The sequence below is a fragment of the Cetorhinus maximus genome, chromosome 7 (genome assembly GCF_964194155.1).
Source record: "Cetorhinus maximus chromosome 7, sCetMax3.hap1.1, whole genome shotgun sequence".
Lineage (NCBI taxonomy): Eukaryota > Metazoa > Chordata > Chondrichthyes > Lamniformes > Cetorhinidae > Cetorhinus > Cetorhinus maximus.
The window spans coordinates 64344995-64447361 of NC_135885.1; the positions used below are offsets into that span (position 1 = coordinate 64344995).

The following is a 102367-nucleotide window of genomic DNA, read 5'->3' on the forward strand; positions in this document are numbered from 1 at the left end:
GGGACGGTATTCTAGAGCTTAGGGTGTAGGCAGCTGAAGACACAAGTGCCAATGGTTGATCAATTAAAGTCTGGGATGCGCAAGAGGCCAGAATTGGAGAAGCACAGATATCTTCTGGTGTAGGAATGGAGAAGTTTAGAGTTAAAGAGGGGCAAGGCCATAGGTGGGTTTGAAAACAAGGATAAGAATTTTTAAAAATTGAATCATTAATTAATCGGAAGCCAACATAGGTGATTGACTGCGGGACACAAGAGCAGCTCTTGATGTGAATTAGGACATGGCCAGCAAAGCATTGGAAAACGTTAAGTTTAGAGAGGGTAGAACGTGAGACAATGGTCAGGATTGCAACAGAATAGTCAAGTTCAGAGGTAACAAAGACATGGTTGAGGATTTCAGTATCAGATGAGCTGAGGCAAGGGCAGAATCTATGTTATGGAATAGAACAGGCAGTCTTACTGATGACATGGCTATGTGATTGGAAGATAATTTCTGAGTCATATATAACACCAAGACTGCAAACAGCCTCAAGGCATTTGCTAGGGAGAGGGATGGAGTTGGTAGTTAAGGAACTGAGTTTGTGGCGGGGACTGAGGCAATGGTTTTGGTCATCTTAATATTAAATTAGAGGAAATCTCCATTCACACTTAAAGTTAAATAAACAGTTAAACAAGAGATACTAGAGATTGAGAGGTGGTGGCAAGGTAAAGCAGAGTATTGACCGCATAAAGAAATGGATGAGGTCTTTTTCAAAAGCAGTACAAACAAGTACTGTAGTCCAACTACTGGTAGTTTCTGTTGGTTCTGATAAGTACAGTTGCTTTTATAAGCTTGCCAGTACCACCCATCAGGTATATTAGTGGTACTGTATAGTCCCGGTTGGTACATGAGAAACCCAGATATATGCTAATAAATTTCACAGTTGTCAAATTTCCACCAGAGATACGTAAGCTAAAAAGCAAAAAGTATTGAACGATGTAAGAGGCTAGAAATAGCTGTATTGAAAAATTCATGAGGGTCAAGTCTGCCTTTAATAGGTAGAAAATCACTGGTTTCGCAGTTGGAATATGTACCCCACATCTCTTGTCGTTGAAAGTATAGAATTCATCCTATAAATTACAGAAGTGTAGATAGTATAAAGTTACAAGGAAACACAAGTCTGCATTTCAACAACTCTTTTTATTCAGAATATATATTTGACCTAATTAGACAGTAAACAGGTGACAGAGAGAATCTAAGCAGTTGACTATGTACACCAAAGGAAGTAAACTTTCATAGCAAATCAACTTGGGAGGACATAAATGCTAAAGAGAGCTGAGGATATATGTATGGAAAATACCTGCATTTGAAAAACAGATCCATTATTTGAAAAGTGAAAATTTACATTACTTTTTTCTTTGAAGTATTACAACTGCAATGGCTAGCCTGTATTAAAACAGCAACTATGGGAATCAAGAATACAATTCTATATTATAATAGGAGCTGAAAAAAATGCACCGCCCTATCAAACTGCACATTACTAACTTCAAATTGGAACCATGTAATAAATAGTAAAGATGTTGGGCTAAAATTCTGTGCTCAGCCAGCCAGGTCCCTCCACCACTGACTCGAGCATAGTTTATCATCGTGGCTGGTGCCCACACTGGTATGAGAGTATCTTGGAAGCCTGCCAGATAGTTTAGCTGCAAGTGTGGTGTGGGCTGTCCACTCAGGAGGGGCTTCTGGGGCCACTCCGCAAACGGAGTAGCTAATCAGATGGTGACTTAAAAATAACCTTAGAAAAATATACGAACACATTCCAAAATCCAAGTCAGAACCCCAGATGGGCCTCTTTTCCTCCCTTACAACAGTCAGTGCATCTCCCCTCACTATGCATACCAGCTGCAGCTGTTCCATTATGCTGGAGTTAAGGAAACTCTGAGTTGCAGGCCCAGTACCACTGATGCAAGTAATCTTGTTTGGAAACCACTGCAGAGCACTAGTTCTGCAGAATCCAGCAGGGAAGTCTGTGATCCATCATATATTGTTCCTGACCTAATTCTCAGCAGATTTACAGAGGAAATGGATCAGAAGGACTGCACACAGAAGTCTTCCCACTCTACTTTCTGTATATGCTGTAGAACAATTTACTAAAAGTAGCCACAAAGAAAGTAAGTTCAGAGGTGTGAAGATTAAATGAAAAAACTATAGTAACAACACATCTAACTCATTCCATCATCCAGAGTCATGTTTTAGGTCCTAATCCATTTTGAAAACATTTCTTTAAGCATGTTTCTTGTATCTTAGATCTGCTGTTTAATGTATTTTTTCAAAAAAAAGGAATCCTTTCAAATAAAAGCAGACTAATAAGAACAATTAAATGTCTAGGAAAACTTGTCATCTACAATTCATCACTTTACTTCATGCAAAATGCCTCTACTCTGTGCTTCATTATGAACATTTAGTTAAGCTGGGTATTTTTAGGATTTGGGTAGGATTTTAGTTACACAAAACTTATAAATAATACGTTGCACAAAAGAAGAAGTCAAACTTTCAAAAAAGGATTCTTTATTATGACTTTAAAACATCCATTACATTATTTTTTTTAATTCATGGGATGTGGGCGTCGCTGGCCCACATTTATTGCCCATTCCTAATTGCCCTTGTTCAGGGGGCATTTTCAGAGGCAACCACATTGCTGTGGGTCTGGAGTCATATGTAGGCCAGACCAGGTAAAGACAGCACATTTCCATCCCTAAAGGACATTAGTGAACCAGATGAGTTTTTACAACAATCAACAATGGTTTCATGGTCATCACTAGACTTTTAATTCCAGATTTTTTAAAAATTGAATTCAAATTCCACCATTTGCCATGGTGGGATTCAAACCCGGGTCCCCAGAGCATTACCCTGGTTCTCTGGATTACTAGTCCAGTGACAATACCACTACACTATCACCTTCCCTATATTGTTATAAATCTGGTTTTGGAATGTATTCATTGACCATGCTGTATTCACTTTTACTTACACAATATATATGGACAACAAACATTTATGTATCATTTGTGGATACTCTCATATGTTATGCAGTTGTAAAATGACATAAGGAAATGTCAGTTAAAAATACACCACTTTTAAAACTGCACAGACAATTAAAGATAAAAAGGCTTTGATAACAGGTTAAAGGGGTTAATTTCCTTGAGGGTTGTAATACTGTAAACAGAGTTTCCTCTGAACTTTCAGCAAAGTTACAGTGGGAGAGAACCTGAGTTCACCGAGTGCTCGGAAATATCCACCTCTGCAGTTTACTTAATTACTCATTGTACTATACCTAACTGTCTGTACTCTCTTGAAACACAGGATATCAAATACATTTACATCTAGTAATACTCAATTTTACATTGGGACGGAGAAGATCTTCGTGGCATGTTGTATCTCACTTGTTTCCAGAATTTTGAGTTTAACGATGAAGATTCTTTTTCCCATTCACTACTTTTCCACTTAATAGTTCCTTTGTTTTGTATAATGTGCCTCATTGATTCTGGAAAGTCACTGTAATCATTATCATATTCCAACTCAATCAGAATAACTTCCGTTTGATTAGATATCAGTGCATCGTGCAATCCAACTTGCTGTTCAAACATAGAGCACAGCTGTTTATCAAAAGATTCTGTTATTAAAATAATCAGTCTTCTGCTGTCTTTGATATTTATTTTTACTTGCTCAATGTAATCTAAAAGGAAAAAGAAATGGAGAAAATGTAAGTTAAACAGAGCATTAGCCTTCTAGTAAAACACTGTACCTGAAAAAGTGCAGTCTGTGATGCCACCAATACACCTGGTCTGTACCCACCAGTGCCCTCTACCACCTGTTCCAAAATAGCTGCTTGATAACAAAGGCAGAGACCAAGACTGACTTCTCCAAACAGAGTTTTATTCTGATGCATAAAACTCCACAGACACATCATCTCACCTGTTTTCCCTTTATATACACTCCAAGTGAATCACTTAGCTTGTGAACTTACAATTGCCACTTAAACACTCCTTGACAGTTAACTGTTTCCTTCCCTAACAAACTAACCCCGCTCAGAGTGCCCAAGTCAGGAGGGGACATTACATATGGGCAAGGGCATCCATAACACTGCAGGTAAATCCCAGGCAGTCACCAGCCTGCATTCAGAAACTCCACTGATATTCTCCTTGCCCTATTCCCCTCATTCCCTTGCCTCCTTCAACATCCTAGCATGGGAAGCAAATTACTTGAAAAAGATTCTTGGCAGTTGAGGGGGTGGGGGGTGCAATCATCGGGGGCCTAGACTCTTCCTAGCCCACTATCACCCAATGTTCTCCTCCATCCCAATTCCCAGGAGAATGGGATTTCATTATAATGCTATAACATGGTTATTTCCTAAAATATACATTGTCTAACCATGCAGACAAGTACCATAGATTGCAGAGTATAAGTCAACCTATCTTTGCAGTGCCAAAAATCATGCTTTTGCATATACTCAGCTATAAGCTGACACCCCTTATCAGCTACAATTGCTATACTTGTATTAGTAGTAGGTCTCAGCTTTTAACCCTAGATATGCAAGTTTTAATTATCTTACACTGTTAAGTCAGCACATGGGATCAAGCAGGCAATACCGGCTGGGTTGCAAAGAAGGTGCACAGGAGTTTAAGACACGCTCACACAGAGCAGACCGGGCATGGCAAGTGGTGAACCGAAGCGTGTGCTCCAGCAGAACTAATGTAGTACGAAGCTGTTTTCAAACTAAAAGTTGTAACCTTTGTTAACTCATTAAATAACTGTGCTGCAGGATGGGAATTTGGTGTTAGTGAAAGGCTGGTGCGAGAATGGAAGGAGGAGGAATCCATATTGAGGAAGATGCCCAAGACCAAATGCACCATCTGAACAGGGACCAGCCATGAGCCTGATCTTGAGAAGCATGTGTCAGAATATGTCCTCAAAACTCATCAGAATAGTTACATCATCACCAGAAATGCAATACGCATATATGCACTTACGTGGGCCAAATCAAATCCTGAAGCCAGCAAAGATTTCAGTGCAACAGCTAGTTGGTTTTGCCACTTAATGGAACAAAACAGTCCAGTGTGGACTGGAAAGGTTCAAAAATAATACTAGTGAAAACAGCAGGACATGAGACGACAAGATTCACGGTGGTACTAGCCTGCCTGGTGATGGAACAAAATTAAAGCCTATGGTAATTTTCAAATGTAAAACCATGCCAAACATCAAGTTCCCCGCAGATACTCTTGTGCATGTCCATTACAATGGTTGGATGGGTGAGGATGGAGTGAAGTTCTGCATGGATGAGGGTGGAATGAAGTCATGGATCGATAATGTGTGCAATAGGCATCTGGTGGCCTACGTAAAGAATGCAGCTTGTGGGGCGTGTTCAGGTCCCATATAAACAATGAGATTAAGAGGTGCCTGTGAGGAAATGGCACCCAAACTGCAGTTGCACCAGGGATCTAATGTCTCCCTGCTATCAGCCACATGGAAGATCACTGCAAGAATCCTTCTCAACCGCCTTATCCCAGTGGCCAAGGAACTCCAGAGTCACAGTGCGGTTTGTTCCCATCAAGAGGTACCACAGACTTGATCTTCACTGCACGGCAAATTCAAGAAAAGTGCAAGGAACAGCGCCAACTGCTGTACCTGGCCTTTTTTGACCTCACAGAACTGTGAAGGCTTATCGAGTATCCTCCTCAAATTTGGCTACCCTCAGAAATTTGTCACCATCCTTAGCATACTCCATAATGACATGCAAGCTGTGATCCCCACCAAGAGAACCACTACAAACCCTATCTTAGTGAAGACTGGGGTCAAACAAGTTGTGTCATTGCACCAACTCTTCTCCATTTTTTTGCTGTAATACTGCACCTTATCACCAATGAACAAGCCACAAGGTTGGATATAATCAACAAAACAGACTGGAAACTGTTTGACCTACACCACCTCCAATCCAAAACCAAAACCAATACAACCTCAGTCACTGAGCTTGAGTATGCAGATGATGCTTGTGTGCGCGTTCACTTAGGAACTGACCTCCAGATCATTGTCGACTCCTCTTCTGAAACATTTGAGAAAATAGACTTTTCACTAAGCATCCAGAAAACTAAGGTCCTCTTCCAACCAGTTCCAACAGAACAATACTTCCCTCCTTCAATTAAGCTCAACGGCAAGCTCCTGGAAAACATGGACCATTTTGCACATGTTGGGATTCTCTCAACAAAGGCAGATCTAGGTGATGAAATGTATCGTTGCCTCCGCCTTCAGCCAACTGAGGAAGAATATTTGAGGCAAAAACAGAAACAGAAATACCTGGAAAAACTCAGCAGGTCTGGCAGCATCGGCGGAGGAGAGCACAGTTGACGTTTCGAGTCCTCATGACCCTTCAACAGAACTTAGTAAAAATAGGAAAGGGGTGAAATATAAGCTGGTTTAAGTGGGGAGGGGGGGTTGTAATAGGTGGAGATAACCAAAAGCTGTCACAGACAAAAGAACAAAGAGGTGTTGAAGGTGGTGATATTATCTAAAGGAATGTGCTAATTAAGAGTAGAAGACAGGACAGATAAGGTACACCTAGCTCTAGTGGGGGTGGGGGAATACTAAAAGGTAGAAATAAACAATGGGTGGAAATACATTTAAAAATAATGGAAATAGGTGGGAAAAGAAAAATCTATATAAATTATTGGAAAAAACAAAAAGGGGAAAGAAACGGGAAGGGGGTGGGGATGGAGGAGAGAATTCAAGATCTAAAATTGTTGAACTCAATATTCAGTCCGGAAGGCTGTAAAGTGCCTAGTCGGAAGATGAGGTGCTGTTCCTCCAGTTTGCGTTGAGCTTCACTGGAACAATGCAGCAAGCCAAGGACAGACATGTGGGCAAGAGAACAGGGTGGAGTGTTGAAATGGCAAGCGACAGGGAGGTCTGACTAATGCTTGCGGACAGACCAAAGGTGTTCTGCAAAGCGGTCACCCAGTCTGCGTTTGGTCTCTCCAATGTAGAGGAAACCGCATTCGGAGCAACGAATGCAGTAGACTAAGTTGAGGGAAGTGCAAGTGAAAAGCTGCTTTACTTGAAAGGTGTGTTTGGGCCCTTTGACGGTGAGGAGAGAGGAAGTGAAGGGGCAGGTGTTGCATCTTCTGCGGTCGCATGGGAGGGTGCCGTGGGAGGGAGTTGAGGAGTAGGGGATGATGGAGGAGTGGACCAGGGTGTCATGGAGGGAACGATCCCTACGGAATGCCGCCGGGGAGGGGGGTGAAGGGAAGATGTGTTTGGTGGTGGCATCATGCTGGAGTTGGCGGAAATGGCGGAGGATGATCCTTTGAATGCGGAGGCTGGTGGGGTGATAAGTGAGGACAAGGGGGACCCTATCATGTTTCTGGGAGGGAGGAGAAGGCGTGAGGGCGGATGCGCGGGAATTGGGCCAGACAAGGTTGAGGGCCCTGTCAACCACCGTGGATGGAAAACCTCGGTTAAGGAAGAAGGAGGACATGTCAGAGGAACTGTTTTTGAAAGTGGCATCATCAGAACAGATGCGACGGAGGCGAAAGAACTGAGAGAATGGGATGGAGTCCTTACAGGAAGCGGGGTGTGAGGAGCTGTAGTCGAGATAGCCGTGGGAGTCGGTAGACTTGTAATGGATATTGGTACAGGCACCTCTTAATTGGATATTGGTGGACAGTCTATCACCATGCCACATTTATTTAACATGAATTATCAGTTTATGTTTCTTTTCGCATTTCAAAATTGCAACCATCCACACCAGCCGTTCACATTTTAAACTCAGCAGATAAGCTAACCCCCATTTTTGGTTGCTTCAAAGGTCAACTTATAAGCCGCAATATACAGTAGTACTTTTTCCAAAAATTTAGAATGTCTATCACTTTTTTCAAAGAGATGGTACTACTTCTAAACAAAAACAGAATTACCTGGAAAAACTCAGCAGGTCTGGCAGCATCGGCGGAGAAGAAATCAGTCAACGTTTCGAGCCTTCATGGCCCTTCGGCAGAACTGAAGCATAGTTAGAAGAAGGGAGAAATATATACTACTTCTACCCTTGCTACTTTGGAAAATTCAATCACACAAATGTAAAAAAGTGCAGCTTTCCACAAAGATAATACTGCCCATATCAAATGACAGGACCTTGTCTACACAGACCACAAATGCTTTCTTGGTTTCAATCACATCTGACATAGAAAAGAAAGAAAGCCCTTGCATTTGTAATACCAAAGCACCTCCCAGATGAAATTAATTTCAGCATCATGTTCACTTTCACACTCTGTACCAGTGTGTTGAATGAATCAATGTCACTACCATTGGTAATCTGGAATACCCGAGGACCTCATGCAGATTCAACGCACTAGATCAACTCTTTTTTGGCCAAAAAGGCCCACTACCTAGTTCTGAGACACAAGTTTCCAAGCTAACACTAAAAAAAGATGAAAAGGCACAGACAGGGTTCACAAAAACCCAATTTATACCTCAGCTAGAATGAAACTGCTGGGTATGGCATCATAATGGTTATGTTACTGGACTTCCGTTCCAAAGACTTGAACTAACCATCTGGAGATGCAAGTTCACATCCCATCATGACAGTTTATGAATCTGAATCCTGTTAATTAAATAAAAATCTGCAATAAGTCAGCATTAGTAACTAGCTTAGACTGGCAAAACAATTGTGGTGAGATGTGTCTTTATTGGAAAAGTACTTCTTCAAGTCCCCATCCCATTCCTTTCCATCCTTCCCATGCCATCTCTGTTCTATTCTTTTTATCACTTTCATATCATTCCCCATCAGACCACTTCTGCCTATGCCATCCAATCCCTATTCCACACCTCCCAGATTGTCCACCCTCTCCCCCACCATGCCATCCTATCACCCACCCTCTCTCTCTCTCCTTCCCATGCAGTCTCCTACCTCACCCACTCCTGTTCAATTCCTCTTTTCCAACCCCAATGCCATTGCCCCTCACCCCCTCTCATGCAATCCCACCCTCCCCCCCTGCTATATCATTCCGCAGCACAACTCCTCCACCCACCACCCCGCCCCCCACCCCCCTGGCCTTTCACCATGTCCTTGATAGCCCAGTAACCAAGGCTGGGGAGCAGCAAATCTGGATAGGGCCAGGGTGGCGGCGGTCACAGCGGCCAGTGAGTGAGACCAAGGAGTGGTGTATGCCAGGAGCTAGTAAATGAGGCTGGGAAACAGTGAGAGCCGGGAGCCAATAACTGAGGCGCATGTCATTAAGCTCCACCTGCGTAATCAAACCACCAACCAACCAGAAAATGCAGACAGATCAAAACTATTATTATTATTATAGAAGATGGTGACCATGAAGATATTGGATTCTTGTGAAAACAAACTGATGTACTTTAGGGAAGGAAATTTGCCATCCTCATTCTGTCTGGCTTATATGTGACTCCAGACCAATAGTAATGCTTTTGTCTCTCAACTACTCTCTGAAATAGACCAGCAAACCACTCAGTTTGTACTGTTACAAAGCAGCATGACAATTAAACTGGATGCATCATCTGGCATAGGCACACAGCTCAGGCAACCCTGCCAAGTTGTCCTCACTAACATCTGGGGACTTATGCCAAAATTGGGAGCGCTGTCCCACAGACTAATCAAGCACCAGCCCGCCAGTCACACTCATCAAATCATACTTTCAGCCAATGCCTCTAAACTCCTCCATGACCATCCCTGGGTTTGTCCTGCAGGACAGACCCAGCAGAGATAACAACAAAGTGTTTTTCAGTAGAGGAGGGAGTGGTCCACAGCACTGTCACTGGAACTGATGAAGTCTTGTGGTATCCATGGACAAGGAAATGTCCAGCCAATTACCACCCTCTCTCAACTGATGAATCAGTACTCCTCCATGCTGAATATCACTTGGAAGAAGCGCAGTATTCTGGGTGAAGGACTTCAATGTCCATCACCAAGAATGGTTCAATAGCTCTATAGGACATAACTGACAGATGGAGTTTGTGGAAGTTCCTTGTTCTCACTAATCTCCCGTCACTGATGCCTCTGCCCATGGCAGCACAGGTAGCAGTGGCCACCACACAGTTCTTGTACAGCTGAAGTTGTGTCTTCACACCGACAGCACTCAAGTTGTATGGCACTACCACCATTCTAAATGGAATAGACTCAGAGCAAAACTGGGCATTCATGAAATGATGTCAGCCATCAGCAGCCCTGTTTCAATGAACAGTGCTGCAGAACGTTCCAGGAACACCATCAGGCCCTAAGACTGAAGTGCCAACCTGGTGAAGCTACAACGCAGGGTTACATGCTAAACAGGAGAAGCTGCATACATACAGATAGAGTTAAATGATCCCAAAGTAACAGATCAGATTAAAGCTCTTCAGTCTTGCCACATACGTATGTTTAATTGGCCATCACCATTCACAACTAACAAGAGAAGACTCCATGAACATATCCATCCTCAAACGATGGTGGTGTCCAGTGTTTGAGTGCAAAAGTCAAGGCTGAAACATTTGCAACCATCTTCAGCTAGAAGTGGATGATTAATCCTGTCTTCCTCCTGAGATCTCTGAGCAAATGCTAGTCTTCAGCCAACGTGATTCAGACCACATAATACCAAGAAATATTTGAACCCACTGGATACAAAGCCAACAACATTTGGCTGCAGTAACAAAATCTGTCCTCCAGAATTAGCCACAACTCTACCCAAGCTGTTCCACTACAGTTACCTGTCAAAGTGGAAAATTGCCCAGCTATGTGCTTCCCACAAAGAGCAGAAAAAAGCAAATCTAGCCAATTACTGTCCCATCAGTACATTCTTAATTATCAGCAAATTGTTAGAAGGTGTCATCGACAGTACTATCAAACAGCACTTTGTCACCCATAACCTGCTAATCAGTGCTAATTTTGGGTTCCTCAGGACCACTTGGCTCCAGACCTTATTACAGCCTTGGTCCAAACATGGGAAAATAAAATAGCTGAACTCCAGAAATGAGTGAGAGTGACCGTCCTTGATATCAAGGCAGCATTTGGCCCCAGTTTGGCCAAAGAGCCCTAATAAAATGGAAGTTTGTGGGAAACGGAGAAAACAGATCTCCATTGGCTAGAGTCTTAACCAGCACAAATGACAATGGTTGTAGCAGAGTCCAATCATCTCAGTCTGGGACATCACTAAAGGTGCTATGCAGAGCTTTGTCCAAGCCCAACAATCTGCAGATGCTTCATTAATAACCTTCCCTCCATTATAAGATCAGAAGTGGGAATGATCATTAATGATTGCCACGTTCACTTCCATTTGCAATTTATTAGATAATCAAGCAGTCCACCCTGCATGCTGAAAGACCTCTACAATATCTAGGCTTGGCCGATTGACAGCAAGTAAATTTCATGCCAGGCAATGGCCATTCCCAACAAGAGTGTCTAACCACTTCGCTTTACCATCAACATCTGGTGGGTCACAATTGTCCAGATATTGAACTGGATAAGCCTCGTAAATAGTGCAGCCACAGGAACAAGTCAGAGGCTGGTTATTCTGCAATGAGTGACTCACCTTCTGACTCCCCAAAGCACTTTTGCAACCTACAAGCTATGAGTCAGGACTGTGATAGAGTACCCCCCACTTGCCTGGCTGAGTGAGACTCCAACAACATGCAAAAAACCCAACACCATCCAGGAAAAAAATCAGCCCCCTTCATTGGCAATTCATTCACCACCTTAAACATTCATTCCTTTCACCATAGCCACACTGTGGCAGCAATGTGTAGGCCTACAAGATGCACTGCGCATCTCACCAAAACTTCAACAGCACCTTCCAAACCTGCCATCGCTACCATCTAGAAGGACCAGGACAGCTTGGGAAGAGAACCACCTCCAAACTCCCCTCAGAATGACACAGGAACCTTAGATACATATCTCTCTTCCTTCGTCAACACTAGATCAAAATCCTGGAGCTCTTTACCGAATAGCTGTGCAGGATTCCCTAAACCACACAGACTGCAGAGATTAAAAGGTGGCAGCTCACCATTACCTTCTCAAGTGCAATTAGGTATTGGCAATTAATGCTGGCCTTGCTAGCAGTGCCCATATTCTGAGATTGAATAAATACATTTTTAAAAATTCATCATTTTTGACTGCATATTTTGTATTTTCATTCATCTTGCAGAATAGAAATACTGCCAATATCAACAATTTTATTTTATTTCTTTCATGGGATGTGAACATCACTGGGTAGGCCAGCATTTATTTCCAATCTCTAGTAACCCACAAGGCGATGGTGGTGTGCTGCCTACTTGAACCACTGCAGTGATTCAGCGATGGTAATGCCATTGAATGTCAAGCACAGATGGTTGGATCCTCTCTTGCTGAGGTGTCATCGCCTAGCAATTGTGCAATGCAAATGTCATTTGCCACTTATCAGCCCAAGCTGGATACTGCCCAGGTCTTGCTGCGCATGGACATGGACTGCTTCAGTATCTGAGGAGTCACGAATGGTGCTGAACATTGTGCAATCAGCAAACATCCCCACTTCTGACCTTATGATGGAAGGAAGATCATTGATGAAGCAGCTGAAGACCCTGTGGAACTGCTGCAGCAATGTCCTAGGGCTGAGATGATTGGCTTCCTGCAATCACAACCATCTTCCTTTGTGCTAGGTATGACTCCAACTAGTGGAGAGCTTTCTCGATGATTCCCAATTGACTTCAGTTTTGCTACGGCTCCTTGATGCCACACTCAGTCAAATGCTGCCTTGATGTCAAGGGCAGTCACTCCCACCTCACCTCGGTAGTTCAGCTTTTTCATCTGCGTTTGGACCAAAGCTGTGATGAGTAGCCCTGACGGAATGCAAACTGAGCATTCATGAGCAGGTTACGGCTGAGTAAATGCCGCTTGATTGCACTGTCAATGATAGCTTCCATCGCTTTGCTGCTGATCAAGAATAAGCTGGTGGGGCAGCAATTGGCAGGGTTGTATTGGTCCTGATTTTTGTGGACTGGACATAACTGGGCAATTTTGCACGTTGCAAGGTGTCAGCGTTGCAGCTGTACTGGAACAGATTGGCTTTGGGCATGGCTAGTTCTGGAGCACAAGTCTTCAATACCACTGCTGAAATGTTGTCAGGGCCTCTAGCCTTTGCAGTATCCAATGCTTTCAGCTGTCATTTGAAATCCCTTGGGGTGAACTAAATTGGCTGAAGCAACCCCATATATATTTACTTTCAATGCAATATGTGAGGATCACTGACTACAGAGGCTAATGAACCATGTTTTAGTCTCACCTTCTCCGGGTAGATCGTCTCTTCCAGGTATGAACAATTTATATCCACACTGGCATTCCAAAACTTGAGGCAGTATATCCATAATGAAGACAAGGATATTAGTAGTGTATGAAGAACATGAACTTCGTGGATAGATGATATATGCATCATATCTCTTGCCATCTGAAAGTGAACAAAGCATTAGTATAATTTACCAGAATGCAGCACTGAAGTTCTTTTAACTATGTCTCACTTAATTTGCTATTAGGTTAAACTGACTTTGAATTTGCACTTACCATTTTCAGAACGCTTTACAGGAAAGGTATCACGATACCACAGGACAATATCAATCTTGAAAAACTTATAAGTGCATGTGCAGATAAATAAAACACAGGCAAAAACACCAAATGCAGCTACTATCTCCTTGGTAAAATCTGGAGCTAAACATAAACAAAACATATTTTTACTAAAAATTACAAGAATCAGAAATTCCTAAGGCAGCTATGCATTTGCACAACTCTGGTAGGAGGTAACAGTGAACAGAGTTTATTGAAAACAAACAAATTAGGCAGGATCGCACACCATCAGCATACAACACGCAGAGAAAAACAAGTCTGGCCAATTTGATGGGCCAGATTGGTGTCTTTTCTGTGACAATGTATAACTTATTCTATGCTTTTTAATCTTGTCTATCAAAAGTGGATCATCTATTTTAGTTGCTACTGTAAATGTCACACTATGTGCAATGTATATAGGCTTTGTATTTTGTCCTGAAAGTAATCCATTCTGTAGCTTAAGTAATTAAAATGGCAAAAGTACTTTTTAAGTACATTGATATGTGGATTCCAAAGTGGTTCTGATCTCAACTGTAAAATGGGTTTTATTTTATATAGTGTTAGTTACTCTCAAATACAATATCATTTTGCTAACAAAACATCAATCATGGTATAAAGAAAAGACATTAGCAACAGTCTGCAAGAGTTTTTAATGAGAAAAAACACAAACACTTTGTAGAGGGAAGAAAAATAAATAAAATGTTTACTGAAAGTAATAACTAAAAGGGATGGCAAGACATGGTGAAAGAGCTAACAGAGAGGTGTTCAAAAGTTTGTTTCAAAGGATGGGCTTAAAGAAAGTTATTAAAGATTGACATGGAAGTAGTTCTGCAAGGTCTGGTTCACCAAGTGAGTAACCAAAGGAAAATGAAAACAAAAACAGAATTACCTGGAAAAACTCAGCAGGTCTGGCAGCATCGGCGGAGAAGAAATCAGTTAACATTTCGAGCCTTCATGGCCCTTCGGCAGAACTGGAGCATAGTTAGAAGAAGGGAGAAATATAAATTGGTTTAAGGTGGGTGGGGGGGGGAAGAGACACATTGAGGGTGTGGTGTGGTGATTGTGGAGATGAGCAGATAATCAAAAGATGTCACAGACAAAAGGGTCAAAGAGGTGTTGAAGGTGGTGGTATTTGTCTGAGAAAAGTGCTAATTAAGAATGGAAGACAGGATATTCAAAGTACAGCTCTAGTGGGGGTGGGGTGGAAAGACTAAAGGTTTTAGTTTTAGATTTAAAAATAATGGAAATAGGTGGGGAAAGAAGAATCTATATAAATTATTGAAAAAAAAATAAAATAAAATAAAGCGGGGGGTGGAGGGGGGGAAGAAACCGGGTGGGGATGGGGGGAGGGGGAGTTTAAGATCTAAAGTTGTTGAATTCAATATTCAGCCCGGAAGGCTGTAAAGTGCCTAGTCGGAAGATGAGGTGCTGTTCCTCCAGTTTGCGTTGGGCTTCACTGGAACAATGCAGCAAGCCAAGGACAGACATGTGGGCAAGAGAACAGGGTGGAGTGTTAAAATGGCAAGCGACAGGGAGGTTTGGGTCTTTCTTGCGGACAGACCGCAGGTGTTCCGCAAAACGGTCGCCCAGTTTGCGTTTGGTCTCTCCAATGTAGAGGAGACCGCATTGGGAGCAACGAATACAGTAGACTAAGTTAGGGGAAATGCAAGTGAAATGCTGCTTCACTTGAAAGGAGTGTTTGGGCCCTTGGACGGTGAGGAGAGAGGAAGTGAAGGTGTTGCATCTTCTGCGTGGGCATGGGGAGGTGCCATAAGTGGGGGTTGAGGAGTAGGGGGTGATGGAGGAGTGGACCAGGGTGTCCCGGAGGGAACGATCCCTACGGAATGCCGTCAGGGGGGGTGAAGGGAAGATGTGTTTGGTGGTGGCATCATGCTGGAGTTGGCGGAAATGGCGGAGGATGATCCTTTGAATGCGGAGGCTGGTGGGGTGATAAGTGAGGACAAGGGGGACCCTATCATGTTTCTGGGAAGGAGGAGAAGGCGTGAGGGAGGATGCGCGGGATATAGGCCAGACACGGTTGAGGGCCCTGTCAACGACCGTGGGTGGAAAACCTCGGTTAAGGAAGAAGGAGGACATGTCAGAGGAGCTGTTTTTGAAGGTAGCGTCATCAGAACAGATGCGACGGAGGCGAAGGAACTGAGAGAATGGGATGGAGTCTTTACAAGAAGCGGGGTGTGAGGAGCTGTATTCGAGGTAGCTGTGGGAGTCGGTAGGCTTGTAATGGATATTGGTGGACAGTCTATCATCAGAAATTGAGACAGAGAGGTCAAGGAAGGGAAGAGAAGTGTCAGAGATGGACCATGTGAAGATGATGGAGGGGTGGAGATTGGAAGCAAAATTAATAAATTTTTCCAGGTCCCGACGAGAGCATGAAGCAGCACCGAAGTAATCATCGATGTACCGGAGAAAGAGTTGTGGGAGGGGGCCGGAGTAGGACTGGAACAAGGAATGTTTCACATACCCCATAAAGAGACAGGCATAGCTGGGGCCCATGCGGGTACCCATAGCCACACCTTTTATTTGGAGGAAGTGAGAGGAGTTAAAGGAGAAATTGTTCAGTGTGAGAACAAGTTCAGCCAGACGGAGGAGAGTAGTGGTGGATGGGGATTGTTTAGGCCTCTGTTCAAGGAAGAAGCTAAGGGCCCTCAGACCATCCTGGTGGGGGATGGAGGTGTAGAGGGATTGGACATCCATGGTGAAGAGGAAGCGGTTGGGGCCAGGGAACTGGAAATTGTTGATGTGACGTAAGGTGTCAGAGGAATCACGGATGTAGGTGGGAAGGGACTGGACAAGGGGAGAGAGAAGGGAGTCAAGATAACGAGAAATGAGTTCCGTGGGGCAGGAACAGGCTGACACGATCGGTCTGCCAGGACAGTTCTGTTTGTGGATTTTGGGTAGGAGGTAGAAGCGGGCCGTCCGAGGTTGGGCGACTATCAAGTTGGAAGCTGTGGGAGGAAGATCTCCAGAGGAGATGAGGTCAGTGACAGTCCTGGAAACAATGGCTTGATGTTCTGTGGTGGGGTCATGGTCCAGGGAGAGGTAGGAGGAAACGTCTGCGAGGAAAATGAAGCTGGTGGTAAAGGATGGCTGAGGCCAAATACAATGGATTCTTTTCTTCGCATATTCAGTTGAAGAAAATATTGACTTATCTACTATTTGTTCCTGAACAGACAATCTAACTGCTCAGATATAGCCATGGGGTCAAGAGAAGAGGGAGAAGGGTAGTGCTGAAAATTATCAGCCTTCATGTGGCTGCAGATAGCGTCACCAAGAAGTAGCATGCAGATGAAGAGGACACAGCCAAGGACATATCACTGGGGGTCCAGGGGTAACTACACAGAGATGACAGTGCGAAAGTAGGAACAAAAACTGCTACTAGAGATGTGCTAGCTGCATTTGGGCAGGCAGGAGTGGAATTACACAAAGGCAAGCTGGCAGAGCTGCACAACAGAAGAGCATGATGGGGCTCACAGTGAGAAAACTTCAGGGAGATTAAGAAGGGAAAGGAGGGATAATCTACTAGAGTCACAGAGGATGACATTTGTTCATTTGCTGTATCTTTTTTTAAAAATTAGATTCCGTGCCACCTTGGAATTTGAACTCATGAAGTAGCAGAACAAATGTCATACCAGGTTGACCTCTGATTTGAGGGGCGACAATGGAAACAGAACAAGGAGATATAACGATTGGGCAGAAATGCATTTACATTGTGCCTTTAACATAGTAAAACATCCCAGGGCACTTCATGGAAGCATGAGGAGAAAAGAAAACAGACACTGTGCCAGTGTCAGGAGTTCTGATTAAGGTAATGGGTTTTATGAAAGGTTTTAAAGGAGCAGAGGGAGGTGTAGTGGTTTACAGAGGGAATTCAAGAGAGTGAGGCCAAGAAATCTTAAGGCACAGCCAATAATTCTGGGAAGAAGGGATGGGGAAGCAGAAAGGTTGAAAGCAGAAGAATGGAGATGGCAAGTGATTTGGTCAGTTTTGGAGTATGCCACAATTCCCCTTCAATTATGTGGTATAAATATACTACATGATTAGTGTATATTCCACATTTAATAACCTTTTTTCTCTTGTAATGTTCACTCAAATTCATTTACAAAAATACTTGAAGAATCTCTGATGCAGTCATGCAACGTGATCAGTAAAGTGAAATCAGAGCATTTTACTTTATGAATATGACAATAGGGATAGCCGACTGATTAATCTGATTAATATTATCAGTGAATGTTATCAATAATCAATCTTCAATATTGATTAATGATAATGCAAGACAGTCTCATCACATATGGAAGTTACCATAGGTCCTGAATAAGTTGTAGCAAATGATCCTTAGATTAAAGGCTATTGCCATTTCTTAAATATTGTAATGAATTACTTGCCTGTTTTTCTAAATTTAACAGTTGCTTTTTGATACCCCAGGCCATTTTTGGAGACACACGTAAGTGATTCATTATAATACTCTTCTTTGAATTTAGGAAAAATTATAGTCGACTGATAATAGTTTCCTTGTTCTTTGTCGTTCTTCTGACTGGAAACAAAATTTATATACATAAACCCAAAATTATTGTAGTCAGCACGTTTTCATGACAGTTATGCACTCATGCAAACCCTGATAAAATTTGAGCTGCATACCTATATTCAACTTGAAGATGGTTACCAAAGTAGTCTTCAATAAACATTTCATTTACGGTCCAATAAATTAATGTTGTAGATGGCTCACAATATCCTGTATATGCTGTGCAAGATAAGTTCAATTTTGATCCTGCACAAACAAAATACAAACATTCTTATTCACCACAACGTTGTAAAATTGGAATTACATCAATGCCAGAAGCATCCCGGCCTGAACAAAATTAAGTAAAATCATCTCACTGAAAAAACCCACACTCTGGTAAACAAAGGAAAAGTCAACTCATGGATTGAATAAAAGTCTACAATTCCACCTAGAAAAAGCTTGCAGTCGTACTGTTACAATTTATAAAACAAACATTTGCATACATCAAGAATATCCAACCTTTGGAACTAAGGATAGATTCTTGTAACAATACCCAATAAGCAGGCTTTTGCCCAAATGTGAACTTCCATATACAGAAAATTGAAACCTACACAAACATTGAGAGCCTGGATACACGAAGTGGAGCCATTAAAACTGAAAATTCCGATTTCTTCATCATCTTGTTCACAGCCCAATTTTTCGCTCTTTATCCTTCTTCTCCCACATTGGTTGATTTCTTCTGAGGCATTTCAACTTCATAGGTTGCTGGACTGATTGCTGGCTTGAACCAATCAGGGATCAACCTTTATTTAGTCTCCAAGCCGAGTACATTTAAACTGTTGCAGCCAAGGCACTCATTCGGCCCCAAGAATTGTTTTTGTTCATATGTCTGGGGAAGCAGTTATAGTTCAATGTAAGGGTTAACAATCCATTCCACAGCTTCAGCTGGCAGTGTGAATAATTGTGATACCACCAGGAATGGATCTCAGGGCAGGAGTTCAGTATGTGGCTGATGGTCTAACTTGCATGGCCACAGTCACAATTCAAGCTGTTCCTCACGTTGCACTTGTGGAGCAAGTGACCACATCTTCCCTGGCCTGTCCTCAAGCAGTTCAGGGTTGTCCAGATGTTCTGTGGAAGGTTGAAACCTAAAACTTCACCACTCGGGTCAATTATCAGGACTCGTAACGTCCGACTGTCGTAATTTAGGGGTACCCCAAAGATGCAATGCGGACCCACCCCACCTCCCACACCAGAAGTCCCTAGGGGTAAGGATTGCCCGGCAATTGCCCCAAAGTCCAGGCTTCTGTTGGACAATTGCCCTGCAACTGGAACCATCCAAAAGAACAATTGAAATGGCAAACTTCGGATGGTTCTGACTGCCTTACCCAGAATAAGTGGTTTTAATTCTTCTAACTCCTGATTGTGCTGACCCCTCCAATGGGACTACCCCCAATCCCAGAACCTCCACAGGACCCCTCTGACCATACTTCCACTGACACCCCCCACAACCACCCAACCCATCCCCACCTGAACACCCAATCCACTCCCTCCACCTCCCCCGCCAACAACCCCTCAATCCTACCCACTTACCTTACAAACTTACCTTCTCCCCAGCTTCTGAAAGCAGCTGGACCTTTAAATTTCCCTGTTTTAAGGCAGCTCGTACGTCAAAAAGTGGAGGTGGATTCCTTACCTCCAACTCTCCAGCCCCCAACTGAAGGCCTCAGGAGCACGCTGCCCTACACAATTCTTGCCCGGCCTGAGTTGGAAGGTCAGGCAAGAATGGAGCAGCTCAAATTTCCAGGTAAGTAACTAGCAACAGAGTGGCAATCCGACTGAGTGCCACTCCATGGAAGTTCAGGCCTCAGGTTGCATGAAATTCTTGGGACAGAAAGAGTTACATATTCAGCCAGAATTAGAGTTCCATGAGCAAGCTGTTAAACATGGATTCCTTTATTACTGCTTTACAGCAGACACGCGTATATGGTAGCCTCAAGTGGATAAGATGTACAATGCAATTTTCTATACACTATATCCCTTCTTCTCAGTAAACAGGAGACATACCAAGTTTCAATGGTTTGTTTCCAAAGTGCAAACGATAAACTTAAGCATAATTTGAACATTCAACTAATCACGTAAAATAATGCACTCAGGCACATACAATGAGATGAAAGATTTGTTCACAAACTGAAAATAGTTCACTTCGTAACATAATCACTAGACATTTTCCCTCAAGTAGGATATTGTTTAACAAAGTGCGGTCTCATTTAACTCATTCTTCATCCGAGATATTTATGTCAGAATTGGATTCACTGCTTATGCAAATGGTGCTTTCAGTGCTTTGAAGAATGACACATTTCGTGTGATGATTTGTGAACCATGTTTAGCAGTAATCATTGATCCTTTTGTGTAGTTGGATGTTGTAAGGAGTTGTTTGTTTTCCAACATGGCCATCACATTTCACAAGCACTTTATCTCCTGACTTTAGCAGTGTAGCTCTGAATTTCATATTTCACTCTGCATTTACTCTCATTCGATCCTTCCGTTCTCAATCACATTCACATACAGGTTGATCTTTAGCTCCACAGGGTAGCTCAGGAAGACATGTGCGCATAGGATGTGTGAAGATGAATGTAGCTGGAGGCTTTCCAGTAGTCAAGTGAGGTGTCATTCTGTAACTGCGAAGAAAGAGATACAGCTCGTTTCCATGAATTGCTCTCAGCTGTAGCTGTACATATCCCGTTTTTCAAGATATGCTTAAATCTCTCAACTTCTCCATTAGCTCTTGAGAAATGGGGTGTGATTTTTCAATGAGTGAAACCTGGATAGTTCGCAAATTTACTAAAATGATCACTGTTGAATGGGGGTCAATTGTCACTTCTCACCATGTGAGAAACAAGGCAAAAATCTGGTGAAGCTTTGGGATGAGTCCTTTCAATAAAGTTGATGTAACTACTTCCATGACTGGGAATCCAACACCCTCTTCGAGTAGGTGGTTTGCTATCTGGATTGTTGAACAAGCATCCTGACGTGCAACAGTATTCATCGTCATTGATGCACAGCTGGGGGCACATTGGAGTCTACATGCAGCTTGTATGCAACGCCTTTCAGTTTGCCGATACAGTGAAGCGATCTGCATACAGTTCAAGCATGTCATTGATATGCAGAGGAATCATGTATGCAACTGCAACCATGTGTGGGTCTGTTGCTGTATGGAAATTGGTAAGTGTGTCACGTCTGTTCGCCAGATATGACATAGAATGCAGCATTCATTCTAGTGTCTTTGAACGAGATTGGCATTTCAAAAGTTCCAAGAACGTACAATGGTTTGCCCAGTTGTCGGGAAAAGTTTTGTATTCCCTGATTTGCAGGGAATGGGGTAACCCTGAAGTTTGTTAAACGTTTTGTCTCCCATGACATTCACAGATCCCCCTGTATCTATGAAAGCATCTACATCCAAGCAGCCAAAGGTCACTGTCACAAGTGGCTGGTTCCTATGTCCAAAAAACATAAAATTATATTCAGCGTCATTGGCTATATTACCTTGAACTTTTGCTGTGGTATGCATATGGAGCCCCCTCCTGGTGATATTGGTCTTAGGTGATTGATTTTGCTGATGAGTGACAAACACAAGCAAAATGGTTTTGTCTTCCACAGGCTTTGCAGTGTTGACCAGCAGCAGCAAACTCTGCCCAGTGTGGATAAGCATCACCACAGTGGAAACAGTTTGGACAGGTCGTAATTCTGTTTGTGAGACTGCTGTTGTTGCTTTGCAGGTGGTTTCCTGGCACGTGAGCGATGAACATCGTTTACAAGTGTTGAGTACGGCATCCTCTACCTCAATAGCTCTGGACTCTGAAAAGAACAGTGATCCAACAACTTTTCTTTTTGAGTGTTTTTTTTTAACAAAGTTGACTAGAGAGAGAGCCTTTGATTATTGATTCGACATGTTCAACATCCATCAAAGTCACATTTGGTCACTAATAACTACAAGGAGAGATTGGATAGGTTGGGGTTATTTTGCTTAGAACAAAGAAGGCTGAGAGGTGACTTGATTGAGGTGTACAAAATTATGAGGAGAATAGATAGAGTGGACAGGATAAAATTGTTTCCCTTGATGGAGAATGCTAGAACCAGAGGACAAAGATTCAAGATAAGTGGCAGAAGGTGTATGGGGTACATGAGGAAGAACTTTTTTTACGCAGAGGGTAGTGGGTGTCTGGAATTCGCTGCCCAAGTTGGTGGTAGAGGCAGAAACTTTAAACTCTTTTAAAAAGTACCTGGATCTGCACCTAAAGTGCTGTAGGCTGCAGGAAGGTGGGATTAGAAAGGGCACCTGGGTGTCCTCGGGCTGGCATGGACAAGATGGGCCGAATGGCCTCCTTCTGTGCTGTAACTTCTCTATGGTTCTAATTGCCTCAAACATGTGCAATATTGGTCAATTGTCTCATTTGCTTCTTGCTTAGTACATCGGAAAACAATTGTTTCAATATTTTATTTTTCTTGGGCATTAAATAGGTTGTTAGTGTTTTTTCTGCTGAGTCATAGGCCTGAATTTTTTGGATGGCAGGGTCTTGCTTCCCACCATCTGTCCCCGCCGACTCAGAGTGCCCTGCAGCCAATTCATGCTTGAAGGAACGTTAAGCGGCTGCAGGCGGAACTTCTGCCCCTCACTCGAAGTCCTGCCCTAGAGAGCTGCTAGCCAATCTGATTCGCTGGCAGCTCTCCAGTCCTTGCAGCGACAGCGCTGCAGTGGACAGAAAAGGAAGTGGAAGATGTCGGAGCCTAAGTCGAGAGAGTGGGGGCTCCCAGGTAAGTTCAAAGAGTCCCAGGACGTGTGAGTCTAACACAGCCTCAGTATCTCTGAATCTCCAACTTAAATCGTCGTCTGTAAAAAGTAGGTAAAACCCTCCACAAATGACCTGAAAGCAATACTTCTTATTTTTTCACCACCTTGTCACCATTGTGAAGTTCTTGGGGCAGAAACAGCTATAAAATCAACCAGAGACTTCTAGGATCAGGACTGCACGAGCAAGCTGCTAAACATGGATTATTTTATAACTCCTTTCCAACAGATTCCCTCTGCTGGTATGTGCATGTATAGCAGCCTCAAGTGGATAAGAAGTACAATGCAATTTTCAATACACTTCAGTTGCAGTTAATGATGTTTGCAGTTAACCAGGAGGTGCGCCATCAAGAGGTGGGGCTGTCAGTTTGTAGAGTTTGGAGTGTGTTCCAGTAGAAGCTACAGGATTTCAGACGAATGCATGGAATTTTTTTTGAGGTAGGAATGCTTCATTGAGCTCTCAGCTGGTAGTGTTCTTTGAAGAGGATGTTTTCCCTGTGAACATCAGGAAGTTCAATGCATACTAGCAAAGGAATCCACGCAAGTTATGTTGCTCTCAACATTCCAGAAATCATGATTATATATTATTAATAAAACATAATTATCACAGAGGGAAACAGCAATCATCACATGGTCCTCCTGCTGAAATTTTCCAATTTGAAAACCTGCAAACTAATGTGCGCAGAAGGTAATCGATCCCTGGCCACCAGCTTCCTGGTCAAGCAGTAAAAACCCAGGAGAAGTTATAACCAAATATACTCATTTGAGGCACTTAAGAGATGATGACTGTGATTGTTGAGGTCTTCACCAAGACATTGGTGCTGAACTACTTCTTGAGATGCTGGAAATCAACTGTGGTCACAATGATGCACAAACAAAGCAAAGATTTTAAGGGCTCAACAATTAGTAATACCAGCTTGTTGAGCTACCTGGAAAGGCTACTGGAAAAGACATCGCATAGCACCTCCAAACAATACTTAGAAGGCATTAACTTCTTCAACTCAGGTCAATCAGGGTACAGGAAAGGAAAAAGCACCTGTAACAACTTGCTGCAGCTATCAAACCAAAAAAAGGTGTATATTGATGGTGTTACTGGACATGGGAAAGCCTTCTAGCAAGCCAGCCAGTCCTGGGTTATGGCCTTGCAGGTTTATGGAGGGATAATATAGAACTGGACAATAAAGGCAGAATAAAACTACATGTTCAACCAATATGCAGAACATCCAAAGACTTCAAACAATGAAAGAAGGGTTTTTGAGAGACCTCCTCAAGGCAAGAACTGCCCCTTCGTTCTCCCTGTTGAGAGCAAGGACGAGTGAACCCACCCTGGTAAATGTGCAACACACACTGGATCTGCATTAGATAGAGGACACTGGTAATATTTAATAAGATTATGGGACAGAGGTCATCTGAGTGACATTGAAATATACACATGACAGTCAGGACTGGCTGTGACAAGCTCCAGAATACACAATGTAAGAAGTTTAATAAATCCTGGTTACATCCTTATCAAGCTCCCTTTACTAGCTAGCTTCATTTGGTTTTTTTCTTTTCTTAGACACTGTATGGAGCAATTCCTCATTCCCAATGATTGTAATCTCCATTTCGGATAGCCTGATCCTCTCTCCTCTTAGTTCATCATTCTTTCTACTCTAAAATTCTCCTTCCATATCAACTCATCTGCATCTATTTGTAGCTCTCTCGATCTTGCTCATGGTGTCTCCACTCCTGATGTTGCGATGAATTAATAAGGTCATCACCACTTCCTTGTATTTCTCACCACACCCATATTCCCTGATCATCCTTCACCACCACTTCCTTCTGAAAAAAATTTCCATTGAGCTTCATGGTGTTTAGCGTGCAACAACACTAACTAATCCATAAGAGGATTAAGCATCTCAAAACAATTCTTCAACTTGGACTAAGAATCAAACATATCTGCAAAATTTAAGTCAAGTACTGCTACACGGCTATATAGCATTTTTTCAACAGGCTCAATGAGATTAGAAACATGCAGTGGTATCCCATACTATTTCCTCAAAAGCAAAATGGTTTGCTGTTCAACTTGTGGCTTGCTGTAACTAATACCTAAAATAACTTTTCAATCCAGGCTTATTCGGAGAGTGGGATAAAAAACATTAGGAAAGGAGCCAGATCAGGAACTGATAATCAGAAAGTGCAGCAAAAATAACCTTGTCCATTCCTCAGAAAAAAAACAACTTACCAGGTTCTAGTTCAATTGTACCATTTTTTGGATGTATAATTTTTGGGCCGACACTAGCTTTACAGCCTGTGAAAATAAACATTTTCTATGAGCAAAATAATAAAGTGAGGCATTTTGGGAGAACTATATTTAATTGACATTAAGCATATTTAAGACAAATATTAAAAACGCTTTTTATTACAATTTTCTGTAGATATAAATGAAAGGTACATCTTAGAATACTCTACCATACATTATTGCTTTGTGCTATATTCAGCCTGTCAGAAAGGCATGAACTGATGATGAGAAGCTAAACTATTCAACTAGGTGGTGTTATTGCTTTCGTTAAACATCTAATCTGCTGGAGTCAATCATTTCAGTATGTTTTAATGGTTAAGCATTTATTCATTTGATTTTTGAAAAAAAAATTGTGCATTTAATCCATTAAATTGTTAGGACCTTCACATGTATATTTAAAACTATGGAAAGAGATCATAAAGTGTTCCTTTTTAGGTTGAGAAAAATATAGCAGGTATATTTTTTCTGGTGTAGCAATAGATCATAGAAAAAAAGTTTACAGCACAGAAAGAGGCCACTTTGCCCATCATGTCTGTACCAGCCAAAAAACAAGCCTCCCAGCCTGGTCCCACTTTCCAGCATTTGGTCCGTAGACCTGCAGGTTATGGCACTTAAGGTGCTTATCCAGACACCTTTTAAATAAGTGAGTTAAGTTAAATAATTTATAATCCTAAGTAAAAAAAATTAAATGACATTTTCAATCATCTAATCTTGTCAACTAGAAAAAAAAAACAAGTATTAGTTCTATCTGTTGCCTTTATAGTAATTTTTTAGCAGAGAAATTTTAATAAGTACACTGAGAGTGAAGGATTTGAGTATGGAGGTGGAGAGCATGCAGGTTTTTTTCTGTTACCATTCAAGGGACCCTCATGTTGGTGCAATTGACAGCCATGCAGAAATGCTGTTATATATGCCTGGTAACGCTAGTGATATGCTTTCCATCAGAAAGCATTTATTGTGCTAGGCAAAAAAAAACAATTTGAAAGTTTATACCATGCATCTTTTTAACCAGTTATTACAGTATTAATCTTTTCACTAATAAATTCTACATAGTTCTTCCAAGACAAACATATGTATATTGTCTTGGAACACAACAAACCTACCTTTAACATCAAAGTCAATGGTTCTTGTTGTTCTGTACTGTAAACCATTACACATAAACCACAGTTCACAGACATAGATTCCTGCATCTGATGCCTCCACATTTTTTACTGTAAGTTGCTGGTCACCTTTATGGTAGATATATTTTTTTCCATATGCAACAGGCTCACAATTCTGAAAAAAAATCAAACACAATTACTATTATAGAGTCGGGCTACCCTATGTCAGACGTTTTGAACTGACTAAAACCACAGTAGAAAATTGGCAGAACCAAAATTTACACCCATCTTTGGCAGATCTAGAGTCAACCTGAAACCTTATTCACTAGATGTTTGCTATTGCTAGGGCAGATATTTCTGTACTTAAAAAGGTTAAACAGCAGAAAGTGTAAATTGCACTTGGTCTGAAAGAACCTCAGCTAAAGATGCCTGATACATCTACAACAATAACTTATATTTATATAGCACCTTTAAAGCAATGAAACATCCCAAGGCACTTCACAGGAGCATCATAATACAAAGTATGACACCGGACCACATAAGGAGATATTAGGTGGTGGTCAAGGTGGTAGGTTTTAAGAAGTGAAATGAAGGAGGAAAGTGAGTTAGAGAGGCAAAGAGGTGTAGGGAGGGAATTCCAGAGCTTAGGGCCTAGGCAACTGCAGGCTCAGCCATCAATGGTGGAGGAATTCTAATTGGGATTGCACAAGAGGCCAGAATTAGAGGGGTGCAGAACATCTCAAAGGGTTGAAGGCTAAATAGGAATTCGAGGAGAAGGATGAAAATTTTAAAGTCAAGATGTTGCTTGACCAGAAACCAATGTAGATCAGCGAGCACAGGGATGATAGCAGAATGAGACTTGGTGCAAGTTAAGACTCGGGCAGCAGAATTTTGGATGTCCTCAAGTTTACGGAAGGTAGGATGTGCGAAAGCAGCCTGGAGTGTGTTGAAATATTTGATTCTACAGATAACAAAGGCAGGAATTAAGATTTCAGCAGAAGATGAACTGAGATGGGGGCCAAGTCAGGGCAATGATAGGGACTTAGAAATCTATAGGGTAAATGAGAACACCCATGTGCAAATATTTTAGCACAATGATCCCACAGGAACAATACAGCAGCAAAGGCAGCAGGTGGTCAGTTTACTCAGTTCCAATTGCACAGACCCATGGTGCTACAACAAGTTTTATGATTTTGCCAGCTCTAGCAAGGTAAAAAGGACCAACTGTGCTTTCCAAAACTACAGCAAACTTCACTTTCCAATTGTTATGTTAAAATGCTTCAACAGTTTACCACCAGTGCATACAAGATAGTGAGATTTATTTTTTTAACTCCAATAAATCCACCCAACCAAGATGCCCATGCAAGACTGAGGTAAGGAGAAAACTTCTCTTAGAGTGTCATTAGCCTGGGGAATTCTCTTTCCTAGAGACCATATTCTCTTGCCTTTATTAGTCGAGGCATAGAATAGGGAGGTTATGCTGGAACTGTATAAAACGCTGGTTAGGCCACAGCTAGAATATTGCGTGCAGTTCTGGAATCCACATTATAGGAAGGATGTGATTGCACTAGAGAGAGTGCAGAGGAGATTTACCAGGATGTTGCCTGGGCTGGAGTGTTTTAGGTATGAGGAGAGATTGGATAGACTGGGGTTATTTTCCCTGGAGGCGAAGAGATTGAGAGGGGACATGATTGAGGTGTATAAAATTATGAGGGGCATAGATAGGGTAGACAGGAAGGAACTTTTTCCCTTGGTGGAAAAGGGGGCATAGATTTAAGGTAAGGGGCAGGAGGTTGAGAGGGGATGTGAGGAAGAATTTTTCACCCAGAGGGTGGTGGGAATCTAGAACTCACTGCCTAAAAGGGTGGTAGAGGCAGAAACCCTCATAACATTTAAGAAGCATGTGGATGTGCACTTGCGATGCTTGGGCATGCAAAGCTATGGGCCTAGTGCTGGAAAATGGGATTAGAATAGTTAGGTACTTGTTTGACCGGCGCAGACTCGATGAGCCCAATTGCCTTTTTCTGTGCTGTAGACCTCCATGACAGTAGAGGCTGGGTGATTGAATATGTTCAAGGTTGAGTTAGATGTATTTTTGATCAAAGGAGTGAAGGGTTATAGGGGAAGCAGACAGGAAAGTGTAGTGAAGGCCACAATCCAACCAGCCTTAATCTTATTGAATGGCAGAATGACCTACTCCAGCTCCCAATTCTTGTGTAAGCATTCCCGCAATCACTTCTTTTTATGCACATTCCACTGCCAGCCTCTCATGATCTGCAACAGTTTAGTTCATGCTCCCATCATCACATCCATTATGGTCTTCACCTAGGCTTGACTACTTCCACAACCACAAGTCATTGTCACTTTCTTCATCCATTGTATAAGAGAAAATAGCCAATAACAACAGAGAAAGACTGGCCACAATTGAATGACACCTCAACCTTGACCCACTCACCCAGGGGAAGCCTTGGAGTTCCAAGGCAGAGAGACAATAAAAGGAGTCAGAGGTGGGGAAGTGGGAAAGTCAGTCAGAGCATTCTCACTTCACACTCATCCAATTGTATTTCCCATTAGTACATGAAACACTTCTATCACTCAGTGATATGCACTCAAAATACAGGCCCAAGGCTATTTAGGGATTTAAAACTCTAAGCTATATTGAGTTTGGTAATACTACTATCAATTCCTCGAGAAGGTATTGGGGTTGATTTGCATTTTTGGTGGCGAATCAAGTGATCACACCAGCATGAGGCACAAAATCTGGTTCATGGCTCTGCCTCATTAGAACATTTCCAGGGAGCCACTGAGTAAATGCTTCCACACAGCTTACCAGAGTGGCACAAAAGTCATACAGCCAAGGAAAAAGTAGCCCTTCAAAAGGTGAGAGGGTGGAGGGGGAAAGGCAATACTGAGGCGCAAAGGACTGGCAACTGGGAAGAATAATTTTGCAGAGACAGGAGGTGCATTCATGCTTTTCCCAACACCACAAAGAATCATTCCTGCAAAGTTTTCAAAGCAGCCTTCAGCATACACTGAGCACCCATCCTATGCAGTGGAATTGGCTACTAAGGGAATTAAGGGATGTGGGGATAGCGTGGGAAGGTGAAGCCAAAGGTGCTCCTATTACTTAGGTTTCTGTGTCTAGTAGAACAACAACATTGCATCAGGGCTATACAGGGAGTGCAGAACTCCAATTTGCATATTCAAGTAGCCTCTTGTCTGTTTTGATTGGGAGCACTGGTTACTTGTTTCCTCTTCAAAATTGTAGAGTGCCAGACGTTTACTGAAAGGGAGCAACAAATAGTGCATCATGGTTTTTGCCCTGCTTTCACCAGTATCCGCCTCAAACAGGGACAAAATTGGGCCCAATATTGTTTCCACATCTGAGAGCAACCTGTGCTACAATTTAACAGGCTGTTCATCAGAAACACAGCAAAAAAAATTCAAGTTCAACATAAACTTTAAAAATAATTATTCAAAAGCCTCAATTTTAAAACAAAACTAAGGAGGCATTTCCAAAATAGAATGACTCTCCACTTCAAAACGGTCACTATGATTTTCCCTTCCTCACCCCTACCCCACCCACTATCGATACTCATTTATGTATTCACGTGATCTTTCGGGGAAGGTCCTAAAGATCTGCAGGGATCCAGAGTCCAGTTTAACTTCAATGGAAAGAAAACATGCAGAGCAGGAATAGACGCTTTAAATTACTTAAATGAGCAAATCTTTAACCGTAAGTTTCAGGGTCAATCCCTTAAAGTTGAGATCTCGGAATGTTACCAAGAAATTTGGAAACAAAGCTGGTCACGGCCAATATATGGGGTGGTAATTTTTAAGGTTTAGTCCATTTAGCCAACTACAAAGGGTGGCAAGTTGCACAACACATAAAACATTCCAAACACACAACACATAAAATTAATTCAGCTACATTCTTTTAATGCTCACAAAATAGCAAATTTGTAATGATCTATAACAACAGTTTTAAACATGAGCCTAGAATCTCCAGCCAGGATCCACCTCTGGCAGAGTGGGACATCCACCTGCACAAAGATACTCTGTAAACCCAACTTACTTTCCTATCCCAGGGTTGTTGCCAAACTGAAGGCTTCCTTCTTAGCATCAGAAACAGCATTGCTAGATCAACAGCCTCAGAGCTGACCACATAAACCATTTCAAAACTGAAAAATGATTTCCATCTGTTTGAGGTATATATAGCAGTGCTTAGAGCCATTCTTATTTGCACCATCTTTTTCATCCCTCTGTTTTGAATGCCAGAGTTTAACAAATAACACTGGTGTCCAATATTTCATCGGGGTAAATGGAAAGAGATGCAATTAAGGCTGTTTCCCCATTTCTTTTCTATTTGCTTGTGCCAGCCAACATATGGGCTTTCTACCTGGAAAACTGGGAATATGTGCAGCAAAAATCCAAGCAATTTTCTAGTTCCTTTAGTTTTGGTGTGTCCTCGATACAGCTCTAAAGAAACACCTCTTTTGTTTATTATTCATGGGAATTGAACAATGCTAGCAAGGCCAGCATTTATTGCCCATTCCTAATTGCTCGAGGTGGTGGTGGTGAGCTGCCTTCTTGACCTGCTGCAGATAATCTAAGGGTGATTGGGATGGGAGGCTCCAGGATTTTGACCCAGCAACAGTGAAGGAATGGTGATGGCCTAGATTTTCACAGAGTCGTGGAGACTCCTGGGATCTTTACAAATGGAGGGTGGGACTTGCCTTTGGAAGTCCTGCCCCCATTTCCGGCAGCTTCTATTTTCGCCTGTAGGAGAAAGGGGGAGGGCCATAACACTCAAATATGGGAAACCCAAACTCAGCAGGACCATTTGAACTTAGCGCTGAGTTCAAACAGACCCCATTTCACTGCAGCAAGGACCTTATACAGTTGTGTGTGAATTATGAATTTTTAGAGTAGATGTAAATGCTCATGAAGGGCAGCTAAGGAATGTGGAACTGTCAAGATGTCAAGTTATTTAAATAGTCTACCCTTTAAAAATTGAAAAACCAGACTGCCTGTGACTGAGTTTAAAAAAAACTGTTTGCAGTTTCAATAGATGTTTGTTCACATAACCCTAAGTGCCATTAATAATAGCATTATTACTGCTTGAGTGCTTTCCCCAACCTATCAGTATCACAGTGGGTGCACAGTAAGTTCAGAGTTTGATGAATATCTCCAAGTGGTTATTAAAGGGTTAGCTGTCTTTGATATGGAGTTACGAATGCAAGTGTTTGTTTTTAATAAAAGTTTAAGTACTTGAAGGGATTTAAATGTGTTGAATGGGCTTTCATAAACGAGAGTGGTTTTTTTGTATGGTGAAGTATGTAATAGATATTTGTAATTTTACTTTATTTCATCTCAGCATAGCTCCTGAGGTATGTCCATGGTGGATACTGGGTGATTTGGCATGGAGGATGCAAGGGGTGATGGGAGGGGGGCATGAATTGGCACTAAGTTGGCATAAGGGGTCATTGGGGGCGGGTGGGGAGCATGGGTTGGCATGAGTTAGCATGTATGGGCATGGGGAATGAGTGGGGGACTGATGGGATGAGTGGTGAGGCAGAGAGGGCCTAATATTTAACAAAACAGCTGGGACAAAGACCCATGGAATGGAGACGGGCCTTTAAATCAGCCTGTCTCACCACTCGGTAGCCCTTCTGGCCACCTCCGATCTGCATCCAAGGGGGTGGCAGAGCTGACACCACCTTGCACCCACCCCCCTGGAATGAAGATCCTGCCACTCGGGGCACATTTTCCCCAAGGTGGTTGCAGCGAACCAGGAGATTTACCAGTTCTGCAACCGCACCTCAGGAGTGAAGATCCAAGCCATAGTTTCAAGTCAAGATGGTATGTGGCTTGGAGGAGAGCTTGCTGGTTGTGGTGTTCCCAGGCACCTGCAGCCCCTGTTCTTCTAGGTGGTGGTGGTCACAGATTTAGAAAATTCTTTTGACGGAGCCTTGGTAAGTTGCTTCAGTGCATCTTGTGGATGACACATACTACAGCCACTGTGCACCAGTGGTGGAGGGAGCGAATGTTTATGGTGGTGGACAAGCTGGATGGTGTTGAGGTTCTTGAATGTTATTGGAGCTGCACTCATCCAGACTTTGGAGAGTATTCCATCACACTCCTGACTTGTACCTAAATTATTTTAGGTGACACAGAAACTTCCATCAGTAAACTGGTTAATGTTATACATAAATCTTTAGACATTAAACTATTCCTTACCTTGTACCAACGTAGTTCAAATTCTTCATTTGAGGTTACATAGTTATCGATATCAGGACAAGAAATCTTTTTAGAAATCCCCATATACGATGAGGACCCGTAGAAAAATTTACTTTGAAAACATGAAGGACTGGTAGAGGCAGTAACTGTTAACGAAACAGCAAATTTTTGGCTACATGTTGGATACCTGCCAGCGTACAATGAAGTGTTAGAATGATTTTAATACACAATTACTGATGCTTTCAACACACAAATTATATTACTTGAATAGTGAAAGGAGGAGAAAATATTTAAACTCTGCATTTATTTTTCAACAAGAAACTGTCCTGAGAGAACTGATGAAACACTATCAGATTTTATGAATTGCTAGAATTCCAAGCACCATCCCTGCACTTTTGCAAGGACCACATTGCCCATGCCTGTGAATGTGACCTTGGCAACGAACTTTGACGTGCTTGGCTTTTTTACGACTGGAGCTGGAGATGTTTATAATATCTCACAGTTTGTGATCTACTGTAAGGGAGGTCACTGAGGCCATCTATTCAAATGGGGGAGCTGACTACATTTCATTCTCTTACCAGAGACTAACAGGTGGAGCAAGGTTCCTGGTCTCCCCATGATGAAACTCACTGCATGTACGTCACTTTGCAGTTGTTGCAATTCTTCTGTACAATGGGCCAAAAAGGGATTGGGTTCCCTCAATGCTCAGCTGGTAGGTGACCCAAGGCAGCGAATCATGCAGGTCAATGCCCAGTATTCTAACAACAGTCATGATATCTTTGTTCTATGACAGTCCACACTGCAACAGCGTTCGAGTCATCATGGCAAACCAAAAGATAGCTACTGGGCAGCAAAGGCTATCTGCTGACCACATGGCTGATGACTCCAGTATACAACTCATGCATACATGCAGAGCATACATACAATCAAAGCCATGCTGCCACACGGAATATGGTAGAGCAGACCACTTTTACTGCCAGTACAACTCTGGAGGAATCCTGCAGTACTGAGCAGAGCAGGTGTCAAGATTTGTGGTGGTCCGTTCTATACTACACAATCTCACCATCATGAGGGCACAATATTTACCCCCAGCTGTACAGTGAGTAGCTGAGGAGCAAGAGGAAAAAGAGGAAGAGGAACTTAGGAAACAATATAGACAGTCCCTTTCTACTTGGATGTAAAGAACTTATTCAAGTGTGATACCAGTAACGACAAGCCCTGTTCCCTGTTCACTAACAGTCCCATGCCTGACCTCCCTTCTGTCATTGACCATCACAGTGTCCGCTTGGCTACAATGGAAATATAAAAGCAAACACTGTTGCAATATGCCTTTAAGGGCACTAGAAAGAAAAGGGGTGGTGGGAGGGGGGCATGAATTGGCACTAAAATGTGTCATGCACCCAGTTTTAGTTACGCTTTTGCTTTCAGCAGAGCACATATACAGCTCTGCAGTTCTGACGTCTTCAAGCTTTAACACTTTGTAAATATGTTCCCATGTGCATCGTCTCAATAAATGAGCCCACAAAATGCACAATCCCTTATGAGTGATTGGTGCCTTTATATCATTATAAAAACACGACCAACAAAAACATTTCAAATCGCATTTGTAAATGAAATCATGCCATATGGCTTACAAAGGCAATTAATCACTCCTACGTGTTCCCTGGGTGTTCTTACATTTCCTTGTGCTCCTACACAGTGCTATTCCAAGGGCTGCAGTATGATTGTTAGAAACTTACTGACTTTCAGTGCAGGAAATTGCAGATGGCCTTGGAGCATAATCTAGAGCAGCTCTGGACCTAGAAGGCACAGCTGCAGTCTGCATGGTCTCGCCACTTTTAAGTTAGGCCTATGGTTCCTTACCTTACGACACAAGTATAGTGTCCAGTGTCTTCCAACAACACTGGAAGAAACAAAAGCAAATCATCCTGTACATGTATCCTTTTCTCCTTGTCTGCTGTAATTACTTCAAATGTTTCATTATTATACCACATAACACTGTAGTTCTGTTTTGTATTCAATTCAGGGCAGTTAAAAATAACTCCTTCTCTTTCCAGAACAAAGTAGTGGTTCAATTCAACACCCATGTCTAAGCATGATTCTATAAAACAAAAATAAAATGAAACAACAGTTAAAGGCACAGGAAAGCAGATGTATTATTATAAAACGCAATAACTGTCTAATCCTTACTTGTATACATTTAAAAACAAAAAATAATCTTTCCTGGTCAGTGAAGCCCTAAACCTCTCATAAAGATACCTTTAAATGAATCAGGATCAAACTGCATTCATTACAAAACTCCATGTAGCGCTGATAAAAAGGGGAGAGGTCCGCACTTACGCTTACCCACACAAATGTCAAATGGGCTTCTGCACGGCAACTTACAGTAATTAGAGGCCCATTTCAGTGCAGTACCCTTAAATCTGGGCTATTAATTTTCTTAAAGCACAGACACCTCATCTTCAATGAATCGTAATAAAATCAACTTAAGTTCATCCATGAAAACTAATCAGAAAGAAAACTACCAGAAAAACTATCCTATTTTTTAAGTTCTTAGAGTAAAGTCGAAGTTTTGTTTTGGAACTAGCGGGTGTGGGAACAAAGAAAGGAGCAAAAAGAGAAAGGAGAAACGGACCAAAAAGGACGACTTGTATTTTCATGACCACTGGTCGTCTCAAAGTGCATCACAACCAACGAAGTGCTTTTGAAATGTTGTCACTTGTGCGATGTGGGAAACACAGCAGACAAAAGAGATTCAGAGAAATAAAAGTGTGATTTCAAAGAAAGTTTATATTTATACAACACTTTAAAAGGCCCACAGCAGTACTGCTGCTGAACTGTTTTCTTTTGGTGATATGGAGCAGAACAATGGGACAATTCTCATTTTCCTTCAGTCTCTGAAAGAAGGGGGAAGCCTTCAGTTATATAAGCTCCTTTCACAATCTCAGAACACAATGAAAGGATTACATTACAATCATTTAGGTTTGTCAGATTCAAATTGTTTTTACACGATTACCACTTTGCACACAGCAGGATCCCACAAAGAGCAATGAGATCAGCGATGACTTAAAATGCTTTAGTGTGGTAAGTTAAGGGATATTAGTTGACAAGACACTAGAGAACTCCTGCTCTTCTTCAAATGAATATTTTACAACCACCTGAAAGGGCAGACAGAATTTTGGTTTAATGTCTCATCCAAAGGAAAGCATTTTTGTCAGTACTACAGTCTCGCAGTAGTGCACTGGAACGTCAGCCAAAATTATACACAGATGGCCTGAACATAGCATGATCCCATAACCTTCTGAGGGGCAAAGGGCTGGATTTTCTACCAGATCATTTCCGGTTCCTGATCATTCACAATATCAGTGACGTGGCACAATTTTGACATGACAATTTCCTAATGTACCTGGGCCAAGGATGGTTTCCAATCAACAACGCTGGACATTGTACCGATGCCATCAGTACAGTCTATCAGAGATGGCCAAACTGGTGACCACCCAGAGCAGGACCATTTTGTACCTCCCTCTTCAGATGAAGGAAATGGAGATAACTCCTGTCCAATGCACACTGTGGCTTGTCATCCAAATTCTCATCATCACCTTTTTGCAGGACCTCCCTCAGCAACAGAACAAAGTAGTCCAGTGCAGATGTTGCCAGACTCCTCAGCAGGGGTGCAGGGCATGGGGGGAGAAACCACAGAGCCTACAGAATCACATTATACCTCCACATTATCCACCAATGCAGGCACACTCACCTCGGTGGGACCTGGATGACAGCAGGGAGCACTGAGTGAACAGCACATCACCAGTGAGCAGGACGTAGAGAATGAGGCAGAGTCAGCAGTAGATAGCCCCCTTCCAAGGGCAGAGAGCAGGCACAGCCATATCCTCAGGGGCAAAGATGCTGGACCTCAGGTGTCACAAACAAAGAGGGTCTTTCTGGAGCATCAGAAAAGTACAGCTTATATTCCATCATGGTTCACAGATCTGAGCGCATGAGCTCCTCCATTGAGGTCGCCCCTGCAAGGACATAGGTTCAGTAGCCTGTGAAGGAGGCCCACGAGCACATTCAAGATGAAGACTTAGCTGTGGACATCTCAGCTGGATGCAGTCACAATGGAACTGGCTGCCTCACCCTCATCCTCAGACCACAGGAAAAGCACCTCAAAAGGAGTGTGCATGAGCTCAAGGCACCACACCTTCTTTAAAATTCATTTATGGGATATTTTTTATTCGTTCATGGGCGCTAGTCCAGCACCCATTACCCATTGCTGATTGCCCTCGAGAAGGTGGCGATGAAGCCATGTTCTTGAAATGCTCTAGTCCATGTGGTATAGGTACACCCATAATGCTGTTAGGAAGGGAGTTCCAGGATTTTGGTACAGTGACAGTGAAGGAACAGTAATATAGTTCCAAGTCAGGATGGTGAGTGGCTTGGAGGAGAACTTCCAGGTAATGGTATTCCCATGCATCTGCTACCCATGTGCTTCTAGGTGGTAGAGGTCGAGGGTTTGGAAGGTGCTGTCTAAGGAGCTTTGGCGAGTTCCTGCAGTGCATCTTGTAGATGGTAGACACTGCTGCCACTGTGCGCAATGGTAGAGGGAGTGAATGCTTGTGGATGGGGTGCCGATCAAGCAACTGCTTTACCCTGGATGGCGTCAAGCTTCATGAGTGTTATTGGAGCTGTACTCATCCAGGCAAGCGGAAAGTTTCCATCACACTCCTGACTTGTGCTTTGTAGGTGGTGGGCAAGCGTTGGGGAGTCAGGAAGTGAGTTACTCTTCGCAGACCTCCCAGTCTCTGATCTGCTCTACTCTTGTAGCCACAGTATTAATATGGCTAGCCCAATTCAGTTTCTGGTCAATGGTAATCCCCAGGATGTTGATAGTGGGGGATTTGGCAATGGTGAATACCATTGACTGTCAAGCAGAGATGGTTAGATTCTCTCTTGTTGGAGATGGTCAATGCCTGGCACTTGTGTGGTGCGAATGTTACTTGCCCTTTATCAGTCCAAGCCTGAATGTTATCCAGATTTTGCTACATTTGGACATAGGCTGCTTCAGTATCTGAGGAGTCACGAATAGTGAACATTGCAGCCAACATCCCCACTTCTGCCCTTATGATTGAGGGAAGGTCTCTGATGAAGCAGATGGTTGGGCCAAGGACACTACCCCGAGGAATTTCTGCAACAATGTCCTGGGACTGAGAGGGTTGACCTCCAACACCCATAACCATCTTCCTTTGTGCTAGGTATGACTGCAACCAGTGGAGTGTTTTCCCCTGATTTCCATTGACTCCAGTTTTGCTAAGGCTCTTTGATGCCACACTGTCAAATGCTGCCTTGATGTCGAGGGCAGTCACTCTCACCTCACCTCTGGAGCTCAACACTTTCGTCCATGTTTAGACCAAGGCTGTAATGACATCAGGTGCTGAGTGGCCCTGTTGGAACCCAAACTGAGCAATGAGCGGATTATTGCTGAACGCGTGCCACTTCATAGTGCTATCGACAGTACCTTCCATTGCTTTACTGATGATCGAAAGTAGTCTGATGGGGCGGTAATTGGCCAGGTTGGATTTGTCCTACTTTTTGTGGACAAGACATTCCAGGGCAATTTTCCACATTGCCAGGTAATTGGTGGGAACAAAGTAAAGTGAGTTTTTCCCTCTTGTTGGTTTCCTCACTACGCAGCCAACCCAGTCTAGCAGCTACATCCTTTAGGACTCAGCCAACTCAGTCAGTAGTGGTGCTACCGAGCCACTCTTGGTGACAGATGTTGAAATCCCCCATCCAGAGTACATTCTGTACCCTTGCTACACTCAGTGCTCCTTCCAATTGGTGTTCAACATTGAGGAGTACTGAGGGGAGTACTGGGACAGTAGGTGGTAATCAGCAGAAGGTTTCCTTGCCCATGTTTGACCTGATGTCATGAGACTTCAGGGGGTCCATAGTTGATGTTGAGAACTCCCAAGGCAACTCCCTCCTAACTGTATACCACTGTGTCGCCACATCGGGTGGCTATGACCTGTTCCACGGCAGGTGGTGAAGGTGGTGTCTGGGACATAGTCATATACACAGAATCATGCCTTACTGACAATGTCAGGCTGTTGCTTGACTAGTCTGTGGGACAGCTCTCCCAATTTTGGGACAAGCCCCCACAGATGTTAGAGGGGACAACTTTGCAGGATCTACAGGGCTGAGTTTGTCGTCTCTGGTGCCTAAGTCAATGCTGGATGGTCCATCTGGTTTCACTCCTTCTAGACATCATAGCTGAGTGGCTTGCTAGGTCATTTCAGAGGGCATTTAAGAGTCAACCACATTGCTGAGAGTATGGAGTCACATGTGTGCCAGACCAGGTAAGGATGGCAGATTTCCTTCCTTAAAAGGACATTAATGAACCAAATAGGTCTGTATGACAATCGACAATGGTTTCATGGTCACCATTACTGAGACTAGCTTTTAATTCCAGTTTTACTAATTGAATTTAAATGCCACCAGCTGCCATGCTGGTATTTGAACCCATGTCCCCAGAGCATTAGCCTGAGCTCCAGGATCGCTAGTGACATTACCACAACTTCTCCCTTGATAGGCCACCTGATGGGTCACCTGGGTGAAGTTTGCTGTGTTTGTTTTTTTAATTGATTCATCTCATTTCAATAATAATAATGTATGATGATATCGATCAGACTCGTGTTTTTGTAACTTGCTGTGAAGAATGAAGTGAAAGCTAAGAGGAGGGGGGTGGCGCTTGATGCAGTTCCATGCTCTGTGATGCGGGGCACCAGTGGCCATGGAGACCCAATGCTTGATGTCACTGGGTGGTAATGGGATTGATATGTGTGTGCGTGTTGCCAGGTAATTTGCCTCTCTGATAGAGATTGACTTTTGCAGTCATCTGCCATAGGGTTGGGAGCTACTCAGGTGAAGCATCACTGAGTGAAAATTGCCCTTGCAGTCATGCCAGCCCGTCAATCACTGAGAGGCTTGGGAGGGTCTCGGCAATCTCCCTCCAATACCTAGACGTGGAATCTTCTGGAGCACCCCCTTCTCATCTTCCTCCTCAGAGGTTGGAACATTCCAGATCCTCCTCTTCATCCACTTCAAGTCAATTTGTATAATTACGTTGTGCAGCACGCAACAAACAACCACAATAAGAGATACCCTGACTGGCTCGTACTGGAGGGCAGCACCTGACCCAGCAAGACAATAGAAGCACATCTTCAAGATTTCAGCGGTTCAATTCAGATTCTTGTTAGTAGATGGTTCTGGTTGTCATGTCTCTCTGCATCCATGTCTAGGTGCCGGACAGGCATCAGGAGCCATCTCTTCAGAGCATAACCTTTATTCCCCAGCAGCCACTCTCAGAATCTTGATGTGAGCCTGAAGAGATGCAGCACCTGGGATTCTTGCAGGATGAAGGAATCATGACAGCTGCCTGGGAACCAAGCACAGAGCTGCAAGTGGCACTGCCTGTGGTCATAGGCCAGCTGGGCATTCAATGAGTGGAAGCCTTTTTTGCTGAGGAATCTGGCTGGCTCATTTGTCAGTGGCTACATCCATTGGGTCAGGTGCTGCCCTCCAGTACGAGCCAGTCAGGGTATCTCTTATTGTAGTCATTTGTTGTGTGCTGCACAACGTGATTATACAAATTGACTTGAAGTGGATGAAGAGGTGCAATCAATTACCCTCTGGGCCTGAAGGAATCCACTGATGGCAGCAAAGCCCAATGCCCTCTGCACTTGTGTTGGTTCATCTGTCTCAAAATGGATGAATTTACCCTATACGCCAGACTCCCTCAGCTGGCATTCACCTGTTCACCAGGGCTTCCTCTGCCAACCTCTGCTGCCCAGGTGATGCCCGCAGCCTGATGCCCCATGGAGGACTCCAACCTTTCAATGTTGAGAAATATAAGCTTCTCAGCACTTATACAGCAACACTGTATCACTGGTTGAGCAGCTGAGCATTATTCTCATTCTTTTAAATGAGTTCTTCAGTGCCTCCATTAGCTGTAATGGCTTCCCTCTGTGTTCATACTAGGTGCACCCTGACACATTGGAGAACTGCGTTTCCTCATGACTGGCAATTGAAAATCTGAAACTGCTCTACTGAGTCCTTTTAATTAGGAACAACTAACTTAACAAGAACTTAATTGGAGGCATTTGGGTTCTCGACTACCAGGAGGGGCCTCACATTGAAAATCACATTGCATTCAGGAGGCAGTGGGATCCAGCATCACCCTCCGGAAACACAAGTTTCAAATCATGGCTGCTCCCATTCCCATCCCCAGCCCATGAGCACTACAATTGTGTCAAGTCTATTACCTTTGGACCTCACACACCCAGGAGCCAGTTTAGCATTTCATTCAAAAGATGGCATGTCCAATCATGGGGCACACCTTCAATACTGAAGAGTCAGCCTAAATCATGAGCTCAAATTATGGAGTGGAGATAAAACTTGGGTTTCATCTGGCTCAGAAGCATCAGTGCTACCAACTGAAATTTTATTTAGAACATTAGGTGCCACTTCTTTGACCCCCTTGAAAATCCACTAGCACGCTAACAATAACAGCATAATCAATTTCTGCAAAATGGCTATTATATTTTGAGCTTCCATCAGATGTCTTTCTCAGTTAATAGAAATGGGCAGCACCCAGAGACAAAGAATCGCATTCTTACTTCGTCAAATAGGTAGTGTAGCGGTTATGTTATAGTAATCCATAAGCCTGAAGTTCAAATTCCGCCATGTCAAACTGTGAAAATAAATTCAATAGGCCTGGTAATTTGTGATCTTACATCTGGCTGGCTCAGAAGAAAACTGCTGTATTGCACAAAGCCTGTTTGGTCCCCTAATGTCCCAGCCTGACCAATGTGATTCTGGTCCTATTCTTAATGCCTTTCGAAGTAGCCTAGCAAGCTACTCAGTTGAAAACAATTACTAATGAAAGTCCACACCACCTTCTCTGGGTGGTTAAGAATGAGCAATACATGAAACTTTGCCAGGAATGCCCACATCCCAAGAATGAAATTAAAAAGAGAATTCCTTGTAATACAAATATAATCTAATATGCTGCCCTGGGAAAATAGTAATCACATGAATTATGCATGGGGTTGTCATTACACACCTACATCATTTTTAAAGGGTAATTCATATTATTCATGCCCAGAAAATGTTGTGGGTTTTCAACATGCCACCACTGAAATCCATGAAAACCAGATGATTTCTACTACATGTAGCCCATTTACAATGCCAATTCTGTGCCTGGACAACAAGTTGAAAATCTACTTTAAAGTTTTTGAGTAGCAGACATCACTCTCAAATCACAAATAAAGTAATTTTGAATCAAACCACAAAGATAAGAAAAACCACAGATGAAGTTCCTTTAAACGGAATTTCTTTATAGAATTTTTAAATAAGAGATAGCCAACATTTCTCAATAGCTTGATGCTAGTGGAAATATTTGAAACTATCTAGAGTTTCCAACATATGGAGTGTGCTTCTAGTCTTTGAGCCCTTGGTAGTTCCACCAAAACTGCAAATAACTAAAATTTGCAAATATCAGAAAACTGTCCAAAACTTCTATACTTCCCATGCTTTCATAACTACTAGTTTTATATCAAATTCAATTTAAACATTTTTTGGCTCCAACCTCCAAATGACAAATCCAGTATCATAGCCACTACACTACCATACCTAAAATAGATTATTTGCTTTGCTCTGAAATCAATCAAGTTAAGGTAAAGGACTTGGTTATCATGTGCAAATAAATTTCTGCCAAACATCTCGCCAAGATTCAGGACTTCATCACCTTAACTTGATACATTTTGTTCAACTCAAATGACACAGCTTTTGATTTAATATATTCAGAATTGAACTTAATGAGTAAGAAGGTAGTTTTCAGGCAAATACTCCCAGCTCCTCTATTTTTGTGCGTTCATTGACACAAATTTGCTTTGTTGTGCAAGATTGTTTATTTCAACGTGTGGAACTTCTAAATTTTTCTGTAGCCGTATATGCATGCAGTATGTTCCAGCAAACTTTTGAACAGCCTTTTTGGTACCATTCAACTTGCTGTGCAGCCATGCACATGTATAACTTAATGGGAACATTGGTCAGAAGTTACCTCGCATATAGGTTTGTATTAGGGATAGCAAGCCAAATTTGTTAATATTAGAAGAGGTGAAATGTAAGAAGATTTGGAACCAATTGAAATCTGCTTTATTGACTTGCTATTATTTAGAATATAAAATACAATAAGGTTTACTAAGTTACACAATCCAATTGAGTGTTAATTCTTCCACTATCCAAGGACAAAGAACACAATAAGTCTCCCATAAATTTAATGAAGCTTATACCGTAACTCTAGGTGACACCACAATACTAGATACTTTGCATATATAGACACACACTGGTTTGCAATGCGAAGCAGACTCATAGGAGCAGCTGCTGAGTAAGTCAAAAATATCTAAAAAATCCAAAAATATAACAATCTTCATCAATTTTGTAAACATCCTACTGGGTCACCATTTAAAAATACAAGAGGTACAAGTTAAGCTATCTTTTTAAAAATCTACACAAATGGAAAATCTTAACTTTCCATTAACATCTCACACACAAGATTTATAGGTGTTGAATGTATACACAACCTTCTTACACTCATATCTACAGAGTATGATTAACATCTACCCACCGTCATTTTTGATTAATAGGAAAGTTTAGACCTAGATTTTTCTGTGATTACTCTCTTTAGTAATGAAGACAAACAGAGTATAATCATGTAATACAACATTTCTTACAATATTTCACCTACCTTTAGTGGGACTCAATTGTTGAGGCAAGGCTGACACCAATGCAAAGAGTCCAAAGAGGGTGACAAAAAGTGAAGCAGCCATTTTCCTGCAATTAATAAACAAAAAGAATGGAAACATGCATCAATTTTTAAAAATCACAGATATCAATCAAACTCATATCAACTCCCACAGTTCCCAGAAAAATGACATTCAACCCAGATGTCAAGATACCTTTCTTTCAAAGGCTCTTTGAGAGATTTTCTTGAGGGCTGCATTTTGATTTTCGGGGGCTCCTTTTTTATTCTCACTAACTCCTTTGTAAGGTGATGCAGTCATTAGTGACATTTCGTTTTGTATTTGTATTGAATGTTTTACGGTTTTCTTCTTCAGCTAGATAAGGTAGCACAAATACCAAAGATTGTATGCATACATACATTAAATATTTTAAATTGGAATCAATAAATAAGATGCTTCTGTTAATTTATTGTAAATAAATCTCCCATAATTTCAAAAATGAAAAATCTAATTACTTGGCACCTGGTAACTTTTTGGGAATGAGTCTCATATCTGCAGCCCCTTTTAAAAATGAATCGCAAGCAATCAGCACTCTCCAGCATTTTTTGGTTTTGTTCTGTTAATTTCAAGCTTCTTTCCCCCAACTTCTTTCTAAAGTGATAACACTAACCCCTGACACAGCTGGAAAATCTTATTTGCATTAGCGCAAACTGTGCACATGTGGAAAGAAGGCGGTGATGTCATCAAAATGGCACAAGGAGTTAGAAGTTTGCAAAACTGAATCTCAGCAATCTCTAAAGTGTTTAAGTCAGAGATACAGTTAGAGGTGAGACACAACTATTGGTCTATACAATTATTAAAACACAATAATAGTACATTACACACCAGGCTATAGATTCAGCCGAGGCTACTTTCGAGTTTGATTTTTAAAAGCTTGCTAGCTTACTCAAGTACATTCCCGACAAGAATTATGCCCTATGATTATCTAGTATACAGAGACATAAAATTGATACAAGTTCAGCAACATGAGGGGTGGGTGGGGTGCTAAGTCATGCATTCAGATAAGGTACAGACGAATCTCATCAGAGCTGTTAAAAGTTCTTAAGTAAAAACAGAAAATGCTGGAAAAACTCAGCAGGTCTGACAGCATCTGAGGAGAGAGAAACAGAGTTAACGTTTCTCTTCTTCAGAGCTGAAGACAGCTCTCTTCCGCTCTCCAGAAGAGTCATACGGACTCTAAACGTTAACACTGTTTCTCTCTCCACAGATGCTGTCAGATCTGATTTTTTTCCAGCATTTTCTGTTTTTATTTCAGGTTCCCAGCATCTGCAGTGTTTAGCTTTTATTTTAGTGTTAAAAGTTCTGCTTCATTTCACTCTCCCACCTTCCCCAGATCTAGGAAGCCCAGCAGAAATTTTCCCCAGTTGAATAGCTGGGAAAATTGAAGTGGGTACAGAAGGGACAGGGCTGGGCTCCATTACTGAGCTTGGTGAGATGCAAAGGGACCTGAGGAACAACTCAAATCTGGAGTTTTTGCAGACATTCAAGGGAACAAACACTTAAAATAGGCACCAGGATCACTGATTGCATTCAAAGCGGAGCCTCTACTCAACGTTCAAAAAGGCTACACTTATTAGAAAAGTTTAGCTGTCAGTGCCTAGATGGAAATCTGGCAGTTGGAAGGTGGTGAACTGGAAAACAAAATATAAATCAGCCAAAGTTCATGCTTTGAATGCTATCCTGCTGTTAAAAAAAAATGCATTTGAACAAATAAAAAGGGACAGGATCAGACTCGAATGTGATACACCCAGACTTCCTAAGCTTTCATGAAACAAGGGCAGTTGAGCACGCCAGCAAGAGCTATCACCATCTGAGGACTCATATTTCAACATAAATCAGAGCCTTCAGGGCAGGAAATTGGGGGAGGGAAAAGAACTCACACTACTTCCTACAGCACAACACACAATGCAAGTATATGTATATAAACACACACATTCCTTTTATTATATCCAAATTGCTAAGCATTCCAAAATAAGCAACTGAATCGATTTCCTAAACCACCTATACATGACAGATAATATTGCTACAACATGCAATTTCCATGGGGTACTGCGTAAGCTTAACAGTTAGGTAGTTTTGCTACAACTATAATTTGGCTGGGATCTCATCTAGTTGTAGCAAATTAATCCATCTGCCATATTTAGATATAGTGTTATTGATTTTTCTAATCACACACTGTTGCAAATATTTAGTTTGTGGTTTAGGTGTTTTGGTATATAATTTTTAGTTTTTAGGAATTAATGCTTAACTGAAAAATGGGATAATTGCAATTAAAGCAAGCTTGGAGGCTATTGCCCTCAAAAGGTTGGGACCATGTTGATTTAAGAGGTTAACAGCTGGAAAGGCGAGTTCATAAAACGGTGGACTTAGCTAAGGAGCTGGAGATGCGATGTCAGCAGTGTTTGTAAGAACAAGAGATCCCAGAGCGATGGTTTTGTTTTGGAAGTTAAAGCTAAATTAGTTTAAAAGCATTCAGTAAACCCTGAAACACTGTAAAACCCATTCACTTCATTAGGTCAAAGAAGAAATTGTAAATGAGACATATGAGGACAGCCCAGAGAAGGCTATGTTGACATGAAGATGGGTGGAACTAAGGCGAGTTCTCTGGTTTCAATTTATCTGGGTGTTCGCTGAGACAGTTAGTTGCAGTTTGGACCTGTATGGTTTGCAGCTGACTGAAAGAAGACAGGCAAAGTAAATGACAGTTAGACACAGGTGCACTATAAGCAGAGTAAAAACCAAACATACACTGTGTGGAATGCGGGTGAGGGTTAATCTCAGTTTGAGCTCTGTGAGAGAACAGACACTGTAAGATTGCCTAGTTTGAAGTTACTGAGAGAATCCACAGTGGTCCCTACAGAGTCTTTTGCCGATTAGTCTGAAAGAATTGAAAAGTAACCAGAACAAGGTACTGAGGCAACAACAGTTAAGAGATGGTAAATTATAGTTTTATGTATGATAATAGCTGGAGCTGAGGAGAATTAAAGAAAGTTTCCAAAGGACCTGGGCATACTTATGGGTGGTCCCGACAGAAGCAAATAACTTGCAAATTGATGTGTCTTATAAGAGAATTCTTGGGGGACGTAAGCCGGAGTGCATAACATAGGCCGTTATAAACCATACTGTTAATTTAGTAGTAATTGTTTTATTTAATTCTCTTATATACAATAAAGTTTGTTTTGTTTAAAATAGTGAAACTTTGTAGCATAGTTCTATTGGCTAAAACAAAGTATTCAGATTTCTAATTAAATGGTAAAGGTCCTTAACCAAGTCATAACACTTACATTCACAACGAAAAAGACTGAAAATTCCCAGCTGCTTCTCAAGTTAAACAACTTTTAAATTATGGATATTAAAACACTGGATTGTGACATATGATTTTAGGAAGTCAAATGTATTTAATACTTGAAAATCATTGTTAAGGTATCTGTAATAGTCACTACTTTCCTAAGAATGCAAAATAAATTCAGAAAGGGATTTGCAGTTTTTTTTTTAAAAAGCAGTGTATCATTTGGCCAGATCAGGATAGGCGCACAGCCATATCCTGTGGGACAGAAGTAATGATTGTGCATGCCAAAACAATTCATGTAATGCACTGTTACATGAATTTTCATTTTCCCACCGGTATGAAAACATAATGCAAAGTAAACACAAGTTAGGATGGCACAATACTATTTTGAAAAGAAATGATTGACTAATTAATCATCACCTAATATGCTGAGAAAACACTGCCACATTATACATTAAGAAAACTCACCTCAAACTAAATAGGCACTTACCTACATTTATTCAAAAATCTGTAGTCACATTAGTACTACTTTCTATTTAACTAAACATGCTGGCTGTATTGAGGTCATGATCATTAAGCCTCAGCACTAAGTATTCTGCTCAAGTTAGATGGGTCTCACTCTGCCATCTGGTTTCCTTATGCGTGTAGAGCATCTCAGCTCTACAACTTCAGATGCCTTGTCAGGAAACTCCCTTTCTGGAGTTGTCTGAACATCAGGTGCTTCGGTGGGCTCCTGCAATCTGTATCCTCCACGCGAAGGAACATCAGACATGTCTGTACTGGGTTGCGTTCTCTCAACAGGAAACGCTGGCCCAGTCATGAACACTGGTGGAAAAATTGCTTGGTGCATAGTTTCTCTCTTCCTTAGATGATCCACATTACCATATGACTTGGCCTTCCACCTCCACGTGGTAAGATAGAGGTCCAGTCGCTGCACTTATTTCACCCGGTAACCACTTTCGTCCTTCTCCAAGGTTCTTCAAGTATACCCTTCCTCCCACAGTAAATTTCCACTCATGACTATGCCAGTCATGTCTAGTTTTCTGACTTCCCTGACTCCTTTCCACTTTCCCCTGCTAAATTAGGCATTATTAAGCTCAATCTTGACCTGAGACAGCGTTTCATCAATAATTCTGCAGGTGTGACACCGGTTGCTGTGTGTGAGGTGGTCCTAGAATGGAAAAGAAATTTTGCTAGCTTGGTTGATAAGGAATCTCCAGTTAATTTCTTCTTGCCAGCTTTGAATGTTTGGGCCGCCCTTTCGGCCAGTCCATTTGAGGAAGGATGATACAGTGAAGTTTTTATATGAGTGATGGCTGATAAACCGCTGAAACTCAGCACTTGTAAATGGCGTGCCATTATCTACTTCTGGTAGTCTGTTAATGGCAAAAATTTTACATAACTCCTCAATTGTAACAGGAGATGTTGATTTTATCTCATGTATGCCCATCGATTTTGAGTGGGCATCAACAATGAGCAGAACTATTGTTCCCATGAAAGCTCCCACATAGTCAATGCGTAACCGCATGGTCTTTCTGGCCATTCCCAAGGGTGTAATGGAGCTGTTGAAGGTAACTTTTGCAGTTGCTGACATTGTGTACAATTCTTCACTAAACTCTATTTTACCATTCATCCCAGGCCACCATAGGTAGCTGCACGCTATGGTCTTCATTCGAGATATTCCTGCATGTGCGTTGTGCAATTCAATTAAAAGTGACTCTCTACCCTTTGGAGGTAATATCACTCGAGCTCCCCACAATAAGATGCCATATTGACTGGTTATTTTGTGTCTTCTGTTAAAGTACCATTTCATTTAATCACTTACAGGCTCTTGTGACCAACCATAAAGTACTTGTTCTCATACTTGAGATAAGACTGGATCCCTACTTGTCCAGTCTCTGATCTGTCGAGCACATATTGGTGATGAATTTAAGAAACGTAACAACAAAATAAGTTATTTTGGAACTGTGACTTCCACATCCTTTTCTTGTAAAGGCAAACAAGACAAAGTGCATCAGAGTTTATATACGAAAGTTTACTCAAATGCTGCCAGGATTAAAGCCCATCATTGTATTCTTGCAAGGCTATGGGCTGTATAGCCTTGCCCTCGCTGAACAATCTTAGCAATGGATTGTAGTCTGAAACGATAGTAAAATGGCGCCTGTGTACATACTGGTGAAATTTCTTAACACCAAAGATGATTGACAGGCCTTTTTATATCTGCTAGAACTTTTTTCCGCTTTGGTGAGTGTTCTTGATACGTAACCAATAGGCCGTTCCAAGCCATCGGCCATTCGATGGGAGAGCACTGCTCCCACTCTGTAGGGGGATGCGTCACAAGACGATGCTAATTCTTTCCTCTGGTCATAATATGGTTAGATGAGTGCAACAATTTTTTGACCTTCTTGAAAGCTTCTTTCTGGGGTGCCTCCCAAGACCAACGTTGGAGCTTTTGAGTAGATAATGTGGGGGCGCTAGTTCTGTAGACAAATTTCGTAATCACCATCCATAATAATCGATCATTTGAGTTCTGAGGTGTTCTCTGGCACAGCTGCCTCTCTTATGGCTCTTACTTTCTCCTCAACTGGGTGGAGGCCCTGTGAATCTACCTGGTGACCCAAATAGATTACCTCCCTTGCTTGGAACATGCATTTTTCTTTTTTTAAACGCACTCCAGCCTGCAAGAAACACTAAGACTTCTTCCAAGTTTGCCATGTACTTTTTTCAATAAGCCCTGTCACCAAAACATCATCTAAATAGTCTACAACCTGGGGCAGACCCTGCAATAAACTTTCCATTGTTCTCTGGAAGACAGCACAAGCTGAAGAGACGCCAAAAGGCAATCGAGCATACTGGTCCTTTGTGGGTATTAATTGTGACAAATTCCCAGGGGGCATTGTCTAACTCTAATTGTTGATAAGCATGACTTATATCAAGCTTCATGTAGGTGGTTCCACCTGCCAGCTTGGCATACAGGTCTTTGATTTTTGGTATGGGGTGTCTGTATAGCTTAGCTACTTTATTAACTGTCAATTTGTAGTCTCCACAAGTACGGACACTCTGGTCAGGTTTAAGGATGGGGGCTATGGGTGTTGCCCATTCTGAGAACTGCACAGGTTGTATAATGCCCAGCTTTTCTAGTCTGTCCAATTCAGTGTTGACCGTTCTTCTCAATGCTTAAGGTACTGGTTGCGTCTTCATGAATCGGGGCTGGCCTCTGGAACCACATGAATTTTTGCCTGCAGCTCTGGATCTTCCCAAGTTCATCCCTAAAGACTGTGGCATACTTTTCTCGTAGCTCTGGTAACTCACTTGCTCTCAATTGGAAAATTTCAGCCCATTCCAACTTGATCTCTTTTAGCCAGTTTTGCCCTAGGAAGCTTGGCCCCTCGCCTGCTGCTACCATCAAGGGTAGCATTACTGATTGGCTCCCATAATTAACAGTTACATTACTTATGCCTTTGACTTGAATGTTTTCACCCATTTGTTTTTAATTGGGCAGTTGTTTCTTCCAAATTTAATTGATGTTCCCCATTACTCTCACATTTGAAAGTATGCTCCCCAATTACTTTAGTGGAAGCTCCTGTGTCCACTTCCATTCAAACAGGTCTTCCATTCACTTTCACTGTTACATAGATTGGTTCTCTTCTTCCAAACTTCCAGTTAGACAACTGAATCTGTCGCTTCAGGCTCTTCTACATTGTAGATCTCACTGTTTTTTTCTCTTTTTTGTTTAAAAGTCTATTTGACTCTTTCTTTATACTATTATGTGACTGTTTATGACAATAAAAACATTCTATTTTAATTTGAAACGTGCCAATCGTTGACGGTGGTGATATTAGCTAAAGGATGTGCTAATGGTGACATTAAGGGTAGAAAGCAGGGTGAGCAAGTGACAGATGGGCCTAGTGGGGGTGGGGTGGGGGGAGGGGATCGAAAAGGCTAAAAGGTGGGGATGAAACAATATGGAAATAAATTGTAAAATTAATAGAATTAGGTGGGAAAAGAAAAAAATATATACTTTTTAAAAATATATAATAATTATTAGAAAAAAGGGATAAAAAAGGGATGGAAATGGAGGAGAGAGTTCATGATCTGAAGTTGTTGAACTCAATGTTAAGTCTGGAAGGCTGTAAAGTGCCTAGTTGGAAGATGAGGTGCTGTTCCTCCAGTTTGCGTTGAGCTTCACTAGAACATTGCAGCAGGTCAAGGACGGACATGTGGGCGTGAGAGCAGGGTGGTGTGTTGAAATGGCAAGCGACAGGAAGGTCTGGGTCATGCATGCGGACAGACCAAAGGTGTTCCACAAAGCGGTCACCCAGTCTGCATTTGGTCTCTCCAATGTAGAGGAGACCGCATTGGGAGCAGCGAATGCAGTAGATTAAATTGAGGGAAGTGCAAGTGAAATGCTGCTTCACTTGAAAGGAGTGTTTGGGCCCTTGGACAGTGAGGAGGGGGGTGGGGTGGGGAAGTAAAGGGGCAGGTGTTGCACTTTCTGCAATTGCATGAGAAGGTGCCATGGTCCGTGCCACACCTTCGGTCTGTCCGCAAGCATAACTCAGACCTTCCTGTCGCTTGCCATTTCAACACACCACCCTGCTCTCATGCCCACATGTCCGTCCTTGAGCTGCCGCAATGTTCCAGTGAAGCTCAACACAAACTGAAGGAACAGCATCTCATCTTCCAATTAGGCACTTTACAGTCTTCCGGACTTAACATTGAGCTCGACAACGTCAGATCACGAACTCTCTCCTCCATCCTCACCCCTTTTTTATCCCCTTTTTTCTAATAATTAGTATATTTTTTTAAATATATTTTTTTTTCTTTTCCCACCTATTTCTATTATTATTTTTACAATTTATTTCCATATTGTTTTATCCCCACCTTTTAACCTTTTTGATCCCCTCCCCCAACCAGGGCCATCTGTCACTTGCTCATCCTGCTTTCTATCCTTAATGTCACCATTAGCACATCCTTTAGCTAATATCGCCACCATCAACCCCCCTTTGACCTTTTGTTTATGACATCTTTAGCAATCTCTCCTTTGCCTCCACCTATCACTGGCCCTCTATCCAGCTTCACCTGTTCTACCCCCATTAAACAGCTTATATTTCACCACATTTCTATTTCTCTTTAGTTCTGATGAAGAGTCATACGGACTCGAAATGTTAACTGTATTCCTCTCTACAGATGCTGTCAGACCTGCTGAGTTTTTCCAGCAATTTTTGTTTTTGTTTCAGATTTCCAGCATCCACAGTATTTTGCTTTTATGTTCCATCTATTATATCCACACTCTGGGGGCATCCACATTGGGAATTGGGGCTACAAAAAACTGCCCAAAGCAGTGTGGAAGAACAGAACATGAAAGAAAATTGTGATATTCTGTCAAAAATGCACCTGAAACCACACTGGTTAGCTTAGACTTCAAGATTTCATGAACCAGCGCAATCATGCATGATCATTCATTTCCTTTCTGCCCATTAAAAAGAATTCCCTGGTGATGCAGTAACAGTACTACAATGGAAAATGGGCTTATCACCAAAAAAGATAAGCAGTTTTGGGGGTGTCCAGTGCCCTACCGGTGAGTGTCCCAATTTAAAAATCACTGAAATTAACATAAAAAAACTATACAGAACCACTGAGTAGTTTCATTGACATACATTGCCAGTTTCTTATTAAATTAAATATATCTTGACATGAAAAATGTTCCTGTTAGTGTCAGTGCATCTAAAAAAATGAACAGAATTTGAAGAGCTTTCTTTCCAAAACCAACACAATCAGTGGAATCTCTTTCTATCTGAGGTCCTGGCCAGTTTTATTGGTTGGGCCTGATTTGGGTGAATTGATTCATGAACCTGCTTAAAGGATTGTGCAAAACACAAGCACAAGTTGTTTTGGGCATAGCTCACTCACGTTTAAATTTCCCTGATTCTTTGTGATGGTTCAGCACATTCTAGCCAGATCGTGCTGACATAACTAGCAGAAACTCAACCTCTTTATTTACAGGCGTGCCAGAGGGGAGGAGTGTATGAACATAATTAGCGAACAGCTTCAGCATAGATGAATCCTGGTGAAACAGTATTAACACCTGCTTCAGCCATTTCTCTCGGGTTTATGGTGAGAGATCAGGAGAAGACCCTGGAAATTCTACCTCTTCATATTTGGTGATTTGACCCTAAGCTGAAGACACCGTTATCTGGCGCTTACAATGATCTTTACAATTGGTGCTCAAGTAACAATCTCTTTATAGTCAGAAGGAGAGATAGCGTGTCCAGCTATTTTTCAATGATAATAAAATGCAACTGGAAGAGTTTTACACAGAACCCTACACCCAAGACAAGGCATTGGTGAGGCCACACCTGGACTATGTTTGCAATTTTGGTCTCTTTACCTAAGAAAGGACATACTTCCTGTAGAGGAACTCTAACAGAGGTTCATTAGAATAATTCCTGAGATGAGAGGATTGTCCTACAAAGAGGCATTGAGTAGGCTCGGTCTATATTCCCTAGAGTTTAGAAAAACAAGGGATGGTCTAATTGAAACATATACAATTCTTAAGGGGCTTAACAAGGTAGATGTTGAGAAAATGTTTCCCTGGCTGGGGAACCTGAAACACGAGGTCACAAGTCTAAGAAAGGGTCGGTCATGTAGGACAAGGATGAGGAGAAACTCCTTCACTCAAAGGGCTGTAAATCTTTTAAATTCTTTACTCCAATGAGCAGTGGATTCTCAGCTGCCAACAGTGTTCAAGACGGAGATCAATAAGATTTATTTAAGTACTAAGAGAATTAAGACGTATGTGGATGATAATGCAGGAAAGTGGAGTTGAGATAGAAGATCGGCCATGATCTTGTTGGATGGTGCAGAAGGCTCGGAGGGCCAAATGGCCTACTCCTGCTCCTAATTCTTAAATTTTTATGTTCTTAAAATATAAGAATGTAGTATCAGGAGCAATTGACTCAAAAAGGGGAAATGAAATCAATGATAAGAGTTTGGGGAAGTGACAAGTACATTCCAATGATAGCTACTAATAGACGGGCCCAAATTATTAAGAGGAATCAGATACATAGTCAAACATCAAAAGAAACAAGTAATTAGAAAGAGTGTATGGTACCATAGTAACCACAGTCTGTTACATACAAGTATAGGAAAGTATAAGAAATTCAATGTTTACTTTCAATGGAGTAGACTTCAAGTGATGGGTTGAATCAGACATTAAAATATAAAGAAAGAGAGCGGAAAGGTGACAACTGAATAATTTTCCAAATCTCTCGCCATTCATTAACAGTTGAAATTGTGAAAAAGCCTGACTGGATAGAATCAGATGCTCGAACTACCTCAACTGGCCCCTCTTAACCCGGAGAAACAGTGACCATACTCCAAGGTACTCCCGGATTGCCGAACTCCTCACCCTGTCCTGGAGTGTATGCCCAGCAACCTTGCCTCATGTCCACCGCTTGTACCAGCAATCTTATCCTTTCAGTCATTCCCCACAGCTCAGGACCATTGGTGAGGATGGGGATGTAGATCGGCCGGTAAACCGAGAGCTTCATCCTAAAACTCAGCTCCCGCTTCACCCCCACAGATGGTAGCGCGCCCGCAGAACTGCAGCCGCCGCACCAATCTGCTGGTCAACCTCATGCTCCCCCAGCCATCACTCACGAACAAGATCCTGAGATACTTGAACTCCTCCACTAAGGGAAGCTGTTCCCTCCTCACCTGGAGAGAGCAGCCCACTCTTTTCCAAGAGAGAATCACAACTTCAGATTTGGAGATGATCTGCATCCCAGCCACGTCACACTCGGCAGCGAAACGTTCAAGTGCACGTTGGAGATCACAGTCAGATGAGGCAAGAAGCACATCATCGTCTGCAAACAGCAGAGATGCCACCCTCAAGACCCCAAACTGAATCCTCTCCGTACCTCATCTGCACCATGATACCCTGTCCATGATAATCACAATCAGGGGTGGAGGCAAGACGCAGCCTTGGCGGAGTGCAACGCGCACCTTGAACAAATTCAACTTAACGGCGAGAATGCAGGCACAACTCTCGCATCTGATAAGGATGCACCCAGTAGGCTCCCGCTCGAGCTGTTTAGGGCAGGGCCTACTGGGCAGAGACCTCGAGGCCGACCCAGGACATGCTGGAAGGATTACATCTCTCTGCTGACCTGGGAACGCCTGGGAATTCCTCCAGGAGGAGCTGGAATGTGTGGCTGAGGAAAGGGAAGTCTGGTCAGCCCTGCTCAGCTTACTGCTACCACAACCCTCATCACAAGAAGCAGTGTGAAAATGGATGGAAAGAATCAATTCCAAAGTAATCTGTTTATTCCGTGACTATATTAAACAATTAGCAATTCATTCTAAAAGTGAGGGAGAGGAACATTGCATAAATGCCAACCTGGAAAATTAATCTTCAAGCTGCAGACTCAGAAATAACTTTCATTTACATATAGTGTCCTTAATAGAGCATTCCAAGGCACAATAAGACAACAATTGACTGAGCCAAGGAAAGATATATTACATAGATGACTAAAAGCATGGTCAAAGAAACAAGTATTAAGGAGGAAGGAAAGGTGGGGAGCTGGGAGGGCATTCCACAGCTTAGGTCCTACACAATTAAAGGCATGGCTCTTAGTTATGGGACCAAGATGTGTGGAAATGCATTAGAGTCCAGAGTTTGTGTGAAAGACATTTATACTTCACAATTGAGAAAAGGGAAAACACAGTGACATTTGAATTTTCAGAGGACCAAAAAGTCCCAGCTTACAAAAACACTACCTCACTAGTCACTTTCCTCCCTCCAAACATCACTAGTTCACAGTGCCCCATCTAGACCCAGTTCTAAGAAATGCTGTGCCAACTCCAACTTCCCAGTCATTTTATGCAAACACAGTATCTCTATCTAACCTTCACAGTGGTGTTCATACCCTCTCCCCTATTCAAGTTTACACTTTTCTTCCCTTCCAACCAACTCTCAGTTCAAGTTAACACTTCTCTTTCACCCCCCTACTCATACTGAACACCACTTCTTTCCCTCAAATGGTTCAATCCACTTCTCCCATCCTGTAATGTGTCAAGTGTGGCAATGCTCCCAGCTTCTTCACTAACTCTCCTTCCAAAGTTTTGTTTCCAACTTCTCCCTCAAGCATACCGTTTTCTTTCCTTCTCACCTCCAACCTGCCAACAGTAGTCTTCTATCCCATCAAAAGAAAATGCTCTCGGCACCTCATCTCCCCCAAAGCGGTGCCCTTGGATCCCCCACTTTGAGCACCCAAGCCAGTACCTCCTGCTCTTTCTGTGACTAATGACAATGAACATGGGTAGTGGGACTCTTAACCTTCTATGTAGTAATATCCACAGCATGCAGCACTTATGGCAGAAGCACTAGGATGTAGGAATGCTGAAGCAAAGCTGCATCAGAGTCGTTTTCCAAGATGATGTTCATCTGTTAGCACAGATACGTGAACAACATCCTCAAAACAATTATGTTTGGTACATGTCGAATAATGACTAATTTTTAAACACCATGTAATAAATCATAAAATAAAGTCATGATACATAGGAGAAATTAAGATTTAAAAACAAGACAGTAAAGGTATTTATCAATTAAGAACCAATTAAGCAGCCAACCATAAATGAATTTCCTGCTCACACCCTCTTCTTCTTTTGGAGCCAATTCATGCTAGGGTAGACTTTCAAATATCTCAGCAGCCCTCCAGTAGCTCAATCAACTGGTCACACAAGCTATACAACAAGTCATATCATGTCATGTGTGCTCTGCCTGAAGGCAGTTCCTTGGCTGATGCTTCATCCTGAACTGTTTCTTGGCAGGTATTTTTTAAGCAATGACTTACTATTGCCTTCTACTCTCAGCAGCAGTGCAAAGAGGCAAGTCCCAAGTCCGCCACAGCAGGAACAGGAACCAAATTCATGCTGTTAGCATTATACTGAACCACACGCTAGCCATCTAGCCAAGTGCGCTAACAGGCCTGTATACAACAAGTGTCATTAAGTCATTCTACCTTGGAGCAGCTCAATCCTGTTCTTAACCAACATTTATATTTAGACATTGGGGTTCATGAGCTAACAAATAGCAACAGGAACATGGCTGATTTTGCCTTTCCCTAGTCCATGGGCCAAGTTGGCAGGTTAGGAGTGGTCACTGTATCTGGGACATGATAGTCAGGAATGCCAATGATACTGACATATGCTGGAGGTGGGGTCAAACAGACGCCTGGTTGGCAGCCAAATATGAAAGGGATTTCTGCCAAGCTCTGGCACGATTTTGGTCATCTCAGTCAGTTGGCCAGTTGCTCCACTGTAACCGACTGTTTGCCTTGCAATGAAGGAAAGAACCAGATTAAGCAAAGTGAGCACTATTCAATAAATACACTCACCTCTGAAAAAATCTACTAGTAGAAAGCAGTTGAACAGCCTTGTTTGTGGAAAAGTTAGCAAGTTCTCAAGCTGCCTACCAGTTCAGTTAGCAGATGTACACTGGATTAATGGGCAATTCCTGCATATGGCAGTGCTTTTCTCTTTCTTCAAGTCTGAAAATACAGCGCTGTGAATGGCTAAGCCAGGTCCTGACTGAAGGAGGTCAGCAACACTGGTGAAAGGGGGAGCTGTTAATTGAGTGCACTCTATCATGTGTGTTATAATGATATAAAGCAACAATCTCTCATAAGGGATTGGGTAAACACGTTGTGGGTTCATTTATTAATTATTGGCACTTGAACAGATATACATGGACAGAAAGCTTGAAGACATCAGAGCTGTGTAGCTCTGCTGAAAGCAAAAGCAAAACTAAAGCTCGATCGGATGACAACCTTCCTTTCAAGTGATGTCATGCTGCAATCCCTTAAAGGCATATTACAACACACTCCTGCTGACAAACAAGCTGACTAGGATTTTTTTTTAATTTCTTCAAGCTAACCAACACATCAGATGCTACTTTAGGTGGGACCGATGAGCTGATGAAAAGCTCCAATAATTTGATAAGATCAGTTTGCAGGTTGATTTGGCTCATGATTTGAACAATGCTACCTTAAACTACTGGACAACTTGGGGAGATTTTGAATAGCATCCTTCTAAAACATCTGTTTGGTTTACTGATTTTAGGATAATAAATAGAGCAATCCTATAAAGCATCAATATTGTTTTTAGTTAATAAAAACATATTCAATTTTTTATGCTTTTGAAGAATGCTCAATGGTGTCACTATCAGGGAAACTATCCTTTTGTTTTTATTATTCCATTTACTTTGGTCTGTTCAAATGCTAAATGTTGAATGGAGTCAGCAAACAAAATGCCGTAAGATAACAGGAAGGAATGGCCTTGCATTCTGCAGCAACAACTTCACATTGTTTCCGCTTAAGGAATATTTTAATAGCAGATTTGTGCATATACAGCTTCTCTGGAGTAAAATATAAGTATTCCACTTGGAAAGCAAGGGTGCAGAATATTTTCCAGGTGGGGGACTTCAATGCATATCACCAAGAGCTACTACTCGCTACTCACCAAGCTAGCTGAGTCCTGAAGGAAGTATCTGCCAGACAGGTCAAAAAATGAATTTTAAATGAGGAATACTTAACTTATAGGTCTGTTTGAGGACATCACAGAGCATGCTATGTCATCATGGAGATGTGAAGAGCTTGGGGAGGTTCTCTGGTTTCAATTTATCTGGGTGTTTGCTGACAGAGTTAGTTGCAGCTTGGACCTGGTGTGTGCAGTTTGCAGCTCACAGAGGATAGACAAAGTAAATGACAATTAGCTAGGCCTGCACTGTAAACACTGAAAAAGCTAACTTCATAATTTGCCATGTCGAATGCAAGTAGGGCTTAATCTCAGTTTGGATTTCATGAGTGAAAAGAAGCTGGAAGATTGCCTAGTTTGAAGCTAATGGAAAAAGCTGCAGCAGTTGCTCAGTCTTTTGGCAAAAGAAAGCAACCAGCAGTTCAGCTTGGAAGTATTGAGAACGCAATGAGAACAAGGGACTGAGGCATCCACAGTGAGGTAGTAAATGAAAGTCTTATCTCTGAGAATAGCTGGAACTGAGGAGAATTAGTTTCCAGACGACTATGGCATACCTCTGGGTGGTCCCAACAAAGTAAATAACTCTCAAGATATCATAATGTATCAGAAGGTTCTTTGGGAAAGTAGGAAGTAAAATTGAGTGCATAAGATATGTAGTTATAAACCATATTGTTAAATGAAATAAGCACTATTAAGTCTTTTATATATAATAAAGTTTGCTTTTGTTTAAAAAACATCAAATCTTGTGCCATAATTCTACTGATTAAAACGAGGCACTGATTTCCCCTTAACTGCTCATGGTCCCTAAACAGACCGTAACAATGCTGATGATTGCAGTGTTCAGTACCATCCCTCAAATACAGAAATAGTCCATCCCACATGCAGAAAGATCTCAACAACATTCAGGCTTGGACTGATAAGTGACCACTAACATTTGTGCCACACAAGTGCTAGCAATAAGCATCTCCAGAAAAAAAACTCACCATCTCCCCTTGGCATGCAATGACATTATTATTGCCAAAAACCCACCACCAACATCCTGGGGGTTACTATTAACCAGAAACTTATAAATATTGTGGCTACAAAATGTAACGAGGCCTCGGGCAGCAGATGGCACTGTTGGGGAAAAACACCGAGCAGGGGAACTTGTTGGCCCCTTTGGGCCCCTACCTGCAGGGAGCTATATCTTTGACAAGTATCTCATCCCTCAAGTTCTTAAGATTCCTTGAACATTGCCAGCACAGGCAATGTCTTTCTCTTCTTTTATCTCTGAAGTGATGTTGAAATGTGCCATGCCACAAAAGCCATGGTAAAACTGTGTCAATAAAGACTCCAATTTTCCAACTTTTATCCCCACTTTTCTTTATTCGGAATCCCTTATTTGGAAATAGTCCAAATTCACCTCTTCCATTGGCTTAGGGTGCGGGTCATCTGGTGTCACCTCACCTCTGTAATTAAGAGTCATGCAGACTGAAGACAAATGTCCATCCCTTGTGTCCTGGGCCCCCAGAGTATACATTCCATTGTGGGAAAATGGCACATTTCCTTTAGATGCAAAGCAGTTACAAACAATGTCACATCCTCTTCAACATATTTTAACCCGAGTCCCATGGATACTAAAGTTTTATGGACAGGAGGGAGTTTAATTTATAACAGCCCTGATTTCTGCACTCACTACCCATTCGTAAACAGTTTTAAAAAATTTCTGATTTCCCCCTTTCAAATTGGTGGCGTATTTTTCCTTCGCCTTCAATGTCACTGGACAATATTTTTCCGAACCCTTCCATCATGGAGTGATCCAATCCTCTCTTAATAACCCCATAGCAAACTTGAGATAGGGTAAAATAAGAGCGTTAGTTTATTTTACACACACAGGAAACATGGAAGGGTTTCACAACATCTGCACCTTTTTGAATTCATCAATAAAAGGGGGATAAGGGAAAGAAAGGGGTTCAGAGCAAAGACCATGATAAAAATAAGAAATTATGGTTTCATGTGAGTCCAGAGTCTGGTAAGTCAATGTCCAATGAAAGCTGCTTTAGGTGGCTTTGCCTGGCAGAATTCCTTTTGGTCCTGGGAATTTGGTTGCAGGTTGAGTCTGTTAAAGAGGCAGCAAAGTATTCTTGCATCATGGAAATTAGTTAACTCTGGAGGTGAAATACAGAGTTCCTTCGGGAAATCAGACTTGGAAAGAGATGGTTGTCAAAGGCAGGCTGCTAGCCTGGCTTTCAGTTCTGTTCGGAAGTTAAACCACAACTACAGATAAAATTCAAAAACTGCATAATTAAAGGAATTCAAACAGCTCAACTCTCGGTCATGTAGGAGGGTGGTTTCAGGTTGAGCTATTCACCTAACAAGGCCCCTTGTTTATGACATTGTGTTTTGAGCAGGTAACTGTAGAACCATTATCGCAACATTGGAGATGAGGATCCTAATTGTCCAGCCTTTGTCCAGCACTGGCTGGTGCAGACACCTCGTCAACTAGCCCTTTGCATTCGCTTGACTGGAATTTTTATACAATGCAAGGACTGTTACATTCCTGGAGTTTGATGAGTCAGCTGTTGTCCATATTTAAACTGCTCAGAAACTTCCAGAACTACCATCGTGTGGTCAGCTGTGGCCATTTTCAGTCCAGCCATTTGTGCATTTTTTAAAAAAGTAATAAGTTTATGCAGGATGATAGAGATATATATTTTTTTCCTTCCTGCCTTCTGATCATGACAAAAGCCATTAAGAACAAATGTTAATAACACTTCCTACCATGATGTCAAAGCAAAGAAAATCTTGTTTATACAGATGTTCTGCTCTACAAATATGGTTAATTATTTAAAGCGTGGGTTTTGTTTAAAGATAGTGTCATCCTAAGCAAGCTATCTTTCAGCTACCTCTTCAAAACTGAGAAAAAGACTCTTACTTGCCCACAATACAATAAAGACAACATACAACTGCTGAACCTAGACCCTCAGGCAACGTAGTCATAAATCCATTAAGTGTAGTTTCTCACATGCAACAGCTGCCATTTTGTAAACTACCCCAACTAGCAGGAATTCAAAATGAACCATTTAAAAAGTGGTTAAAAATAAAATCCATAGATGTTACTTCAGACTAACATCAAATTCTCAAAATTAATAGTATTATCAAAACCTTACAAGATTATAAAACAGGGTTTGTTTATTCCACTGGCATCAAAGCAGTATCAACCCTCAAAGGAAAGTGTAACTCCAAGGAACAAACTATTTACAGAGAATACTCACTGCTGATACTCCAAACTTCTGTCCTATTCCAGGCCTTGGCTCCTCAATGCAGTTACTCACCAGGCTTGTTCAGCTCCTGGCTGTAGTCCTGTTTTTTTTTTCTCTCTCATTCTCATGGGGCTTCTCTGACTCAGGGTAATGTCACTCAGTTTGATTCGGTTTCCGGTTCCGTTCGTGGTTCCTTAGCCACTCTTGGGCTTCAAGCTGCCCTAGGCTTCTGCCACACTGCCACTCAAGTCCTGACCTTTTGTCCTGGCTGCTTTCTCAATTGCTGCATGGCATCTGGCTCCACCAAGCACATGTATATTGTCCAGTGACATTGAAGGTGAAGGAAAAATATGCCACCAATTTGAAAGGGGGAAATCAGAAATTTTTTAAATCCTGTTTACGAATGGGTAGTGAGTGCAGAAATCAGGGCTGTTATAAATTAAACTCCCTCCTGTCCATAAAACTTTAGTATCCATGGGACTCACGTTAAACTATGTTGAAGAGGATGTGACATTGTTTGTAACTGCTCTGTATCTAAAAGGAAATGTGCCATTTGTCCACAATGCAATGTATACTCTGGGGGCCCAGGGCACAAGGGATGGACATTTGTCTTCAGTCTACATGACCCTTAGTTACAGAGGTGAGGTGACACCAGATGACCCGCACCCTAAGCCAATGGAAGAGGTGAATTTGGACTATTTCCAAATAAGGGATTCCGAATAAAGAAAAGTGGGGATAAAAGTTGGAAAATTGGAGTCTTTATTGACACAGTTTTACCATGGCTTCTGTGGCATGGCACATTTCAACATCACTTCAGAGAAGAAAAGAATGACATTGCCTGTGCTGGTAATGTTCAAGAAATCCTAAGAACTTGAGGGATGAGATACTTCCAAGTTGTCTTCACTGAATTTTGTTAAGTATATGTAAGATCTTGCTTAATAAATTCTACTTGATTCATAAATACTAGTTATTCGTACCTTTTTGGATCAGGCACAACTGAGAACCCTGGTTTCGGAAATTAAGAATTCAGAACGCAGAGAGATTTTAATTAGAAGAGTTATATGCCTTGAAACCGTAAAATCTTACAACCTTGGTGCAATCCATGTGTTTAAATCGCACATTACAAAAAGCAGGCTGAGAATTCTGAGGCAAGTAACTCACCTCTTGTCTCCCCAAAGCCTGTCCACCATCTACAAGGCTCTGTTCTCTTTCAATGTCGCGAGATAACATCCAGGCTTGGGCTGACAACTGGCAATTAACATTCGCATCATACAAGTGCAAGACAATGACCATCTCCAATGAGAGAGAATCTAACCATCAACCCTTGATGTTCAATGGCATTACCATCACTGAATCCCCCACTATCAGCATTCAGGGGGTTACCATTGACCAGAAACTGAACTGGACTAGCTATATAAATACTGCTACAAGTGCAGGTCTGGGGCTAGGAATCCTGTGCAATTAACTCACCCAGACTCCCCAAAACCTGTCCACCATCTACAATGCACAAGTCAGGAGTGTGATGGAATACTCTCCACTTGCCTGGATGAGTGTAGCTCCCACAACACTCAAGCAGCTTGACACCATCCAGGACAAAGCAGCCCACTTGATTGGCACCACATCCATAAATATTCACTCCCTCCACCACCGACGCACAGTAGCAGCAGTGTACACCATCTACAAGATGCACTGCAGGAATTCACCAAGGCTCCTTCGACAGCACCTTCCAAACCCACGACCACTACCATCACGAAAGGACAAGGGCAGCAGTCAGATGGGGACACCACCACCTGAAATTTCCCCTCCATGTCATTCACCATCCTGACTTGGAAATATATCACCGTTCCTTCACTGTCACTGGATCAAAATCCTGGAGCTCCCTTCCTAACAGCAGTGTGTGTGTACCTACACCACATGGACTGCAGCAGTTTAAAAAGGCAGCTCACCACCACCTTCTTGAGGGCAACTAGCAATGGGCAATAAATGCTGGTCCAGCCAGCAAAGCCCACATCCCAAGAATGAATTTTTTTTTAAAATCCCCTCCAAACCACACACCATCCTGACTTAGAACTGCATCACCTTTGTTTCATTTTCACTGGGTCAAAATCCTGGAACTCCCTATGAAAAGCACTGTGGGTGTATCTACATCACATGGACTGCAGTGATTCAAGGCTGCAGCTCAAAGGCAATTAGGGATGGGCAACAAAATGCTGGCTGGCCGTGCCAATGATGCTCACATCCCATGCACAAATAAAAAAACAATTCCACACTTTAGCAGGAGTCTGGTATTAAGCAATGTTTTGTTTCTAGTCAGGATGCTGCCATAAAAAAAGATCACCAACTTAATGCCACAATAACAAGTTTTTTCCTACCTTTGAAGTGCATTCCAAGGAAATGAGGGATAGTAAAGAGAAAATTATTTTACAAATTACAATACTTTTGCCATAACATAAATGGACAAGAATTTGCCTTCAATGTGAACATCTTTCCATGTGGTAATACCATATCTATAGGCTACAGACATTAGTTTCTCAAATCTGCAACCAATTTACTCCACAGTATCAAAATTCCCACTCGTGGAATTTACTAAACACCAATGACTAAAATGAACTTATAACCAAAGACTACACACAATGTACAACAAAGCATTGCACTGTGCAATACACAAATATATAGACACGGTATTCTTGCTCTGCTGTGGGTACCAATCAACAACAGGGCTTCCTGTAAAACAGTGGAAGGAAGCAGTGCCTTTATAAGATTTGCATCATCCTCCAGCAAGGCAAAGCAGAATCCCACAGTTAGCAGGGGATGAAAAGAAAACATGCAGAGACCACAATTCAGTATTAGAATGCAGCAGAGCACACGAGCTCTTTCCTTTTTTCGCAGTTATGTTGAAGGGGGGTATGGAATCGAGAGCAGCTAAAGTCCATCGTCTGAAGATGCTCACTCAACACAAATGCTGACTCCACCATATTGCTGCTGCTCACCCAGTGTCACACCTTTACAATGCTAGAATCATACAGTACTTCATTACCACCCCGTCAAAATGGATGCATAATGACATAGTAAACTAAGTCACTCTTCTACAGACTGAGAACCTAGCACTTCCAACCGTCAGGTATTTCTATTTTCAGGGTAATTTTCAATTTACCGCCAGGCGTAAAATCGACGTCGCGGGTCAGGCGCCAGTTGTGGAAAAATTTCCTTTCCCATTAAATCAACATTGAGGAAAAGCCAGAAACTTCTAAAACCAGTGCCCGATCCGAAACGCCGGGTTAACCCTCTAATAAAATTAGACAATCTGTCATAAAACCGCGGCAATTACATTCTTAGTTTTATTATTTTTTTTAAACCTCAAGGAAATAAGGAACTTAAACACACCACAGTTCCTGTGACTGAACCTGAGCAGTTCCATTTTCAATAAAATCGCCAGTACCAGTAACATTGTCAAGGTTCCTGACGTAAACGAAGACCATTCCCAGCATTTCACTGCAGTTCTGAAAATAACTAAGTTGGCCAATGACCAAGCTGACCTTGGAATTTATACAAGATTTCCAACATGCTGGTCAATAAGCTGTCCCCCAGTTTCTTTAAAAGCAAAATACATCAATTTCCACCCCATTCTGTAGCTGTTGTTTACCTCCCTCCTCGCCAACAGCACTGGAGATTAATACTTTACTTACCATCAGCAGAGCTTTCTAACTCCAACTCGCTTTTCCTTCAAGAGCGAACAAAACTTTCGCAACTTTTTCCCCCAACACGTCAGCTAGCTGCACAGCCACGTGATTCCCCGAGAGGCGACAGCAAAGAAAACAATTCACCAATGCACTGCAGGAGCGCGGCCGTGTGCTTTCTCTGGTTGGTTCCCAGAGAAATGTGTTTCGGGTGTTGGATCTCTCTAGCAATCGGGGGGGCAGATTTCTAATGTTCTTTTTTGAACAGGAAGCAGATGATTGAAAGCTGCTTCCGTTATTGCTGGTGTTCCTTCTGTGTCCATCTCTTGAACTGTGTTAAATTTTCAAACGATGTTTCGCACACTGTGGAGAGAAGCAAATTTACAGTTTCAGATCGATGAGCGTTCATCAGAACTGGAAAAAGTTAGAGATATAACAGGTTTTAAGCAAGTACAGAGGCAGAGAAAGGGGGAGGAGAGGAAAGAACTAAAGGAAAGGTCTGTCCTAGGGTGGGAGGCAGGATGATTGAAAGACATAATGGATGATGTGCAAGGCGAAAGAAGATGGCAATGCAACAAGTAAAGAAACAAAAGAATGGGCCTTGGGGAAGTGAAAATAAGGACAACAGCAACTACTATTCTAAAAAAAAGGGAGCAGTTGAACACAATTTAAGATATAGATGTAAAAATACATAAATCTCAGGTATTAATAGGGAGTTTTACAGAGCACTGATTCAGCCACACTGGAATAATTGTAATAAATTGGTCACTATATACCAGCGAAGACATCTTTGCTTTTGTGTGACCCTGGTATATTCATCCGCCAGTGACGTAGAACAACTGCATTGGTGGGCTTTTGGTCAGCAAAGAGCAATTTGAGGAGCTTTGACTAGAAGAATATCTGTGGTCAACTATAACGTGGCACAGCACTGTCAGCAGCAAGTAAGGCCACCACCAACTTCAGGTTTTCTGCCTTCTCATGAAGTTGGCATTGTTGTGTCAGCTAATATTCTGGCCACACAGGTATTAAACAGGTGATCAATGCATTGGATCAAAAGGATTTGATAAGATAGAAATGAATAATATTCTCTGGTGGGGAAATACAGAAAAATAATTTATAACCTTAAAATAAGAGCTAGGGTTATGTCAGGAAGTACTTCCTCAGACAAATTTGATCTCCAAAAGCTGAAGGGACAAGTTCAAATGAAAATGTTAAAAATGAGATTGACAGATTTCTGTTAGGCAAGGGTATTATGGGTTACAGAAGCAAGTTGGCTAGCTGGTGTTAAAATATGGATCAACCATGATCTAACTGACTGGTGGAACAGGCTCAAGGAACTGAATGGCCTACTCCTGTTCTTATTGGTCCACAACACCAACACCTGGGTCTCCTTTTCCAGTGAACAATAAGAAGGCAATTGCATGATTTAGCTGCATTTGAAAATGTACAAGGGATCATTGGCAACAATTCAACTCAAACAGAAAATGATGGATATATTCAGCAGGTCTGGAGAGAAAAGGAGTGAACTCTACAGCTGCTGTCCAAAAACAAAATGAACAAACAAATAAATAAAGAGGGGCAGAGTTAAGATCTGAAAATGTTGAGTCTGGAAGGTTGTAAACTGCCTAATTGAAAGATGAGGTGCTATCCTCAAGCTTATGTTGAACTTCATTGGGACAGTGTAGAAGACGGGGTGACGGGAGGGAGGAGGCCCTTAATTGGCTAATTGGTCACATAAGGGCCTCAATTGGCCCACGGGTGAGCCAGCCGCCTGATGCCTCCCCTCCACAGGTAAAATTGCAGCGGGTATGTGTAGGGGGAAGTCGGTGGCAGGCATAGTGCCACTGCCAATTTTATGCCCTCCCTTTTCCATCTTGCCCCATGGAGGCTGTAAATTTCACCCTTTTAATTCTGTTTCTCTCCACGGATGCTGCCAAGCCTGCTGGGTATTTCCAGCATTTTCTGGGTTTTTTTCAGATTTTCAGCATATGCAAAAGTTTGATTTGGTCATTCAACAAACAGGTTTTTCTTCTGTTACTCACCTGGTGTTGCTTCCTGAAGTTCCCTAACTATCCTATTGGAAGTGACTTCACCAGAAGATGTTGACGAGAGGTACACAGGACACTGCAGTGCTGTCTCATTTTGGGCAGCTGATACCACTGGCAGGCTGTTCTTTCAGGCTCACAGGAAGCAACCAATATTGAAATGCTGTGAGCAAACAATATCTTATTGCTTTATACTGGTTAGGTGGAAATCAAAGTTTAAACAAATAACTATCCGGGTTTACGAACCATATAAAATCTGTTACACGCAAGTGTTTATAATGGCTCTTTTTGCAATTGTATTCAGTATGCAACAACAAGCAGAGACAAATTAAATGTTTAATGTAAAGGATGAAATTGATGACGTACAAATTCAATCTCATAGAAAAGTCATTCAACATGACATGGGAATACATTTAATATGCGCAAAGTTAATCAGGAACTATTGTCATACGTTTTATTCTGTTGGAAAGGATTCAGGATCTTGCTACAAATAAATAACTGTTCCGAATTCACTTTAGCCTTTAAATTTGGGTAACTGATAACAAACTGATTATGAATGGCAGGTGCTTTGTAGTAATGTTGTTACATTGTGAACCGTAACCAATGTTGGATAAAATGACAATTATCTATGGCATCTAGTTGGAATCAGTTAAATGTTTGGGTGTTGTGATTGGGGAAGGGGTCAGACAGGAAAAAGGAATGGGAGTGGACCATCCAGCCCCTTGGGTCTGCTCTGCCATTCAATGGAATCATGGCTGATCTGTATCCTATTTTCACCTACTCACCTTGGTTACCTTGGCTAGCAGAAATCTGACAATCTCAGATTTCAAATTATTAATTGAGCTAGCATCTGGTGCTTTTTGTGGGAGAACGTTCCACTTTTCTGCCACCCATTTCATGAAGGAGTGTTTCCTAGCTCATCTTGTGAATAATCTTGCTCTTAAAATTATGTTCCTTCTTCCTAGATTCCGTCACCAATGGAAAACATTTTCTCTATCTACCCTATTAATGAATACCAAAATCAGAAAAACCTCAATCAAATTATCAATGAGCCTTGAACCTGGTTTATGTAATCTCTCCTCATAATCTAAACCTTGGAGCAATGGTAACATTTCTGTGAGTCTGCACTGCAATCGTTCCAAGGTCAATACATCGTCTCTAACATGCAGTGCCCAGAACTGTACAACAGCTCTTCAGGTCTAATTAAGGCTTTATAAATCAGTAGCACCACTCCTTGGTCTTTATATTCTATCCCTCTGGTTATGAAGGCTAATGTTCCATTTTTTTTTGATTATCTTTTGTATCTGGCTATTATATTTTAATATTCTGTGTAAACAGTCATCTAAATCTCTAGTCCTCCACTAGATTTTCACCATTTCAAAATAACGACTACTGGTTCTTCCAAGGAGGATGAGTGGGGATGAGTTAAACATTGCTGTTCATAAGTATCTATCGTGTAACACTATTTTCCAATGTGATATAATAGAGTAGGATTGTTGTCATCCATTGACCAATTTTCAGAATGAGCAGCCTGGACTTTTTGCGAAGTCATGGAGACTCTGCAACATATCCAAAATGGTGGATGGAAACCTGATCCAGAAGTCCCAACCAGAAAGAGAGGGGTTAAAGAGAACATAGGCCCCTTCAAGAATGAGGCAGGGGAAATAATAATGGGGAACCAGGAAATGGCAAAGGAGTTGAATAAATACTTTGCATCAGTCTTCATGGTAGAAGACACTAACAGCATTCCAAAAATACTAAATAATCAAGGGGCAAAATGGGGAGGAAATAAATACAATAACTATCACTAGAGAAAAAGTACTAGGGAAACTAACAGGGCTAAAGGCCAATAAGCCCCTTGAACCTGTTGGGTTGCATCCTAGGACATTAAAGGAAGTAACTACAGAGATTGTGGATGCACTGGTGGTAATCTTCCAAGAATCCTTTGATTCTGGAAAAGTCCCCGAGCATTGGAAAGTTTCCAAAGTAATGCCCTTATTCAAAAAAGGGAGACAAAAAAACAGTTTGCTTAACATCCATCATTGGGAAAATGATAAAGTCTATTATAAAGAATTTAATAACAGAGCATTTAGAAATACAAAATACAATTAAGCAGAGTGAGCATGCCTTCATGAAGGGGAAATGATACCCGACAAAATTATTAGAATTCTTTGAGGAGGTAACAAGCAGGATAAATAATGGGGAACCAATAGATGTAATATATTTGGATTTCCAAAAGGCGTTCAATAAGGTACCGCACATAAGGCTATTTAATAAGATAAAAGCCCATGGTGTTGGAGGTACTATATTTGCATGGATAGAGGATTGGCTAAATCATAGAAGACACGGGGTAGAATTCTTAGCTCATCGGGTGGGTGCATGGCCAACCCGACCGAGCGTAAAATGACACCCAATGATGGGCGAGTGTCCCGAAATCATCACGCACTCGCGCGATATTTCAGTCGACAGGCACGTGCCGGAGTCAGCAGCACACACATTTACAATTAAAAAGCCTATTAAGGCCATTCAAAAGGTAATTGAAATAAATTTTTCACTACCCGTCCAACCTTGTGGTTGGCGGGCAGGCGAAAAGGCCAAGCGGCCTTTCCACTATTATGGAAACATCATCCACAGGCGGGATGAGGTGTCCAACAGCAAATAAAAATAAAAATTTAACTAATAACATGTACCTTAATTTTGTTATTAATTTTTCGGCATTCCATAGGGATCGTTCCCTCCGGGACACCCTGGTCCACACCTCCATCACCCCCTACTCCTCAACCCCCACCTATGGCACCTCCCCATGCCCACGCAGAAGATGCAACACCTGCCCCTTCACTTCCTCTCTCCTCACCGTCCAAGGGCCCAAACACTCCTTTCAAGTGAAGCAGCATTTCACTTGCATTTCCCCTAACTTAGTCTACTGCATTCGTTGCTCCCAATGCGGTCTCCTCTACATTGGAAAGACCAAACGCAAATTGGGCGACCGTTTTGCAGAACACCTGCGGTCTGTCCGCAAGAAAGACCCAAACCTCCCTGTCGCTTTCCATTTTAACACTCCACCCTGTTCTCTTGCCCACATGTCTGTCCTTGGCTTGCTGCATTGTTCCAGTGAAGCCCAACGCAAACTGGAGGAACAGCACCTCATCTTCCGACTAGGCACTTTACAGCCTTCCGGGCTGAATATTGAATTCAACAACTTTAGATCTTAAACTCCCCCTCCCCCCATCCCCACCCCGTTTCTCCCCCCTCCCCTTTTTTTTTCAATAATTTATATAGATTCTTCTTTCCCCACCTATTTCCATTATTTTTAAATCTAAAACTAAAACCTTGTTAGTCTTTCCACCCCACCCCCACTAGAGCTGTACTTTGAGTGTCCTGTCTTCCATTCTTAATTAGCACTTTTCTTAGATAAATATCACCACCTTCAACACCTCTTTGATCCTTTTGTCTGTGACATCTTTTGATTATCTGCTCCTATCACTGCTTGCTTATCTCCACAATCACCACACCCTCAACTTCTCTCTCCCCCCGCCCCCCCACCTTAAACCAGCTTATATTTCTCCTTTCTCCTAACTATGCTTCAGTTCTGCCGAAGGGCCGTGAAGGCTCGAAACGTTAACTGATTTCTTCTCCTCCGATGCTGCCAGACCTGCTGAGTTTTCCAGGTAATTCTGTTTTTGTTTTGGATTTCCAGCATCCGCAGTAGCTTTTAGCTTCTTGTTTTTATCACTAGTTAGACCACACCTAGAATACTGTGAACCGTTTTGGTCCCCTTATCTAAGGAAAGATATCCTGGAATTGGAGGCAGTCCAGACAAAGTTCACTAGGTTGATCCCAGTTATGGAGGGATTTTCTTATGAGGAGAGGTTGAATAGGTTGGGCCTGTGTTAGAGTTTAGAAGAATGAGAGGCGACCTTATTGAAACATATAAGATTCTTAGGGGCCTTGACAGGGTAGATGCTGAGAGGTTATTTCCCCTTGCGGGAGAGTCTAGGACCAGAGGACATAATCTCATTTAAGACAGAGGTGAGGAGCAATTTCTTCCTTCAGAGGGTAGTGAATCTGTTGAATTCTTTACCGCAGAGAGCTGTAGAGGCTGGGTCAATAAGTATATTCAAGGCTGAGAAAGACAGATTTTTAAGCAGTTGGGAAATCAAGGGTTATGTGGAAAAGGCAGGAAAGTGGAGTTGAGAATTATCGGATCAGCCATGGTCTCGTTGGGTAGCAGAGCAGACTCGATGGGCAGAATGGCCTACTTCTGCTCCTACATCTTATGGTAATATCCAGCAGAAAACATTTTTGCCAGAAACCTGAACTCAGCAGGGCCATTTGAACTCAGTGCTTTAGAGATCTTGTTAATGCTAATGAAGGTTGGATACTGTCATGTTTTTATCCTGATATAAAGGTACCAATCACTCATGAGGGATTGTGTAAACACCCTGTGAGTTTATTTATTTAGACTAGGCACATAAGCACAGCTATGCAAAGGTAGAGGGTTTGACAATATCAGCAGCAGAGCTGTGTTTGCTGTGTTCTGCTCACAGGCCAAATTGAAACTGAGACTGGATCACATGACACACTTCCCTTCTAATGATGGCATGCTGCTATTGCTTAAAGGCTTATTACAACAGATACATTCTGTAGCACTGTCAACTGTCAAGTTATATAAATGCCCAGCCCCTTAAAAATTGAAAGAAACTGCCTGCCTGTGTCTGAGAGAGGTATAAAAAAGCTCAATCTGTTCAAGTTATTTAAATGGCTAGCCTTTTAAAAATTGAAAAAAAAGTTGCTTGCCTTTGGCTGAGAGAGCTGAAAAGAATCTGTTCTAGACATTTCAATAGCTGTGTGTTGACATAACCATAAGTGCTACCAATTCAGCATTATTAATACTTGGCTGCTTTCTACAATGTGTCATCATTGCAATAGGTAGCTGTAAGATCACAGTTTGATTGACAGCTCAAAGAGATTATTAAAGGTTAGCTGTCTTAGATGTTAGGTTATGAATACAAATGTTTGTTTTTATAAAGGATTAATTACTTGAGGGTATTTAAATGTAATGAATGGGTTTTCATGAATGAGAGTGTTTTTATATAGTAAAGTCTATAATAGATGTTTAAAACTTTATTTTATTTCGTCTCAGCATAGCTCCTGCATTCTGCCTATGGCTGATACTGGGTGAGTTGGCGTGGAGGGTGTAAGGACAAAGGGTGGTAGGTGGGGTGGCATGAGTTAGCACTAAGTTGGCATAAGGGCTATAAGGGTCCATGGGGATTGTTGGAGTCATGGATTGTCATGGAGGGTATGAGAGGCTATTGGGGGTGGGTGGGGGGTAGGGTTAGCATGAGTTGGCATGTATGGGCATGGGGAGTGGGTGGGGGATTGAGGGGTATGAGTGGTGAGGGCTAGAGGGCCTAATGTTTAAAAAAACAACCGAATGACATCCCAGAGAACCAAGGCAGGCCTTTTAAACAGCCCACGTCCGCAATATATGGCCCCTGTGGCCACCTCCACTCTGCACCTGTCTCGAGGCTTGAGAACAATTGTTTCCATTATTGAGTTGTCCCATGAGTACTAAGCACCACTAAGATTTTTTAATTCAAACTTTGTACAGCTGTTTTCAACTACCATATCTCTGATTACATTAACAATGCCATGGGAGATTCATTAGTGTTGTTATGATCCTGTTAGGGACCATTAACAGTTAAAAAAAAAAATCCGAACACCTTGTTTAACCAATACAACTACGCCACAAGATTTCATGTTTTAAACAAAAAAAAATGTTATTGTAATTAATTTCTCACTTAACTTCCTGGTTGTGTTCTTTAAAAGTGCGATTTGAAACGAAAAAATGTTAAGTGAATCAGATTTTCCCATAAGAGTTCATGTATAAACTGGAGTTAGGTTCCACAGCATGTTTCTCTCCTGATCCCCAGCGAGTCCCTCCCTGGTCCCCAGCAAGTCTCTCCCCAATCTCTGTTACAAGGATGTGGAAAGAGTGAATCGATAGTACGTTGGTGATTTGGAGCGTGGTGGCAAGCAAGCAAGGTGGGAGTTAGACAGTGAGCAGGGCAGCAAACAAGGTGGAAGCAGGTCCGATTTAGAAATGTCCCAAGCCAATTCCTGAGGTTGCAGACAATCCTCGCAACAGCACTGTTCCATTGCTCTGCCAAAGGAGGTGACGATGCGCAACACGCAATTATTATACAAAAATGGAAATCGAGACGTAAATCAGAGAACCAGGCCCTAAAGAATAAACAACTTTAAAACAAACAATGTTAAGTGAGGCAACTTAAAGCGAGGACTAACTGTATATAAAAGACTTAAACAAAATAAGCACTATTAACTTAATACGGTTCATAACTATGTAAGTTATGCACGCAGTTTTACTTCTCATTTCTGACCCCAAGAATTCTCTTTTACTTTATGATCTCTTAGAATTATTCACTTCTATCAGCACTGCCCAGAAGTATGCCACAGTGCTCTGGAAACTACTTCAATTCTCCTCAACTCCAGCTATTCCTAGAGGTAAGACTTTAATTTACTACCCTCTGATTATGGATGGCTCAGTTGCTTATTCTGGTTGCTTTTCAATACTTCCAAACTAATCTGCTAGGTGCTTTCTTTTGCTACAAGACACTTCGAGGACCATTGTAGACTCTTACTCTAGTTTAAAATTAGGCAAACTTCCAGCTTCTGTTCCCTCGCAAAATTCAAACTGAAGTTAAGTCTCACCTGCATTTCACAGTGATTGATGTGAAGTTAGCTTTTTCTCTGCTTACAGCGCCTATTAACTGTTATTTACTTTGACTATCTGCTCTCAGTGAGCTGCAAACAGCACACACCAGGTCCAAGCTGCAACTAACTCTCACAGCAAAATTGAAACAGAGAAGCTCCCTGAGGTCAACCCATCTGGGATGTTCTTGAACAGACCTTTAGGTTAAATATCCCTCATTTTGAAGAAAAGGTGGCTGAGAGGAGACTTGATAGAGGTATTCAAGATCCTGAGGGGAATGGACAGGGTAAATAGTGAGAAACTGTTCCCACTCAAGAGAACATCAAGAACTAAAGGGCATAGATTCAAAATAATTGGTAAAAGGAGTAAATGTGATGTGAGGAATTTTTTTTTCACCCAGAGGGTGGTTAGATTCTGGAACAAACTTCCTGAAAGGGTGGTGGAGGCAGATTCGATCGAGGTATTCAAAAGGGAATTGGATTGCTACCTGAAAAGAGAGAATGTGCGAGGTTACAGGGATAAGGCAGGGGAGTGGCACTGGGTGGAATGCTCTTTCAGAGAGCCAGTGCAAACCTGATGAGCCGAATAGCCTCCTTCTGCACTATAAAGATACGCTGATACTTCAGTTTGAAGTCAAATATTTCAGTCTAAAGTAGTCAGTCCCACACATAAACTCACCCTGATATAGCACTATTTGGCATTTTGCTTTGTGAGTGGAATGATGAGTGCTTTTGGAACAGCATGTCAATTGCACAACTGAAAATAGCATGAATGTGTGCCAAGCTAAACATATTACCAGTTCAATGAATACTCTGATTAAACTGTGGAATGCTGAGACAGCACCATGTTAAAAAAAAGCACAAGTTAAAAAAAAATTCCAAAAAAAAATTAAGATGCCAAGATTGAAAAGAGAAAGAAGATGCTGAAACAATATAACAGGGAATACTAAAGCACTTTCCACATTCTTAATAGTTCCATGAAAATCTTTGTTTGGGCATTCACGCTTATGGAAACATAATGCAATAAGATGAAATCCTCAATTTATTGACTTCTTGAGGAAGACGTTTCTCACTTGAAAGCTGGTAGGTTTTCTCTAAACATGGTCAAAACTGAGAATCCCATGTTCTCAATATTTTCATACCCCGTAGATCAGCATAGACAAATTGCTTAATTACAATTAACTTTCCATATAAGAAAAGCAGTTATACAGGACAGTACTAAGAGACTATTTGGAGATTTATAATATCCAATTCCTAATAGAGGCAAGTTGCTATCAAAATAGGATGAAGTAGAACATTTGCTGTATGTTCTGTAAAGACAAAGTAATATTCCCCTCAATTTAAAAAATGAATAAGTTGTGCATTTAACTTGCTATTTACCAGCCCCTAATCTGTAATGTGACTACCTCCATCACTCTCTTTAGTTCTAATTCTGCTGTTTATCCCTGTCTTCATTAAATGTGCAGATTCAGGATACCCTGCATCATCCCTGTCACATGCATCACTAGCTCAGCTCCTGATGTTACTATACTCTTATATTACTCTCGACATAATTATTTAGAATTAAGTCTCCATAATTAGTCTTGCAAACTCTGCTCACTCTGTCTCAGCACCAAAATCACTTTTTTTAACCTTCTCTTAGCAAAACTCACTCTATCAATATCTCACTCATTATGGCTTACAAGGGGAGTGAAAGGTCTAGAGGTGGCCAACCACAAATCTTTGTATTATGAGGCAAAATACAAATGATCAAGTTAGGTTTTTATTGTAATAACTCCAAGGTGCAATAATGTTTGTGTGCCAAGGCTGATTAGAAGTTTTGATACCCTAGTCCATGTAAAGAAATTTGAATGAATGATAGGAAAACAACATACCAGATTAAAGACATTTTTCTTTAAGCATATAAACAAGTTACATCAAATGAAAAAAGCTTTCCAATAAATGTCTGTAGCAGATAACCACAACTACCATTGTTGAGGTCAATTTAAAACAACATTAATGACAAAATATTCATTGCAGAAGAGAGAGTCATGTTGCAAAGTTTTTCATCTTGTCCTCAGCAGGGCAAATGCAAGAGTACCAAATTTCAACAATCACAACAATTTATACAGACAAAGTGTGCTGATTGTTTGGCAAATTGGCTCTGATTGGCCAAGGCGTTGCCAAGGGGAAAGCAGCGGGGAACTATAGGCTCTTCAAGCCTCCAGGTAATTCAAAAAAGGCACAAAGATTGAACATATTCCTTTGTTTCCAGAGACCGGGTCCTTGTCTATGAAGGTATGTTGTTTCTAACACAGTAAATGAACCACGTTACAGGCTCAATTGATCATCTTAAATTGGTTGGTAGTGTAGCTATTAGCACACAGGATTGTTCAGCAAGTGCTGTCAATCACAGAATCATATCTAACAGTAGACATTTAGTTTTGGGTTTTGCAAACACAGGCATGTTGAGTATGGTCCATACTTTGCCTGATACGAACAACTAAAGGAACATGCCGTCTGATTTGATCAGCCAATCACTGGCCTACATACTTGGCATCACACTGGCACTGAAATTCGCACATAATGTTCAATTGTGCGGTAGGAGAATCTATTTGGACTGACAGCCGCATCCTGTTGGTGAAAAATACCACTCACCAAGCCACAGCTTAATAGCAGCATGAAACAACTTTCTTAACCTGTTCAAATTTTTGAGATATTTTGCCTTTCCAGAGTAATTTGAGGTGGACTGGGCATTTTTCAGGTCTGAAAGTGGCAACCTTTGGCCCATTTGCAAGTTTGCGCAATACACAGGGAACAATTATCTGATCAGGATAGCCATTGTCCCTCAGGATATCTTTGATGCATTCTATTTCTGTGTCAAGTTTGCATGGTAAGCAAAGACCCAGGGCACTATTTACAAGGTCGCTGATAAGAACAATCTTATAGCACATGGAGCTATATGAGTCCCAATGCATATATTGACTGGTGAAGGTAGGTTTACGATAGACACTAGTGCAGAACCCATTAGTGGATTTCTCAACTAGCACATTGAGGAAAGGGATCATGTTAGATTGCTCCATCTCAAAAGTGAATTTGAGCACGGGGTAGTGCTTATTTAAGGTGTGTAAGAAAATCCTTACACATAGCTGCAGATTCAAGGATCACAAACATATCATCTACATATCGGAAGTATACACAGGGTAGGAGCTTAGGGTTCATTCCATCAAAAACATGTTCCACATAAAAACCAATGAAAATTTTAGTGAGTGCTGGAGTTCATAGTCCTATTAATTGCCCCATGCTAATGCACTCTCCCTGGCTAGAATATGTATGTTATCAGTAATAAAATTAAGTTCTAAAAAAGAACCATTTATATTTATGTATAGTGTTAGTTCATCTTCAGGGTATCTCAAAGGACTCCATAGCCAATGGATTACTTTTGAATTGTAATCACTGTTGTGGAAAATGTGGCAGCCAATTTATGACAGTAAAGTGTCTCAAATACCATTCAAATGAATGATCAATTAACTTGTTTTTGGTGCTATTGCTTAAGGAGAAATGTTGTCCTGAATAGTGGAAGAAGTCTAAATGCCTTTACATCTATCTGACTAGGCAGAGGGATCCCAGTATAATGCCTCATCTCAAAGCTGGCATCTCTTTCTTGAACCTATAAACTGCTGAATCAGAGGCTAAGTGCTGAATAAAACATTGTTCAACACACAAATTTTTCTTACTAGCCAGTGACAAACAGGAACTAATGATAGCCCTTATAAAAACACAACATAAACCAATAATAATTCAAGACAGTAAAGCATGGTCTTGCTGTACAGTAGAAGTGTTGTGTGTGAGAGCATTACTGACTTAATTGACAGTTTGGCTCAGATAGCAATACTCCAGCCTCTGACTCAGTTGATCTATGTTCCGCTCCAGGACTTGAGCATATAAATTTGGTTGAAACTTGTGTGCATTACCAAAGCAATACTAGGCTGCTTTTCCGATGAGACATTAAAGCTGATGTTCCAGCTGCCTGGTCAGATGGGACTCATATCCTACAGGTCTATTCAGAAAACAACATAGCTCTCCCAGTGCCTTGACTAAATTTTTTCCTTTAAAAAACAATTGCAGAATCAAATGAACTGGTCATTAATTTTATTTACTGCTTATATGACCTTGCTTTGCGTTAACTGACTTCTGCAGTTGCCTGCATAACAATGATTGTATTTGAAAACTATTTTTATCAATTCTGAATATATATTTGGGATATCCAGTAGTGTAAAGCTCTTTCCTACTTTCACAGATGTAAAGCATTTTTTAGGAAATTAAAATATTACATTGTAAAGCGAATCGGATATACCAAAGGCCAGAATCAGTCAAACAGAGAATTTGGGAGGAAGGGTTTGTAGGGCTGGAGGAGGTTAAAGACATAGAGAATGGCAGGGCTTTGAAGGTTTTTAAACAAAAGGATAAGCATTTTAAATTGGAGGCTTCAGTTGGGATGCAGGTGAGGGATGCAGCAACATATAGTGTTCTAGTACAGAAGGCGGCCATTTGGCCCATTGCATCCATGTGAACTCTGATTGGCTTTATCCAATTAATCCAAACCCCCAGCCCTTTTCCCATAGACTGCAGATTATCTCTTCAAGTGTATCCAATTTTCTTTTGAATGTTACCATTGAATCTGCTTCTACCACCCTTTCAGGCCTTGCACTCCAGATCAAAATACTATGCTTTGTAAAAAACGTTTCCAAATGTCATCTCTGGTCTTATTATGCCAATCCTCTTATATCTGTATTGTCCAGTCACTGACCCTTTTCGAACATATGAATTAGGACCAGGAATAAGCCACTCGGCCCCTTGGGCCAGCTCCGCCATTCAATAAGATCATGGCTGACCTGATTGTAACTTCCACATTCCCACCTACCCCCAATAACCTTTCACCCCCTTGCTCATCTAGAATCTATCTAGTTCTGCCTTAAAAATATTAAAGGACTCTGCTTCCACCACTTTTGCGGAAGAGAGTTCCAAAGACTCACGACCCTCACGAGAAAAAAATTTCTCCTCATCTCTGTCTTAAATGGGCAACCCCTTATTTTTAAACAGTAACTCCTAGTTCTAGATTCTCTCACAAAAGGAAATATCCTTTCCACATCCAACCTGCCAAGACCCCTCAGGACCTTATATGTTTCAATCAAGTCACCTCTTATTCTTCTAAACTCCAGCAGATACAAGCCTAGCCTGTCCAACCTTTCCTCATAAGACAACCCTCCCAGGTATTAGTCTAGTAAACCTTCCCTGAAGTGCTTCCAACGCATTTATATCCTTTCTTAAATAAGGAGAGCAATCCTGTACAGAGTACTCCAGATGTGGTCTCACCAATACCCTGTATAACTGAAGCATAACCTCCCTACTTTTCTATTCAATTCCCCTCACAATCAACAACAACATTCTATTAGCTTTCCTAATTACTTGATGTACCTGCATATTAACCTTTCTGATCCATGAACTAGAACACCCCGATTCCTCTGCATCTCAGAGCTCTACAATCTCTCACCATTTAGATAATATGCTTATTTTTTATTCTTCCTGCCAAAATGAACAATTTTGCATTTTTCACATTATGCTCCATTTTCCAGATCTTTGCTCACTCTATCTATATCCCTTTGTAGCCTCCTTATGTCCTCTTCACAACTTACTTTCCTACCTACCTTTGTGTCATCAACAAATTTAGCAACCATACCATCTGTCCCTTCATTCAAGTCATCTATATAAATTATAAAAAAATGGAGGCTCCAGCACTGATCCTTGTGGCATACCACTCGTTACATCTTGCCAACCAGAAAAAGACTCATTTATGCCTACTGTCTGCTTCCTGTTAGCCAGCCAATCTTCTATCCATGCCAGTATGTTACCCCCTACACCATGAGCTTTTATTTTCAGCAATAACCTTTGATGTAGCACCTTATCAAATGCCTACTAGAAATCTAAGTACAGTACACCCACCAGTTCCCCTTTATCCACAGCACGTTACTTCTTCAAAGCGCTCCAATAAATTGGTTAAACATGATTTCCCTCTCATAAAACCATGTTGACTCTGCCTGATTACCTTGAATTTATCTAAGTGCCCTGCTATAATGTCTTTAATAAAAGCTTCAACATTTTCCCTATGGCTGATGTTAAGTTAACTGGACTATAGTTTCCTGCTTTCTGTCTCCTTCCCTTTGTGAATAAAGGAGTTACATTTGCTATTTTCCAACCTAATGGCACCTTCCCCGAATCTAGGGAATTTTGGAAAATTAAAACCAACACGTCATCTCACTATCCAATTCTTTTAAGACCCTAGAATGAAGACAATCAGGACCTAGGGACTTGTCAGCCTGCAGCTCCAACAATTTGCTCAGTACCACTTTCCTGGTGATAGTAATTTTCTTGAGTTCCTCCCTCCATTCCATTTCCTGATTTACGGCTATTTCTGGGATGTTACTGAAGACCAATGCAAAACACCTGTTCAATTTATCTGTTATTTCCTTATTTTTCATTATTAGTTCCCCAGACTCACTTTCTATAGGACCAACGCTCACTTTGTTAACTCTTTTTTTTAAATATCTATAGAAACTCTTACTGTTTTTATACTTCTAACTAGCTTTCTCTCAGACTCTAATTTTCCCTCCTTAGTAATCTTTTAGTCATTCTTTGTTGTTTATATATTCTTTGCAATCTACTGACCTGCTACCCATCCTTGAGCAATTATATGTTTTTTGCCACTGGAAACAGTTTTTCCTTATTTACCCAATCAAAATCATTCATGATTTTTGAACACCTCTATCAGGCCTCCTTTTAACTTTCTCAGCTCTAAGGAAAACAGCCCCAGTTTCTTCATATAACTGAAGTCCCTTTTCCCTGGCACTTAAATATCTTCTGCACCCTCTTGAAGGCCTTGACATTCTTTCTAAAGCGTGATGCCCAGATTTAAACCCAATACTCCAACTGAGGCTTAAAAATTGTTTTATAAAGATTTTGTGTAACATCTTTGTCTTTGTACTTTGTATTTTTAGTTAGAGTTGGGAATCTTGAGTTGGACCCTTTCCTGACATTGTGATTCCATCTCCTGTATAAACTGTACACACGACTCCCCATGGGGAAAACAACAAGGTGGTGCTGGAGTTTGGGCCATTGCCCCTAGAAGCAGGCCCGAGATGGGAACAGATGTGGGCAAATAACAAGGCCAGCAGGTTAGAAGGCCCACTTCCACTCACTGTACATGAGCTCAGTTTTATTCATGGTTGTTCAGACCGCTAGCCCTCATCCTCCTCCCACCCGGTGCCATCTCCATACCCTGTACCCCCTCCTTATACCATCGTCCATGCACCACATGCCCCCTCATATCTCCCAGGCCCCCTCCATGCCCCACATGCATCCTCTATTCTCACTCACTCAGTATCCACTTTGAACAGAACTTACGAACCCTGTAACAACTTCGGGAAATCTTTGAAATGCACATGAAACCAGAAAGATAAACAATCATTCTTGGTTAAAGGAATGGGAGATAAAAGCAAATGATAACAGGGTATGTTTATGGCATTAGGGCTACTGCTTGCGTAAAGGATAAACATAAGCATGGACTGGTTAGGCCAAACAGCCTGTTTCCATGTTGTAATTTCAATTGTTGTAGCCTACTGTCTAAAAACAAAAATTCTGTATTCAAGAGAACAATTGACTTTGGGTTTCACCAATTTCTAGGTCTATTAACTTCCTTCATCTTATTCCTGTGCAACAAGTAAGCTTTTACATTTAATTAGTCATGTGAATTAAGCTCACCAAGCTTATCTAAATAAACTTAAGATCTTTCTCAGCAAATTAACAGACAAAAGAGGAAACAGTCAAACTGTCACCATTGATCTCGACAAGGAGGAAGTGAGGAATATAGCGGTTTCCCATTTTAATCTTAATTGATAAGAGTACAAGTTGGAGCAATTCTGCCTATTCTGTCATAACGTCAGTGTTCTTATTGCTTCAAAAGGAACTTTTGTGTGGCGAATTTGAATGTTTCACACAATTGTCTCTACAAAATAAATATCCACTTTGTTATGAAGTACATAGACATATTCCACAAAATGAGAATGTCTTACTTCTGGTAATGTATAATCACCAGCAGAAAGGGAAAGAAAGATAAACTGGGTAACTAGACCAGTAGGACCAATATTAGTTACGGACAAACCTTTGGTGCGCTAAATTCTTTAGTCCCCAAAATCATGTGCTGATTTTGCAATGCACGATTAACCTGCCTAAGCCTTTGACTGCAACACAACAGCATGCAGCTATCATGTTGCCAGTGTTGAAATTAACTCAGCGTCCAGCTAGTGCCAACCTCACACTTGATTGGCTGGATACCTAAGCAGGGGCCACTTATTGTGAGTGATCAGCAGTAGTTAAAGTTAGCCTGCACCTCTTAAAGCAGGGGTTAACTGTGGCTGGAGCAGGTGCTAGGAGTCTGATGGGAGCTGAACCTGACCTTGGGAAGAAAAAGAAACAAAAGAATGGTACAATGTGGGAGAAAGCAGGCTCTAAGATTCTCCAATACTGAACTGCAGGCTTGGTCGAAAGATGTCCTGTATGGAAGAGTGATATCCTGTGTCCACGGGGAGCCAAGAGGCACTCCAGTTACAAAATCAGAGGACAGGGGGAGCAAATAGCTATTGGAGTCAGTGCAGGAATTCAATCCCCAAAGACCTAGATGCAGTGCCCCAAGAAATTCAATGATCTTACATGAATGGTCAAGGTCATTGCTACCCATTGCACCACTAGACTCACATACTGCTCAATTCACCACAGCCCAATCACTCACCTACCAACAATCTCTATCAATCAAAATTCATATCTGACATTCATATGCTACACCTTACCCTCACAAACTTAGCATTTCTGCAAGCCTCACACCCATATCCCACAGCTTGCACACACTGCCAGCTATTCAACAAGAGACAGCACTGGCCATTATTGGAATGCCCATTGCTAAGAATGTGGCCAGTGGTGGGATGAAACCATCGAAGATTATACTATCCTTATACCTAATCCGTGTTCTCACATCCCACCTCCTCCTCATTCCACGCTCTGTTCTGAATTGCAAATTGCAGATGGTGTAAGCACACACTTCTAAGTGCCACCCCCCAAGCCCCCACAGCACCACAACCTTATCCATGTACCTTTCTCCTTTTGGGTACCCAAGAATTGTAACTTGGCCAGGCAGTGAAGGAACAGGAAGATGACAGTCATATGAAAACACAATACGTCATTTTATTTCACACATGTAGCCAGCAGCTCAGATACTGAAACTGCACATATCTTAGAGAATTGGTCAGAGGGGGGCCTTGCACATGGAGAGATATCAAGCTTAACTGGCCTGCAGCCAGAGCAGAAGGCAATGATAGCAGAATGACAGCTCACCAGAGGGTGAGGTCATACACAAGGATAGGGCTTTAAACTAATGGAGGGGGCACGGGGGGTTGGGGGGGGTGGTGGGGGGTGGCGGCGGTAGGTGTTGGGGATAGAGGGTTCCCACAAAGGGAGATTTAGAATCCAAAGAGACAATAGAAAAGCATAGCAGTGAGAGTAAAGTAGCGTGGGACAGGAAGTGATAGGTGCTTAATGGTCAAAGCGCATCAGTGAATTAAGTCCAAGAAGGGAATAGTTGTAAAGAAAAATGGAAGGCTCTTTATCTGAAGTACATGGCATCTGCATTGAGGTGGATGAGCTAGTGGCACAAAAAGAGATAAATAGTTTAGGCCTATTTTTTAATTGATTCATGGGATGTAGGCATCACTTGCTAGGCCAGCATTTATTGCCCATCCCTAATTGCCCTTGAGATGGTGGCAGTGTTGAGTGCCTTCTTGAACCGCTGCAGTCCATGAGGTGTAAAGTACACCCACAGTGCTGTTAGGGAGGGAGTTCCAGGATTTTGACCCAGCAACAGTGAAGGAACAGCAATATATTTCCAAGTGTCATGAAGAGATCTTAATGTCTATAATGTTATTGGAAATTATTTTTAAATTGGACTTATAGTAGGGTCTGTGTCTATGTGTGTGTCTTAAAGCCAGCTAGTCTGGGTGTTCTGATGTATCGTAGTTTGGAGATGTTAATTAGATAAACCTAAGGAGTAGAAGGTAAAGTGTAAATTTGCATTTGTTAAATAAACCATTCAAAAGAATGGGTAAAATCTTGCACCTAGCTGGGAGATGCCAAGTAATGTGTTTATATTACTAATAAAACTGGTGGAATGGAAGGATTATTGTTAGGAGAGAGAAAATTTAAAAACTTAGCAACACAATGGAAAATTTACATTCAAAGAGGAAGCTAGTTATAAACAGAAAGGAGTTTGTGTGTGTCAGTCAGAGGGATTTAAGATCTAACCAGCCTGTAAGCCGACAACTGTGTCTGGAAAGGAACCTCATTTTGAATTTGTAAGGTCAAATCAAAGGGTTGAAATCCTTAAAAGTTGATGAGTTACCAGGGCCAGATGAATTGTTTCCGAGACTGCTGAAGGAAGTCAGGGAGGAGATAGCAGATGCTCTGAGGATGCTTTTCCAATCTTCACTAGAAACAGGGGAGGTACCGGAGGACTGGAGAAATGCAAACGTAGTTCCATTGTTTAAAAAGGGATCAAAGGAAATGCCAAGCAATTTAGGCCAGTTAGTCTTACATCGGTGGTGAGCAAATTAGTAGAATCAATCCTGAGAGATAGGATTAACTGTTATGTGGAAAGGCACGGACTAGTCAGGGATGGTCAGCATGGATTTGTTAAAGGAAGGTCTTGCCTCACAAATTTGATTGAATTCTTTGAGGAAGTGACAAGAAGGGTTGATGAAGGTAGTGCAGTGGATGTTGTGTACATGGATTTTAGCAAGGTCCCACATGGCAGATTGGTCAGGAAAGTAAAAGTCCATGGTTTCAGGGTAATGTGGCAAACTGGATAACAGGTTGGCTTTCTAACAGGAAACAAAGGGTAGTGGTCATTGGATGCCCTTGCGAATGGAAAGTTGTGGTTTTCACAGGGCTCGGTGTTGGGACCCTTGCTGTTTGTGTTATATATTAACGATTTGGATGTGAACGTGGGGGGCACGATTGGGAAATTTGCAGATGACACAAAGATTGGCCAAATAGTGGATAGTGTAGAGGATAGCCATAATCTCCAAAACGATATAGATGGGTTGGTGGAGTGGGCGGTAAAGTGGCAGATGGATTTTAACATAGAGAAGTGTGAGGTCATACATTTAGGGAGGTCAAACAGTTACAGGATTACACAATAAACGGGAATATACTAAGAGGGGTAGATGGAGTGAGAGATCTTGGCGTACAAGTACACAGGTCCCTGAAGGCAGCTGTTCAAGTAGACAAGGTTGTAAAGAAGGCATATGGAATGCTCTCCTTCATTGGCAGAGGTATAGAATACAAAAGTAAGGATATAATGTTGGAATTGTATAAAACATTGGTGAGGCCACAACTGGAGTATTGTGTGCAGTTCTGGTCACCACATTACAGGAAGGACATAATAGCCCTGGAGAGAGTGCAAAAGAGGTTTACAAGAATGTTGCCAGGGTTAGAAAAGCGTAGCTATGAGGAGAGATTGGATAGGTTGGGGTTATTTTCCTTAAAACAAAGAAAGCTGAGAGGTGACTTGATTGAGGTGTACAAAATTATGAGGGGAATAGATAGAGTAGACAGGATAAAATTGTTTCCCTTGGTGGAGAATTCTAGAACCAGGGCACATAGGTTCAAGATAAGTGGCAGAAGGTGTAGGGGACATGAGGAAGAGCTTTTTTACGCAGAGGGTAGTGGGTGTCTGGAATTCGCTGCCCAAGTTGGTGGTAGAGGCAGAAACTCTAAACCCTTTTAAAAAGTATCTGAATCTGCACCTTAAGTGTTGTGAGCTGCAGGGCTATGGGCCGGGTGCAGGAAGGTGGGATTAGAAAGGGCACCTGGGTGTCCTCGGGTTGGCATGGACAAGATGGGCCGAATAGCCTCCTTCTGTGCTGTAACTTTTCTATAGTTCTATGGTTCTAATGTGCTTTGTCTGGTATCTGTTTAAAGTCTATGGGTTACTGTTGCCTTGATGAAGATTTACTTTGGTGTGATTAATTTGGGGATTTGTTTAAAAGTTATTATGGTAGTAATTTGTACACATGTGTATGTGTTTTAATTTGTTGTTAAATTAATAAACGTTTAATTTAGTTTTATATAAAAAAAACCTCTTGAGACTTGGTGGTTTTATTCCTGAATTCAGAGCTGCATCTTAAACATACCAATTGAAAATATAGGTTATGACAGTTGTTCAAGTTTCTCTCTGGGATTTAAACAATTCAGCTTTTATCAACTGCTGTGTTATAACACCAAGTCAGGATGTTGTGTGGCTTGGAAGGGAACTTCCAGATGGTGGTGTTCCCATGCATCTTCTGGATTGTCCTTGTCCTTCTAGATGATAGCAGTTGTGGGTTTGGAATGTGCTGTCTAAGGGGCTTTGGTGAGTTTCTGCAGTGCATCTTGTAGATGAGACACCTGGCTGCCACTATGTGTTGATGGTGAAAGGAATAAATGTTTGTGGATGGGGTGCCCATCAAGCAGGCTGCTTTGGTGGTGTCAAGCTTCTTGAGTGTTGTTGGAGCTGCACTCATCCAGGCAAATGGAGAGTATTCCATTACACTCCTGACTTGTGGCTTGTAGATGGTGGTTAGGCTTTGGGACACAGGAGGATAGTTATTCACCACAGGATTCCTAGCCTCTGACCTGTTCTTGTAGCCATAGTATTTATATGGCTAGTCCAGTTCAGTTTCTGGTCAATGGTAATACCCAGGATGTTGATTATGGGGGATTCAACGATGGCAATGACAATGAGTGTCAAGGGGCAATGGTTAGATTCTCTCTTGTTGGAGATGGTCATTGCCTGGCATTTGTGTGGCACGAATGTTACTTGCCACTTGTCAGCCCAAGCTTGGATATTGTCCAGATCTTGCTGCATTTGGACATGGACTGTTTCAGTATCTGAGGAGTCGCGAATGGTGCTGAACATTATGCAATCATCAGTGAACATCCCCACTTCTGACCTTATGATGGAAAGAAGGTCATTGATGAAGCAGCTGAAGATGGCAGGGCCGAGGACACTACCCCGAAGTACTCCTGCAGTGATGTCCCGGAGCTGAGATGGCTGACCTTCAACAACCACAACCATTTTCATTTGTGCTAGGTATGTCTCCACCCAGAAGAGAGTTTTCCCCCCAATTCCCATTGACTCCTGTTTTGCTCGGGCTTTTTGATGTCACACTCAGCCAAATGTTGCCTTGATGTCAAAGACAGGTCACTCTTTCCTCACCTCTGGAGTTCAGCTCATTAGTCCATGATTGAACCAAGGCTGTAATGACGTCAGGGGCTGAGTGATCCTGAAGAATCCAAACTGAGCGTCAGTGAGCAGGTTATTGCTAAGCAAGTGCTGCTTGATAGCGCTGTTGATAGCGCCTTCTGTCACTTTACTGATGATCGAGAGTAAACTGATGGGGCGGTAATTGGCCAGGTTGGATTTGTTCTTTTTGTGGACGGGACATACATGGGCAATTTTCCACATAGCTGGGTAGATGCCATTGTTGTAGCTGTACTGGGATAGCTTGGCTAGGGGCGCAGCAAGTTCTGGAGCACAGGTCTTCAGCACTATTGCCAGAATATTGTCAGGGCCCATAGCCTTTGCAGTATTCAGTGCCTTCAGTCGTTTCTTGATATCACGTGAAGTGAAGTGAATTCGCTGAGTATTGGCAGCTGTGATGCTGGGGACCTCCGGAGGAGATGGATCACCCACTCGGCCTTTCTGGCTGAAGATGGATGCGAATGCTTCAGCTTTATCTTTTGTGCTGATTTGCTGGGCTCCCTCATCATTGAGGATGGGGATATTTGTGGAACCTCCTCCTCCAGTGAGTTATATAATTGTCCACCACCATTCACAACTGGATGTGGTTGGACTGCAGAGCTTAGATCTGATTCGTTAGCTGTGGGATTGCTTAGCTCTGTCTATCGTTTGCTGCTTCTGCTGTTTGACATGCAAGTACTCCTGAGTTGTAGCTTCATCAGTTGACATTTTTAGGTATGCCTGGTGCTGCTCCTGGCATGCCCTCCTGCACCCTTCATTGAACCAGGGTTGATCCCCTGGCTTGGTGGTAATGGTAGAGTGCAGGATATGCTGGGCCATGAGCTTACAGATTGTGTTTGAGTACAATTCTGCTGCTGCTGATGGCCAACAGCCCCTCATGAATGCCCAATCTTGAGTTGCTAGAGCTGTTTGAAATCTATCCCACTTAGCACGCTGGTAGTGCCACACAACATGATAGAGGGTATCCGCAATGTGAAGACGGGACTTCATCTCCACAAGGGCTGTATGGTGGTCACTCCTACCGATGCTGTCATGGACAGACACAACTGCAGCAGGCAGATTGGTGAGAATGAGGCCAAGTATGTTTTTCCCTCTTATTGGATCCCTCATCACTGCCGCAGATCCAGTCTAGCAGCTATGTCCTTTAGGACTCGGCCAACTCAGTCAACAGTGGTGTTACTGAACCACTCTTGGTGATGGACATTGAAGTCCCCCACCCAGAGTACTCACTCATCAGCTGAGGGGGGAGTGGCAGTACATGGTAATCAGCAGCAGGTTTCCTTGCCCATGTTTGACCTGATGCCACGAAACTTCATGGGATCCAGAGTCAATGTTGAGGACTCCCAAGGCAACTCCCTCCCGACTGTATACCCCTGTGCCGCCACCTCTGCTGGGTCTGTCCTGCCAGTGGGACAGGACATACCCAGGGATGGTGGTACTGGTGTCAGGGACATTATCTGGAAGCTTGACTAGTCTGTGAGACAACTCCCAATTTTGGCAAAAGCCCCCAGATATTAGTAACAAGGAATTTGCAGGGTCGACTGGGCTAAGTTTGCCATTGTCATTTCCAGTGCCTAATTCAATGCTGTTTGGTCTGTCCATTTTTATTCCTTATAAGCTTCATGGTGGTTTGATACAACTGAGTGCCGTCTAATAGTCAACCACATTGCTGTGGGTCTGGAGTCACTTAAATACCAGACCAGGTTTCTTTCCCTAAAGGACATTAGTTAACCAGATGGGTTTTTACGATAATCGACAATGGTTTCATGGGGCAGAATTTTCTAGGAATGCAGGGTGGCGGAGCAGCAGAAGGCTGGCGAGGACATGATCGCCGCTAGCGATCAGGTCCGCACTGCCATTTTATTTGGGCAGGCCAATTAAGGCCCACCCAATGTGCTTCACGACTCCCTTGCATAGCAGGAGTGGGCTGGTGGCGGCGGGCATGCTCAGCCCACCGGGTCTAATGGCAACCCGGCGGCCTGTGTAAAGGAAGGCCTGGCAGCCTTGGAAAGGCTGCTTGTAATGGCTGGGCGAAGGGCTCCGCAGAGGGGCAATGGAGAGGGGCAAGTCCAGAGGCTAGGCCATCGAGGCAGGCCAGGCCAGGCCAGAGGCTAGGCTATCGGGGCAGGGCAGGCCGGAGGGTAGGCTATCGGGGCAGGACAGGCCAGAGGGTAGGCCATCAGGGCAGGGCAGGCCGGAGGGTAGATCATCAGGGCAGGGCAGGCCGGAGGGTAGGCCATTGGGGCAGGGCAGGCTGGAGGGTAGGGCGGGGGGGGGGGCAGTGTTTTTCCAATGACCGCCTTGTTGCCCTCCTCGAGGAGGTGGCAGCATGGCGGAGGTGCTGGGTCCCCAGGACAGGAGGAGGAGTACCACATAAGAAACGTGCCTGGGAGGAGGTGTCGGAGGTAACGAGCTCCCGTAATGTGGTGCGGTGCACCTGGATCCAGTGTCGCAAGGGTTTCAACAACTTGTTGCGCTCAGGAAGGGTGAGGACAATGTTGGCATTGGTCACTTAACCCAGCAGGTCGGCTTTCCCCCCTGCTGCACCCCACCCACCCCAAGTCTGAATGTAGTGACTGCATTGAATCATTGGCGGCATGTGTCCTTTGTTGGGTGGGCCAGCAGATATTGCCCATGACGAAGTCAGCCTGAGAGGGTGATGAAGAGATGGGTCCTGCGCCTGCAGCATGTGGTACATTGAGACCCACATGACTGGATTGGAGGCAACCTGGAGGAGCTGCACCTAGGCGCTATGCTTGAACTGCTGGACATGTCCAAGTCAGGGTGATGACATGCTGGGAGGGGAGCTTCAAGGTGGCGTGGCAATGAACCATCTGCTGCCCTCTGCACTCCACGTGCTTGCGCCTCCTTGCGATGGAACGATATACCGTGTGGTGTCTAATGTGATGCAGGCAACATGTGGCCAAGGGGCGGGTGGAGGGCTGGGGAACAGGCCTAGCACCTTTGTGAGAGTGTTCGGCAGCAGCGGGGTGAGGAGGCTCTGGAGCCCTGATATGTCCCACTCAGGTTGGGGTCGGCCGTGCGTGAAGAAAGTCCATGTACAATTTGCACAAGTCAATGCTCTTCTCTCACTTTCAGGAGAAGAATGCTCATTATGCTGCAGAGCGTGTGAGGACTGGTGGTGGCCAGGCGCAGTTAGCCATTCTCAGCCGGTTTGAGCAGGAGGCCTTGGATTTGGAGTGGTGCCATGCGTCCAGGTCAACTGGTTTTGGTGAGGCTGGGGTGCCACGGGCAGGTATGTTTGCCCAGCAGTGAGGTCAGCATCGTTCTCCCAACAGCCATGGCAGTGCTGAATGTTAAGTGATTTAATTTTGCAACATGGCTTGACCATTGGCTATGGAAGGATGAGCGCATAATGATCCGGGGCACAGGGATGCACTTCAACATTGTCTCCACGTTGACTGATCCACTGTCCTTGTTCTTCCTTTCAGCATCAGAGGATCAGGGCCGGGAGGAGGAGCAGCAGAGGCCCCCTCTCACACCTGAGGGCCCTGAAGTCTTCTCACCAGTGTCACAGCATCTCTGCCAGGCAGGCACTAGCACAGATACTGGCACCTCGGTGAGAGTTAGAACACCGGCTAGTGTCCCGGGGCACAGTGGTGTGGGCACTTCACAGTCACTGGAGGAGCTGGCAGAGGCAGATATTGCCCATGGCGCCGGTAGTCGGAGGACTGCAGGGGACCAGGCACATGCTCAGTCGGTTCCTGATGATGTGCCTCTGGAGTCATCCGCAACACAGCTGGTGCAGGAAATGTGGCCGGGTGTGCGGGAGCATCTGGGGGAGATACATGAGGCTATGTTTGGCTTGGTCTCCATGGTGGAGGAGTCTACGCGGACGATCGCCAAAGCAATGAGCCACATGTCCGAGCGCCATGTGTCATTCATGGAGAGAGTGGCGACTCTCGTGGAGAGGCTCCTCCAGGAGACCCATCAGGGCTTCCTGAGGATGCGCTCTGACCAGCAAGCCCTCACATCGGCATTGACCTCAGCTGGTCAGTGCCAGTGTGGGAGATGTTGTGGGCACCAAGTTTCCCAGCTCGGTGCCTATCCATCCACGGTGAGCAGGGAGATCCTTAGCGACCTCACGTCGGCGCAGCAGCTTCCTGTTGTCTCTGTGGGCACCTCTCAGGGCACTCTGGATGAGGGCGGCAGCTCCTCCACCCTTCCCCCAGTGACCGTAGCATCCGGTGAGGCTGTGACGACTGGGGAGATGCCAGCTGTGGAACTGGCAGCTTCCTCCTAGGCAGGGGCAGCACAGGCTCCACAGGCCAGAGGACAACTGCCAAGGTCATCAAGGCCAACAGGACAGCAGAATGAGCAGGCTGTCTCAGATGTCACTCCCAGCAATGGGGCAGCACCAAGACGTAGCACCCGGAAACGTAAACATAAGGCACCCTAGGCACACCACAGGTTTATCACTGGTACTTTTGTGTTGGCCCGAGATGAGGTCTTTATGATTTGTTTTGAATTGGAACACCCTTGTCATTTTGTTTCATTAAGTTTCTTTGCCTGTGATATTAAATTCAGATGTGTGACCATGGCTGAGGGTGCCTCTTTTCTCCTGCATGTGTATGGTTTCCAAAAATGTTAGGAGTGCTTTGTGGGACATTCAGCTTTATTAACAAGCCCCTTAGTTACTGTTCCTAACCTGAAAGATTTCCACTTAGGTATCAAGTATGGGGCCTACAGCCCAGGCTTGTCCTGATGGTCCATCTGTGGTGTGCAAGCTGAAGGTTCATTGGATTAAAGCCTCCTGGGTGTCCCTGCCTCCCTGCAGTATGCCCAGGTCAGCATCTACCCCCTCAGCATTTCCCGGTGCGTGCTCATCCTCGGACTCACTGCTGCACTCATCATATGCAGCCGCAACGTCTATGTCTTCATCGTCCACTGCGTCCCCCTTTCCAGCGCAAGATTGTGGAGAGCGCAGCATGCAGCCACTATCACTGAGACACGATCTGGGGGGGTACTGGAGTGCGCCCCCCGAGCGGTCCCGGCATTGGAAGCGCATCTTGAGAAGGTAGATGGTTCTCTCCACCACAGCCCTTGTGGAGGCGTGGCTCCTATTGTACCGCTGCTCAGCTTCTGTTCTTGGGTGGTGGAGAGGCATCATGAGCCATCTTCTGAGCAGATAGTCCTTGTCACCCAGCAGCCATCCATCAAGCCGGGCTGGAGCACTGAAGAGCCCCGGCACCTGGGAGTATCTGAGGATGTAGGCATTGTGGGAGCCGCCTGGGTACTTTGCACAGACTTGTAAAATCAGCATCCTGTGATCACACACTATCTGCACGTTCATGGAGTGGAAGCCCTTCCTGTTGACGAAGGCACCGGGCTCACCTGCTGGCGCCTTGATGGCCACATGTGTGCAGTCTATAGCACCCTGGACGCGGGGGAAGCCAGCAATGGCCGCGAAGCCTCTGGCTCGCTGTGTCTGGCTTGCCTGGTCCCAACGGAAATGGATGAAGGGGATTGCAATCTTGAAGAACTGTAGCAAGAAGTCTTGCTACAGTTATACAGGATTTTGATGAAACCATACCCGGAATATTGTGTGCAATTGTGGTCTCCATATTTCAGGAAGAATATACATGCTTTGGAGGCAGTGCAGCAAAGGTTCACACGATTGCTTCCTGGAATGACAGGGTTGCCCTATGATGAAAGGCTTAGTAAATTGGGTCTATGTTCCCTGGAGTTTAGAAGAATGAGAGGTGATATCATTGAAACATTCAACATTCTGAAGGATCTTGACAGGGTAGACACAGAGGTTACTTCCTTTGGTTGGAGAATCATGAAGAAAAGGACACAGTCTCAGGATAAGTGTTTGACCATTTAAGACTGAGATTAAGAGACAATTTCTTCACTCAAAGGGTTGTGAATCTTTGGAATTGACTGCCCCAGAAGGTTGAGGATGCTCCATCATTGACTATATTTAAGGCTGAGATAGACAGATTTTTGATTTCTCAGGGGATCATGAGATAAGGGAGTGGATGGGAAAGTGGAGTTGAAGCCAAAGAGCTTAAATGCCTCTTAACCGCCTTCTGAAATGGCCTAGCAAGCCACTCAGATCTCTAGCCCAGCCAGCGATGCTCACATCCCATGAACCAGTAAGAAAAATTAATAACTGAGTGTGCAGGTAGATCATCGCAATGCCCAAAATAATTGGGATTTTATAATTTTGTAGAGGAAAGTAGTAATGAAGAATTTTTAGCTGTGTGTTTGAGTTTGAGTGCTGCATGCAGTTTTTGGCATCCCATTATACAAAGCTATAGAGGCACCCAGTGTAGATCCACTAGGATGATATCAGTAAAAAGAAGCCAGAGTTACGACAGAATATTGAGATACTGGGACTACTTCCCATGGAACAGAGAAGAGAACGATTTTTCAAATTTTCAAGAATTTTGGCAGAGTGAATAGGGAAATGCTGCTGTCCCTAGAATCAGTGACAATGGGTCATGAAAGCGATACTATGAGTAAGAGTACTGCATGAGAAAAGGAAATATTTGTTCATACAGCAGGCTTCTTGGAATGTTTTTCTATCAGGAGTGGTTAAAGCAATGACCTTTGCGCCTTTTAAGGGAAAATTTCATAAAATGTTTGAAGCAGAGAAAGATACAAGGCTACGGAGAGACAGCAGGACAGTGGGATTAGGTTGAATAGCTGCAGCAAAAATCCAGCACAGGCACAATGGACTAAACATACCCCACTTGGACTGTAAACTTCTATGGTTCGTTGATGAGACTAACACATTTAATGAAAAAACGTATATCGTCCTCTTAAACTTAACTGCATCCGGTAAACAGTCAAGACAATGACCTGAATTTTTGCTCCTGGGTTGGGAGTGCAGAATTGAGATATTTCCCAGCCCTGCAAACCTGACCTGGGAAGAAGTGCCCCGGAAGTTGGGACTTACGTCCCAGGGTGGTGGGGTTCTCAGAGTTGGGCCGGGCAACCCCGAAATGAGTGCAGAGGCTGCCAGGTGGGGAGATGGGTTGGGTGGAAGGCTTGCTTCAGCACACCAGCACCTCGTCAAAGATTTTAAAACAAAAAATATCCCTCCAGCACTCACACCCCTTAAACCCCCAGACACACTCTCCTTGCCTGATTATTGCCAGCCCAGGCCACCTCATACCCTCTACTCAACCCCCATGGCCCCTCACACCCTCCATGTCAACCTATCCCCCTCTACCCACCCCTCATAACTACTCATGCCCCCCACACCAACCTATGGCCCTCTACCACAGCCAATGGCCCTTTATGGCCTCTATGTCAACTTAGTGCCAACCCATGTGCCCACCACTATCCTTTGCCCGTATACCTACCATACAAACTCACACAGTATCCACTATGGGCAGACTTCAGGACCCATGCTGAAATTAAATAAAAATATAGAGTTCTTAGTGTCTATTGCAGACTTTATTTAAAAAAAACACTCTCATTCATACAAACTCATTCACTACATTTACATTCCTTCAATGACGTAGTCTTATATAAGAGCAAACATTTCATTCAAGTGCTTAATCCCTTATATAAACAAGCATTGGAATTCAAGGAGTCTAGAAGCACTTGGAGGTGTCAATCAAACTGTTTACAGCGAGAGAGTGAGAGTAAAACAGCATGGTCATTTACAGCAAGAGCATGTGAGAGAAACAGTATGGTCATTTACAGCGAGAGAGTGAGAGAGAAACAGCGTGGTCATTTACAGCGAGAGTATGTGAGAGAAGCAGCGTGGTCATTTACAGCGAGAGTGTGTGAAATGAGATAGAGAGAGAGAAGCAGTTATTTATAGGGAGTGAGTTCGAGAGGAGCAAGGTCTTTAACAGTGAGAGAGTGAGAGAAGAGTGTGAGATCCTTAAAGAGCGCGAGAGAGAAAAGAGGGAGAGTGCAGCTGATTGGCGAGTAGGATTGGTGAGTATTTCTAATCTTTAAAGTAAAAGTAAGGCCTTTAGTTTGTGTTTAGATCACTAGTCTTTTTTTCTCTTCTTCTTAAAGCTAGCTTGTTAAGTATAAGATCAATATTGGTATATATAAAAAAATTATTATAATGAAATGTAAAGAGTGGGGATACTTGAGTATTTAATTAATAAATTGAATAAAATATAATAGTGATGGCAGGTCGGGTGATGTGTTGCTGCTGCAGCACGTGGGATCTGCTGGACACCAAAGTGATCCAGAGCAAGCACATTTGTACCAAATGTTTGCAGCCCGAGGAACTTTGGATCCGAGTTAAGGAGCTTGAGTCCGGGCTGCAGACATTGCGCCACATCAGGGAGGAGGAAAGTTACCTGGACACTTTGCTCCAGGAGGCGGTCACACCCCTCAGATTAGGCAATTCAAATTTGGCCTGTGATCAGGGACTGGAGGGTGTGACTGCAGGTGAAGCAGGTTTGGGGATCCAGGGGGTAGCATTCGAGGAGCCTCGGCTCCTGCAATTTTCCAACAGTTACAAGGTTCTTGCAAGCTGTGCGGATGAGAGTAGGGACTCCAGGGAGGATGAGCAAACTGACCACGGCACTGTGGTACAGGGAGCCATTCAAATGGGGAAAGGAAATAGGAATGTAGTAGTGGTAGGGCACAGTATAATTCGGGGAACAGATACTGTTCTCTGCAGCCGTGAGCTTGATTCCCAAAGGCTTTGTTGCCTGCCCAGTGCCAGGGTTAAGGACATCTCCTCAGGGCTGGAAAGAAACTTGGAGTGGGAGGGGAGGGATCCAGTTGTCATTGTCCATGTTGGTAGCAATGACATTGATAGGACTAGAAAGGAGGTTCTGCTGCAAGAACTTGAACAGTTAGGAGTTAAATTAAAAAGCAGAACCTCCAAGGTAATAATCTCGGGATTACTACCTGGGCCACAAGCAAACTGGCATAGGGCAAATAAAGTCAAGGAGTTAAATGTGTGGTTCAAAGATTGGTGTGGGAGGATTGGGTTTCAGTTCATGGGGCACTGGCACCAGGACTGGGGTAAAAAGGAACTGTTCCGGTGGGATGGGCTTCACTTGAACTGTGCTGGGACCAGTGGTCCTGGTGAACTGAATAACTAGGGCTGTAGAGAGGTCTTTAAACTAAATAAAGGTGTGGGGGGTGGGTTCTGGAAAGGGGATACGTATGCTTACAAAGCAAAAGGATATGGCAGCCTTGCAGGGCAGCTATTTAGGTGATGATACCCAGAGGGTGACAGGAAGGGACAGAGTGTACAAACATAAAAAAAAGCAGCAAATAGGGTCATAGGGGGAAAAAATGGTTAAAAGGCAAAATTAATGGCCCTTTACTTAAATGCACGTATTATTCGGAACAAATGAATTAATAGCGCAAATAGAGGTTAATGGGAATGATCTTATGGCCATTATGGAGATGTGGTCATAAGGAGGTTAAAGCTGGGAACTAAATATGTGGGTATGTGACTTTTCGAAAGGACAGGCAGGAAGGAAAGGGTGGTGAGGTAGCTTTGTTAGTATGAGATGGAATCAGTACGATAACAAGAAATGATCTTGGATCAGAAGATGTAGAATCCACATGGGTGAAGGTAAGAAATAATAAGGGGAAGACGACACTGGTGGGAGTAGGCAATGGGCCCCCTGACAGTAGCTATACTGTAGGACAGAGAATAAATCAGGAGATATTGAGGGCATGTAAAAAAAGGCAGTACATTAATCATGGGTGACTTTAATCTTCATGTAGATTGGGAAAATCAAATTGGCAGAGGTAGACATGAGCAAGAATTCATAGAGTGTATTCGGGACGGTTTCTTTGAACAATATGTTGTGAATCCAACCAGGGATCAGGCTATTTTGGATCTGGTAACGTGTAATGAGGCAGGTTTCATAAATGATCTCAGAGTAAAGGATCCCCTCGGAAACAGTGACCATAATATGGTAGAATTTAGCATTCAGTTTGACAGTGAGAAACTTGGCTCAGAAACAACTGTGCTAAACTTAAATAAGGGCAATTACAAAGGAATGAGGGCAGAGTTGGCTGGAGTGGACTGGGATAGGAGTTTAGCAGAAAAAACGGTTGATGAACAATGGCAGACATTTAAGAAAATAGTTTATGACTCTCAACAAAGATATATCCCAGTGAGGAAGAAGGGTTCAAGGAAGGAGTCCATGGTTAACCAAGGAAATTAAAGACAATATCATATTGAAAGTAAAAACTTATAGTGTGGCAAAGATTAGTGGTAAGCCAGAGTATTGGGAAAGTTTTAAAAACCAATAACAGAGGGAGAAAATAAACTTTAAGGGTGAACTGGCAAATAATATAAAAACAGACAGTAAGAGCTTCTTTAAATATATAAAAAGGAAGAGAGAGCCCAAAGTGAACATAGGCCTATTAGAGAATGAGGCTGGGGAAATAATAATGGGGAACCAGGAAATGGCAGAGGAGTTGGATAAATACTTTGGTTCAGTCTTCATGATAGAAGATACTAATAGCATTCCAAAAATACTAAATAATCAAGGGCCAAAAGGAGGGAAGGAAATAAATACAATAACTGTCACTAAAGAAAATGTACTAGGGAAGCTAATGGTGCTAAAGGCTGATAAGTCCGTTGGACCTGACGGGTTGCATCCTAGGATATTAAAGGAAGTATCTACAGAGATAGTGGATGCACTGGTAGTAATCTTCCAAGAATCCTTAGATTCTGGATAAGTCCCAGAGGATTGGAGAACAGCCAATGTAACACCCTTATTCAAAAAGTGAGGGAGACAGAAAACAAATAACTATAGGCCAGTTAGCTTAACATTTGTTATTGGGAAAATGTTGGAGTCCATTATAAAGGATGTAATAGCAGAGCATTTAGAGATACATAATCTAATCAAGCAGAGTCAGCATGGCTTCATGAAAGAGAAATCATGCCTAACAAATTTATTAGGATTCTTTGAGGAGGTAACAAGCAGGACAGGGGAACCTATAGATGTAATATATTTGGATTTCCAAAAGGCATTCGATAAGGCACCGCACATAAGACTACTTATCAAGATAAAAGCCCATGGTGCTGGGGGTAGTATACTAGCATGGATAGAGGATTGGCTAACTAATAGAAGACAGAGTGTTGGGATAAGGGGGGCATTTTCGGGATGGCAACCTGTAACTAATGGAGTGCCACATGGATCAGTGCTGGGGCCTCAATTATTTACAATATATATTAATGACTTAGATAAGGGAAATGAATGCACGATCATCAACTTTGCAGATGACACAAAAATAGGTGGGAAGGCAAGTGGTGAAGATGAAACAAGGAGTCTACAGAGTGATATAGACAGGTTACGTGAGTGGGCAAAAACTTGGCAGATGGAATATAATGTGGGAAAATGTGACATTATGCACTTAGGCAGGAAGAATAGAGGAGCTGAATATTATTTAAAAGGCAGCAGCACACAGGGATTTGAGAATCCTTGTGCATGAATCCTAAAAAGCTAACATACAAGTTCAACAGGTAATAGGGAAGGCAAATGGAATGTTGGCCTTTATTTCAAAGGGAATGGAGTATAAAAGTAGAGAAGTCTTGCTAAAACTATACAAGGCACTCGTTAGACCACACCTAGAATACTGTGAACAATTTTGGTCCCCTTATCTAAGGAAAGATATACTGGTGTTAGAGGCAGTCCAGAGAAGGTTCACTAGGTTGATCCCAGGTACGCAGGGATTTTCTTATGAGGAGAGGTTGAGTAGGTTGGGCCTGTATTCATTGGAGTTTAGAAGAATGAAAGGCGACCTTATTGAAACATATAAGATTCTTAGTGGGTTTGAGAGGGTAGACACTGGGAGGTTGTTTCCCCTTGTGGGAGAGTCTAGGACCAGATATCATAATCTCAGAGTAAGGGGTCACCCATTTAAGACAAAGATAAGGAGGAATTTCTTCTCTCAGAGGGTAGTGAGTCTGTGGAATTCTTAACCGCAGAGGGCTGTAGAGGCTGGGTCGTTAAGTACATTCAAGGCTGAGATAGACAGATTTTTAATCAGTAAGAGAATCAAGGGTTATGGGGAAAAGGCAGGAAAGTGGAGTTGAGGGTTATCAGATCAGCCTTATCATTGAATGGCAGAGCATACTTGATCAGCCAAATGGCCTACTTATGCTCCTACGTCTTATGGTCTTAGGTGAAATAGAAGGCACCCCACTGTGACAATAAAAGGATGTGATATCAGCCAACCAGCACAAATCCAGCAAGGATAGCCCTCAGGCTTATGTCAACAGGCAGAGTGAAATAGCAGGCATGATTTTTTTTTAAAAATACTCCACATAGTTTTTCCAAAGATTTAAAGGGAAGAAATTTTGAATGCCTTGACAGCTTGGCAGTTGCTTTTGACAGTTTTGATAGTTCCTTTGGACAGTTCCTCTTAACATTTTTGATGGTTCCTCTTGACAGCTCTCTTTATAGTTCCAATGAGTGTACGCACTTGTTACATACATTCCTATCCACTTTTAACAATCTCTTAACTTACCTCTCCCAAGGGGCAGCTTACCTCTCCCAAAGGTGTCCTGGGACCATATCCAAAGGGCCACCCTACCTCTCCAAAAGGGCACCTCACCTCTCTAAAGGACTCTGCAAAGTTTAGATCTGCTTCTAGCAGGTCTAACCTGCACACGTCATGTTTCCCACTTTTGGCTAATGGAAACCAACCATGGGCAGCTGTCTCCATGAAACACATGGGCCCATTCCCATCCCACAAAAATGGTAGGTGTCATGTTCAGGGGTGGGACTTCTCTATTTTGGTCTCTTCCGCTAGTTTCACAATGACAAAGAGGCCTGAAGTTTTCCAAAAATGGAGAGCCTATGTATTCTCTTTTGGCAGTAACTTCACTGAAGTTGTGAGGTGACTGGTTTGCCGCTTTCACAAATGACCTGGCATTACCCTCATGATCAGTCTAATTAAACTAAGGTGATGAAGCCATCAAACAACATCACCAATTTTATTGAACACATATCATGCTGACTGGCAATCGGAAATACCCACATGGTGTCAACTGTGCTACTACAGTAATAAATATGAGTTCCTGGCAATAATGCTGACTCTATTTGTCAGCTCATAATCAAAGGATGGAAATGGTGTACAGCTGCAAGATTTCAACTGCCACGGCATCAGCACAGATGGTTCTTACGAAGAGCATAGCTGCAATTCAGAATAGCAAGTGTGAATGATCAGCTGCAAAACATAGAAGTTCCCACATTTTCAGACTCTTCAGCAGACAAACTGTTATTCCAAATAAGGCAGAGGAGGAAGACACTGTTTGGAAACTAGCAGAGAAAGTTGCCCAAAGGAAACAGTAAGACATAGAAGCAGGAGGTGGTCCAATAGCCTTGTGACAGCCACGTCATCTCCATAAAGCTAATTGGGAAATTAATACCACTTTTTTTTTAAAGAAAAAGAAGATAGCAATACTGACACTGTAATGTCATAAAATGGAAAAGCCAGGTGACTTCATTGTGGTTTCTGGACAGGCAGAGACAATACATCTGGGAAGTTGCTTAAAATGTGAATGGCTATCCCTCACCTTTTCAATTGAAGAGCTTCAAAATGGCAAAGACTGCTAGACCTCCTGGCCCCATGAAGATGGGATTTCAAGTAAAGACGGTGAGATGATCATAGCTGGAATATTTAAAGAGATATTGTGTGTCAAATCCATCAGTTCCAACCGATTATGTGGACAATGGAATACATTGATACTGTCATCACATAACTGAAACTGGCTAGAGATGGAGTCAATGCCTCATTAATCCACAAGGGAATCCAGAAAGGCATTCTGGGACCAGCACCTCAGAGGGAGAGATCACACCCAGAAAAAGGAAAGAACCCTGCCTTGAAAAAGTAGTCATCTCAAGCAGTGAAAAGGGACTAATTTGTTTTACCTGCAAAATTACATTCCTTCATGACAAGAGCTCCACCACAATTTTGTCTGAAAAAGCCAGAAACTTCCAGCCTTCAAGGAATCTGGAGAGAATCCTTCATGCCTGCACCATTTTCAACGCCATCTTAAGGACTATAAATAAATGACTTGTTTCTTGTTGCTCTGTTTATAATCTAATTACATGTTACACCACAAGAAACCATCTTTTCTTGTGTGTGTGTGTGCATCTGTGTCTTTGGTGAGTGGGTGTTTGCATTTACACTTTGGGTGTTGTGGAAATAAATATTTATCTTTCCTTTTGATTTAAACTCATCAGAAAGTCTATTCATTACAGTTCTTTAAAGTCACAATACGAAAAAGGGTTAAAACGCTCCTTCTCAAAAATACATCTTGTTACAGCCAACCAAAAGGTGAGAAAAGGGAGAGAATTATCCACACCTCCCCCATCCATAACAGTCTGTACCCAAAAAAAATCAACGCCACAAGAGGTTTAATGACTTCACCTGAACAGGCAAGGCTAGAGATGGCAGTAACATCTAATAATGGAATACGCTAAACATGTTTTGACAATTACCGCAATGAAGTGCTTTAAAAGCTTACCATTAATGTCCGAGAGGTACTGCAGGGGCCTTCATATCCCAGTCCTCACCTTCACAGCTTTATATGAATGAATATCACTAAAAGTTACACATTTCTCTTTTATATATTTCATGGGTCAGAAAGCACCTTCATTCTAGTCTGGAAATACTCAGCAGGCCAGACAGCTACCTAACCTGCTAAGTATTTCCAGCATTTTGTTTTTATTTCTGATTTCCAGTATTTTGCTTTTCAATAATAGTCTTATTGCTAATACCTGTGGAGGGCTACAACTAAAGGACATTCCCACAATCTCCATTCTTCATGAAGTAGAAGGCAGCTGCTATTCAAAGGGAAAGAATGGGCTTAAGTGGAGGACCCTTCAACTTCCAGTCTTTCAACCTCTATGAGAAGGTAGCCTGAGCTTCTAGAGGTAGATGGCAGAGGGAGTCAGAGACAGTGAAGTCAGGGGGCAGGCACCTGCTGTAGCTTCATCATAACATTCTGCTTTTCCTCTCTCTTATGCCACTATACCAGGCGTGGTCTTCAATGAACTAAATAATGAAACCCCTTTTCATTGCTTGTACTGAAAA

The 102367-nt window shown here is 42.5% G+C and overlaps 1 protein-coding gene across 2 annotated transcripts; it reads right to left on the reverse strand.

Moving 5' to 3' along the window:
• Window positions 1–1157: 1157 nt before the first annotated feature.
• LOC144682833 (interleukin-1 receptor type 1-like) lies at window positions 1158–65297 on the reverse strand. 2 transcript variants are annotated; one of them, XM_078545602.1, is made up of 11 exons: window positions 65189–65297; window positions 43379–43464; window positions 34438–34675; window positions 32575–32761; window positions 26338–26509; window positions 25178–25243; window positions 18242–18371; window positions 17989–18137; window positions 13547–13690; window positions 13272–13433; window positions 1158–3709 (listed from the first exon to the last, which is right to left on the reverse strand). In XM_078545602.1, the coding sequence occupies exons 2-11, from the start codon at window positions 43458–43460 to the stop codon at window positions 3357–3359; spliced, it is 1683 nt and encodes a 560-aa protein (XP_078401728.1). In that variant the 5' UTR covers window positions 43461–43464; window positions 65189–65297; the 3' UTR covers window positions 1158–3356. The 2 variants fall into 2 exon arrangements, with proteins under 2 accessions (XP_078401728.1, XP_078401729.1); XM_078545603.1 differs by lacking the exon at window positions 65189–65297 and adding an exon at window positions 64887–64909.
• Between the last annotated feature and the right edge of the window lie 37070 nt (window positions 65298–102367).

What these genes read in the sequence shown, in the direction of transcription:
- LOC144682833 (XM_078545602.1), bottom strand. Translation starts at nt 43,460, where the DNA reads ATGGCTGCTTCACTTTTTGTCACCCTCTTTGGACTCTTTGCATTGGTG. An exon ending in ACAATTGAGTCCCACTAAAG is followed by an intron (nt 34,676 to 43,378) that starts GTAGGTGAAATA and finishes TTTGTTTTATAG; the next exon opens with AATCATGCTTAGACATGGGT. An exon ending in AGACGATCTACCCGGAGAAG is followed by an intron (nt 3,710 to 13,271) that starts GTGAGACTAAAA and finishes TTTTCCTTTTAG; the next exon opens with ATTACATTGAGCAAGTAAAA.